Source organism: Equus quagga, chromosome 20 (assembly GCF_021613505.1).
Source record: "Equus quagga isolate Etosha38 chromosome 20, UCLA_HA_Equagga_1.0, whole genome shotgun sequence".
Classification (NCBI taxonomy): domain Eukaryota; kingdom Metazoa; phylum Chordata; class Mammalia; order Perissodactyla; family Equidae; genus Equus; species Equus quagga.
Window position 1 is genome coordinate 37,650,140 of NC_060286.1, and position 144,179 is coordinate 37,794,318.

Consider the following 144,179-nt stretch of genomic DNA (forward strand, 5'->3'; position numbering starts at 1 on the left):
CAGATACGTACAAACAAACCCAGCTACAAAGCAGAGGAATTATTGGTGATTTAATTCACTCCAGGATCATAAGGGGGGATGTGAAGTCATGTGGCAGGAATGCATTTATAATGATATGTCTTTAATAATAGAAAATATATTAATACATTATACACGCATAGGCGTTGGTGAGTCAGCCATCCCAAACTAATCATTTATTCACTCAGTAAATTCCCATTGGACTGTGTGCCAGGCACTGCGAAAGCCCTCTGCTCTTATGGATCTTCAGTCTAGTGCAGGAGACAAACAGCTGAATGTGCAGCGACATTCGATATTGAATTTGGTGAGGAGTGCTTTGAAGGAAGGATGCGGGGTGCTGAGGGAGACATGGTTGGATGCAGTGGTTGAGGGCATGGGCCCTGGAGCCACACCCCTTGGGTTTGAATCCTAGCCCAGCCGCTCATTAGCTGCATGCCTTGGACAAGCTACTGACATGGCTGGGCTCCGTTTCTTAGTTCCCTAGTCCTTGGACATACCCTTTCCTCTGAAGCCATGGTCTTTCTTTGGATTTCAATGGACAGCCTGAAATGTCGATCAAGCTCCTCTAACTTAGAAGGGCCCAAATTCCAAAAGTGGTCTCCTCTGCCATGGGCTGCTGCTCCTCTGCCTGCTCTTTCAGCGCTCCCAACTGCTGCGTCCTGCTTGGGCTGCCTAAAGTCTTGCTCACGCGGGTGCAATTCATTAATCAGCCAAGGATTTCAGGCGTGTTTATATGGAAGTTTTGGGGTTGCTCCTGTGGCTCCCTTCATTCTGTGTCTCCCCCCGCGCCCCCATGCTGAGGTGCTTCTCCCGGTCTTACCAATCCAAGTCACTTCTCATTTAGGAGGAGTGAGTGGGAGAAGGGCTGAAATTCCTTTCTTACAGTGCTTCTTCCCCTGGGGTGTGGAATGGAATTTTCCTTATGGGAACTTGAGGGTGAGAACAGCATTCGCCTCCCATAATGCAACCATCCCCACCCTGTAATGGTCACTTTGTGTCCACCTGTCCCAGTAGAGTGTGGCCTCTTAGAGACAGCAATCTCGTCTTGTTCATCCCCATCCTAGAACCTAGCACAGCACCTGGGGCATAGTAGGTGCTCAGGAAAGTCTTGTTCCAGAGGAAATGCATAAACTTCAAGTTAGCTAGTGAATGCATCAAAGGGCTCTGCCATATGTCCCGAATCCTCTTAAAGCTGCTTACCAGATTTTTAAAAACACTTGAGGTCTTCTCTCTATGCTAAGCTAAGACCCATGACAGGGGAAAGAATGATCAAGTTCACAAATTATCCTTTGGTTTATGTTTAAATTCCCAAAGATAAACGTTACCTCCGTTAAATCGTGCTTTATGCCTCTATCGCAGGTGTTAGCTTATGAAAATATTGGCTGAGCTCAGCTCCCTGGTGTGAAATGCAAATCCTGGGAAATTCAAACATACTGGTGAATTGCAGCCTGGGTTTCTTTTATTAATGGTCACTAATGGTCTGCAATCAAGCCACACCTGTTAGAGGCAAACCCGCAATTGGCTTGTTTGCTTGAAGTGAGTATAATTTATCAACTTGCTGATAATTCATTCTCTCTCAAGGTATTAGCCAGAGACAGTTAGGCAGATAAAGAGAGAAAAAAATGTCCATTTACCTAGTTTTAGTAGGCAGTGTGGAGTTATCATGGTTCTGGAGTCAGACAGTCCCGGTATAAAACCCCATTCTGTCACTAACTAGGCACAACCACAGTTAAAGACCCTGTTTGTCACCTGTAAGGTAATGATACTCAGACCTCCCTTTCAGCGCTGATAATGAGGATTAAATAAATCCCCTCCCAAGGCCTCCCGTCATAGAAGTGAAACACATGTTCATTCCTATTTCCTTTTGCTATTTTCTAGGAATTCTGTCCATCTAGTTTACATTTTAAAGTCCCAGCATCTCTCCTTTGGTTCACACTTTTGGCCTCATAGAAGTTTCCCTCTAAACAGAGTGACAGAAGAAAAAAGTGCTCCGGGCTGGTGCACAGCAGGTTGATGCAAAATGTTGGTGCGTGATAGGGATGGAGCGCTGAGCCGGAGCGGGATCCAGGCCTCGGGAGGGCCGGAGGAGCAGACTCTGGGGGCGTGGGGATGGCCTTACATGCAGAGCCACCCAGCTCTGCAGCCCTCAGTTTGGGTCACCGTGCATGTTAGTTTGCTTAGCCTGCTGTAACAGAATGCCACAGACCGGGTGGCTTCAACAGCAGACATTCGTTTTCTCTGAAAGTCCAAGATAGCGTTAGCAAGGTGGGTTCCTTCTGAGACTCTTTCTTTGGCTTGTAGATGCCCGTCTTCTCCCTGTGTTTTCAGGTGGTGTCTGTCTGTGTCTAATCTCCTCTTCTCAAGAGGACACCAACAGATTGGACCAAGGCCTACCCCAACAGCCCCATTTAACTCGATCTCCTCTTAAAAGACCCTCTCTGTAATGCAATCACATTCTGAGCTACTGGGGGTTAGGACTTTAACACACAGACCTTGGGGGGACACAATTCAGCCCCTAATACCGTGGAAGCAGAGGGGCAGCCCAGAGTCTGGGAGACACGGTGAGACCCCGTCCTCTGAGACAGATCAGATGTGTCCCAGCCGGGGTTCTCTCAACACCACTATCTGGGGTGGAGAAGGGGCGAGATACACACAGGGCCCTTCTCAGGGATCCCGTGGCACCCTCACCTTTTAACTTCCCCCTTCCTTCTCCCCTTCCCCACTCTCGGTGTTGGACTCCACAGGGCTCTGCTGAAACTTCTGCTGTGCTCTGGCCTTTCCTCCAAGGCCCCCGAGGCCTTGACCTGTGACCTGAAGCCGAGATTTTTGAAACTCACAAATCCTCTCTGAATTATACTGCTTCTGCCATGAGTTTCAAAAGCATATTTTAAAATTCAAAAGGTGAGAATTGCCATCTTTGTTCTCTGGTTCGCTTCCTGGTGGCGTTCCTACTTGGAGGCACAGAACTGGAATATCCTTGTTGTCTGATCTGGGGAGAAACTACAGGGTACAGAGAAATTGATGGAGGGAAGAGGAGGCGGATAAAGTGATTCATTAACAAAATATAGCCCCCTGCACTCTGTCTTCTTAAAGAACCCTGGCCCACTAAGATCTCTTCCGCACCTGAGCTTGACACTAATATCAATGATCAGATCCCAGATTCCTGAAGATCAGAGGCCACGTGCCATTCTTCACTGTATGACCCAATATTCCCTTTGACAGAGAGCAACAGTATAATCACTGACATCATCTAGCTGAATTCAAATCCTGCCTACACCACTTCTCATCTGTATGACTTTGGGCAGGTTGCCTGTGTCAATACGTCAATTATTAGTATTTAAAAATATTATTTAAAAATCGTTTAAAAATATTTGCCTATAGATTAATTGATGTGCTATGGGTTTTGTTCAAGCAAGGTGATGATGTGTGGAGAAAAGGAAAAATGCATTTTCCATGCAGTGACTATATTTGGCAACAAGTCTCTCCAATTTTCTTGTGATGAAAGGATTTTGTTTTGCTGAAAGTCCCTTTGAGTCTCACAATAATGCTTATATATAGTGCCTTTTGTTCCAGAATCTTGGAGCATCCCTGAAATCAAAACATAACAAGAGTTGGACGGTTGCAAAAATAAAAGCAACAATTTGCTTTTGTTTTTGGAAAAGCTCTCCTTCCTTTCCCAGTTTGCAACTTGGCAGCTGGGTATGAACATGTATGTATATTTGACCTGAGTCTATGACGAGCCACTGCCAATAAATCATGACAGCTGTTTGAAGCTGGGTCCTGGAGACAGAGTGATGTGTGAGATGGACTTCATGACATTTTGAAGGAGGAAAATAAGAGAGGGATGAGCAGAAGGAGGAGGGAACAACCTTTGCTGAGTGCCTCTTAGGGGCCAAGAACTTTACATACACTATCTCGTTTAATCCCAACAACTACTAGCATTTACAGGCGAGGAGGGAGGCTCAGAGAGATTAATCATTTCTACAAGGTCACACAGCAATTAGGCGGCAGGAGAAGGTTCCAACTCAGGTCTGTCTCATTCACAAAGCCCATGTTCCCATCACAAGACCACACTGCTTCTCTCCGTCTCTGAGGACATTTGTCTTCACTTGCAAAAAGTATCGAGTGGGAGAAAGGAGGAAATGTCCATGCTCTTGGGAGTTTGGGAGTGGCAGATCCAGTGTGCAATGTGGGAAGTGGAATGAAGGGGAGAGATGATCTGGAGAGAAGTTCTAACAAAGCAAGCACAGGACGTCCTAGAATTTAATCAATCTAAGACTCCATCAATTGTGAGATGCCCTATTATTTTAGGAACTACTTCCAATTACAGTTGGCATTGATTGTAAGACACATCCTGATTTCAGGGACATTAAAATGTGAAAAGTTCACATGTTAGAATTGATATGAGATGTCAGTTATCAGGGCCAGCTCCTCTCTTGTATTAAAGTTTAATGCAGGAGACAATAACCATTCTAGGTATTTTAAGCACAAATGGATGTAATACAGGGAGTTAGGAACTTATAAAATGGCTGAAGGGCTGGACTAGTAGGCTTTTGCTAGAGCACTGCAGAACTGCCTTGCTGAGGAAGCCACTAGTCTGGCCACAATCAAAAAGGAAAGAATGAGGAGTCCACCACTGGGACTACAGAGTTTAGGAACACTTTGAGAGTTCCAGCCAACTGCACAGTTAGAAGGAACACAGTCCACCACCTTCACTTTTGACAACAAGTGCAAGTTTGGGAGTGGTTTCCCAAACCACCCTCAGTTTTGATAATTTGCTAGAAGGATTCACAGAGCTCACTGAAAGCTGTTGTACTCATAAGTACAGTTTATTGCAGGGAAAGGATACAGACTAAAATTGCCAAGGGCAGAAGCAGAGGCCAGGAGGGTTCCAAATATGGAGCTTCTGTTGTCCTTTCCCTGTGGAGTCAGAACAGCTTTCCTTTCCCAGTATCAGTGTGTGACAATATGCATGGAGTATTGTCAACCAGTCACCTAAGCCTCAGTGTCCAGAGTTTTTATTGGGGCTCCATCATAAAGGTATGATTGATTGCCCATGTGGTTGATCTCAGTCTCCAGTCCCCCGGAGGTTGACTGATACTGCGTGACCCAAAACACTCATCATAATTGAATTGTTGGTCCTTCTAGCGTGGTCGGCCACCACCTTGACTATCTGGTATGGCCAGCCTGCACCCTAAATCACATTGTTAGACCATCTGCTGGTCCAAGGCTCCTAGGCAGACAAAGGCACTCCTATTAGGCATGACATTTCAAGGTCTTAGAAATCACCTCCCAGAAGCTCATGGCAAAGGCCAGAGCTCTTTTGGGGCAAGGTTAAATTCTTTACTATACAAACTCATGGGTGTACCTGCCACCCAGAGATCAAGAAGCTGCTACTGCCATCAACACAACTGTCTTCTGACACTCATGAAATTAGACACCTGGCACTGGAAACAATACTGCGGAAAAATCCCAAGACTTCAAGACTTTGTTGACACCTCACTTCTGCCTTCCAAATCTTCCCTGAGGAATCTAACTGGTGGAACCTAATTTGCATGCAGAGCCCTAAGCAGTAGGGAGCCTGGAAAATGCACCGTTTAGCTTTGCAGTCACTGCAGTAGGAAGGGACAGTAGAAGGTGGTAGAAATGTGTGCTGAATGTCTGCAGACCATATCTGCCACTCCTCACAGCAAGTGGGCAGAAAGCAACCCATCCATATGCAGCTTATATCACCCTCAGCTCAGAGTTTCACCAGCACACTGTGAAACAATTCAGTCATTCTTGCAGGCACACGTATTAAATTTTCCTGTACCGCTAATCTCTCAAAACATGGGGAAGACAAAAAACTACGGCATCTTGAAAACCTGCTAAGGAGATATTAACACATGAAAAGATGAATGGTTGGTGCACTGCATGGAGATTGGTTAGACATTTGGTCTGCCAAGTTAGTAGAAACCTTGGCTTAAAGCCCAACCGCATCACTTACTAGCTGTGTGACCTTGAGCCAGTTACTTACCTTCTCTGAGCTTCAGTTTCCTTATCTCTGCATTGGGGGAGGGGATAATAGCAACCACCAAGGGTTATTGTGAAGATTTCCTGAAATGTTGTTTGTAAAGTACTAGCACAATTCCTGGAAAATGCTGAAAACTTAATAAATGGAAGCTGTCATCATCATCATTATCATCATCATCATCATCATTATTATTGATGTCACTATTACCAGGATGAAGAAAAGAAGAAGGAGGAAACATTTTCCTAGGCCTTTAAAACCCTATCCATCGACTTCTGACCTCAGGATAACTATAATCATCAATTTTGGGGTCATTAAATCTAAAAGGCCATGTCTCCACTACTGTGGGAGTCGCTAGGTAAGTTCAGCAGAGTGTCTGGGTCAGTGTTACCTCGTCTATGAAGCCAGGCAAAACAACTTACTCTTCTTCCTGCATTCTCACTTCCCAGAGTCTATGTGTCACCAGTTAGCTCTTATCTCATGACATTTTCCGATATCAGCAGCTGTGATAGATACCAGGAGGGATATGGAGTCAGACAGCTCTATTGGTCACCAGCAGTAAAGCTGAGCAAATCCGTTCATTTCTCTGGGGCCTTGTCTCCTCATCTGTACCCTGGGGACCACGTTACCCACTTCTCAGGGTTACATGGGATGGTTTTCCCAGCACAGAATAATTGCTCATAAAGACCATAGTTACTAGAATTTGTGGACATGTCTGGATCTCCTACCGGATGAGAAATCTTTCAGGACACTGTGCCTGGCACATGGTAGATGGTCAAAAGTCCTTGCTAAAATGGAAATAAGGGCTCTGGGCCCCTGGGATGAGATGACAGTACAAAACCAGGGGCAGGGGACTCAGAAGACCCCTGAACACATTCTGGTCCTCACTCCTTTCCCCTTTCCCGCCCCCCAGAAGGGAATATTTCCTTGGGTTGTTGTTAGGCCACCTACACCGAGTAACGCCAGCCCAGCAGTGTTGTTCCAGGTAGATCAAAGCCCTTCTCAGACATTGCGTCATCTCCCTCCCATGAGCCGGGGGAGGCAGAGAACTGGTTGGCCCAGGATGATTGTTCCCATTCTACAGGTGAAAACAACAAGGACCAGGACTCATGAATTGACTCATGGGTAGAACCAGCATCTGCTGGGCAACCGGCCAGGGCAGTTGCTTCCAATGACTATCGTGTTTGTTTGAACTTCACAGACTGAGTTTCTGCCATGGTCTAGCCAATACCAACTCCTCTCCCTTTCCCAAAGTACCCTGTACTCTTATTACCTTTCTGTGTCTTGATGCTAGGGTTACCAGAGTTGGAAGGGCTCCTGGAAATAAAAAGGGCACTCCGGGATCTGACTATGTGGCAAATCAATAGAGATGCCGTGCACAGATTTCTAGCTTGTCTGTCCTTGCTAGGCGGCTAGAAAACTTTTATTTGTTGGGTCACTCAAGGGTCACGCTGCTTTATCCATGATGACCCGTGAGCCAGGAATCCCATTACCTGACTATGACAGCATTTTGTAAAAATCTCTATCCCTGCATTGAAATGATTTTTTTTTATTAGAAGTTTCCTCAGGTACTGAGGCCGTACATTAAGGGGTAGTAAAAACAACACTCAGGAGTAGATTCAGGGGGCCTGGAATAATTTAAACTCTTTCAGATATTTTTTTCCCTTTAAGAGTTGAGATAACGTAAGTGAAAAAGCACAGAGCCTGCCACACAGTAGGACCTCCTTAAACATTATTTAAACAAGAATCCCGAGAGTCCCAGAGATTAGTCCAATCCCCGACTCACAGTGAGTGCTCAGTGAACATTTGTTTGGACTGTCTAGATATTTTGGAATATATGGCAGGGCTATATTCATGAACCGTTCCTCCCTGGTTCAATTCTTAAGTTCTAAAGCCCAGCCACAGCAAGTCTTCACTGGTCAACCTTCTGTAGTCTTGATCTTGATACTGAGTTATCAACTCATCAAAATTCATCAAGGGTCTCGTATGTCTCAGAATTGTATCCCCACCTACAGCATTTCAGGCACGCTGTCTCTGTGACGGAGCTTGGACTGATCTCCCGCATACTCTGCACTCGTAGGACATCTCAGCATGTGTGGGTGGTGTTGGAGGTGTTGGCAACTGCCTTGGAACTGCATTTAAGTCGCATTTAACAGTAAGCCATCTGACTGAGGGTGATGTAAGCATGAGCTCCAGAATGAACACATTCTGGTCTCACCTTGGAATACTCAATGCACTACTGCTGATTTAATTGCGCTTTAAGGCCAGCTTGTTGTTAACCCAGTGTGGAAGCAGGGACATTTCCTCTGCATGTGTACGGTGAGGTTAGGGGAACACGGTTCAATGTGACAGATAAGTCCTGTTCCAAGTCTTCTTAGTGTGTGTGCACGCATGTGTGTGTGTGTGTGGAATGTCTCTTTTAATGGATTCTGCCCACAGAGTCTTGCTGCAGAATTCCACACCCAGGAGATGTGTGACTCTTGAGACCTCCTTGCCAACAAAGACTCATCAAGTGCTCACCTTGTGCATGTGTTTCCGTCAGGGTCTCAACAGGAAGCAGATGACGCATTTGACGCAGGATAATCTGAGGTGGGTTTACTGGCAATGAGACTATCAACAGGTGTAGGGGTGGGAACCACAGGAGTGGAGCAGTAACTTGTGGCTCAGCAGCAGTCATGGTATTATCACCTGCAGATCTGAGGCACAAAGGGAGGGAGCTGTCACTGCAAGCTGGAGGGGAGGGCCAGGGAGCAGGGACCTTCAGCCGAGAGACCCAGCCACCTGGAGGTGACCTTGCGAACAAGGATCCAGAGGAATACCTACCCTTCGCAACCTTTCTCCTTCCTTCCAATCCTCTGTGGGATTTCCTACCGGCCAAAGCCATCGGAAGCCAGGGGCACAGGAACCTTGAAGTGGTTTGTACAGCACAGCCTCCTGGGATCAAGGGCAGGCTGGAGAAATATCAGGAGCAGGGGAGGGTATCTGGAGGGGCAGATGTAAGCCGTCGGGCACAATGCTGCACTGTCCAATGGACAGAGTGAATCTAGGTTTTGTGAGGACTGAAGCTCGCACAATTTTGGGGGTTCACCTTAAGAAAAATCATACAAAAATATCTAACTTTGGCAAATAACTGGTTTGCCCGTCCCCCCACCCCCCAAATCCCTATGTGAACGCATTGTTAAGGCCCTCCCCAGGACTTTGGAAGTGACCCATGCAAGTGAGGCCGTGAGCTTAATGCTTTATTAGCTTCATTGTAAATCTCCCTCTGCCTATGGCTTTGGTGATTTTGATCTAAAACAGTGTCCCAGTCTGCAATAAGCTTATAGTCTCAGGAGTGATGGAGGCTTAGACAACTGTTTATAAATGCAAAGCAATGAAATACTACAGAAGGTTACATAGACATTGAAATAGGCTTTGAAAGACAGGATTTAGACACATGGCAATGGATGGGCAGAGTAACGTTAACACGATCTACTATTTATTGAGCACCTACTATGTGCAGAACACTGTCTATAAATTAGATCATTTAATCCTGACAGGAATAGGAAACTGAGACTCATAGGGGTTAACCAACTTACGTCACAAAGCTACAAAGTGGAAGAGCTGGGATTTGAACTGGGGGCTGTTTGCTTCCGGAGCCAGGCCATGGTATACTGAACCAAGCTGCATTCCAGGGTAGCGGACCACAAGGTGGGAAAACACAAGTGCAAGTAGGCAGGAGAGACAGCCAACGAGAACATAGGACTTTTACATCCAACCTTTTGTCAACACACTTATTTAATAAATCAAGCCACTGTGAACATTGGCAACATTTATTTCGCTTCCTAGAGCACTGATGGGTACAGCATCTGATCGCAAGGACCGACTCAGAGGCTGTGGACCACATTCCTCAGAAGCCCACGGGGGCAGAGACCGGGTTCTTACTTTCCTTGTAAAAGACTCCATTTCCCAGCATGCAGCGGCAGCGCCTGCCCACTGCTCCCGGCATTCCTGCGGAGGCGGCAGGCGCCAGCGCGGGCTCCGCCCCCATACGCGACGGTCCGGCTCGCCCCGCCTCCCCTGCTCGCCCTGAGCCAATAGGAAGGCCCCATACTGCGGGGTGTGACGGGGCCGGCGCCGCTGCGGAATTGCGAGTCGGCGAAAGCGGCGGGAAGTTCGTAGTGGGCAGAAGGCGACGGGTCTGCGGCTCGGGGTAGGGCGACCGCGGGGGCCGAGCGGGGGCCGCGGAGGGGGCGGCGGGGGCCTGGGCTGGCGCGGGGAAGCCGAGCGCCGGTGACCCCGGGCGGCGCTGAGGGCTCCGGCGGCGCGGCGCGGGCTTCCCTTCCTGCCTGGTGTCCCTCAGGCCGCGCTGCGGTCCCGGGCTGCCTGCACGGTCCAGGCCGACCCCGGGCCTGGCTCCACGTTCTGCACGGCGTTTCGGCGCGGGCAGACTTGCACCCGGGCACCCGGGTCTGGGAGATGGGGTCCGTGCCAGCCTGGACCGACGAGGTCCTTCCGCTGTCATGGAGTTCACGCTCCGGACGGCAACAGAGTAGAAGCGAAGAAGATAATTGGCAGATCGTGAAAAGCGCCCTTAACTCGAGGGGGGACGATTGTCGCCGGCGTGATGGGGGTGAGGGAGGGCATCTCAGAGCAGGTGATGTGTGACTTGAGACCTGAGAGGGGAGAAGGAGCCTGCCGCCCTGGGGATAGCCTTCCAGTTCCGGGCAGCAGGAGACCGCCTCTTGCTTGCCTGTCCACCCGCAGTGAGGCCCGGGGAGAGCCTGCCCTTGGGAGCAAGGTGCCAGGCGGTGGAGCTCCGTGGGGGAGTTTTGGGAGGGATTTTCGTGTCTCTCTGATAGTCCCTCCTCCGTTCTCTCTCCCCAGCTGACAGGGCGGCACCCTTTACTGATGCAGCTGTATTCAAGGGCAACAGATAGTCTTTCCTACTGTCGAGATAGCTTTTGGCTCTGGTCTCAGAACTCTTAGGTGATTTAGTGAAATTCGACAAACACCACCAGAGTCTCTGGGTTGAGAGACAGGGAGAGGGAGGGGAGGCAGAAGCTAGGCTCCTATTGAGGCCGCCCAATTTTCTAACTTCTTTCCTATGAAGTCACCGATTTTTGTCTCGCTTTGTATCGACTCTTCCTTTCCCTCCCCCATCTCCCTTTCTTGCAACAACTTGGAGATACGAGTTTTGCCTTTGGGAGGGTGTTGGTTTTAGGGAACTGTTGAAGAGCCTCATTAATTATTCCTGTTTTTTTTTTTCCTTCACTGGCATTGCCCATCTGTTGAGTCTGAAATTTGCAAAAGGAAAAAAAATGTAGGGCAGCGTTTATTTTTGAGAGTTCAGAATAAAGGCGCCTTACTTTTTATGACATGCTGAGCGTGATACTTTTGGAGAGAGTTTAATGGTAGATTTAAAAAAATGGTAATTTTTAAATTTTAATTCTCCATTTAAAAAATGGTAATTTTAAGGCAATTTCAGAGGAAAGCAAAGTTTCTTTGTATAGTTGTTTTATTCAGATTGTGTTTATAGTGTTCAAAATGGCATGTGGTAATTGGAATTAAATTTCTGAGTAGATGAGAGTATATTCTTATACATGTAGAAGAGAATGTAACTTAAGTAGTCACTTACTAGCTTTCTGTGCTGAAACTACCACAGATGGTATTCTCTGTGCATCTCAGCATTGCTGATCAGATTCTGTGTTAATACAGTAACACAACTTAGATTTAATAACAATAAACTTGTGTTAAGCATTACTGTCAAGTTAGCGCTAGTGTCTAGTACAAATATCAGGTGCATAGTATATTGGCTTCTTATGTTCAGTGCTGCAAAAATTGTGAGAGGATATTTGTTAAACAAATGAGATAATGGAGTAATGTGTCAAGCATAGAACCTGGCATGTAGTAAGTTAGTAAGTGCCCAGGAAATGGTTACATGGAAAGCTTATGCGAAGTTTTATTCCAGGATGCAAGTGTATATTTTAAAAATAACAGTAATGGCATTCAAAATGTTGACAGACCCTAAAATTAAATTTGTTAATTAGGCCAGCTTTTTTTTTTTTTGGATTTGAGAACTCATGTGAAATAATAATAAATATATAAATGAATGTCCCAGATGTCTAAAAAGAAAAAACAAGATTTTAATTTTGACAACTATATATTTTTTCCTTAAAGCCATCTTTCATAAGATATAATGTACTCTGAATAAAATTTTGATTTGAAAAATAAAACTTTGAAAATATTTTTGATTTGAAAAGTAAAACTTCCTGGAAATGAAGCAGAACATTAAAATTTCCCTTATATCAAATGAAAGATGACTCCTGAATTTATGTAAATATGCACCTGCTGCTATCTCCACATACCAGGCATGACCCTAATGGGAGTTACATGCTGCCTCTTTGTGTGTGTGGGTGAGGTGTTCATGAATATTGGTCTTGATGGGTTTGAGAATGGATTGGTAACTGAATGGGACTGGAGAATATTTTTCAGACTGGTAGGATATTATATGTGCTTGCGGAAGTTATTTAAGCATGAGTAGAAATGGACTCCTTTATTCACCAGATACCTCGTGCTTGCTCTGTGTTAGGAACTGCTAGGTGCAGTCTGTTCTTGCTGTTATAGCATTTTGTTGAAGCAAGTTTTCAATTAGTAGAGGTCATTTTTTTTTTGATGTTTTTTATCTAGCCTCCAGTGCACAAGAAGTCATTATTGACTTCTCATGTGCCCTGCACATTTGAAGAAAGTATGGAATTTTTAATGAGGATGTAAGATTAATTTAGAAAGGTGATAGAATCCTGACAATGCATCTGGCTAGGTGGTGGACCAAGATGGGTTTGTACCCTAGGATATGTTTGGTCCTTTTGACCAATATTCCTGTGAATATGTTCCCACTTGCCATTATAAAGATGCAGAGGGCTGTACCCTTAGATTCCCCCCTCCCCCGGGCTCCTGAGTGATGAGTGCCTGACATTCCAAGGTTGCTGTTTTGAAGTACTCATGCACTTTCCCAGTAACTCCTGCTCTTCTCTCGCAATCTTGTCTTAAGTCTCTGCACTCAAACTCAAGCACCTTCTACTTATTATTCTTGTTCTGGATGCCCTATGGACAATACTTTAAAAGAGAAAAGTTCTCTACGGAGCCTAGACAGGTATGAGGTGTGCCCTTCCCCCCAATAGGAGGTAGATTTTAGTACTCACCAATAAATACTGTTGACAAGAACTCCTCTTTTAGTAACATTCTTCGGTAAATTTATTTAGAATTTTATTAGACAGCGTCTTTGTCAATTTGGAAAAATACATCGTGAATCGTATTATTTATTTAGTCGTCATGTAGGTGCATGGAGTTTGATGTTTCTTTGCTATAACTCCTGTCTCTCTATGGGTCTCTGGCCCGTAGGATGGGAACCAGTACTCTAGGATTTGAGAATGAAGACAGACGCTGTTCACGCTGGCAGATATTTAGGATGAATATTAAATATATACACACACTAAAATGTTTATCAGTAAAGCCATATACATGAAGGGGGAAGATATACTAGGTTGAATCATATAATTAAGTTGCAAGGTTACTAGTTTGAGATTTGGGAATGTTCTGTCATATTCTTTTTAAATAACTGGGAGACTTTATTGGAAGGACTCATTTGTCTTATGGAGCTCAATATCCAGAACACTATAGTTGGTTCTGCAAGGAACTGATAAGAACTGGAAAGTCATTAGGATCAAGGGCAGCACCATCCCACTCTTGGGGGCTTTATAGTTTCATTCTGTGCGTTTATTTCACTTTCTCTTGGCAGGCTGGCTGTCTTGCTGCTGTTTGCATGTGGGGCAGATAAGTCTGCTCCAGACCCAGCTCCTTGTTTCAAGAACCTGAAAGAGACCCTGTCTATCTAATTGTCAGTTATATCTACAATCAAAAAAAAAAAATCGTCAAGTTAGAAATTTTATAGCTAAGATAACTTCAGCTTTATTTCAGGTTAATTGCTTTTCTCAAATTGTTTTACCAAGTAACAGCTGAACAAATGCCGTTGTTTGGTGATTCTATGTATAAATGAATTGCGATCACATTTCACAATACTAAGCGTTAGAAAGTGCTGTTAAACCTTTAGTCTTCATAGACTATGTCTGCAAGACATAGAAACAGAAACTTTTACTGTTTCTAGGGGCAGTGTTGCTTTTTTGCACTTCTTACTGCAGTGTACTATATAATATGACAGCAGAGCTATCAACATACAGATTATGTCTAATTATAAATTCTTTGTTAGAAGTAATAAGAAAAAAGTATTATTTGGGAATCAGGAAAAAGTTTTAAAATTCATTTTCTAAAAACTAAGGTCAGATTATAACGTTTAAGAGGCTTAATCTTATTTTGGGGGGCTTCAAAATATTTTATAAATAGTGACTTTCAAACTTATATTACTTCTCATGTTTCTGGTAGGAATGTCAAATGGTACAGCCACTCTAGAAATAGATTTGGCAGTCTCTTAAAAAGTTAAACAAAACGCTTAAACATACGACCCAGCAATTGCACTCCTGGGCGTTTATCCTAGAGAAATAAAAACTTAAGTTCACGCAGAGATCTGTACGTGAGTGTTCACAGCAGCTTTGTTTATAGTAGCCAAAAACCGGAAACAACCCCACACGTCCTTCAGTCGGTAAATGGTTAAATAAAATGGTGCAGCCATATAATGGAACACCACTCATGACAAAAAGGAACAGATTATTGACACATACAGCAGTTTGGCTGGAGCTTAAGGTATTGCACTGAGTGAAAAAAGCCAGTGTACAAAGAATGGATGATTGGGTTATTCCGTTTATATGGCCTTCTCGTAACGATGCAATTGTAGAAATGGAGAAGAGGTCAGTTCTGGCCAGGGTGGGCTGTGGGTGGGGTGAGATGTGACTGTAAAGGCGTAGCACGAGGGAGTTTCTTTGGGGCGATAGCACACTTCTCTGTCCTGATTGTTGGGGTGGTTACACGAATTTTTAGACATGATAAAGTGTCTCTGCACACACAAACAAAAAGAATTAAAAACTGAAATTCGAATAAGTAGTTTAGTTACTAGTACCATATCCATGTCAATTTCCTAGTTTTGATCATTGTATTATGCTCGTCCACTGTGTGGCTCTACCACATTTTGTTTAACCATTCACCATTGAAGGACATGTGGGTTGTTTCTAGTTTTGACTATTACAAATAAAGCTGCTGTGAACACTCGTGTACAGGTTTTAGTGTGAATCTGTGTTTTCATTGTTCTAGAGTAAATGCCAGCAGTGCAACTGTTGTTTTCAACAAATGGTTTTGTAACAGTTGGACATCCATAGGCAAAAGGAAAAGAAAAAAAGAACCAAGATCTAAACCTCATATCCTTTGCAAAAGTGAACCCAAAATGATCCCATTGAATCACTTTTCTTTTTCCAGTGAGGAAGATTGGCCCTGAGCTAACACCTTTTGCCAGTCTTCCTCTATTTTGTATGTGGCATACCGCTACAGCATGGCTTGATGAGTGGTGTGTAGGTCTGTGTCCGGGATCCAAACCCATGAACCCCAGGCCACTGAAGCAGAGTGTGCAAACTTAACTACTCTGCCACCGGGCCGGCCCCTGAGTCACTTTTTTTACCTTTATGAAAAATCTCTTGGCCATACACTCGAAACTGCACACCAAAATGAAGATTGGAGGAAATGAGTAAGTGATTAAGTATGAAAATTAATACAGACTTAGGAAGGTATGACATGACTTTAGTCTTGAAAAAAGTGTGTATAGATTTGAGAGGAAGTGGGAAAACATTTTAGAGAATAGTCTGAGCAAAGACAGGTCTTAGAGAAAGGAAGTAAGAACTGGCTGTTGTGATGTGAGTGAAGGGGAGGAGGGAAGTAAAGGAAGGGTAGTTAGTTCAAGAGTGCAGAAGCTGCTGGCTAGGTCGGAGAGTTGGCAATCTGTTTCATTGGCCTCTAGAAAGGTGCTGTAGGTTCTTGAGCAGGAAAATGATATGGCAGAAATGGTGTTCAAGAGAAGTTGTTTTAGGGCCACGTATGGCGTGGTAGTTTGCAGGAACAACAGGGTAGAACCGTGATCCTTGACTTGACTTACCACTTTGTGTTACAGATGTCTACCATAAAGCTAAAAAACTGGTGTCCCCTCAGAATATTAAGTCCTTAGCCGTTCCTAGAAGAATTACACTAGATTTCAGACTTGGCCACTCTCTTTGGTGACGGATACTGATAACTCTGCTGGACTTGCAAACTCTTTTGTGTTAGTGCTACTTTTAATATGTTGTACCTGTGGGAAGAAGAGTAGTTTCTATTGGCTCCTTGTTGATGTGGATGACATTTCTTATCAGGCCTAAAGGGTTTAAGAGGTGAGCAACTGAGATGATAAAAACATAGGAGTTGATTGGTTCAGCGAGGACAAGTTAATGGTTCACTTTTATTTATCATGGCAGAGAGGAGACTCGGGTTATTTAATGAGTATGTCCTGATACTTGTTTATGAAGACCTATGCAGAGAACGATGAGGACCAGCTGTTCTTCAGAATTGCCGAGGACGGAACAGGACAAAAGGCTCAAATTGCAGCATGAGGGTTTTAGTTTGAGGGAAGGATTTCCAGGCAGTGAGGACATTAGATATCTAATGCCAGTGGTCCAGGAGATGTTTAAAGATGGAACAGGAACCTAGTGCAGTTGAGGAACATTTTGCTTATAGTACGGGGGATGTGACAGGTGACAGTCCTTGAGTCCTAATTTATTAATTTGTGACTGAAAATAGTTTCTGTTTCCTTATCACCCATTTTAGTTCTTGATTTCTTTCTCTGAACAAATTATACTTTTTTCTTTTCATCTCTTAGAGTCTCATTTGGTTTCTGCTTTCTTTTGTGCATCTAAAAGATTATCTTGGATATAGATTAGACTTCTGGTTATTTTTAAAGTAACCACCAACAAATATAACTTACTTAATGTCAGACAAACTCCTAAATATCAATGCGTTTCTGCTTTTTTATTTAGAACGTAGAGACACATATCATCCCATTTTTAAAGAAAAATCAGTGATGACTTGTTGAGCAAAGGATTTTGCTGCATGAGAGATTACCACGATGTGTATTAGGGTAAGATTGGCAGTGTGAAAAGCTTTAATGCAACCGCTTATTTGTCTTCAAACGACCTTTTCTGTTTGATCGAACTTCTTTAGTCTGATTCTTTTCTACTAGTCTAGGTCGTTTTCTACCGTAATGTTGAGATTGACCAAGAATGTTTCACTTGTGATTGTAACCCTTCGGTATTATCACAGAATTTTTTTTCTTCTGCAGAAGAGCAAGCTCTTACAGTGCTATGCAAGCTGCCCATTTAAAACTATCATTGCTTGGCACCTATGCCCTAGTGACAGTTTGACCAACATGTGAGCAGGCACACTGCCATCGTGACAGATGGGCCTGAGTATAGGCAGCCAAGAAACCATGTATCTGCATCTAGTGTATTTGTTAAGGGCAGGATTCCCAGTCGGGGATGTTCAAACGTCTGTCCATCCTGAGCTTTCACGCCTATGGATAAAGGGATGTCATCATTAATCTCAGCTTCTGACTGAGATTCCATGGGTATATAAGAGCTTCTTGGCTCTTACAGAAGTAGGCACTTGGGGACAATCAGGATAATTGTTCTCTCCTTCTTCACAGGACTACTTCAAACAGTCCTTTCCTCTTTCTCCTAGCCAACTAAGTTTGCAATGAGTACAAACCTGTTCAGACATTGTCCTGATCCTTCTAGAATATGTGCTGCTTCATTTGTTTTCTAGAGTACAGAAGCTTTGAAAGTCATTTCACGTTTCTGCTTTGGACAGCTATGCATATCGTTGGAGTCGGGTAGATCTGAGTTCCAGTATTGACTGCTGTGTGACATTAGGGCAGCCTAATTTTACCATCAAATTAAGGTGAAATAGTACCTGTTTCCTAGGGTGGTTGTGAGGATTAACTGTGAAATGTGTACCTAAACCACGTGTTATAACGTCTGGCCCACAGTAAGCGTTCAATAAATGTTTGTCATCATCACCACTTTAACGTACCTGAGGGTGTTTTTCTGTGGAGAGTTATCTCAAACAGAAAATCTTTTTCAACTCATTTCCCACCATTCTTGAAAGTCATGTATTGGATCATGCTGTCTGGTCCATAATGGAATGCCTCCAATGACAGGGAACTCATTACCTTTCGAACAAGGTTTTTCAACCATGGGACTAGTGACATTTTAGATGGGTCATTCCTTGTTGTGGAGGGTTGTTCTCTTAATTGTGTGATGTTTGGCAGCATCCCTGGCCAGGGGGACAAAATCGTCCCCAGTTGAGAAACACTGCTCTGGAGACAGCCTCTCTGTTTTTAGTAAAGTTTTGACTGTTAGTAAGTTCTCATATTGAGTAGAAGTCTGCTTTTGTATTTCTACCGAATTCTGTCCTGTGGAGACGTGTAGAACTGGCTGAAGCCCTGTTCCACAGAACATCCTTTCACATACATGCAGGTGCTCATCAGGTCTTCGCAGTCTCTTTTTTTGAGGAAGATCAGCCCTGAGCTAACTGCTGCCAATCCTCCTCTTTTTGCTGGGGAAGACTGGCCCTGAGCTAACATCCGTGCCCATCTTCCTCTACTTTATATGTGGGACACGGGCCACAGCATGGCTTGACAAGCAGTGCATAGGTCCATACCTGGGATCCGAACCTGTGAACCCTGGGCCGTCAAAGCGGAACTGGAACATGTGAACTTAACCTCTGCTCCACAGGGCCAGCCCCGCTTCTCAGTCTTTTTGAGTTGAAACATGTCCAGTTCATTAACTATTCCTTCCAAGACATGACTTCATGTCAGTTCACCGCACTGGTGGCTTTCCTTTGATTTAGTTCCATCTTTAAGCTGTAGTGCTTAGACTGGAATGCAGTACTCCAGGTATGGTTTGATAGTAAGAAGTAGAGTGGCTTCTCTTGTTTGGGATATAGCACTTTTCTTCCATTATATAGGAATTTCTTCTGTATCCTGTATTCTTATTATTAGGTATATTCTTCTGATAATCACATCATACACTGAACCAAGAGTTAAATAAAATCCCTAGATCTGTCTAAGCCGTATCTTCGCCCTGTTTTATGCATTAGTTTCAGGGTCCAACCATGGGAGCTTATGTTTATCCTGTTAGATTTCTTTTTATTAGATTTGGCTAATTGCAATCCTAATTCTTGGTCGACTCTGAAGTTTCTAGGTTAAAAGAATAAGTAGGTGATTATGCCATCAACTGAAGTTGAAAATACAGGAGAAAGGGATGTGTGTGCGTGCGTGAAGAGAGGATTGGGGATGGAAGCCTGGGTAATCCCAGCATTAAGAGGCAGCTGGGAGAAAAGAGGCAACAAAAGACACCAAGAAGGGGTGGGAAGAAAATGAGAGGAGTATCTTGGAAGCTGGAGTGGCTATGTGTGAAGTATTATGGTTGATACTTGGATACAAAATGAATAAGACCGGGCCTCTGCTTTCTGCTCCTGTTTTTATTTGCCCCACGTGCACTTACTTGCACTGCCTAGTCAATCATGCCTGAGAACTTGTCATCATTTCTTTCTCCACACCCTTGCATCATCTGTTGGGTTACCAAGTTCTACTGATTAAAAAAAAATTTTTTTTGAAGTATAACATACATACTAGAAAAACTGCACAAATCTTCAGTATCTAGCTCAATGATTTTTTTTAACAAAGCAAACACTATAATAACCACTTCCCAGATCAAAACATTTACTGTTCTAGCACTCTCTTGTTCCCCTTTCCAGTAATTACTCCCACCCAAGGTAACCACTCTTCTGACTTCTATAACTATAGCTTACTTTTGCCTGGTTTCGAACTCATGTAAATGGAATTATGCCACATGTACTCCTTTCTCCCAAGCGTCTTTTGTTCAGCATTGTGTCTGAGAATCATCCGTGTTGTTGCATGTAGTTTTTTTTTTGTTTTACAGCTCTATCATTCTGGTTGCCTCTTCTTGCATGCCACGTTTGTTTTGGTTATTGATTACTGCATTACACACCACTCCAAACTTAGTGGAGTAAAATAACAATGATTTTATTGTGCTCATGGCTTCTGTGGGTTAGGAATTGGGTGGGGAGAGCTTTCCCTTCTCTGTGTTGGTTGGGATCTAGAATCATTTAGAGTCTCCTTCATTCACATGGATGGTGCCTTGGCTGGGATGTCTTGAAGACCAGGATCATCTGGGACTACAGATGGTGTACTAAAACACGGTTTCAGTGGAGATGGAAACTTCTCCCTGAAACTTCTGTGCTTTTTTGCACCTTCTTTGCAACAGTCCCTGGTGGACGGTTTAGGTAGTGTTCAGTTATTGCTGCTGAAAAGGCTGTAATGGGCTTGGTGATCGTATATGACCAGAGGAAGGTTAATGTCGGTATCCAGTAGCAGAGATTCCTTCGAAGAGGAGAGGAGGTATAGGAGATGCCTGGCGAGCACAGTCGTTCTGGGACTGGATAAAATAAGCCCAGTTTGGGGCAGGGTGTGCTCCTGCATCCTCCTTCTGGGCCCTTGTCCTGAGACACCAAGCTTAAACTGGACATGGCGTGTGTAGGGGCTTATGTTGGTGGCATATTTTCTTCGGTGCAGATGCTTTCTCTTCTGTTTTGGGAATAAGCCTTATCACCTTATCACCAGCATAGTGGTTGCTATGAAAGTGGCTGTGCCCTGGTTGCAGATTCTCCACTGGGAGATTCTCCACGAGGCCTTGGCTCTTCACAGCATGTTGGCTGGCTTCCCAGCGGAAGCTTCCTGAGAGTGACTTACCCTCGTAAGTCACATAATATCATTTCCACTCTATTTTATTGATTGAAGTAGACAAACGCCTGCCTGGAACTTAGATCTCACATCTTTCTGGGAGGTGGGTCAAAAAATTTGTGACTGTTTTTTAAAACCACCACAAATTATATACTACAATTGATGTGTTCTATTGTAGATGGTTACTTGAGTAGTTTCTGCTTCAGAGCGATTATGCATAATGCTGCTGTAATCATCCTTGTTCCTGTCTCTTGGTTCACCTGTATGTTTATTTTAGTTGAGTACATATCTAAGAGTAGAATTGCTGTTCATAGTTAATGTGTGTCTTCAGCTTTAATAGACTGTTTCTGCCAAACGGTTTTCCAAAGTGGTTATACCAATTCCTACTCCTGCTAGCAAAGTGTGAGTGTTCCAGTTGCTCTGCAGCCTCACCTCCGCTTGGTACTGTCAAACATTAAAAATTTTTTTTTGGCCATTCCGTGGTTGTGTAGAAGATCTCAGTGTGGTTTGAATTGGCATTTCCCTGCTAACTAGTGATTTAAGCACCTTTTCATATGCTGGTTAGCCATTTGTATATTCTCTGTTGTGAAGTGCCTGTTCAAGTCTTTTGCTCATTTTTAACAGATTGGGTTATCTTTTTTCTTATTTAAGTGTTGGAGTTTTTATATATTCTGGATATGAATCCTTTGTTGAACATAGGAGTTCTAAAAATCTCTTCCCATCCTATGGTTTCCCATTGCACTCTTGTAATGTGTCTTTTTTCTTTTTCATGAAGAAGACTGACCCTGAGCTAACATGTATTGCCAATCTTCCTCTTTTTGCTTGAAGAAGATTGTTGCTGAGCTAACATCTGTGGCAGTCTTCCTCTATTTTGTATGTGGGACACTGCCACAGCATGGCTGGACAAGTGGTGTGTAGGTCTGTGCTTGAGATTCAAATCCACGAACCCCAGGCTGCCAAAGTGGAGTGCACAAACTTAACTGGGCTGGCCCCTTTGCAATGTGTCTTTTGATGAACTGAAGTTCTAAATTTTAATCACTTCTGGTTTACCAGTTTTTCCTTTATGGCTAGTGTTTTTTTTGTGTCCTGTTTAAGCAGTTTTTGCTACCCTATAGTCGTGAAGACATTTTCTTACTTTATCTTCTAGAAGCTTTATTGTTTTACCTTTCACATTTATGTCTAAGTCTCCTGGAATTGATTTTTGTGTGTTGTGGGGTAAGGGTCAAGGTTCCTTTTTTTGTCTGTGTGCTTATCTATACAAAAACAGCAGGTAGCACATGGACACAAGCCTGGGAGCTAGGGGTCGTGTGTTCTCAGCCTTAATGTAGTGTGCCTTTAGTGTACCTTCTGAACTTGGGCGTGTTATTAAACCCTTCACACTCAGCTTCGTCTGTAAAATGAAAGATTTGAATGCAGTGTGTTCTGTTTTTCATTCTGGCTCTGGTTTGTTAGATCATTCTACCTAGTTTTACAGTTTCACTTAGGCTTGTGATAGTCTTCTTGGATCTGGATTCTGTTATCTAGTGATTCATGATCTCCCAGCTTTATGTTGTCATCAGTCAGGTTGAGTATGCCATCTAGATCTTCATCCAGGCTACTGATGAAAGACAGCTCTCTTGACCACGTTGGAAGTCCCTGCCCAAACATGTTCTTTTGGTCTTCTTGGTGTGCTGTTTCCCTTGCCAGGAGCTCCTCATTCTGCTTCGTAGCCGTGGCTCAGGACACCAGTTCCATTTCTGAAGGTTATTTGCGTATACTATTCATGTTACTTGTCCCTTCCTTCAGTTTCCTACTTGAACTTGTAAGAATCACAGAAACAAGGTAGACTTCCAGGAGTCAGCAGAAGTTATTCATGATCAATGAGCTCTAGTCTTGGCAAATGATTCTGCAGTATGTGCTCTCCTGTAGTGTTTCTTTAATTATCAAAAAGGCATTTTTCCAAAAATTACACTTTCCATACGTATTTTTTGAATCTTGACACTATTAACTTACTGGTTGTGAGGCCATGGACAAATTATTTAACTTCTCTTATCCTCAGTTTCCTTGTACAGTCGGTACAATAATACCTATTTTTTTTTTGTTATTGTAAGAATCAGAAATAACGCATTTAAATCATCCACTGTAGAGCCTGCCACATGGCTGCTTAACAGTGATGGTAGCAGTTGTTGTTACATGTTAGTTCATTTGTATGTAAGAGCTGTAAGTTAAAATTAATGGTTAACTGATTCTTTCTGGTATAGATATATTCATATTTATTTATCGTTTATTCACATTTTTACTTATTTGGGATTAATTGGGCAAAAATAAATGATCACGTTAATGTAAGAACCTCATGTCAGTATTCCCTTTCAATTCATAGTCTTTCACTCTCTGAAGACTAGAGATTCTATTGATCTTTAAAGACTGACCTGGTCTTTACATCAAAACATGAAGGTATGGTCTTGTCTGCAAATGAAGCTATTGAGAATTGTTTTCTACAGAGTTGATTGTGGTGTTTTTAATTTGAGACAGTTGCTGGGGCTAACTTGTGCTGATCCTGATGTTAAGGAAGCACTGGCAAATTCCAGATAAATCACATTGGAAAGAGTTACTTGGTGTTTTATTTAATAAAGCTCTTTCATTATTCATGAAGAATTCTTAAAAAATATTTTAATTGAAAAATTAAAACATACACACAATAATAAATTTAAACAATATAAAAAAGATAAAGAATGAAAAGTAAACCTCCCAGCCCAAATGTATCATCTGCTACTAGTAACATGCTGCATATACACATGTGGGGGGCGGTCCCTTGTCCAGTTCCCTGGCAATGCTATTCATGTGTGTTCAAGCATATGTGGCATATGTATAATAGATCCCTTTATTTTATATAAGTAGGAATGTTTTGTACATGGTTTCTCCCATTCATTTTTCAGTTAACTATGCCTTGGAGACCATTCCATATCAGTATATGTAGATCTGCCTCATTTTTTAAATTGCATAATATTCTATTCTGTGGATATGCCGTCATTCATTTAATAAGTTCTCTTGTTGTAAATTAAGGATGTTTCTAGTCTTTTGTTATTATATACAGTGCTGCAGTGAAGATCTGTGTACATTTGACAGCATGTGAGTACAACTATAGGATAAATTGCTAGAAGGGGAATTGCTGAGACAAAGTGGGTATACATTTAAAATTTTGATAGATAATGCTAAATTGATGTGCCTTTTTCGCATACTTTTACTAACTCAGTACATTTTCTAACTCTTTGAACTTGGCTATTCTGATAGTGGAAAAATGTAATTTTAATCATAAATTGTCTCATAATTTTATTTTGCATTTTAATTTTATTATTGGGTGAAGCTGAGCCTATTTGCTATTGAGTTCCAGGATATAGTGTTGGTGAAAGAAATCATGGTGAAGAACAAGCTGTATAATCTACCTATTATCTGAGAAGCAGGGGATGCAGATAAAGTATTTTATTTCTTACTTAAAAAGACAAAAAAGGAAGGATAAAGTAAAAACTAGTGAAAGCAATTACTTATGGGGAGGGAAGGAACCAAAAGGCGGGGGAGAAATGGAATCTAGACTTCTGAACACACCTTGTATTGTTACTTTGTAAATTCAATTTATTTAAACTGAAAAAACTCACCAAAACAGTTCTCCCATTTTTCTAACTCTCCAACCCCTGCCTCTGGCAACCACCAATCTATTTTCTTCATCTATGAGCTTGTTTTTTAAAAAATTAATTTATTTTTAGATTCCACATATAAGAGAGATCATATGGTATTTGTCCTTTTCTGACTTACTTCACTTAGCATAAGACCCTTGAGGTCCATCCATGTTGTCACAAATGGCAAGATTTCATTCTTTTTTATGGTTGAATAATATTCCACGGTATGTATATACCACAATTTCTTTATCCATTCATCCGTTGATGGACACTTAGGTTGTTTCCATATCTTGGCTATTGTAAATAATGCTGCAATGAACATGGGGTTGCATATATCTTTTTGATTTAGTGTTTTTGTTTTTTTCAGTTAAATACCCAGAGGTGGAATTGCTCGATCATATGGTAGTTCTATTTTTAATTTTTGAGGAACCTCCGTATGGTTTTCCATAGTGGCTGCACCAATTTACAATTCCACCAACAGTGCACAAGGGTTCCCTTTTCACCACATCCTCACCAACACTTGTTATTTCTAGTCTTTTCGATAATATCCATTCTAACAGGTGTGGTGTGATGTCTCATTGTAGTTTTAATTTTCATTTCTCTCGTGGTCAATGATGTAGGGCATCTTTAATGTTGGCTGTCTGTATGTCTTCTTTGGAAACGTCTATTCAGATCTTCTGCCCTTTTTTTTTATGAGGAAGATTGACCCTGGGTTAACGTGTGTGCTGATCTTCCTCTATTTTATATGTGGGATGCTGCCACAGCATGGCTTGATGAGTGATGTGTAGGTCCGCACCCGGGATCTGAACCCGCAAACCCCAGGCCGCCGAAGCAGAGCGTGCAAAACTTAACCACCATGCCACCGGGCCACCCCCTTCTGCGCATTTTTTAATTGTATTGTTTGTTTTTTGCTTCTGAGCTGTATGAGTTCTTTATATATTTTGCATATTAGCCTCTTATCAGATATATGATTTGCAGATATTTTCTCCCATTCAGTAGGTTGCCTTTTCGTTTCGTTAATGGTTTTCTTTGCTGTGCAGAGCTTTTTCATTTGCTGTATCCCACTTATTTTCGCTTTTGTTTCTCTTGTTTTTGGTGTCAGATTAGAAAAATCATTGCCGAGACCTATGTCAAGGAGCTTACCACCTGTATTTTCTTCTAGGAGTTTATGGTTTCAGGTCTTAACATTCAGATAGTGGTCCAGTTTCATATTTTGCATGTGGCTGTCCAATTTTCCCAACACCTTTTTTTGAAGCGGCTGTCGTTTCCCCATTGTATATTCTTGGCTCATTTGTTGTAAATTAATTGACCATATATGTGTGTGTTTATTTCTGGGCTCTCTAGTCTGTTGCATTGATCTATGTGTCTATTTTTATCCCAAGACTATACTGTTTTAATTACTATAACCTTGTATATAGTTTAAAATCAGGGAGCATGATGCCTCCAGCTTTGTTCTTTCTCAAGATTGCTTTGGGATTTGGGGTCTTTTGTGATTCCATGTAAATTTTAGGATTGTTTGTTCTATTTCTGTGAAAAATGCCATTAAAATTTTGATAAGAATTGAATCTGTATAGTGTTTTGGGTAGTGTGGACGTTTTAACAATATTAGTTCTTCCAGTCCATGAACTTGGAATATCTTTCCATTTATTTGTTTCTTCAATTACTTTCATTAATGTCTTGTGGTTTTCAATATACAGGTCTTTCACCTCCTTGGTTAAATTTATTCCTAGGTATTTTATTCTTTTTGATGCAGTTGTAAATGGGATTGTTTTCTTAAGTTCTCTTTCTGATAGTTCATTATTAGTGTATAAAAATGCAACAGATTTTTGTGTCTTGATTTTATCTCCTGCAGCTTTACTGGATTTATTAGTTCTAACAGTTTTTGATGGACTCTTTAGGGTTTTCTAAAAATGACATGTCATCTGCACATAGTGACAGTTCTCCTTCCTTTCCAATTTGGATGCCTTTTATTCATTTTTCTTGCGTAATTGCTCTGACTAGGATTTCCAATACTGTGTTGAATGAAAGTGGCATGAGTGGGCATCCTTGCTTGTTCCTAATTTTAGAGGAAAAGCTTTCAGCTTTTCACCATTGAGTATGATGATAGCTGTGTACTTGTCATATATGGCCTTTATTATGATGAGGTACATTTTCTCTATACCTGCTTTATTGAGAGTTATAAATGGATGTTGAGTTTTGTCAAATGCTTTTCTGCATTTATTGAGATGATCTTATGATTTTTATCCTTCATTGTGTTAATGTGGTCTATCACAGTGACTGATTTGTGGATGTTGAACCATTCTTGCATCCATGGAATAAGTCTCACTTGATCACGATGTATGATCCCTTTAATGTATTGTTGAGTTTGGTTTGCTAATATTTTGTTGAGGATTTTTGCATCTGTGTTCGTCAGAGATGGTAGCCTGTAATTTTCTTCTGGCATCCTCATCTGGTTTTGGTATCAGGGTAATGCTAGCCTTGTAAAATGAGTTTGGAAGAGTTCCCTCCCTCTTCTAATTTTTGGAAGAGTTTGAGAAGGATTGGTATTAATTCTTGTTTGTATGTTTGGTAGAATTCATCAGCGAAGCCATCTAGTCTTGGACTTTTGTTTGTTGGCAGGTTTTTGATTACTAATTCAGTCTCCTTACTAATAACTGGTCTGTTCCAATTTTCTGTCTCTTCATGATTCAGTCTTGGTAAGTTGTATGTTTCTACTAACTTATCCATTTTTTCTAGGTTGTCCAATTTGTTGATGTATAATTGTTCATAGTAATCTTATGATCGTTTGTATTCCTGTGGCATCAGTTCTAACATTTCCTCTTTCATTTCTTTTTTTTTTTTGAGGACGATTAGCCTTGAGCTAACTTCTGCCAGTCCTCCTCTTTTTTGCTTAGGAAGCCTGGCCCTGAGCAAACATCCGTGCCCATCTTCTTCTACTTTATATGTGGGACGCCTACCACAGCATGGCGTGCCATGTGTTGCCATGTCCGCATCCAGGATCCGAACCGGTGAACCCCAGGCCGCCGAGTAGCGGAACGTGCGAACTTAACTGCTGTGCCACTGGGCCGGCCCCTTTTCATTCCTTTCTGATTTTATTTACTTGAGTCCTCTTTTGTCTTGGTGAGTCTTGCTAAAGGTTTGTCAGTTTTGTTTATCTTTTAAAAGAACCCCTTCTTTCATGGATTTTTTCTGTTGTCTGTTTAGTCTTTATTTCATTTATCTCTGCTCTAATCTTTGTTACTTCCTCTCTTCTACTGACTTTGGGCTTTGTTATTTTTTTCCCTAGTCCTTTAGGTGTAAAGTTGGGTTGTTTATGTGAGACTTTTTTTGTTTCTTGTGGTAGGCATTTATAGCTATGAACTTCCCTCTTAGAACTACTTTTGCTGCATCCATAAATTTTATGTTCCATTTCCATTTCTGTCAAGATATCTTTTGATTTCTCTTTTGATTTCTTCTTTGACTCATTGATTGTTTAGTAGCTTGTTGTTTAATCTCCACATACTTGTGAATTTTCTAGTTGTCTTCATGTAATTAACTTCTGGTTTCTTACGATTGTGGTCAGAAAAGATACTTGATATGATTTCAGTCCTCTTAAATTTGTTAAGACTTGTTTTCTGGCCTAACATCTGATCTATCTTGGAAAATGTGCCATGTGCACTTGAAGATACTGTGTTTTCTGTTGCTTTTAGATGGGATGTTCTGTGTCTGCTAAGTCCATCTGGTCTAATGTGTCATTTAAGGCCATTGTTTTCTTGTTGATTTTCTGTCTGCATGATCTATCCAGTGATTTAAGTGGGATCTTTAAAGTCCCCTGCTGTTATTGTATTGCTATTTCTCCTTTTAAGTATGTTAATAGTTGCTTTATGTATTTAGGTGCTCCTGTGTTGGGTGCATAAATATTTACAGACGTTATATCTTCTTGCTGGATTGACTCCTTTATCATTATGTAATGCCTTTCTTTGTCTCTTATTATGTCTTTGTTTTAAAGATAATTTTGTCTGATACAAATGTAGCTACTCCAGCTTTCTTTCTTTTGGTTTCCATTTGCATGGAATATTTTTTCCATCCTTCCCTTTTCAGTCTGGGTGTGTCCTTACCTCTAAAGTGAGTCTCTTGTAGGCAGCATATAGATGGGTTATGTTTTTAATCCATTCAGCCACTCTGTGTCTTTGATTGGAGAATTTAGTCCCTTTACATTTAACCTGATTATTGATAAATATGTGCTTATTGCCATTTTGTTAATTGTTTTCTGACTGTTTTTGTAGTTCCTTCTGTTTCTTGCTTCTTCTCTTGCTCTCTTCCTTTGTGGTTTTATGACTTTCTTTAAAGGTATGCTTATATTCCTTTCTTTTTCTCTCTTGTGTATTTACTATAGGTTTTTGCTTTGTGGTTACCTTGAGGCTTACGTGTAACAACTCATATCTGTAACAGTCTATTTTAAATGCATAACAACTTAAATTTGATTCCATTGTAAAGCTCAACATTCTTCTTCTCCCCACCCCCCCACCCCATGTTTTATGTTTTTGTGTTTTGGCTTTGGAAATGTAAGTGTTTTACAAAATTATGAAAATATAAAGAGAAAAAATATAGATCAGTTAAATATTTAGGTTAATGTTGTTAGGAACCAAGATTTTTAATGAAAGGGAAAAGAGAGTATAAAGTCAAAGAAGTTAAGCAAAAATCCTATAATCCTGAATTTGAACAGGAAATATCAGTATAAACTCATGATATATTTTCTCTTTAGAAAGAATTCTCCTAGCTCTGTCCACTCAAAAGACCTAGAAATGATGACAACCTAGAAATAACAAAATAGTGAATATCCTAGCACCCAGATTTTGGTCTCCAAATGTAATTTTCTACTGAAAGGAGACAGGCTCTTTATAGAAGTGATTGACTTTAGTTTTGGGACAGAAAAATGTACACGAGGAACCTGGAACCTCTAGTACTAGAGAACAAGGAAAATATCCAAGACTATTAGGTCATGTCAGGAAGACACAGTGGCCAACTTGAAGGACTTCCATTGCTTAGTGTGGAAGAAAAGAAAAGAGCAGGCCTGGCTCTCAGAAGCTGGCCTGGCACTCACAGATAGGCCGTGTTCTCCAGTTATATGTAAGCAGTCTCACAGAAATCTCAGATGAGGTTTCTCTGAGATCATGATAAAATGAGACCTAGCACAAACAAAACCAAGGTCACTGTGCCACCCACAAAATACTTGGCGAGAATGAGTGACTGCAGCTTCTTTACCAATTACAGCTTTTTCTTTGTTCTACTCTCCCCTCCATTAGATAAGATTTATTGAGATGCCCAATCATAGAATCACCCCACTTTCTTAGAGTATCCAATTTAGAGAAACTCCTGCTTTCTTAGACCCTCCCCCAAATTACCCACCCAAAGCCCAAATCTTCTAATGGATTCTTTAGAATCTTATTGAGGTTACTAAGTGTCTTACTGAGATGCCTCACCGTTCCCCATGGTGTGTGTTCTCCCAGCTTCTTTAACTGCAGGTATGTAACGTTCCTGGTGTTTTTTTGCTGAAGGGCATTGACACCAGAGATAGGACAGTTTGAGCAAGAACAACAAAAAATACAGGGAAACAGGTTAAGTGACAATAAAATTAGGACATAATCAGCAAAACTCAAAATGTGGGAAATTTTACAGGACAAATGACTAGGGGAAGGAAACAAATAAAAGAGGGAGGTGACCCTTGTCCATTAAAGAGCTTAAAGAGACATCAGCCAGATGCAGTAACTAAAAAGTCAACTATAAGAAGACTCTTTTTTTGAGACAATTATTAGATGATATTAAGGAATTACTAATTTTCTTAGGTGTGTCAATGATATATGGTGGTTGTATTTTAAATATGAAATGATAATGATATTTTGGTTTGCTTTAAAATAATCTTGGGAGGGGCTGGTGGTTTGGGTATACAGAAGAAACAAATTGACAGTGTGTTAATAATTGTTGAAAGTGGGTGATGTGTACATAGGAGTTCACTATATCACTTCTCTACTTTGTATGTATTTGAAAATTCCCCTAATAACAAGTTTTTTTAAACCTATTTGTATTTTTCTGTGAATTTGCCTCTCCATATCACTTTTCCATTTTTCTGTTGCACTTTTGTCTTTTTTTTTTTTTTTTACAATTTAAATGATTCTTTAAATACTAGGAAAATTAGCCTTTTGTTATGTTTTGTAGATTTTTTTCATTTGTCTTTTGAGTTTATGGTATTTTTTAACCTGTGGAGAATTTTTATTTTTATTTTGTCTAATTTATCAATTTTCTTTTTGTTTCATTTTGTGTTTTTCTTGGAAAAATCTTCCTGTCTCTGAGATTCTAAAAAGTTCTTTTATGTTTTCATGAAGAATTTTTAATGACTGTGGTACTACACTTCTGATATACTTTGACTATTCGGTCATCTTAATTTCCGTTTACAGTATATAGAAATGTTCTCTCTTTGAGCCCTGCTGCAAGGATAATTAAGGAAAAATGTTCAGTAGCTGTCCCGTGTAGATTTCAGAGAACACCTAGAGAAAAAGCTTGTAAAAAAGTTTGGTAGTTAATTTTGCCTCCCAAATAGAAGAACTAATGGGAAGTCTATCATTTACAAAATTGTCAAAATACTATACTAAATGTTATATAAAGATATTACAGTATAGTTCAAATTTCTAATTTTAGAAAAGTTTCAGTGTTTGTTTTACAGAAAGAAGCATTCCTTCTACTTCTTTTTGTAGGGCTTATGGGTCAAGGAGCCAGGCATCACCTCCCTTTGACGTCAGCGTTTTCAGGCTAGCTCCTCTCTTAGGTTTGGTGCCTCTGTGTAGGCAGAGCAGGAAGTTTCTGGTTTCTACTCTCTGTAGGATGGATGAGTGAATGTTACTGTAGTGTCTTCTTCATGATTGGTTCCTGGACGAGTTAGGACCCCATGGAAGGATCTTTTGATCACTGCATCAAAAGTCAGAGAGAGGTGCACAGCAGGGACTTCCTGGAATCGGTCCCCTTTGAGGGGAAGTGGTGGCAGTGAAGGATCTTGGGCTGGTGTTTGGAATGGTACCATGCTGCGTGTTCTCAGGTGAAAATTAATTCTGCAGTTAGTGTTCCTCTTTTAGAACTTTTAGAAATCATTTAAAGGAAGTAAAAGTTGAGGAAGGACATTTGACACTGTATTTTAAACATTTTATTCACTCTACCACAAGATTTTATAATCTAACTTTTATCAGTTTTCTAATACAAGTAAAAATATTCTGACTAGGAAGAAATTTTTCTTCTCTGTAGATACTTGCTTTCTTTTTCAGAGTTAGAAGAGTCTTCACCTAGCTCTTTCCAGCTTAAGTGTGAAAACATGACTAGTGTGACAATTGCTTCTGAAGATTGTATCACAGTTTGAGTTTGGCTTAATGTTTTTTGGGAATAAACCTGGGAATTTATAGGATCATTATCTCTGGAGGTTTCTATATTCTCATGGTTTGTTGTGTTATGTTTGGCTCTTGGTTTGTTATGTTACTAAAGGTTCCATATAGCCCTGAATGTTTTTCATGCTTTTATTGATATGCGTGGTTCTCTGCGTGAAACCAGGGGACTGATTGGGTGTCCCTCACATGCATTCAGTTAGCCTGTGTCACAGGTTTTTATGTTAAATGGTATGGGTAATAACTATGTTTTTATTCCATGGATATCCTTACACTTCTGTTGCAACAGTAGGATTTGTGCAGACAAAATGAAGTAAATATATGAAGACCCTCTGTATTGATGGGAGGTGGTTATATAAACTCAAGATTTTGTGTTTTATTTTTCAGATGATTTCTTAGCGGTAATCGGATGCATTAATCAGCTTCTGATTAGCTGGCTCATTTGTAGGAGAATTATCTGTAGATGTATTGCTTTCACGTTGTTCCTGATGTAATTTAGCAAAAGAGGTGATGAAGTTCTTTGTTGACCGATTATCTCGTGTTTGATTTTATTCTTTGACTTACTGTACTTTGGCAGGAAGCCATTTACACCAAAATATGTAATTACTTCTTAATCCCAAATAAGTTTGAAATACAAATGAGTGATTTTGGCCTGGGAAACAATGGAATGAGAAAAGGGCAATTTTTTGGGCTTCTCTTGAGTCATTCATTCACTAATTTATATTTTTTACCCAACTTCTAAAGTGAACTGAAGGGATATTTTATTAAAATCCTCTAATACAGTAAAGTTGTATGTAATAGAGCCATTACATTGAAAATGAATAACTTAATGAAGAAAAGAAGATGCACCGGAATATCCAGATCAGTGGTTCATTCTGTGCATCATAGTGCCTGTGCAGCATTAAAATATACAGATGCTAGAGCTCTTGTGGAGTGGGCCTTTATTGTTTCAAAGTTCCACTGGTAATTATGAAATATAGCCAAAATTGAAAATTACTGCCTCAGATGATGGGTAGTATGTAATTGGGTTTATAATTTTGCTCTGAACTTCTGGCATTCATTGAAAAAGAAGAAACAGGAGTTTCATAGCTCTTAATATCTTAAAAACTTACGTCACTGAAAGGGGCACTGTTTTCCCACCGTGAAAGTAACAATTTGATTTTGTAGATGTCTACAACTGCTCACTTTTTTAATAAATAGTTTCATCAAAGGATTCAGAAACATTTTTTACCTGCAGGGCTTTTTATTGATCCTTGTTTGAAGCTGATGGGATAATATTAAATCATAACTGTGTGATGTTGTTTCTGCGTGAAGCTAAGTGTAGCTTCTTGAGGCCAAAGGTTGTATTTTATTCATATTTTTGTTTCCAGCCCCTAGCGCAGTTTCCGGCACATATTTTGGAGATGGTTTATAAATGCCTTTGGGATAAATGAGTTCAAGTGTTTAATTTCCTGGTGAACTAAATTCCCATAAAGATAGAGCTTATGAAATCTAGAGTAAGAGATGATTAACATGCTTCCTAGACCATCTGTCACTAATACCAATTGTTTCTAGTTGGCACTGAAGATTTGTTTTTTGGGCGAGGGAAGCTTGTGTAAAGTTAAAAAAACAACAAAACCTCTTAGATTATTCTGCACCCCTCTGTTTAGTAGCTAAAAGTCAGTGCATTTTTTTAAAAAACTGACATTCTTCTTAGTCAGTGAGGATTAGTGCAGTCATTGGTTATACCAGTAGCAACACCATTGTAACAACTGGTAGTTGTGTCTGCCTTGCCCCCTTCTAGTCTATTTGATGCATCCACCAGAGTGGTCCTTTGAAAATGTAAGTCACAGCATGCACTCCTCTGCTCAAAAGCTTCCCCATCATTTCCCCTCTCACCCAGAGGTAAAGTCACTGTCCTTGCAGTGGCCCTGTGTGTTGGGGTGATCGTCACATTGTCCCCTTTTACATCTCTGACATCAGCCATTGCTCTCCCCTGGCTAACTGTCTGCCAGCTGCACCACCCTGCTTGCTGCTTCTAGAATAAGCCAGGCATGCTCTTGCCGTAAGGCCCTTGTGCTTGCTGCTCCCTCAGTGTGGGTGCTCTTTCTCTAGGTAACCATGTGGCTAGCTTCTCTCGCTTTTTTCCCAGGTCTTTGCTTAGATGTCACTTTCTTTTGTGAGGTTTTACCAGATCATCTTTTAAATTTCACTCCCCTGCCCCTCTCTTGCTGTCCCCACTTTACTATTTCTTTTCCTCAGCACTTTTTACCGTTGGACATGGCACATGTTTTAATTTTTAAAAAAATTATCTCTCTCTCCTAAATAGACTATAAGCCCAGTGAGGGGAGGGTTTTTGTCTGTTTTGTTCACTGCTTTATTCCCGTCTGCTAGAACATTTCCTGGCATAGAGTATGTGCTCACTAGATATTTGTTGAACAAATGAATTAATGAAGCAGGTGCTGTACATTGTAATGATACTGAAGTCAGTGGGACTCAGTATTATTTTTATTTTAAATTAAAAAGGGGGTGTAGCATGGTAAAACTTTTTATATTTCCTGTCAAAAAGTTGGAGACCATTTACTCTAGTAGCACTATCAAATTATTTAAGGGGAGAATAGGACCTAATCATCTTCTCTCCTTTCTAGGGATGGAATTAGATCCATTATAAAGCCATTCCTACTTTGAGGTGACTTTTGTGACAAAGGCACTTAAAATTTTGGATGTGTATCAAGTTTATGTATCTCAGTCTATAGATGGAATGGATTTTGAGAATGAAATAATACGTGTTAGCAAGAAATATAAAAAGATGTAAAATCTATGGTGAGAAATTGCTCAGTGGGAAAATTCTTGACTCAGGTGTTCAGAGTGATTTTATTTTGATTGAAGTATGCGAGTTAGCGTGCAAGTATAGGACAAGCTCTGAAACCTGGCAGAAGCATGTTTGCGCTTTTGCTCAAGTCCGAGTCCTTACGGTGACCTTCTGGGCTCTATTTGATCCTTGCTCCCGTGCCACCTCTCTGAGTTTCCCTCCTACTTCCCCCTTGCTCACTGCACACCTGCCACACTGGTGTCCCTACTCTTCTTTGTTGCCCGGCATACTCCTACCTTAGGGTCTTCGCACTACTCATGCCTCTGCCTGGACTGTCTACTCCAGGTACTCACGTGGTCAGCTTCCTCACTTCCTTCAGGTCTGCTCAGGTCTACCTTCCCAGTGAGGCTGACTGTGACCACTCTGCTAATACTGCAGGCTGCCCCCTGCCACCTTGCACTCCCAGTCCTCTGTCCCCCTTGACCTGCTTTACTTTAGGATTTTTCTAAACATAGCACATACATTTTCTACAATATTACATCATTTGCTTATTATGTTTTTATCGTCTGGCACTTTCTGCTAGAATGTGTCAAAGGGTAGGAGCTTTGTTTGTTCCTTGAAGTATAGCAAGTGTCCAGAACAGTGCTTGACACATGACAGGTTATCAATAATTTGTTGAGTGAGTGAATGAACAAACCATTACTCTTTTTCATAAATTCACAGTTAACCTTTATTTATTGCTGTGGTAAGAGTAGACTTATCTAATTAGCATCTGTGAGAACAATCTTTGAAATAATACCACTTGTAGTGCTTTTCCAGTTGTGTGTGTGTGTGTGTGTGTGTGGTGATGGTGGAGGGGAGGTGACTCCATAATCACCAAGAATATATTGCTATTATTTTGGTTCAAAATTATAGAAAGTATAATTATTTGATAGAAATTAGGTTAATTTCTGTGTCTGTTTTATCTATTGCATTTATAAACTGTTTTTTGTTGTTGTTTCCTGAGGAACATTTGCCCTGAGCTAATGACATCTGTTGCCAATCTTCCTCTTTTATTGCTTGAGGAAAATTAGCCCTGAGCTAACATCAGTGCTAGTCTTTCTCCACTTTATATGTGGGTTGCCGCCACAGCATGGCTGATGAGTGGTGTAGGTCTGCACCTGTGATCCGAACCTGGGAACTTGGGCCGCCGAAGCGGGGCACACTGAACTTAACTGCTGTGCGACAGGGGCAGCCCCCACTTTGTTTTTTTAATTGTAGGAGAAAGCACACAGCATAAAATTTAGCGTCTTAACTATTTTTTAATGTGCAGTTCAGTAGTGTTAAGTGCATTCACGTTGTTGTGTAAGCAGTCTTCTGATTTGGGACTATACAGATTGCACAACAACTGCCCTCTTCCCCTCCCCCAGCCCCTGACCCCCATTCTGCTGTCTGTCTCTCTGAATTTGCCTCCTGTGGGTACCTCATGTTGGTGAGATCCTACAATGTTTGTCTTTTGTGACTGGCTTATTTTACTTAATGTCCTCAAGGTTCATCCATGTTGTAGCATGTGTCAGAATTTCCTTCCTTTTTAAGGCTGAAATAATATTGCATTATTATATATATACCACATTTTGTTTATCCATTCATCCATGGATGGCCACTTGGGTTGCTTCCACCTTTTTGCTGTGAATAGTGCTGCTATGAACATGGGTGTGCACATATCTTTTTGAGGCCATAAACTCTTTTCTTAAGATCTGTTAACTTAAAGGAATAAACAGATCAATCAGTTATATTTTCAGTATATGCTTATGTTTTGATTTTAAAACTCTTAATTTTATTTCCAAAGACCTGAATTTTATTTAACAGCTTGTTTTTATTTTATATAATTTATTCTTATATAATAAAATTCATATTTTGGTGTAAGCTATGGAAGTAAAGGTGGTCTGCTTTTTTAACGTGATACAGTCATGGAAAACTGTACATCAAAAAGTGGAACAAACTCCTTGAAAGAATGAGCTGTTACTCGTTGTATCTCCCAAATTATCTAGACTGCGAGTGGCCTAAACAGTAGAATGAAAACCAGGACACTATTGTATTGTGAAAGCAAAAGGAAGAGAATGGTTCCAGAAAGAAAGAATGGACAACTGTGCTGAGTGCTGGTGAGCAGGCAAACGAGATGATTCAGTGTCATTTGCATTTAGTGACCATAACAAGAGTAGTTCGAGTGGACTCAAGAAGGTAGAGTACAGGTGGAGTGAGTTGTGGGAGAGTGAGGAGAAAGGAAATGTTAGGAAGTGCAGACAATTATTAAGACATTTGGCATGGACAGGGAGAAGATAGGATGACACTGGAGGGGGTTAAAGAACATTGGTTTCTAAATGGATGAGCTGTGAACAGATTTGTAAGCTGATGGGAAGGATCTAGTTGAGGGAGATGCCGAGTATGTGAGAGAAGGGATAATTAATAGTTTATCCTGAGGAGGTTCGAGGGGATGGATACAAGGCAAAGAAGGACCTGATGTTTGATGGAGGAGAATAGTTTTCCTAAATTGTGAGAAGAGGTAAGGAAGGCAGGATGGATGCAAAATTGGGCTTGAAGTAGGTGCAGGTGGTTTGTAGGTTTGGGTCTCGGAAAGATATGGGAATTTCTACCTAAAGCTTCTGTTTCGTTCTGTAAACTAGGAGATGAGGTCATCTGTTGAGAATTATGAGTTAGGAAGCAGAATTATAGTTTTGATGAGAGTAAACAGGGTTTGCAAAGTCAGTGTAGAGGATGGTAAGAGATTTCAGTTGCTGGTCTTTAAAAGGTGTAGCCGTATCCACTGCAGTTGGGTGATGCATGTTAAGCATAAAGTTAGATGTCTTTATGCTTAACATACTTTAAGCATAAACTTCAAGCATACTTGAAGAACATACTTCATAGAACATAACATACTTCAAGCATACTTGAAGGAAAAAAAAAACTTAACCTTCTTGCTGTTTAATTTTACACGTTTATTGCATTCCTCCCAAGTGCAGTATATTGTGAGTAAGACAGTTCTCGTACCCAGGGAGCTTGTAAATTTACAGGGAACCTTTATCAAATGCAGTAAGAGGGTGGAACAGCACTGGAACTTCAGAGGTCATATCTGACTGAGGAAGAGAGAGATCTTTCGGCATGAAAAAGATTTCAGGAAATGTAGATGGGGGAGAGTGAGAAAAAACTTGACATTGCCAAGAGTGGAGATAAGAATATGTTGGTTCCATGTTACTGGAATGGTGAGCAGTCCAGCTTGTTCAAAATTACCCTTGAATCATTGTGTCTCTACGCAGTTTAAAAACATCAGAGAAGCTTATGACATTAAAGGAAATTTCATAAAAATATATGCCCCTCCTTCCCCCTCGGGGCCAGCCCTGTGGCCAAGTGGTGAAAGTTCTGTGCGCTTGGCTTCAGTGGCCCGGGTTCATGGATTCAGATCCTTGGTGTGGACCTACTCCACTTGTCATCCCACACACAAAGTAGAGGAAGATTGGCACAGACGTTAGCTCAGGGTTAATCTTCCTCAAGCAAAAAAAGAGGAGGATTGGCAATGATGTTAGCTCAGGGCGAATCTTCACACACACACACACACTCTCACACTCACACTCTCACACTCTCTCTCTCCCTCTCCCTCTCTCCCTCTCTCTCTCTCTCTATATGACCCCCTCTAAGGAACTTATGTACGTACCTATTTTAGGGAAAATTTATGATCAGTCATCCAGTGTGTGACAAGCTTTATACAGCATTGTAATTTCCTAGTCTGGGTATGATGAATTTGTAGAGCTCATTAAGTATAAGTGGCATTATTTGATTCATTCAAGCTTTTTTCTCTCTTCAGCAGATTAAAAAAAATTATGTCAAATTTGAATCCAGGACTTGAGAAAGGCCACTTATCTAAATACAGTACCATATTGTGATAAATATAGCTATTGAAATTTAAAAAATCTCTTCACAAAACTTTATTTTAATATTCATAGCATAAGTTTTTTTGGAATGTTATCTGAAAAACAGGACCATTATCAGAGCTGACTATTAATTAGGGTATTGTTTCAGATGTAAAATTTGATCTGCCACTGAAATTCTATTTGAATATGTATAGTTCCAAGCCTGCTTTGTGTATTTAATAACTTTAGTGCCATAATTACTCTGTTTACAATTAAATTTTGGTGAATATGCTAATATGAAATATACCAGTGAGTGATTTCAACAAAGGGCAATGTTGATTTGCATTTTGATGTGCTTTTCACTTGTTTCTGAATTTCATTTAATATCAGTGGGAAAAGAAGTGGTTAGATTATGTAATGGATTATGCAGTGGTAAACTTACTTTCTTTGAAACCTCTCTGTTGGATTGGCTATCATAACAGTGGATTTGCTTTGCTCCAAGTGGGCAGAAATTATGCGGAAAGATTTAATTTGGTTGAGGTTTGTGCCCTCCAGTGTATTCTTTAATAGAAGCCTTAATGTAGGTATTTGTTTTATTATTAGAGGAAACCTATAATGTACTAAAGCAATTGTTTAATTCAAGTTAGTGTTTTAAGTTGTTTAGAAAATTCACTAGCTTACTGAGGCAAATGATTGTGGTTATGTTATTTATATAGATTTTGAGCAGGGACTTTTGGTTTTAAATTATTCTCCTTTCTTTTCAGAAATCACCTGAAAAGGAACAAGGAGATTGAGAAACACAGATTTCATATTCTCTGAAACTAGGAGAGTTCTGTAACCTTGACCCAGAAAATAAGAGGGGCTGCCAAGTGCAGCGAAGGTCAAATAGAGGTGCAGGAGCATGCTGAAAGGGGACACTGAGATTTGGGCCGCAGATCTCAGACAAAGCAGGCAGAGTAGTGTTCTCCAGAGTAAGTGGCACACCCTGAGGGGCACAACCAAAAAGTCTTTGCTTAGAAGAACAGGAATGGATGTTGGCAGAACAGGGCTCTAGGAGGCTTTATGGTGTGATGAAAGTGATCTGTATCTTGATCCAGTTGGTTGTTGCTCAAGTGTATACGTATATGTAAAAATTTGTCAATCTGTGTGTACACTTGTGCATGTTACCAATTTTTTGCCTCTCAACTTCAAATGCACCTTTCTTTGCTCTGTTTGTGATACTTGAGCTAGGTTCTGTAAACGTTTTCTCCATTCCAGCACAGTCCTAGGTTTTGTCAGTAGAGTTGAGGGAGGGACACTGCAAGGCACAGTGGGCTGTGCAGTCTGTTTGTTTTTCTCTCTCTCTCTTAACGGTGGGTGCCAGCCCTGCTTACTTGCTGACTTTCTTTAGCACCCCTGTAGGCAGCTTCTTGGTCCCACCGGAAACCCAGAGGGCAGATTGCTGTGGACCGGCTCCAGCCCACTGGCACCCCAGAGAACTCTGCTAGCCGCTGGGCTGGAGCCACAGCCCGTCCGGTGAAGCGTTCCTTTCTTGTGTGCTCTCCCTTAGCCTTGTGGATTGTAACTCCTCCCTGTATTTGCTCTGCCTGCACTCCTGAGACTTCTCTTCTGCCCCTTTTAGTAGTCAGTCACCTTTTACAAATTAATAATTTTTTATGTTAAATTTTCCTTTTTAAGTTACTTGTGTATTTTTATCTCCTGACTGGACTCTGACTTATAACACCTATGATTTATGTAATTTACTGTTAATTTTACATAAATAGAAAAAAGTGAAATAAATCGTTAGTATACAACTTGATTAATTTTTGTGAAGGGCACATACAGTTTAAGTATCACCCATGTTGGGATATACGACGTTACCAAATCTCCAGAAACCTTCCTCTTCTGACTCTGAGTCGTTTCCTCACCCAGATGGTATCCGCTATTTGACTTCTATGATCGTGGATTAGTTTTGTTTATTATTACACTTCATATAAATGGAGTCGTACAGTATGTTTTTCTAGTGTCTAGCTTCTTTTTCTCAACATAGTGTTTGGTAGATTCATCTGTTTTATTTTATCCATTTTCCTGTTGATGGACCTGTGGGTTTCTAGTGTTTGGCTATTTTGAATAAAGCTGCTGTGATCATTCTTGCGCATGTCTTGGTGGACAGGTTTTCATTTCTCTTAGTATACACATAGAAGAGGTATTGTTGGGTCAGTTAGCAGTTACTGCAGAACGGATTTTCAGAGTGGCTGACACAGTGTACAGTGTCAGAAGTCGTTTGCTCCACGTCCTTATCAACACTTGGTTTTGTCAGGCTTCACAGCTGAGGACTTCAAAATCTTTAAGGAATAGATCACTCAAATACTGTTTAAACTCTTTGTAGTTGGTAAAAGAAGAAAAGCTTCTAAAGTCTTTTTATGAAGTAAGTATAATATTGATATCAAAACAGGTAAATATAGTAGAATAAAAGAAAATTGTGGACCAATCTTACTTAGGAATTTCAATTTTATTCCTAAATAAAATATTAGCAAATAGAATCCAGCAGCGCACTGTAAGCATCATAAGCATTATCAGGTTTTATTTTTTTCAGGGATGGTTGTTATGTTAAATTGCGCTGTGCAAGTGTGTGGTACCGGCTGCACTTGTTTAAGGCTCTTGTGTCTGTCAGCATTTTAAAAGATGGGTTATTGATCCAATGTTTGTTTATTAATCCACTGCCTGGCCTCCCTGGCACCCAGCAGCAGCCAGCCCTTGATCGCTGACATGGTCGTTGGTTGCCTGAGGCCCGCCTGAGATCTTAGGGGCTGACAGAAGGGAGGCCTCCGCATCTATCTCTGTGAGAAGCCGCAGGAGGAAGGCAGTTTCATCTGGCGACATTTTAAAGAAATATTTGTGTTGTAGTGGCCTCTTTCTATCAGAGCAGCAAGTAGATTTCAGTGACTTCTTCACATTCACGTGGAGTAGATGTAAGTGTGAGGAAAATTTTAACGCAAGCGCAAAGTTAGTTTCAAATGCTAATTAATGTATTTTTCTTTTTTGTTGTTGTTTGTTCGCAAAGAAGCTGGTGATCTAGGACCTACATTGAGCGACATTATTGAACATTGAGCTTTTTTTGTACTTAGCGACTTGCGTTGGTATGATATGTTAAGTTCCTTAAATACTGTGGCTCTCCCTAATGTGTGTGAATGACTGCAGAAAAGGAAAAAAAAACTGGGGAACCATTTGGGAAAAGCTGGATTCCCACCTCATATCATATACCAATGTAAGTGTAGACAGATCAAAATTTTACCAGCAAAATATGAAATCATAAAATAACTAAAAGAAAATGGGAGATATTTGAAAAAAGTAATTTGACTGAGAAAGGTCTTTCTAAGGATGACAAAATGTAAAAGCTGAAAATAAATGATATCAAAAGACATGTAAATTGGGAAGATTATTTACAATACAAAGAGCTAATTTCTTTAATATAGAATATATAAAAGTGTATAAATAAAAAAACAAAAGGCTACCAATTCACAGCAAATAAAGTACAGATGTCGCTTAGCAGTCTCTTTTTTTCTTTTTCTGTGGGTGTATGATTGGACAAGCTCATGGAGTATGAAAAGATTTCCAGTTTTGATCCCTTGGTGATTGTTAATTATAGGAACAGTAATTTTTTAATGTTTAAAACCATAAAATATTTTACAATACAGAAAACCTTATCAAGCAAATGTCGCCTTGACGAGTTATAAGGGTGCTTTTGGAACCACCACTTAGGTTGAGAGTAGAACTTGCCCAACAGGTGCCCCATCCTAACCACAACTTGCTTACGCGGCCTTATAGTGAGTTCTATCTTTTGTGGTAATCCTTTCCTTTGCTTGATGGTTTTATCACTCAGATGTGCATCCCTAAACATGTAGTTTTTATTTGCCTGATTTTGTTTGGTTTCAGATATGTTATTTTAAATCTTTTTAAATCTAGTTTTTGTCTCTCACTTCTCTTCTTTTTTTCCCTTTATTTGTTGAAGAAATGGGATGAGATGTCCTGTAGGTTTCCCCCAGCTAGGATTTTGCTGATTGCATTCCTGTGCTATAGTTTACCTTGTTCTTCTGTCTTCTTCATAGCCTGTGAATTGGTAGGCTTGATCAGATTCAGAGTCTGTTTATTTTTTCTTTATTTTTTCGGCAAGATTGCTTCATGGGCAGTGGTGTGTTCTTTTATTGGGAGGCACATAACGTCTGGATATCTTTTACATTTTGATGTTAGTAGCTGTCAGTGCTCAATGTCTGGATCCATCAGTTCATTAGGAGGTGGAAATGGTGTTAACCGAAAACCATGCTTATTCATTTGTTAGCTGAGATTTTTCTAGAAGGAGAAATTTCTCTTCATCTTCTATTTGGTTATCCAATGATACAATTCATGTAAGAAAGAAAGGATAAATGCTTGATTCTTTTTCTTCATTTGCTAGTTTTCAAAATTGAGTGGTTTTCTGTTATCCTTTAGAGGTGACCACTAGTTTTCTTACTGTTATAAACTCTTGGATTTGTCTATTTTATGTGTTTTAATCCATTGTGGTTATCATCTTTATTGGCTCAAATTGGCCCGTCTTTGGTCAGTGGGAACATCTTCCAAGCTGGCTCCTTAGACGTATTTGACGTAACTCTAGCAGTTTTCGATAGTTTCCTTGATGTCTAGAAATGACAAGATGTTCCAAGTTTATGTTGTAAATTTGCAGCTCTAGTCCTGGAATCAGTTATTTCTTTAAGGAACCTGGTTTCATTTAACAGGAAATGGTATTTCAAGAATACAATTGAGAAGGGAAGCATAGAATGCTGGGTGTCACCAGCTTTGCCTTTCCTGTGAACCCAGACGACTAAGCAACCACAGTTTCTCCTTGTCACTCTTTGAAAGTCTGCTCCTCCTTCGTGGGGCCGTCTGGAATTGTGGGGCGCGTTGGGGAGGCTTTGGAGCTGGGTAGTCCTCAGTGCAGGTTTCTCTCGTTCTCCCACTCACTGGGCATAAAACCCTGGACAGGTTGCTTAACTTTGCTGAGCCTTAATTCCCTCATCTATAAAATGGGGATGACAACGTAATCTTCACAGAGTCATGAGGATGGATGGGAGCCTCTGTGTAAAGGATCAACTGTCATCCCATAAATACTCCTTCCCCTTCCCCTCCTGTGAATTGTCCTGTGTTTTCAACCTCTGTATTATGTTCCTGTCACATCAGTATGGACCTTTATAAACTCCTCATTGCGTTACTATAAAGTGTGCATTCTAATTGGATGCACCTTTTCCCCTCAACTTCGTACAGCAATTTTTGTTGTTGTTAAAGAACACTTTTAGTCATGAGTGATATTATACCACTGAAACTTAAAACTTAAAGAGTTATTTCTTGAAATAATTGATTAGATCATTTTATTTATTGTCCTCTACAAAGTTAAGAGATGAATAAGATTTGAGCAATTATACGTCAGAATTAACAGCTGTCCTTTATTTAGGTTTTTTTAAGTTTTATTTTAAGTTTTGGTGTAAGTGGGAATTTGAACAGCATCTTTGTTGCACAGAAGCTTTCCTTAGTGACAAATGTTTTCCACATTTCCAAGATTATAATTCTGAGTGTTACTTTGTTTTACATTATAGTGAAAATGCCTCGTGTAAAAGCAGCTCAAGCTGTAAGACAGGGCCCTGCAAAGAGACGTCTTGCAGAACACTTTGCAGCTGGGGAGATAATCACTGACCTCACAAAAAAGGAATGGAAACTAGGATTACCCGTTGGCCAAGGTGGCTTTGGTTGTATATATCTGGGTAAGTGTATGACTACTTCTAATTGTCAATCCAAAGATTATATGCTTTCTTATCAAAATAGTTTCTCAATTGTGAGCTTTTACAGGATGTTCCTAATAATCTACAGTCAACTAATCATTGTAGGTTAGGCAGAAATGCATCTCTGACATAGGAGTGGAAAAGAAGATGGATGATTTAATCACAATATAAAAGGATGATAATTATCTGTAATATTGTCACTAGTGAGCACTATGGCTTTAGATTTTTAAGATATTCTATATAATCTTAATCTTTTTTGAGACCCAAAGAGAGCCATGTACATCTTTCTTTCCTTGCCTCCACCCAATTAGGATTTATTTCTTCTATTTTGGTTTAATATGGAGATTTTCAGATCTTTAACAACTGTGGGTTTTTTTCCTTTCTCTACAACCCTAATAGTTATAGTGGAATTAGGGGAACAACCTAGAAATTGCATATGAGGCCTGATTAAATGTACTATTAATTAGCACACTTATCCTGAAATTTTGGGGGACCCATTGTAGAACCTGAGATTCTGTGGGTTAACTAACTTGTTGATTTAAAAAATGTGTTACCTGATTGCTTCTAAAGCTGTCTGTTTCTCTAAGACTGTGAGTAGCGACACAGTGTATTTCATGTTCGGTTTTGATATTTCTAACTCTTCCATTATATGTGCTTACCACCTTTAATCTTGATTTAATTTAGTTAATTATTTAATTTCTGCCGTGAGGTTTATAAAGTTTTATTTTTAGTAGTGGGACTGTTATTTTCTTTCAAGCACCATCTTACTCAGAATTCTAATATTAGATACTAGATTAGCACCACATGAAACTTGTTAGAATTGCAGATTCTCGGGTCCCACCCCAGACCTATGAAGCTGAAACTGTAGGGAGGGCCCAGCAATGTGATCGAGTGAGTCCTCCAGTGATTCAGATGCGTGCTGTGGTTAGAGAACCACTGACATGGAGAGGTGAGCAGCTGCTGTTACTCAGACGGTCCGGCTAAACCTCCTCCAGGACCAGTGGGGTCTGATTGGTCAGCTCCAGCCTCTGGAGATATTTCATGAAATACAGCTGAAAAAGCAGTGCTTTGCTATATAATAAATATGATTCCTCTGAGTCAGTGGCACTCACCTTTGGAAAATACGTGTTGATTCTTTAGTTTTGTTCAGAGCCAACCCATTCCAGTGAACTGGCTATCTCTGACTTAAGGTGAAAATCCTCATAAACCATAAAAGGTCAGTAGCTGTGTTAGCTAGGTACGTATATTTTGACCTTGTGATTTAGAGATGGTAGATTATATAAACTGTCTCTACTGCAGAACGTGTGGACTTTTGACATCCCATATTAGGAATGGGAACTTGTCTTTAGGCAAGTATGTTCTTCATTTTGCATTAGTTAATTTGCTTTTGTAATCTTTGGCAAATTTGCAATTTGCTTTGCGTGTGTGCAGTATGTGTTTTATTTCTATTTGTATTTATTATCAGAAAGTGCCATCTAATAGTATTTTTAATATCCAATGGTTTGACAGATATCTGTAATAAAACTTTGCTTCTGTAAAACTGAATTGATCAATCTAGAGTAGGAATTTGCTTTAATATTGCTGCCTCCAGTTTATGTCTCTGTGCCTACTGATAGAACAAAACAGCCATATTCAAGATTATCAGCAATTTCTGCTAATGAATTAAAAAGATTGCTTTTGAATTTTCTTTGGATATTTTCTGCAGCATTTGATGCTGTTTGTCTTTCCTTCTCATAAAAATTGCTTCCATGTCTTTCACGATAACATACTTCACCTCTGGTTTTCCTCCTACCTCTCTGGATGTGCTTGGTCATCTTGATAGGTACTAACATGTTCTCAAGCCTTCCTTCCTGGCTCACTTTTCATTCTCTCTGATTGATCTCATGGAGTCTCATGGCTTCTGTTACTGTCTTTGCTGTTGATTTCCGTGACTTTGATCTGTAGCCCAGGACTTGATCTCCTGAGTCCAGGCCCATAGCCAATGGCCTACAAGGGATCTCTACTTGGATGCCACACAGGCATCTCTAAAGCTTGTGTCATCCTCTTCTATCTCTTGATTTTCTCGTGATCAGGAGAGAATTAGTTGAATGAATGACACCCCTCAGGGCAGACACTGGGAAGGCATTCTCCAGTATTCCTTCTCTAATATCCCTAGTACTTCATCTAGTCCTGTTGGTTTAGCTGTGTGATTTCTCAGTTCCATTCATTTCTCTCCATGTTTGCTGACACTGTCTTAGTGCCTCTCATTTTCATGTCTTGCCTAGATTCTCACTCTAGCGGTCAATCTTCTCTGCTCGGTCTTGCCCCTTGCATCCCACTGTTCACATTGTCACTTGAGGGACCTAGCCTAATTAAACTTCTTGAATGGTTCCCCAGTGCCATTAGGATAAAGTGCCAAACTTTCGAGAATGCCATACAAGACCTTCATAGTCTGGTCCCGTGTAACTTTTGTGTGCATCCCTTTATTTCCTCAAAATCTGTGCCTTGGCCATCATGCTGCCCTTTGCCTCATTTTTACAAAGCTGAGTTTAGGGCAGGTACTGTCTGTTTATAGTCCTTGCGTTAACCCTTTCATGATATGTTCCATGCTGCAGTGAAATTACTTTTCATTTTTCCGTAATAAACATGTGCTTCTTGCTCATGGGACAGCTCTTCTTACTGTATTCCTAGTGCCTGGCATATTTCGCAGTACTTGTTGTTTGAGTGAATTATTGTTTCCTTTTCCTCCCTTTTCTTATTTGAATTGTGCAGTATTATTAGGATACTGTCCTCATTGTAATATTTTGTACACTAAATGCTTATTTTAAAAAATCTGACCTTGCTTTATTACTAATTCAGTATCTAAGTGCCGTTCCTTGGGGCTCGTCCTTAAGGAGCTCAGACCTCTTCATTTCCCCCTTTTGGCCAGTTTTGTTACCTGATGTTCCTTTAGTCTGAAGTATTTTAGCTGCAGCCTTTTCACAGTGCTGCTGCTTCCCAGCTGCTTGGTGGTTTCTTGGTTTCTCTTCTGCTTCTAATGTGAGAAAGCCTTAGGGCTCAGTCCTAGGGTGTCTTCTTTTCTCTCTCTGCACTCATTCCCCAGCAGGTCTCTTCCAGTTTCGTGGCTTTAAGTAAGTAGTGTTTCTATGTTGATGACTCTCAAATTTATTTCTCCAACTTGACCACTCTTCTGAACTCAAGACTTGTATATGAACTGCCTCTGTATTATCTGAACTTGGATGTTTAATAAACATCTCAAACTTAAGACACCCCAAAGCACCGGCTCCTTCTGCGGTTCTCTCCACCTTAGTAAGTAGCAGCTTCCTCTTCCTAGTTGCTCAGGCCAAAACCCTGGAGCCGTCCTTACCTCATTTCCCCTCTTACCCTCTGTGTCTGATTCATCAGCAAGTCCTGTTGGCTCTTCTTAGAAAATATGTCCACAGTCTGACCACCTACCACCACCTTGTCTGCTCCGCTCCGGTTCAGGCCCCCACCTCTCACCTGGAGTACTGTCATATCCTGATCTCCTGGCTTCTGCCCTTGCCCTCTATGCTGCATTTCTTCACAAAGCACCCTGAAGAATCTTTTGAAAATCAATGTCTGGTCCTGCCACTCTTCTCAGAACGTCCAGTGGCTCTCCATCTCATTCATAGCACCAGCTTTGTGTCACCCATCGAGCTTGTCGTGTTTGTTCCCTGCTGCTCTTGTGATCTGCCCCCTGTTACTCTCACCTCACTTCTTCCTTTCCAGCTGCTTTGACTTCCTTCCCTCAAACATGTCAGAGGTTCCCACATCAGGAGCTTTGTGCTGGTCGGCCTGGAATGTTCTTACCCCAGACACTTGCAAGGTACATTCCCTCACCGCCTGCAGACCGCTGCTCCAATGACACCCTGTCAGTGAGGTTTCTCTTAACTGCCTCGCAGCACTGTCTCGCTTCCTTAATTTTTCCTCTATACCACTTATGTTCCTGAGTCAGTATTCCAGGGCAGCTGTGCTTCTGTATTTGCATGAAATAAAATGACAGCCACATTAAAATTATTCTAGTTGTCAGTTCAAAGTTCTAGTGCCAACATCCTGAACATCCTGATCTAGATGAGTTTTTTTCTCCTAAACTAGTGCTTTTTGGAACTTTAGCTCTCTCTTTTCTTAGCTTCCTGATGCTTCTTCTTAAAAAGATTCCCTAGTTTGTTAAATTTAAGAAATTGCATCAGTTATTATCCTCTTGGGAGTGCACCACATACATTAGCATACCAAAGGTCATGCGTACTTTTGAATTAAATCTTTAACTCAGAGTTTTCCATACTTAACTGAGGATCATATTGAAGATACCAGCAATTGTAAGATACATTCCAGTTTCAGACATATTTTAAAACATGAAAAAAAGTCTTAAAATTATTAAATATACTGTAATAATATCCTGAAATACATATTGGGAACTGAAATTTATTCTATCAAGGGGTTATAGATATGCAGACCCAAATATTAATAAAGGGTTAGTAACAGGCTATTTATAATAATGGTACTTCTTGTTCTGATAGTACATATATCACTTTTTCAAACAGCTGATATGAATTCTTCAAAGTCGGTGGGCAACGATGCACCCTGCGTTGTAAAAGTGGTAAGAAAATATTTTAGCTGATTTTTTCTTATCTGTTGATTTAGTGTAGTATTTATTTTATAAAACATCCTTTTTGATAACTAGAACTAATTAAACATAAGGTATTACATTTTTAATAATGTTTCATGCATATTTAATAAGACACAAAAGTAGCTTTATAGTTTGAAGTCATTTGAGTTCAAAAAGTCTCCTCTCTCGAACTATAGGGGCACTGGTGTTGGAAAGTGAAGGAAAGCGTGGGGTGTGCAGACGTGGTGCAGACATGCAGTTCAGCCATACTTACAGTGCATGGGATGCTTTTTATATTTATAGCTCACAAGACGAGGCTACTTTAATGAAATGTTACTGTATTTTATCTTGCATTTGCTTCTGAACTTCCACTTGGTCAATTTTTTCTTTTTCTTTTTTTAGGTTTGTTCCCTTCCCCTTCCGCTTTAGTAAATTACATTATTTATTTAATTATGATTGCTTTGAACCTCTTTTTGCTATACTCTTGTGGAAATTAGTTTGTAATGAGTGAAGGTTGACAAGGTTCCACCTGACATAAGCATACTTTGAATAGCCAGTTTATATATTGGTGTATAAAAAGACATTTTAGCTACTATTTTTTTTTGTTATCAATATATTATGTATCGTTTTGCTCACCAGCATTTATGTCTTCCCTCTCTCAAAGTTCCTTAACACATGTGAAGAACATGTTTCTGTTCAATAGAAGAGGTAACAGGGTCTGTTATTTTGGCAAATTACCACGTAAGTCCCCCACTCCTAAAGGCTACCAAACTCTAGAATTAGAATTACTCCAAGGTTTTCTGTTTTGGTTTATTTTACTCTCTTTTCAAAAAGGAACATATTTGATCCCTTATGAGTTAACTTTTTTGGACCTGAATTGTTTTAGTGATTGTTTTTAACATTTTTTATTCAGGCATAGTTTTTACAGGGAAATACAAAGATATTAAATAATTTAAAGACTTTGACAGGAGCATTATACTCTGTAACTCCCACCCCTATTAAAATGTAGAATGTTTCCGTCACCCCAGAAAGATTCCTTGTGTCCTTTTCTGGTCACACCCCTACTTCCTGCAGCCCTGGAGACAAGCACTTGTCTGGTTTTTGCTGTGGATTAGTTACTCCTGTTCTAGAACGTCACATAAATCGTGTTATACAGGATGTACTGTTCTGTCTCTGACTTTTTATGCTCAGCATAATGTTTTAAAGGTTCGTCCACATTGTTGGCGTATCTTCCTGTTTTAGTCTTCTTGCTCAGTAGTAGTGTGTCGTGTAGACATACTGTAATTTGTTTTCCACTTCCTGTTGATAGACATTTGGATTGTTTCCAGTTTTGTCTGTTATGAATAAAGCTTCTAGAAACATTCTTGTACAAGTGTTTTTATGGATGTAGGTTTTTATTTCTCTTGGATAAATAGCTAGAAGTAGAGTTACGGCTTTATAGGGAAGGTGTATGTTTAAATTTATAGGAAAGTACCAGACGGATTTCCAAAGTGGCTGTACCGTGTTGCACACCCACCAGTAATGTGTGAGAGTTCTTATTGCGCCACATCCTCTGCAACGTTTGGTGTTGTCACATGGTTTGTTTTTAGCCATGATATTGAGAGTGTAGTAGTGTCTCATAGTTTTAGTTTATATTTACTTGATGACTGATTTTGAGCACTTTTTCTCTGTGCGTCTTGGCCATTCTATATCTTCCTTTGTGGAGTGCCTCCTCAATCTTTTGCATGCTCTGCCCTCCCCCCTTTTTTAATAACTAGTTTAAAAAAATTTTTTTTGAGGAAGATTAGCCCTGAACTAACATCTGCTGCCAATGCTCCTCTTTTTGCTGAGGAAGACTGGCCCTGAGCTAACATCCGTGCCCATTTTCCTCTATTTTATATGTGGGACGCCTGCCACAGCATGGCTTGCCCAGCGGTGCGTAGGTCACCCCCCAGGATCGGAACTGGTGAACTCCAGGCCACCGAAGCGGAGCGCGCGAACTTAACCACTGTGCCACTGTGCTGGCCCCAATAACTAGGTTGTTTTGCTTTTTATAATTGAGTAGTAAGAGAGTTGCTCTGGATGCGAGCCTTTTTGCAGATATCTTTGTTGTAAATATTTTCACCCAGTTTGTAGTTTGCCTATTGATTTTCCGAGTGCTTTTTCTGCATCTAGTGAGATAGATCATACGGTTTTTCTCCTTTATTCTGTTAATGTGGCAGTTATATTGATTGATATTTGAGTGTTGGAGTAACTTTGTATTCTTAACATTTACTCCACTGAGTTACGGTATATTATGCTTTTTTCATAATGCTGGAATTGATTTGCTAATATTTTCTTAAGGATTTTTACATCTTTGTTCATGAGGGATATTGGTGTTTAATTTTTTCTAGTATTTCTAAATTTAAAAAATTTCTCATCTCGTTTGGTTTTGGTGTCAGATTTGCTGGCGTGCTGTGTTTGGTTGCCCCCGCCCTGCCCTGCAGTATCCTGAGTCTCCTTTCTCCTCCCGGTGCCTCTGGAGAAAGCTGGGGCTGTCCCGGGGCTCACTTTCTTTCCTATCTTGTAGAGGTCGCGGTCCTGTACTGCCTGTTCTGTCTGATGTCTGAAGATGGCAGTTTCCTGTATTTTGTGGAATGTTTGTATTTGGTCACAGTGAGAGGGCTGATTGGTCCCAGTTGCTCCGTCGCGCCTATAAGGGGATGTGGAGTTGGTAACTTTAAAGCGTGTGCCATTGGGTTGTTTCCTCTGCTGTTTCAGTTTTCTTCACGCCCTTTCATTTTGGGTTTTTCTTTTTTTTCACTTGTGAAGTAACACTCCTTTTGAAATAGTTTGCTGCTGTATCAGAGGAATGAAAGATCTTACCATTAAATTGGGTTATTTGCATGGAAGTGCAGAATATTATCTGCATTTGTCTTTGATATGACAAATTAAAATACTAAAATCTGTGGGTGAGATTAGTTTCTTCTTAGGAACTTTCAGAAGTTTCCATTGTGAGAAGAAATCAAGTCCCCTTGGGACTTCTCATAATCTTAAGGTTCAAAAATATGGTTACCTCGGGCTGCTTTGCGGTTGGTTAATCTGCACAGTCATTTCCGTGTCTTGGAAGGAAAGTGTGCCGGTACTATGTCTTAGAGGTGGGCCTGGTGTGTAACCACATCTTTATGCTTCTGTATAGCCTGAGCTGCTTTAAATTGTGTTTTATTTTAGAATTATGAGACTCTTCTTTAGAATTATGATATTTAGAATTATGTTATTCAGTGTAACTTTACTTTGACTACCTTTTTTACTTATAGAGTTATTAAAAAAATGGGTAGGAACAAGTATTTCCTAAGTGCTTAAGGCAGCAAATTATATTTCTAAGTTTAAAGCCATTTGTTATCAAACCTGATTTGGTACTCTGCATCTTCTGTCTCCTAATTCAGTTCTGTTTCCATTATCCTATATTACTCCCTCTCTTTGTAATTAAGACAGTGATAAATATTCAGTTGATTTCTCTTTTGCATTTAATATTTCAGTAACATTTTCAGTGTCATAGTTTGTCTGTGATCCTGGAAGAATGCCATAAACAAAACTGTGTTATTGACTTTCCTCTCTGAGGGAGCTTTTAGTAACTATTCTTTGCTTCTTTCTTCCCTGATACCTGTCTTTTCGGAACTCCTTTAAACTCCTGTAGCACTCATTCTATTGCTTTTTATTTTACAATTTCACATGCTAATATCCTTCTCATGCTACCAGTTATTTTTAGTTTTTTATGTGTTTATCTCCCTAAGTAGGTTTTAAGTTATTTGATGATAAGAACCTTGTTTTAAAGTTTATTTTCTGTACACCGCCCTTAAATGCCTATTCTTTTGGAACCTTTTTAGCCATAATTCCCCACCACGTGTTAACTTCTCGATACCACACACTTGCATCTCTTGTCTGTGCATTTCACAGTAGGCCCATTCATAATTTGCCTTCACTTGTGGTATGCTCTGCCATAGCTCTGTCCATTACTATTCTGCATCTTTTATTCTCAGAGCTTTATAATGTTAAAACTTGAAATGGTTCATCGGATCCTGGGTGCGGACATGGCACCGCTCATCAAACCATGCTGAGTGGGCGTCCCAAATAGCACACCCAGAGGCACTTATAACTAGAATATACAACTATGTATTAGGGGGTTTTGGAGAGAAGAAGAAGAAGAAGAAGGAAAAAAAAGAAGATTGGCAACAGGGCTGGCCCCGTGGCCGAGTGGTTAAGTTCACGTGCTCCGCTTCTGGGGCCCAGGGTTTTGCTGGTTTGGATCCTGGGCGCCAACATGGCACTGCTCACTAGGTCATGGTGAGGCAGTGTTCCACATGCCGCAACTAGAAGGACCCACAACTAAAATATACAGCTATGTACTGGGAGGATTTGGGGAGAAAATGCAGGGAAAAAAAAAAAGGAGCTCCTTTTGGGGCTGGTCCCATGGCAAGTGGTTAAGTGCGCACGCTCCACTTTGGCGGCCCAGGGTTTCACCAGTTCGGATCCTGGTCATGGACATGGCACCACTCGTCAGGCCATGCTGAGGCGGCATCCCAGATGCCACAACTAGAAGGACCCTCAGCTAAAAATATGCAACTCTGTACGGGGGCACTTTGGGAGAAAAAGGAAAAATAAAATCTTAAAAAAAAAGATTGGCGACATATGTTAGCTCAGGTGCCAATCTTTAAAAAACAATTAAATTCATGTTTTCAAAGAACTACTACTACTCTTTGGGGAAATTTCATAATTCATTATTGGAAAAAAAAGCGAGAAGGGCTGGCTGGTGGCGTGGTGGTTAAGTTCACGTGCTCTGCTTTGGTAGCCCAGGGTTTGCAGGTTTGGATCCCCGGCACAGACCTACACACTGCTTATCAAGCCATGCTGTGATGGCATCCTTCATACAAAATAGAGGAGGATTGGCAACAGATGTTAGCTCAGTGACAATCTTCCTCAAACAAAAAGAGGAAGATTGGCAACAGGTGTTAGCTCGGGGCCAATCTTCCTCACCAAAAAAAAAAAAAAAAAAAAAAAGGCAAGATACAAAACTATGTATAATATGGAGATAATTTTATGAAATAGCTATTTGTGTGAAGAAAATATATCAAAATATTTCCAAATTTTCTAAAATGAGCACATATTCTATTTTTAGAGAAAAAGCTCAGCAAATGTTATTTAAGAAATAATCAAAGGCAAATTGATTTTTAGTGTGAAGTTATACTTAATAGTGTAATAATTAATGTAATAGCATACCAACTCAAACAGTGGTTCTCAGCCCCAGTTGTCAGAATCTCTGGGTGCAGGGCCTAGGCATTGCTATGGTAAGTAAAGCTCCCCAGGGGATTCTTTCGTGCATCGGGGTTGAGAACCACTGACAGAGTCTGGCACCCAGAGCACCTTGAGTATTTTCAGTGGAATCATGTGTGCGTGCCCATGTCCATCTTTATCTGGGGATCTTTTTATTCAATAAAGCCGTGCAGGTACGTGCTGCTGTAATGTAGAAGATTTGGCAGAAGGTTTGGTGGCTGCTAATATGCATATCTGCTCAATGAAAGAGCTCCAAATAGTTAACCCACAAATTTCTTACATTTGGCCTTGAAATGGAGTTAAGACACACATATTCAAGACAGATGTTTAGGTACACACTAAATACATTCTCTCTTCTACCAAATGACGGTGTCTGGTTTTGTTTAGGACCTTGATCCTTATTGACTTAAGGAAACAGTCTTGGAGTTGTGGTGCTGGGTCACCAGAGATGGTAAACTTGTATAGTCTGCCTCTAGATAGCTGGGAGACACTATCTATATTTTATGTCAGGAAAGTAAATGTACAGAGAGAAATGGTAATTGAGAATAGTAGGTTGGATAATACAAGGAGAAAAAATTCTCTTTTGCATTTTCTTGTTAACAGACTTTGTAGTGAATTCGTGTTTCCAATGACACTCACCCTTTGCAGTCATGTCAGTGAGCTATTAGCAGAACTGGAGGTGGAAGTCAGGCTTTTCAGTCTTATATCCTAACAGTTCTTTACATGGTGGTCACTTCCCAGTATGAAGTGATATAAATCTGTATTTTGAAGTTCCCTGGAAAGAAGTTTGCAGACTGATGTTTACTTTCCCTTACTGATGTTATGAGAAGTGACCTGAATTTTCAATTCATATATCATAATTTTTTGGTAGGAAGGAGAAACTTTATACAGCTTCATTTTTAAATGGCAGCCAGTTGCTTTTAGATGGTGCCATTGAAATATATCACATTTTAATTTTTTTTCTGTTGTCATCTTCATTTTGACACTTAGAAGTCTTAAAGAAACGTTTAGTGATATTCTAGTTAAAATGTCAGTCCCAATTTCTTTTCTAAATCTTGGCTATTATAGAGTTGGCAAAGTATTTTAGATTTGAAATATGTTAATAAAATTTTAGTTATGAGTTAAGGTATTTTCTTCAGCAGAAATAGCTAGCTTTGGCTAGAGTGCAATGCCAAGGAAGTAGCTCCTTTATTTTGTTATAATGGAATCTTTCTGGATTAGAAAAAATATGAAATGAGCTCAAAGAGCCTTCATTGCAGTAGGGCTTTCATTATAATAGCCTGACTTATATAGGTTGAGTCTCATTATTATGAGTTTAATAAATTATTGCCTGAAGGAAAGCTTGAAAATTAAAGTTGATATGACATAGGTTGAAACTGAATAAATCAGAATTTTATACTGATGGTAATAAGCCAGAATTTGTCTTAGGAAAACCTCTTTCAAACCTGAATTATATTAATGAGCTCTTCTACAGGTTAGCCTTTGGAGAGTAACTTTACCAAAATTCCTTCTCTTCAATTTCTGTTTCTTTCTTCATTTCTTACACTGAGTCTTTTACTCCTGCTGAAGGCCTGTTCTCAGCCACAAGCTCTGAACATTCACAGGTGTCTGTCTAGCTACCATTGCTGGGCAGGAGTCACAGGTTATGGTGAAACTTGAGATACTGAGTCCACAAATTACGGATGTGGCACTTAGACCTTAGTATATTGTTTAGTTTCTGCTTCTTAAGAGGCGACCACATGCCAAACCGTTGTGTACCATTCTCTTCCAAGGTTGGGCTGAAAAGTAGACTTAACTGTCACCAATAAGGCAAGCTTACGTTCAGGTTCTGCTCCAAGTGTTGTCTGTGTTGCCCGTTTGATGTTGAGTGCTCGTTCTTAACCAGGTCCTGCCTGACGCTTTGCAGGTGGGCTAATCAGTCTTCCTGTAAGTACTTTAACAGGGGATCCCTGTTTTTCTGAATTACAAGAAATGTGAGGTGTTAAAACTGTATGTATGGAGTGGCTTTATTTAAACCTCAAGGAGCAAAATTAGCTTTTATGACAGGGAGGATGTCTTGAATGAACAAAAGTGAACATATTTTAAGTATTTGTAAAAGTCATCTCCAGTAGTTGAAAACTTCATCTTTTCACAAGTTTTCTCTCAGTTAACGTAGTGGGCCTCATTTATCACTTCTCCTAATGCTCTACCGACCCTTGAACTCCAGCGACACAGATATTCTGTCCAAAATAACTTTCTTCCCATACTTCCTAAAAGAAAAGCCATCCTAAAATTTGTTTGGAAATGTTCGCTTCTTCATTTGAAGTTTTCACTGCTTTTCACAATTTTTCTCAGACTCTCAATAAACAAGATAATACCAACACAAACATTAAATCAATACAAACCAGTTTTAATGAGGAAAAGTTTACTATATAAAAAGTCCACAAAATTATAATATCTTTCCCACCCTTCCGTGTTTGTTTGACAGGGCAAACCCCCGACAGGCTAATGTCCCTTGTTTGTCAGATACCTTTTTGTGAGTATATGCCTCTTTACAAATAATTTTAACTATTAATATCTCTTAAAATGTGAAACAAACATAGTCCGGTAAAGTTGGTGGAAAACAACTGTCATAGAACTCCATTTTCCTCCTGTCTTTAAATTATCCTGTGGGAAGTAAATTGTATGGCTCCTTAGTTTGAAAAACATGGGAATCAGTGTCAGAAAGGAAAGGATGCAGTTAAATGGACAGTGCTTCCCCACTCTGGAGTTCCAGAATATTCTTGTTTGTGGTAAGGTTAGTTTCTGCCAGTCCTGATAAACTAGATCTAACTGTAATGAAAACCAGGGAAAGAGTGGGATTTTCCATTAATTGGTTAAAGCAGATATTGAAATTTTATTAAATCTCAGAAATATCTGTAGCCCCTTGGTGAAACAGTTAACATGGTTGCTGATTTTTGCTTAAGAGAGAGCTTAATAAAAATGAAAATAAGTTTAAAGATTTTTCTTAAACTTCTGCAAAGCCTGAGCTGTATGTCTGATTTTCTAGTTTATCACTTACAGAAGTGGAGCTTGAAAGAAATATAACAGACTGTTCTGAGAATGTCTAAAACATTTCTAAAGCAATTGACTTAAACGTCAGTCTTGGTTCAATCTAAATCTTACATCAGTTAGAAACTTAAGTAACAAAATTACATTGTTTGGAAAAATTGATTTGAATTTTTTTTGTTTGAAAAAATTGGAAAGAAAAATTGATATGTTAGTCTTTTTTGAGGATTCACTGAAAATAACTCTAGTTTTAACTACTGCTAGTGTTAATTAATGCTTATCTTTTAAGGAACCCAGTGACAATGGACCTCTTTTTACTGAATTAAAGTTCTACCAGCGAGCTGCCAAACCAGAGCAAAGTAAGAAATATAATACATGTGTTTATACTTTTAAAATGACCACTGTTTGTTTTGTTTTGTTTAACCCAAGACTGGAGCATTGGATCTTATATTATAATGCTTTGTTATTTCTTACTTTATAAATAAATTCCATTTAAATGAGATTTGTATGACAGAATTCTGATCTCTTAATGAATTTGTTATAAGATTTCACCTATATTGATATATAGAATAAAGTCAATAAATGATATATGATTCAGGAAATATTGTTAGAAATTGAGACTTAACCCTAATCCATGGGTGTGGCTCAAGGATCTCCAAATCTTTTTGAGGATTTTTCTAAATTCTGGAGAACATGATGTGGGGGGATGCCATAAGTAATGATACAGAAGAGACTATCAAGGGAGAGAGCAGGACCTCTTCTAGCTACCATGGTCCTTTCTGCCGTCCCCTCCTCTCCTCTGCACTCCCAGGATCCCAGGAGTCCCCCAGTGGGATGGTATCAGGCGTGGCAATTTCTCAAGGAAGTCTTCCGTCTCTCCTAGAGTTTGATTTCCTAGCTGACGACTTTTAGAATGAGTAAAAACCTTGTAGATTGGAGTAAAAGATAAGTCTTTCTGTGAAATAGAGATATTAATTGCAGCTGCAGTACTGTGATTTGATTTTTTTAAAAATATTTTTTGTAGATTTTTCATTTAAAAGACAACGTTTAGGGCAGGATAACAAAATTTTGTGGGTTAATAAAAATATTTTGATTGTAAAGTACTTTTCATTTGTTGTTTATAATGTACTATTCACTTCCTTTTTTATGAATAAAAGTGAAATCTTAATGCATGTATAAGTACATTTTGTTCTTAATGATTTTTAAAAAAAACTTTCTTATGTATAACAAAATTCGAATTACAAACATGTGTTTTAACTTACAGTTCAGAAATGGATCCGTACCCGTAAACTGAAGTACCTGGGTGTTCCTAAGTATTGGGGGTCTGGTCTACATGAGAAAAATGGAAAAAGGTAAAAATATGCATGTTTTGTTTTTCTTCTCCCCTTCTGAGCCTTCACTGTTGAGTTTTTTAGTCAAGGATTATTTACTGAGCGCAACACTGCTAGGCCTGGATCTGGGCTGTGTGGGGTGTGTTTGACAGAGGTGAATAGATGCTGTCTCCGGTCTGGAGGACTTGTACAGAGCAGCAGCAACTGACTGGAACCCAGCTGACAAGTGGGAGCAAAGCTAAACGTGCCCCGAAGGGTGTTTTTGCCGTTAAAAATAAACAAGCAAACAAACAAACAACTCTATGTCGTTTATGTAAAAAGGAGCCCTTCAGGTTTCAGTTCGTTTTTTTCATGTTAGATATATAATCTGCTCACTGTAGAGTCCTGCTCTTTATGAAAAAACAAACATGCATCAAACAATTAGAGAACAGTTAGGTGCTAAACTGTGTGATTCTGACTCATATGTCCTAGGAGTTGAGAGAATGGAGAGAATATTGTTGACATAGTTGAGTTGGAGAAAACCTCCAATACTTTGATGCGTAATTGACACTTTTAAAATATTTGCATGAATAAATGAATGAATGAATGGAGTAAGGCTGGTAGCTGAGGTTTGGAGAGTAGATTTAGTTTGGAACTAGGGGGGATTGGTAAGGATGCTTTCAGCTGCAAGTAAAGGAAAGCTTTGACTCAGCTCTCTTGAGTAATCATCAAGGGCCCAGACTCCTTTTTCTTGCCCATTTGCCCTCATCTTGGCTTTGTTCTCTATTAATTCTCCATTGTATGGTCTCAAGGTGGCTGCCCCATTTCTAGGTGCCCAACAGAGGAAAATGGTATTGCTTCTTGTGAGTTTCACTTTCCTGGCAAGGAAACCTTTCCCAGGAGTCTCATGGCAGACTTCCTCTCATGTTTTCTTGGTCAGAGTTTTACTAGTGCTCATTCTTACACCAGTCATGGCAGAGGCAAAGTGATCACAGTGATGAGCATGGTGAAGCACATGGCCATCTGGAAGAGGATGGAACGCCTATGCCGAATCGTTGCTCTGTTAGAAAAGATGGAGCGGAGAGGTAGTTGTTGGACGGGGAACCAAACAACATGGACGTTCTTATCCTGGAATCCATGCATCTCTTAGGGAATGTTGGAACTTCCTGAAATGATATATGACATTTTGTTATCTTTGGTTTTGCTGGGACAAGTTTCTGTAGTTTTTATGCAATTTTCTGGAGAAATGGTATAGAGCAAGGATTAATTAAGTTAAGTGCAAGAATTCTATAGCCAGACTGCTTGCTTTCAAATCTATGCTTTGTCCCTTAAAATGTGTGTGAGCGGGTAAGTTACCCCTTTTTGCTTCAGTTTCCTTGTCTGTGAAATAGAGGAACAGACCCACTTAACAAGAGGGATTAAACAGAAAGCTGTTAGAATATATGTAAAATATATGTAAGTGTTAGCTTTTACTCTCGAAGGGGACTTTAATCCCTTAAATGTTAAGAACTACTGGTTTAGAAAATCATTGATAAGGAGGAATAGCCTCTCAAATGGGAGAGTCACATGAACATGGGGCAGGATAGGCTCTGGCCTGCTGTGTGGGCTTTTGGCCATTTTTCTTTAATAAAGGAAGAGGGCATGCATGTGAGAGAGAAGAGGAAATAAACTTGGAGAAAGAGACTGAGGCAGGTAATGAAGACTGGGGAGGAAAGAGCATTTTGAAACCGAAGTGTAGTGGGTAGTCAGAAGCTAGTCCACGCTCTGAACAAGGGCCATTGACATGCTGGTGAAAGTGGCATTTGAGAATTGGTTTATGTGGTGACTTGGGGCCCATCTGGAAGGGACTTGGGAAGGGAAAACCTTTACAGATGACTTGCTGGAAAGCAGAGGCAGTTCGAGTGTACTCCGGTGCACAGTAGTTGTGTTCCTAAGAAACCGTACACTGTCAAACCACGTTTTGTAGAAATAAGTGGAGGAGAAATGTGGCTGAGGCTAGAGCACTTTAGACTTGGAATAACTGGGTTTTGTCCCTTGTTCCAGAATTTCAGTATAAACTTGAAGTTCTTTTTTTTTTTTTAAACAACTAAAGTATATCACAGTAAAACCTAAACCTCACTGAGCTGGTTTACACTCGACTCTGTCAGATGTGGTCCTGGGCTAGTCACTTTCAGTGTCTCGTCTTTCCTCACCTGTAAGGTGAGGGTAATAACATTTACTTTATGGAGCTATTGTGAAGATGAAATGGAAACATGTAAATCATAAGGGGGATTTTCTGGCACATAGTACATGCTCAGTAAATGTTAGTTGCAGTCAGCATTATTATCATCATTATTGGTTTTATTTATTCATTTTTTTGTTTGGGATTTGTGACTTTTCTTAAAGTTGTCAACACTGTCATAGCACATTTTTCCTTTTACATTCTTATCACCTATTTTGTGATAAAATCACAGAGCCAGTTGAACAGGGCTTGTGTGTGTTGCTCCTGTGAAGTGCTCAGGGCCTGGAGAGATGGTGGGGATCGGGTTGACTCTCTGAGCTGTCTGATGGGAGTGGGCAGGAGAGAGCTCCGCTTCGTGGACCAGAGGATGCTATAAGTGCAGGGACTCCGGAACCAGACACACTTGGGTTATATCTGAGCTCACCACTTCCTACTGGTGACTTACCTCTCAGCCTGTTTCTTCTGTAACATGGAGTTGTAGGAGTGTCTCCTTCTAAAAGGGAGTGTTAATCACCTGTGCGGTATTGATTTACTTCGTAGGTTAAAGCTCTTAAAAATAATCATTTTAGTTCTTACAAAAGTAGAGAAATAGGAAGTAAGATTTTCCTTCTAGTCTTTCTCCCGTGCCAGAAATCCTTACTTTTCCCTGTGACTCATTTGAAATAATATATATAGTACTTAGAACAGTAAGGATTGTAAAAATGTTAGTCCCCAGGAAAGTAGACGTTGATGGTTTTGCTTTAGAAGAGTTACTTAGAAATAACTTTCCTTTTACTACTCAGTGGTAGAAATATCCTTGTGGAAGAATGTGGTATGAATTTCTATGCAATGTACAAAATCGTGCTTCAGTTGATGTGTATAGTTTAGAAATGGTGAGGCAATTAAGGGATTGTTTAGAGAAGTGGTGGAGGGATCTATGAATGAAAACAAAGATCCACATAGTGTGATGTGTTAATAGATTGCACGTTGAATTAAGCCCTCTTTCAGACTGTCAACAGAGGTGGTATTTTTGTTACCCATGTATTAGTTTGTAATAATTACACACATCACTTATTTGTGAAAACAAACATGTACACGTGTCCTTGGTCTCATCCCTTAACCTTTCAAAACCTGTTGTACAAAGGAAATCAGGAAGTAAAAATTATCGTTCTCTCTTTATTATCTTAGAGGTCAGGGTGTTGGAAAATCTTACATAAATAAATACGTTTTGCCACTGACTAATTGTGTTAACTTTGGACAAATCACTTTACCTCTGTAGACATTAATTATTTTATTTATTAAAAGATGTTTAGGCGAGATGATCTCTAATTCTCTTCCAGTTGGAAATGAATAGAAACCTGAACTTTTCATCTGGCATGTTGTCTTGTAATGTTAGCTCTTCCTTTCCTATTGAACTTGTCATATTGTTTTTTATCTTAGAAGCCTACAACATAGAAGGGGATTTTTGTGTCCTACAGATGTTTGTTATTTCAGTACTTTTAGTGGAGTGGTTGAAAGCACGGCCACCGTTTGCTAGAGGACAAATTACAAATCATCAGTTTTCTTCTGCTGTAAAATGGGGCTCATAGGAGCACCCACCTCGTAAGGGTGACGTGCGCCAAGTGCACTGATTCATCCACAGCGCTTAGAGTAGTCCCGTGCTCGTGCCTAAGCTTCCTAGACTGCTGGCTCTTGTTACGATGATTATTAATCTTACCCACATTGGAAGATATCTTGGTATATTTTGAGTATAGTGTTGTTTTGAGTGATTAAACTAGACAAGTGAGAATCTGGAAAACTTTACAAAGATAAAAGCGGTCTTCCGAGCAAAAGATGAACCGTGTCACTGCAGCCAGGTGATGCTTTTCAGTGCACCCCGAAATAGGACGAGTGGTTATTGAATCTTAGAACTTCAGTGCTGGGAAAGACCTTAGAAAGCATGCAGCCCCACTTTCTCGTTTGATGCCTATGGAAACTGGGGCCCAAAGAAGGAAGGGACTTGGCCAAGGTGATATACTTGTTTTGTGGCAAAACCAAAAGTCTTCACATTTTTCTAGGATATTTGTTCTTCCCTCAAATCTTGTCTGTTGAGTATTTAGTGTACAATCCTTTTACACAATTTAAGCAGTTTTATTGAAATTAGCTATTGTTACAGCATTTCTTGACAGTCTTGATTTTAACAGAATGTTAACACTGCTAACATGTGCCTTAAAAATTGAGAAAAACAGTCACAGGCAGGAAGCTAATATCCAGAAACAAATTAGCTCTATGAAAAATCAGTGATGTCAATCTTACTCAGAGAGTTTTGTCTTTACTGTGAATGAATCTGTTGGGTTCTCTCTGTGGACCTTGCCTACTAAGACGAGGAGGAGGCCCTCAAGGTAAAATGCACAACAGGAAAGGACTCTCGACTCTTGAGATTTCTGGTCTGAAGAAATTGTTTCAAATGTTTTCCTTTTCTTTTCTTTCGTTCAACTTTCTTATAAACACTGCCTTGAAAAAATTACTTTTTAGGGGCCAGCCCCGTGGCCTAGTGGTTAAGTTTGGTGCACTCCGCTTTGGTGGCCCAGGTTTGGTTCCTGGGTGTGGACCTACACCACTTGTTGGCAGTTGTGCTGTGGCAGTAACCCACATACAAAATAGAGGAAGATTGGCTCAGATGTTAGCTCAGGGCGAATCTTCCTCAGCAAAAAAAATTACAAATCTTACTTTTAGCACTCATTGTGAAGTAGGTTTTCCTGAATTATATTTTGTTCATTGATTTCTCTTGTTTGTCTTTAGTTACAGGTTTATGATAATGGATCGCTTTGGGAGTGACCTTCAGAAAATATATGAAGCAAATGCGAAAAGGTTTTCTCGGAAAACTGTCTTGCAGCTAAGCTTAAGAATTGTATGTGAGCTACATTCTTGTTTTTAATCCAGTAAAGGCTAGTAGTTGTGTTGAAGCTCGGTCCTCTGCTGGTTGGTGTTAGGTACTGCATTGATTTATTCTATATGATACTTTTGTAGCTGGATATTCTGGAATATATTCATGAGCACGAGTATGTACATGGAGATATCAAGGCCTCAAATCTTCTTCTGAGCCACAAGAATCCTGACCAGGTAGCTTTATAACTTAATTCCTACCATTTGAAACCTGTTGTTTGAAAACAGATATGGTTGCTTTGAACTTTTGAACCCATGCAGAAGTTTTACTTTTTGTAGTAGATATGGTAATAATAATATTTCTTCTTGACACTTTTATCTAGTTAACATTCTCCATTTTTGATGCGATTTGTTGGCACTTTATCAAGTTGGCTATTTTTCCCTAAATAATATTCAGGAGAAGTGCTCGTGATACAAAATGAATTTCAAATAGCTATTTGGGGGTGGAAGCTTAAAATTATATAGTGCACCAATGAATTATGTTTGCTTGTCTGCTTTGTCATTTTTTTTATTTCTTTTGTTCAAGAAATCCATCAAATGTAAGTGTTCTGTTACTTGGAAAATTTGGTCTTTAACATGTTGATTATTCAAATCAGTTGGTTTACAGAAATATCTTAGCTGTCTAAATTTGTATGCCCTTAGTGTTTGGAATCCAAATGTGCATTTGTTTAGTTTATTACATTTACATGCCCTCAGTAATTTTTACTTTTTAAGGAACGGGGAAAAACTAATACTATTATACCTTTATTTGGGTCAGTTTAGTTGGAGTGAAGGGATTTATACAATTTTCTTCAAGCTGTTTCCATGATTTTGATAAAAGTAAGGTTTAGTTGGCACTCATAGTTAGGCCACTGTACTTAATCTGTTCCATGTGTATTCTCTTTTCTTACTTGATCTTGTATAAGAAAGGAGTATTTAAACATTTTAAGTGTTTTTATGTCGATCCTCCATACTTGGTTCTTCTTTTTCTCAAGCCTATCATTAACTTCCTCTTGTGTAGTTTTTCCTTTTCTTTGGCTCCCTTTTCTTTTTCTCTCATGTTGGATGTTTGCTTCCCCTTCCCCGTTCCGTTATGGTGGCTGTAAGAGATCTGTATACGTGCGACGGAAGAAAGATGCTATACTATAGCATGCTAATGGAAAAATTGTAAAGGTGGTCACAGAATTTCCAGACATGTTGGTTTTAGATGTTTTTAGGTTAAAAACAAGAAGACAAACAAAGCATAGCTAAGAACCTGAAGGATAAGGATTCCATTAATTCAAGTAGACTGGACTTGTACAATATAATAAATAAAAATGCAGTTTATTTCAGTTTGCAGTTGACTAAAACATGCTGCCTTTTATTTATACGGAAATTTTTTTGCAGCTATGTTATCCTTTGGGCGTATGCTTTGGATGGGATTATTTTTCTATTACTAGATGTGTGTGCTAGATCCGTCCCTATATTTCTACTTCAGTTCCCTCTTGTGACCAAATGCATACATTTCTGAGTCAGTTACCCAGAATTAGAGATGTAATATATGGCTATGGAATAGAAGAAAACCAAATTTATTAGCTTTGTATGCTAATCAGACCCACATGTATGTGCCCACAGGTATGTCTGTATACAGTATTAAAATTTAGTTTTAATTATAAAGATTTGACTTTGATATATAATATGTAAATGTAGGTAAGAGCCTTATCTAAACGTTTTTCAGATCATTATTATAATTTATGAAATGTTTTTGTGGAGTGAATTGATATTTGATGATTTCATAAGTGAAGACACAGAGGAATAGAAGATAACTAATGTATTATGTGTTTGCAGTCTTATACTTGGTATGTGGCAATTGTTTTGCAACAAGTATTGATGGTTTATTCTGTGGTTAATTTTGGTTTAGACTGTAAGAAAAAGTATGAGGTTTACAATCTTTGCTCAAGTTGAAGACAAGATTACTTGCAAGCATGACACATACTTGTCTGCAAAGTATATAAAGTCAGATGATATTATCTGGACTATAGCTACATGGTCATTTAACCCTGTTAAATAAATGAATCAAGTCTTTGAGAATTAAGTATTTGCTGTTCTTTGCATATTGGATCTAACTCGTTTGGGTGCTGTGGTATGTCACCCTCAAATGACAGTATTTTGTTTCAGGGCTTTAAAGGGGAGTATGTGCAGTCATTTGGGCTTTACTGTGTCTTGGTGCTTGGACATTTATAGGTGTACTTGGTAGATTATGGCCTTGCTTATCGGTATTGCCCAGAAGGAATTCACAAAGAATACAAAGAAGACCCCAAAAGATGTCATGATGGCACTATTGAATTCACCAGCATCGATGCGCACAATGGTGTGGGTATGTCAGCAGCACTTGAACAAGAAATAAGAAATACACTGCTAATGTTTTCAGCTGAATTCCTACACGATTCTTAATTCTGCATAAATAAATAAGTAGATAAATGAATAAGAATCGAAGAAACTGGAGAAAGAAGGGACAAGTTAGACTCCTGCAGTTCTGTAACAGGGCCACTGTGTTCTCTTGCCGTCTTCCTCCCACCCTTCAAAGATTACCAAGGTCTTAGGTGAGAAGGTAGTTCAGTCAGCTGCAGCAAAGGTCTTTTTTGGTTTTATTTAGCTTAATCAGAATGTTAGGGTTTTTTCCCCCTAAAATTGTGGAAGTTTCTTATGTAGCTACAACTTTGTAACAGGTAAACTTTTATTTTGTCACCTATTAGGTTAGGCTGTTTCCTCAGCATTCGTTTCTTTTTTCTGTGCCCAACACGCGGAGGAGCTAAAACTCCTAGTTCTGTGGGCCTCTTAATAGCTTTTAGCGTTTTTAATATCTTTAAGTTTTCCAAGGGCAATGTTAAATGTGTCATTGTTTTATAATTTATTTCCTAGACTAGTAGTCTCAGTTTGAAACTCTAGAGTTTGCCAGCTTGGATTTTAAAGTAAATTATTAGTTGGAGGTAAATTATTTCTTTTATATTGCTCGATATTCAATGCTTTTATTAAATGCAGTCAGAATTTTATGATGACAAACAAGACTATAAAGTTGACTGTTTTACCTTATTGCTTTATATATACTTAAAAATGATGTCAGTATTCCTAAGCTGCCTCTTTTGTGTGCATAGCCCCGTCGCGACGTGGTGACTTGGAAATACTTGGATACTGCATGATCCAGTGGCTCAGTGGGCATCTTCCTTGGGAGGATAATTTGAAAGATCCTAACTACGTTAGAGATTCCAAAATTAGGTAAAAGAAAACATAATAATTTATTTTGGGCAAAATCGCGATAAGGCAAGTGTTTTTTAGTCAGAATTTCTTGACGAGAACTATAGTTTTATTGGATAGTAATGTAGAAATAAGAAAGTACTCTTAAACAGTAAGATTCTTTGGTTTTTGTTTCAGTTTACTTTAGAAGAATGTCTGTAAGCATGTTTAGGATGTAGCACAATGCTGCTCAATGTGCTATTTACTGTTATTAAACATTAATGACTTTCTGTGGCATCAAGCTTCAAACAATGACTTATTCTTTAATTTTTAACAGATATAGAGAAAATATTGCAGGTTTGATGGACAAATGTTTTCCTGAGAAAAACAAGCCAGGTAGGAAAAGACTTCTTAAATGTTCATAGTGATTTTGTTTTCTTGGAGAGAAAAGAGTTATGATGTCCATGGACTATCCCTTAATGTAAGAGCTGGGTATTTTAGGTGTAATCATTGTAGCGGGTCCTGCTTTCATCAAAAGCACTTTCCTTTCCCAAGGTGGGCTGCGTGAATACTGGAGCTTCATTCAATTATTATTCAGTCCTTTCAGGAAAGGAACCAAATTTCATTCTTCAATTCCACTGTATTTTCATTGAGGCTTTATTATGTGCCAGGGACCATTCTAGGCACTAGGGATACACCAGTAAACAAAACAAATAAAAATTCCTGTCCTCATGTAGCTAATGCTCTAGTTGGGAGGGAGAGACAGTAAACAAATGAGTGAATTTTACAGTATATTATGTGGCCATTACTATGGAAAAATAGAAGAAAGCAGGGGAATAGAATTAGGGGGTGGGGATGGGGTGGAGAAGAGGATTGGAATTTTAATTAGGGTGGCCAGGGCTGGCCTGATCGAGGAGGTGACATTTGAGCAGTTGTAGGAAGGAGATAGGGAGTGACTTATGTGGAAGTCTGGCGAAGAGTGTTCTAGGCAGAAGGAAGGAAGTGCCAGTGTATTTGAGGAATGCATCCTTTCAGGCCATCAAAAGGGCTTTGGCTTTTACTTTGAGCAAGAGTGTAAGGCTTGGAGTAGAAGAGTGACATGAACCGTCTATCTTGAATGGAAGTCTCCCCAGCTTCTGTTTTAAGGATAGACTGCCAAGGGAGCAAGACAGGGTATAAGTGGAGTGGGTTAGGAGGCCGCTGCGATAATCCAAGCAAGAGAGTTAGCAGTGCAGGCGGTGAGAAGGGACCCATCTGGATGTACTTAGAAGTCTTCTCAAGCCTTTGCTCAGCGGTCTTCTTTTCAGGGAGGTCCACCCTGACCTTACTCTGTTTAAAATTGCAGCCTGCCAACCATGTCAAGAAATAACCTTATAGGCTTCTCAGAATCCCCCTTGTGCCTCCTGCCGGTCACAAGCCCTCTGGCCTGATGAATCACTAGCCTCACTTCCAGCACCAGGGATTTGTTTTTGAACTCTATGGAAGTGGAATCAGAGTCAGCGCAACAGATAAAAATCCCCGCCCTCATGAGACGGACATTCTAGTTCTGTTCCAGTCCTTTTTCTGTCACTCAGCATTGTATTGGTGAAATTCATTCCCATTGTTGCATGGGTTTTTTTTAATGTTTTCATTCATTTTTTAACTTTATTGAGGAATAATTGACAAATATAATCGTATATATTCAAGTGTACAACATCTTGATTTGATATACATATGCATTGTAGAATGATTACGAGATCGAGATAATTAACATGTCCATTACCTCACATGGTTAACATAATAAACATTTTTTTTATGATGAGAATGCTTAAGATCTACTCTCAGCAGCTTTTAAGTATGCAGTACCGTGTTCTGGACTATAGTCACCATGCTGTACTTCAGAACCTCAGAACCCCACTGCTGCATATTTAACAGTAGTTTATTCTCGTTTCTGTATAGTATTCCATTATGTTTATATACTATTGTTCATCTATGTTGGATTGTTTCCAATCTTTAGTAATTACAGATTGCCAATTACATGTATAGATGTATAGTCTACCTGCAATTGATTATTATGTATTATATGAGGGGGTCATATTTCTTCCCCACCCCATAGTTATATCCAGTTGACCCAGCAGCTTTTCTTGAAAAGACCATTCTTTCCCTATGCTGCCACCTTTGTCTTAAGTCAGGTGTGGATCTGTGGATCTGTGTCTGCACTCGTTTCTTTCATTGTTTTTTTGGTCTATTCTTGGGTCTTAATTTCTGTAGCTTTATCTTAAGTCTTGATATCCGATAGTTCCATTCCTCCTGCACTGTCATTCTTTAAACTTGACCCTGCTATTTTGCTCTTCTTGGCATTTTGCATATCTAGGTAAATTTTAGCATCACCTTGTCAGTTGCACACTCCTCCCTCCTTCTCCAGTTTGCTGGAACTTGGAATGGGGTTGCGTCGACCCTGTAGACTGAGTGGGGACGTCCACATCTTTGTACCGTTGAGTCTTCCAATCCAGTAAGGTGGCGTAGCCTTCATTTAATTTGGTCTCACTTAATTTCTCTCAAGTATGTTTTATAGTTTTCTCTGCAAAAAAATCTTACCCATCTTTCATTGTACTAGATGCTTTTTGATGCTATTGTGATACATATTTTTTTAAATTTCATTTTCCAATTGCTTGTTGCTAATATATAGAAATAGATTTTTATATATTTACCTTGCATCCTGTGACCTTGTTAAATATATCTATTCTAGTTGTTTTTTATAGATTCCTTAGGATTTTCTACATATACTATCATGTTTGTGAATAAACTGTCTTATGTCTTCCATCCCACTCTTTATGCCTTCTATTTCTTTTCTTGCCTTACTGTGGGTGGAAAGTGTACATGAGTGTTGTACTGAACAGAAGTGATGAAAGTGGACATCCCTGCCGTTTTCCTCCCTCAGAGGAAGGGTTTTCAGTATTTTACCAGACTTGATGTTCGCTTCAGGCTTTCTGTAGAGCCCCTTTATCAGATTAAGAAAGTGGAAGGGACAGATCTTCGGTCTCTTTTGTCCTCCTGTATCCCAAGTATCTGGAATTGTGCCTGGCACATAGTAGGAGCTTATGAAATATTGGAATGAATGCGTGTGTATCTATATGTGTGTATGTAGCACTGATGGGATTTCTTGACTTACTGGATGTGGGCTGTGGGAAGAGAAGATTGCAGGTTTGTGGAGCTGGAAGGGTGGAATTCCCAGTAACCGAGACAGGGAAAAGCACAGGGGGAGCAGGTTTGAGTCGTCGGTCAGGAGTTTAGATTTGGATTTGTTGGGATTTGAGATGACGCTTTATATCCAAGGACCAGTATATGAGGCAGTGGATATACAAGTCTTGAGGTCAGGAGAAGGGGCTAGGCTGGGGATGTACCTGTGTGAGTCATTAGCCTAAAGATGGGTTTTTGATGTCGGGAAGTGTTGATCTTGATGGAAGATTTCTTTTTATGGATGTGGTTCTGCCGCAGTGTACAGTAAACCTTTTATCATGCAGAAGCTGGTTTTTCTCTTTTATGGGAAAATAAGGCCTTTTTTCTTCAGCGTGTTTTTGGTATGTTTTATTTTTCATTTATACAAAGAATGCATCTATCTTCTATGGAACTAGTGGCTTCCATGGAAAAAAAATATTGACCATAATATACATTATTCTTAAGCACATTTTACTTCATAATCTTTATTCTAGGTCCTTTCATACTTTTTTATAGCTTTAAAACTACAGCAGTTATTTTTGCAAATGTTTAAATTTTAAGTATTTCTTTTATTGTCTCTCACAATTACAAAAATGTTTTTACATCGTATCTCAAAATACATTTTTTATTTGACTTGCCCGACAATTCCTGAGTGAAAAAGCATACTTTACATTGAAGAAGTGATTGGGGAAAAACCATATTTTAACAAGATATACACTTGCATTCTAATTTTACTATAACCACAGATTATTTTCTTAGAAGAGATAAATATGTTGTATTTATGATTAAAAACTTACAAAATAATTGTGTTATTCTTTTAGATGAAATTGCTAAATACATGGAAACAGTGAAATTACTGGACTATGCCGAAAAACCTCTTTATCAGAATTTACGAGATATTCTTTTGCAAGGACTCAAAGCGATAGGAAGTAAGGATGATGGCAAACTGGACTTCAGTGTTGTGGAGAATGGAGGTTTGAAAACCAAAACTATAACAAAGGTGAATTTTGTTATCGAATTATCCTTTGGACTTCCTGTGATTATAATTGCAACAAATACTAATTTTAGAGAAGTAAGTCAGTAGCTCAGTAAAGAAAATAATAACAGATTTCTTGGCAATTAAATATTTATTTTCATTCTATAAAGGCAAACTCTTTATGATACAGAAAATCATATAGAGGGTTGTAGAAAAATGAATATTTATATATTTCTTTTGTACAGTAGCAGTTATTAAATTCCTAAAAAGATTCTAACTTGGGATGCTAAGATCTGGCAGAGGGACTTGACAGGGTGCTAAGTGCATACTTTGTGTCCTTTTCTTCCAAGTCGCCCCCTAGATTGATCTGAATCTCAGGTTTTCCTTCTTTGTGGGTGTGGTCATTTGAACCATTGATATTTGAAAAATTACCATTTGAAAGTTTCTTTGTTTGTTGGTGTGGTGTGTTTACCATTTGAACATTATTTTGCTTTTTACAGAAATGTCATTATGTAAAGCTATGTATCTGTATATAAGGGGATTAGCTTTTTGGAGAGAAATGTTAAGAAATAGTGAACTTCATGGTAGAAGTATTATGCAGGCATGTAAATAACTCCTAGTATCACTTTATATTTAGATTTTATAGGTATACATTAACTTACTGGTTTATTATTGGTTATTTTTAATAATTATTGATCAACCTATTGATTTCCTTTACAATCTGAAATTATTTAATAAAATGTGTTAGCTGCTTTTATACAAAAAAGGAAAACTACTTTTAGAAGAAAGATCTTTTTACATTATTGACCTGCTTTACTGTCATTAACTCTAAGTTCCAGTAGATTTCTTTGGAAATCTCATATTCCAAACTATGAGAAAAAGAGTTAAAAACAAATTTTCTCTCTTTAACATAAACAGTGTATTAAAAGATTTTCGTAATTCTTTCTAACAAAGAAGCTAGGAGTTTTGAAATTGGATCATGAATTTGACTTTTTGGCAAATAGTAGGTCACTTTGTAATTTCATCACAGAATCTGAAATTAGACACATGCATCTACATATACATTTTTTTCTTTCGCAAGTTTTGTCTTAATTGCATCTGCTCCATTTTTGTGGTCAACAAGCGTGCTGAAAGCCACATCCAGCTTTGAAATGGAGAGGATGAATGGAAGCCTGAGTGGAATTTTTCAGGGGGGTAGTAAACTTCAGTCTGCATGCATATATAAACGTTCAGCCTGCATCTTCTTGCTCAGGACAGATTTCTTTACATCAATATTTATAGCGAGCTTCTGTAGTGTTTTTCTCTAGAATTTTGTGACTGAGAAGTCAAGATCTCTGTTACAGTGAGAACCTGTCCACTGCCACTCCCCTTCCTTTGCAATTCACTGTTTGGACCTTTGTGCTGGAGGAAACTTGGTTTCTGCAGGTTGGCTGACTTTACAGCTGAATAGGTCAGTCTGCTGCAGAGCTGGCATCTGTGACTTTGTAATTCTCCTGTGTCCTTGGGTAGTTCAGAAGTGGAAATTTCCTGTTGGATCATTCCCTATGTGTAAAGCTTCGTTTAGAGGGGGAAATGAATACCAAGTTGAACTCCTTCATTAGTTTACTGCTTTTTTTGGTCCTTGTGGCTGACACAGCACTATGTTTTGTATTAAAAGGAAATTAAAAGTTAAGATTAGGTAAGATCATGAAGCTGCTTGGTAGCCATGTAACTGTAGATGAGTTATTAATTTTGTTGGCCTTTTGTCTTTTTGTTTATAAAGTGAAAGAGTTGAACCAGACCAGTTTCTTTCTTTTTTTTTTTAAGATTCTCTTTTTTTCTTTTTTAAGCCCCAGAACATTTTCTTCAAATAAATTGTAGATACCCCATATCTAAAACAGATAAAAGCAGAGCTCCACTGACTGGAAAGTTGGGGGCTCCCTATAAGGAAAAGCATTCTCTTCTGAGAAGTTAGTATTCCATTTCTTTTTTAGCAAGGGGTATATAATCAAGATGTCTTTTTTTGCTCTGGTTACCAGGAAGCTCAGAGCTAAATATGATGCTTAATCATAGAAACTATATTAATCCTTATAATTAGCATATTTGCTCCCTCCTTTTTCCCTTTGTCATAATTTGTTTTTTTCAGATTTATTATTCAGATAATCCATATTTAACTGTAGTTTTTGTTTTGGAACCCATTCCTGTCTTACAAATCCATTTTTAGAATTGCAAAGGACCTTAGAGATCATTACATGAATTATACAAATTCGAGCATTTGAACTGAAGTTTTTTAACTCTCTTTTCATTATACACCACTTCCTCCAACTCAATAGATGATTTATTTATAAAAATCTTTGCTAATGCCTTATTTTTTTTTTATTTTTTCCAGTTTTATTGAAACATAATTGACATACAGCACTGTATATATTTAAGTTGTACAGCATAATGATTTGACTTACTTATATCGTGAAATGATTGCCACAATGAGTTTAGGAAAAAAATAAGTTAAAAAAATAGATGTTGTTTGTATTTGTCAGTCTCAAATCTCTTTTGGAAAGGGGTAGTTTAAACAATTCAATATATATTTCTCTTTCTGTTCCTAAGAGATATCCATTATGGTAAAACCTATAAGAATTGATCAACAATGGAATGAAGCAAGGTTTTTCTGTCCACTTTTTTTACAGCCATGCTTGATTATGTTACAGTGTATTTGGAAACTAGAGTGAAATATGAATTTATCCACTTGGAAGTGTTTTCATCCTCAGGACCCTAAGAGTTTTATTTAAAGTACAGAATCTTGGGCTGACATAAAGCTGAAGAAGAAAGAGTCGAGGGGCCGGCCCTGTGGCTGAGTGGTTAAGTTCGCACGCTCCGCTGCGGTGGCCCAGGGTTCGGATCCTGGGCGCGGACATGGCATCACTCGTCAGGCCGTGTTGAGGTGGCATCCCATATGCCACAACTAGAAGGACCTGCAGCTAAGATGTACAACTATGTACCGGGGGGATTTGGGGAGATAAAGCAGGAAAAGAAAAAAACACACAAAGAGTCGAATTATCAATCTCCCCTCGAGAAGTACACAGCCAAAGATGTTCACTGTTGATGAGTGTCTTTGGAATCTGGCACTGTGGTTCCAACAGTTATTGGATTCAGGGTGTACTCTTAAATCAACATTCAACAATTATGTATAAGGTCTAATTTATGTACCTGGTCTAGGCTTGGTCCCTGGGGCCACAAAGATCAATAACATGTAGTTCCATCCTTAAAGAATTCCTCCCTGTCCCATCTGGGTTAAGAACAGCTTAATTTACTGGAAGGAAGGAAGTTAAAAGGACATTAATGCCTCCATTAGCTGTTTTCTTGTAGGGTTTTCATTAAGTTGCTTGCCCAAGCCAGCAAAAAGGGCTGTTTATTAGACTCTCTTGGGGCTCATCCCTGGAGAGTCTTTGAGTAGGTGTAGACTGTGGCCCTGCGGTTTGCATTTATTTTCTTTTTCAGATCATATGTATAACAATGTATGTTGTTCCCCATGAATGATGTGCGCGTTACCGTTCTTTCCACCTCCCAAGTTTTTTGGTTTTCCAAGTTATATTGTGCTAGTTGGCTTTTCTAGAGTTTCTCTGAAAAATTATTAACCATTGTTAAATAAATCCCTGCTAGCACTTAGCCTGGAATGTGGTTCCAAGAGTTGAACAAGAGCAAAGACTTCCCACTGCAAGTCAGTGGCCTACGGCTGCCCTGGTGGCTGGATTCCTGTCTCTTTGAGGCGATTGCACTTCATGCAGTATTTAATTCATAACATGCAGTCTGTAGGTTAAGTCACATTACCCCAAATATACCCTCTGAATTTGGGGGAAATCTATCTAGCTTTTTTAGCGTGATAGAGTAGTCGAGAGAAACCATATTTTAAGTATGTACATTTAGATTGTTGAGGTTGGTACCTTTTGTTCTGTTTTGTAATGATAGTGTAGCCATAGTTGTATATTGAAGAGGATTCAGTGTTTACTAACGAATCTTTTCCTTTAGTCCCCCATTGTTGAGTTCATTGTTTTGAATCTCATCTTATTTGGCTGGATTTTTTCAAGTAGCTTTTTCTCTCTAAATTTTTGTTTGTTTGTTTGTTTGTTTTATTAAGGTTATAAAAGTTAACATCCTTGTGAAATTACAGTTGTACATTATTATTAGTCATGTTGTAGGTACACCACTTCACCCCTCGTGCCCTCCCCCCACCCCCCTTTCCCCTGGCAACCACCGATCAGTTCTCTTTGTCCATATGTTAACTGCCACCTATGAGTGGAGTCATACAGAGTTCATCTTTCTCTGTCTGGCTTATTTCACTCAACATAATACTCTCAAGGTCTATCCATGTTGTTGTGAATGGGACGACTTTGTCCTTTTTTATGGCTGAGTAGTATTCCATTGTATATATATACCACAACTTCTTTATCCAGTCGTCAGTTGCTGGGCACTTAGGTTGGTTCCATGACTTAGCTATTGTGAATAATGCTGCAATGAAGATAGGGGTGCGTGGAACTTCTGGAATTGCTGATTTCATGTTCTTAGGATATATACCCAGTAGTGGGATGGCTGGGTCATAAGGTATTTCTATTCTTAACTTTTTGAGGAATCTCCATACTGTTTTCCATAGTGGCTGCACCAGTTTGCATTCCCACCAACAGTGTATGAGGGTTCCCTTTTCTCCACAGCCTCTCCAATGTTTGTCACTCTTGGTTTTGGATATTTTTGCCATTGTAACAGGTGTAAGGTGATATCTTAGTGTAGTTTTGATTTGCATTTCCCTGATGATTAGTGATGATGAGCATCTTTTCATGTGTCTGTTGGCCATCTGTATATCTTCTTTGGAGAAATGTCTGTTCATGTCCTCTGCCCATTTTGTAATTGGGTTATTTGATTTTTTATTGTTGAGTCGTGTGAGTTCTTTGTATATTATGGAGATTAACCCTTTGTCGGATAAATAACTTGTGAATGTTTTTTCCCAATTAGTGGGGTGTTTTTTTGTTTCAATCCTGTTTTCCCTTGCCTTGAAGAAACTCTTTAGCCTGATGAAGTCCCATTTGTTTATTCTTTCTATTGTTTCCCTCATGTGAGGGGTTATGGTGTCCGAAAAGATTCTTTTGAAGCTGATGTCAAAGAGTGTGCTGCCGATATTCTCTTCTAGAAGACTTATTGTTTCAGGCCTGATCTTTAGGTCTTTGATCCATTTTGAGTTTATTTTAGTAAATGGTGAAAAAGAATGGTTGATTTTCATTCTTTTACATGTGGCTGTCCATTTTTCCCAGCACCATTTGTTGAAGAGACTTTCTTTCCTCCATTGTAGGCCCTCAGCTCCTTTGTCAAAGATTAGCTGTCCATAGATGTGTGCTTTTATTTCTGGGCTTTCAATTCTGTTCCATTGATCTGTGCATCTGTTTTTGTACCAGTACCATGCTGTTTTGATTACTGTGGCTTTGTAGTATGTTTTGAAGTCAGGGATTGTGATGCCTCCAGCTTTGTTCTTCTTTCTCAGGATTGCTTTAGCAATTCGGGGTCTTTTGTTGCCCGATATGAATTTTTGGATTCTTTGTTCAATTTCTGTAAAGAATGACATTGGAATTCTGATTGGGATAGCATTTAATCTTTAGATTGCTTTAGGTAGTATGGACATTTTAACTATGTTTATTCTTCCAATCCATGTGCATGGAATGTCTTTCCATCTCTTTATGTCGTTGTTGTTTTATTTCAAGAAGGTCTTGTAGTTTTCGTTGTATAGATCTTTCACTTCCTTGGTTAAATTTATCCCAAGGTATTTTATTCTTTTTGTTGCTATCGTGAATGGGATTGAGTTCTTGAGATCTTTTTCTGTTAGTTCATTGTTAGCATATAGAAATGCTACTGCTTTGTGTATGTTGATTTTATACCCTGCAACTTTGCTGTAGTTGTTGATTGTTTCTAATAGTTTTTCTATGGATTCTTTGGGGTTTTCTATATATAAGATCATGTCGTCTGCAAAGAGCGAGAGTTTTACTTCTTCGTTGCCTATTTGGATTCCTTTTATTTCTTTTTCCTGCCGAATAGCTCTGGCCAACACCTCCAGTACTGTGTTGAATAAGAGTGGTGAAAGTGGACACCCTTGTCTTGTTCCTGTTCTGAGAGGGATGGGTTTCAGTTTTTGTCCGTTGAGTATGATGTTGACTGTGGGTTTGTCATATATGGCCTTTATTATGTTGAGGTACTTTCCTTCTATACCTGTTTTATTGAGGGTTTTTATCATAAATGGATGTTGGATCTTGTCGAATGCTTTCTCTGCATCTATTGAGAAGATCATGTGGTTTTTGTTCTCATATTGTTAATGTAGTGAATCACGTTGATTGACTTGCGGATGTTGAACCATCCCTGTGTCCCTGGTATAAATCCCACTTGATCATGGTGTATAATCTTTTTGATATATTGCTGTATTCGGTTTGCCAAAATTTTGTTGAGGATTTTTGCATCTATGTTCATCAGTGATATTGGCCTGTAGTTTTCCTTCTTTGTGTTGCCCTTCTCAGGTTTGGGGATCAGGGTGATGTTGGCTTCATAGAATGTATTAGGGAGTGCTCCATCTTCCTCTATTTTCTGGAACAGTTTGAGAAGGATACGTATTAAATCTTCTTTGAATGTTTCGTAGAATTCTCCAGAGAAGCTGTCTGGTCCTGGACTCTTATTTTTGGGGAGGTTTTTGATTATTGTTTCTATTTCTTTACTTCTGATTGGTCTATTCAGATTCTCTATTTCTTTCTGATTCAGTTTGGGTAGGTTGTATGAGGCTAGGAATTTATCCATTTCTTCTAGGTTGTTCAATTTGTTGGCATATAGTTTTTCATAGTATTCTCTTACGATCCTTTGTATTTCTTCGGTATCTGTTATGATTTCTCCTCTCTCCTTTCTAATTTTATTTATTTGAGACTTCTCTCTTTCTTTTTTTTTAGTGAGTCTGGCTAAGGGTTTGTCGATTTTGTTAATTTTTTCCAAGAACCAACTCTTTGTTTCATTGATCCTTTCTACTGTCTTTTTTGTTTCAATATCATTTATTTCTGCTCTAATTCTTATTATTTCCCTCCTTCTGCTGACTTTGGGCTTTGTTTGTTCTTTTTCTAATTCCGTTAGGTGTCGTTTGAGGTTGTTTATGTAAGATTTTTCTTGCTTATTGAGATGAGCCTGTATTGCAATGAATTTCCCTCTTAGGACTGCCTTTGCTGCATCCCAAATAATTTGGTACGGTGTGTTTTCATTTTCATTTGTCTCCTGATAATATTTGATTTCTTCTTTAATTTCTTCAATAATCCATTGTTTGTTCAGTAGCATGTTGTTTAGTCTCCACACTTTTGGCCCTTTCCCAGCTTTATTCTTGTAGTTGACTTCTAGTTTCATAGCATTGTGATCAGAAAAGATGCTTGATATTATTTCAACCCTCTTGAACTTACTGATGCTTGCTTTGTTTCCCAAGATATGGTCTGTCCTTGAGAATGTTCTGTGCACGCTTGAGAAGAATGTGTAACCTGCTGTTTTTGGATGAAGTCTCCTATATATATCTGTTAGGTCCATCTGATCTAATTTTTCATTTAATTCTGTAATTTCCTTATTGATTTTCTGTCTGGATGATCTGTCCATTGGTGTTGATGGGGTGTTGAGGTCCCCTACTATTATTGTATTGCTGTTGATGTCTCCTTTTAGTTTTGTTAATAGTTTCTTTACGAATTTTGGTGCTCCTGTGTTGGGTGCGTATATATTTATAACTGTTATGTCATCTTGGTGGAGCATCCCTTTTATCATTATATACTGCCCCTCTTTGTCTTTCTTTATCTGTTTTGCTTTGAAGTCTACTTTGTCTGATATAAGTATGGCAACACCTGCTTTCTTTTGTTCATTATTGGCTTGGAGTACTGTCTTCCATCCCTTCACCCTGAGTCTGTGTTTGTCTTTGGGGCTGAGGTGTGTTTCCTGGAGGCAGCATATTGTTGGATCTTCTTCTTTGATCCATCCTGCCACTCTGTGCCTTTTGATTGGAGAGTTCAATCCATTCACATTTAGTGTGATTATTGAAATGTGGGGGCCTACTGTTGCAATTTTATCACTTGTTTTCTGGTTCTTTTGCATTTTGTCCTGATGGAGAGCTGTTACTTTGTGTTATTGTCCTTCTGCTTATCTCCTTTGTTCTGGATTTTGTAACCCCTTTCCTTTTTTTGATTTTTCAGGAATGAGTTTCTTCCTGAGCAATTCTTGAAGAGGAGGTTTTGTGGTGATGAACTCCCTTAACTTTTGTTTATCTGAGAAAGTTTTTATTTCTCCATTGTATTTGAAGGATATTTTCACTGGGTGGAGTATTCTTGGCTGCAGATTTTTGTCCTTCAGAGTTTTGAATATTTCATTCCAATCTCTTCTAGCCTGTAACGTCTCTCCTGAGAAATCTGCTGATAGCCTTATGGGGTTTCCTTTGTAAGTTATTTTCTTCTGCCTGGCTGCCCTTAGTATTTTCTCTTTGTCGTTGACTTTTGCTAGTTTCACTACTATATGTCTTGGGGTTGGTCTTCTTGCGTTAATAAAGTTTGGAGATCTATTGGCTTCTGTGACGTGAAGTTCTATCTCTCTTCCCAAGTTTGGAAAGTTCTCAGCTATTATTTCTTTGAACGGGCCTTCTGCCCCCTTCTCCTTCTCTTCTCCCTCTGGTATACCTATAATCCTCATGTTGCATCTCCTAATTGAGTTGGATAATTCTTGGAGAGTTTCTTCATTTCTTTTTAGTCTTAATTCTCTCTCCTCCTCTGCCTGCAGCATTTCTATATTCCTATCCTCCAAATTGCTAATTCTGTCCTCCATATTATCGACCCTACTGTTCAGAGAGTCCAGATTTTTCTTAATCTCCTCCATTGTGTTCTTTATCTCCACTATTTCTAATTGGTTCTTCTTTATAGTGTCAAGCTCTTTTGTGACATAGCTCCTGAACTCATTGAGTTGTCTATCTTAATTCTCTTTTAGATCGTTGAGTTTTTTCATAATGGCAGTTTTGAAATCATCATCATTTAGGTTATAGATTTCATTGTCTTTGGGATTGTTTTCTGGGTGCTTATCATTTTCCTTCTGTTCTGGAGATTTAATATATTTTTCATACTGCTTGATAGTGTGGATTTGTGCCTCCTCATAGAGATAGAGTTTAGTCGCTGCTTCCATTTGTTGCGTCTGGTGTATGTGGGGTGGCAGCTGTTTAGACTGCCCCAACCAGGAACCCTGTCAGCTGTTACTGACTGGGCCTGGACCCCTCCTCGTAGTCACAGTGGTCCTGTGGGGTCCCTCGTTGGTTGTGGGGGCTGTCGGAAGGGGGCCTCAGGCTGCTGGTGCCTACTGCTGTAGCCCACCTAGGCGCGCTCCCTCCTTGTGGTCTGCAGCAGTGTTGTGGGCTTTCCCATCAGCCAGGAGCAGGATCACCTATAATCTCCGATTTGTCCCTAACAGAGCCCACCAGATCACGCTTGTCCACTATAGGTCCCAGCAGAGCTATGGGTATCTTCTGCAGTCTCTCGTTAGCTCACCTGTGCTGCTTTTGCCCCAGGGCCTTCCCGCCTTGCAATTGCCAGTCGGGACCTCTCCACTAGTGCTGTGCAGGGGCTTTTGCTGAGGCTGCTGTAAGAACCTGGAGATCCTCCCTGGGCTACATAGCCGTTTCACCGGAGCTCTACTCTGCCCCACTTCACTCTCATGGGATCTCTGGGAGCCCCTTGCCTCCTCTGGGACACGGCCAGAGTCTGTGGGCCTGGTGGTGGCTTGTAAGCTGCTGCCCTGTGGGGAATTCTGCTCTAGGGAGCTTCCTGGTGTTCTGAATGCTGGGCGGGGCCTCCCTGCCAATGGCGAGCAGAGGCCCTCCCTGCTGGGGGGGGTGCGGGACCCTGGAGCAACCCCCCGGGCCACAGAGCCGGGTGTTGGAGCTCCACCCAGTCCCCAAGCGTGTCCACGGGAAGTCCGGGCACCCCCTGCACCGACCCGTGTGCAGGAGCCTGTGAGGCCAGCCGCAGCTTGTGGCCTGGAGCTGCCCCAGGGGATCCTCCCACCGGGAGCTTCCCTTTGTCCTGGATTCTGGGCATGGCCTCCCTGCTAATGGCGAGCAGAGGCTTTCCCTGCTGGGGAGATGCGGGACCCCGGAGCCTTCCCCCGCGCCGCAGAGCCAGTCTTCTTCTATTTTGTATATGGGATGCTGCCACAGCATGGCCACTGATGGGTGGTGGAGATCTGTGCTTGGGAACTGAACCTGGGCTGCTGAAGTGGAGTGCACTGTACTTAACCACTAGGCCATGGGCTCCACCCCTTTTTTGTTTTTTTTTAAACCTTGTTGATCCTTCTCTGTACTTTATATGGAACCTTTTCATCTAAAGACTTAATGCCCATCTTTGACTCTCAAAAAATTTATCCTCTTAATGTATTTGAGTATTTCCTTTCCATCCATCTCTGTTCTCTCCCTTGGAAACTCCTACTATGTGAATCTGGGACCTTCAGAATCCAGCTTCTTTTCTTCACATCTTTTAGCTCTTCTACCAAATTTTTTTCCTGTGTTAACACTATACTGGGTGGATCTATGGGCTTCTTCTAGCTTACTAGTTTCATCTGTTCTGTTTTTCAGTCATATTTTAAGGGAAATGGTTATTTTCTTTACATGTCAGCTTATTCTTATTTTATTGATGTGATAACCTCTTAAGTCTCTTTGAGAATAGTAATTATGATAATTTTTTTATTAACTTTTTTGGTACAGTGTACTGCATTCTAGCAGAGTGCTTTTAGATTATTCTTCAAATTCATCTGCCCCTCTTTTTAAGTTACTTATTCATTTCCTAACCCACTTCCCATCTTTTCATTTCTTCTCCTTCCAATTATGTCTGACCTTTTCCTCAAAACATATCTGTAGTTACTTTGTGTCCATTTAAATATTGCACAGTTTTTGAGAGGCTTGGGTAAAATATGAAGTTATCTCTTTATTATTACAATAATAGTCACATAGTTGCTCAACAGGTGCAGATCCATAGATATTTATGTGTAAAATACCATGCTAAGCTCAGTGAGGGTTTGACAAATGAGGGAAACTGTACTCCTCGCCCTCGGGGAGCAGAAAGAAGGAGAGAAGTAGGAGAGAAGTTGAGAAGAGCGTGGAATAAGCTGCACTGAGTGCACGTGTATGTGCACTGCCACTCCGTAGGAAGGGGAGGCTCAAACGAAAGCACAACAGCTGGGACCTGGCGCCCCTCCCAACAGGTCACACAGGAGGACACAGAGCTCTCAGTTCTAGTCTTTCACTGTCACCTGCTGAGAAACGCTGAGCACATGCCCCTAGCTTTCTTCTGTCCTCAGCCTCAGTGTTTCCTGTCTATATAGTGAATAACTAAATCCCTGCTTTTGTAAATATTGTGCTGTAACGTGTTTGCTTTACCTTCGTAGAAGATATGGTCTATCTTTGTTTTTTAGTTACTGTTGAGTAACAAATGTTCTATTTTTGATTACCATTAAGGAAGTTAATAACAGTTTGTAAATTGTATAGAGCTGCATGGTGATTTCAGGTGGCCCTAATCAGATAAATAAAATACGACTAACTGATTAGTACAGTCACGTGTTTGTGTTTAGACTTCTTGGTTCTTTGACTCATATGCAGTACCAAACATTAAAAAACTGTAAGCTATGTATTCTAAGTTTTCATAATAAACGTTTATGACTTTAGTAAAAAAGAGGAAAAACCAACAACAGTCCCTGGGTACTCATCTCCTTTGATGTAACCGTGAATCTGAGTGGCTCTTCTGAGAGGCTCTTGAAAGCTTCTAGAGGTGATCTTTTGATGTTTGGCCTGGGAAGCAAAAAATTGGTCTTTGGTTTTTGCCTCTGCAGATTTTCATTCTCTCTTCCTTTAAAGCAGTTGTAAGTCTGTAACTGGTCTCCAATCAGTGTTTATACTGTTAGGAAGTTAGCAGTCCAAGCGCATCTGGCGGATTTGTCTTTCTGTTTCTAAATTGGAAGTGAGAAGCTGCTAACTAAATTTTAGCCTAGCATATCTGAACACTTCAAAAATACGAAATGTAATATATACACTAATGCCCTTTGACATAAACCTAATTTTTTGAAGCTATTTTAGCTGTGTTGAATTAAAAGAAAACTCTATCCTAAATTTATTTTATAAGTTACTGTTGTGTGTCATACAATGTTTTGGTTTCATTTATAAATGCAAATAAAGGCACCTGTGAGACCTGGTACGGAATATGACAGACTCAGAGATTAGCATAGTCACTTTGCAAAGCCGTTTTCAGTTCAGAGAGAACCAAAATATGCACTATCTGAAGCCTAAGATATTGACAGATAAAAAAATGAAGCATTTAGAGATAATCAGGAGAAAGAAGCTGGCAGCAAATTGTTTGGAATGTTACTCATTGTTTTATAAAATGAGTAACATACTTAGATACTGTTAAACTTGCAGGCTTAATTGGTCTTAGTTTGTAGATCATTGGCCCTTTCTACCCAGACTACATACATTGTCAGAAAAGTTGGGCGGGAGATACCCAGCTGAAGTGTGGATTAATGAAATTCAGTGCTTTACCTAATGCGTACGGCTTAAAACACAGGTGTTTCTTTTGTTGGTTGAATACTGTCTGATTTTCATTCCTATGTAATTTACCTGCATGGAGATTAAGAAAGCTCCTTTTTATTAAATAAGCTTGAAAACAAGATGAATGCACTAGGTTCTTGGGTAGAATGTATTGGAAGGCTCCCTTTATGATGAGCATTTAAAAACCTGCCCTCCTGAAACTGGAAAATGCTCTCTCCTGTATGGAAAGCAATATAGTGCTGAAATATTCCTCCTTAATTTTGGTCCGAATGAACAAAAGTGTCTGTGTTTATTCCTGCCTAATGCATCACAAATCTGCTGACATGCTAACCTTGGAGTCTTGGCTGGCGTTAATCAGGCCTGTGCACCGGCAGGAAAGATGTACCTAATGCACTCCATCAGTGCAGTTTGCATATGGAAGTTCTCACAGGGGAGCTGCCCTGTGCCAGCTGAGGGTTACCTGCCCACTGCAGTTATTGTATGTAATTATCGAACCAATCTGTTCAGCCCAGCAGGGTTTAGATGGTAATCATGAAGCAACACTTTGGAAAAGAAAGATGTAAGGCACTCTCCCCTTCTCTCATCAGTTATATGAAGTTACAGATACTCTTACAGCTATTTTTGAGAAGCAATACCTCCATATACAAATCTGCTAAATGATTGCCTTTTAAAGTTCTTAAGGTTTAGTCAAGTTGTTATTTTTGTATATGTGCAGCATTTTCTTTAGGAACATGGTGGGTATCTCTGAGTTCTAGTCTTTCCACAGTCACCTTAAGAATATTTTGAAACAGTGGGATTAATTGTAATACATAGAAAATAACAGTTCTGACCATTTGGAGGCTTTAAGTTACTGTAGTTTGAATAGAGCTGAGCTTTTCCATGTAGTTCTCTCTGGAACAGAACCCATGGTTGTCATTAGCACAAAGAACAGTGTGCTCTCAGCAGGTATTATGTGCTTTTATAGCTGTACACAGAATGGCCTGAAGCAGGGAAAATTCTAGATGAAGTTTAACTTAATGCTAATGGTTAGAAAATATAAACAAGGACGTTCTGTTGCATTGTGAATCAGAAATTTGAGAAGTATCAGATGATTTTCTAAATGATACTGACTTATTTTAGGTAACCTAGAGAAGCTTTGAGTTATAATTTGGTTGTTAACACATTTAAATTTGAGACTACGTGGGATAAAGTTATATGAAAAATACAAATTTTTAAATTTATTACTAATGTCCTTCTGTAGTTATGCCTGCATACAGAGATGTTAAGTAATTTAAAGAGTTCACACAGGACCTAACCAGTTAGAAAATGCTGTAGTGATAGAAAGTAATAAAAAGAAATCAAATGACCACTTGGGAAGAATGGATGGTGACAGAATGTCAACATTAACTCCTAAGTGACACTCACTAGGAAAGTAAATAGAAAATAGGAAAGACCTGAGAGGATGGTGGAAAACCCAGCCTGTGTCTGAGATTTTAGTAGCGCTACGTCCTTCTCAGACTCTTCGTTTACAGTAAGATTTATGGCCCTCTTAAACTTTTAATAAAAAATATACCAAAAGAAAACATTTGTTAGAAGTTTGCCATTATTGATTCATGAATAGAATGTTACTACCAATTTATAGAGTATAACCACTGACACAATGTGTGGGACAAGGCATATATTTTCCCATTTATCAAATAGATTTACACCCTCCCACACACACATTGTAAGATGGAAGAGTAAGTATCATTGGCCTGAGTGGTGATATCAAATTTGTAAAACATATGTTTTTAAAAGAGAGTTTCTATATAATCAGTCCTGATGGTTACAACATGGCTTTCGTTGATGAAGTAACTATATGAAGCATAAAAAGTTAGAGGTGGATGTAGCCAACATACCCACCGTCCAGACCAACTATATAGTTGAAGGTTCTCTTAATCCCATTTTCTTCCATCCCTCACCCCTTCCCTTAAATTACCACTACCCTGAAGTTCTGTATAGTCTTTCTGTATGTTTTGACAAACTCACACATGTATAGATTCATATATATACTAATAGATGGTACGATTGTATATTTACTCATTTGACCGTCAGAGCACATCTCTCTCTCTCTCTCTTTTTTTTAATCTTTTAAATGTAAGAAGAGAAAGAAGGAAATTGAGGGCAGCACAGAATCTACTGTTGAAGATATGGAATGCTCAAATACACAGACAGAGGAGGCCACACAAACTCGTAAGTTCAACAGTCTTGCTTATTAACTTCTTCCATATATAAATGCAAATTTCATCTCCTTCCACTAGATAAGGAGTTAAAACTTGGGTCATAACATTTTTATGTTATAATAGAATATCATATAAGACGATCTTATATTTGTGTAGTTTGTATCATAGTCTTTTGTACACACATTGTGTTATTTACTGTTCACAATAATCAGGAAGTTGGGAGCTACTCTCATTTTGCAGATATGGAGCCCAAGACACTCAGTGTTTAAATGACAGAGCCGTTGTGAAGGGTTAGATGTAGAGACCAGCGCTCTTAACTCCCAGGCCAGTGTCTTTCCATTTCTGCACGCTGATCCACATATGCGTGTCTATACTCTGGGCATGGTAGTGAACGTCAGCAGTCAGGCGGTGAGTACGCGGCTTACTGTAGCTGCCTGATCATTCCCCACAAAGTCTGCCAACTCTTCTTATCTCTCAACGAGGTGGGACCAAGGAATTAAAGCCTCGAATCAGCACTTTTCAAAGCCCTTAAAGCAAAAAGCAAGGAATACAGTCACTTCTTAGATGGCTCGTACACGGTGCTGCAGGCACTTCCAGTACGGAGTAGGTCCCGAACTGACATTAGCAAAGGCAGCTCTGCAAAGGGCGGAACGAGGTTGAACTGGGGTGTGGTTAGTAAACGCCAGTCCGTGGTATGTAGGCTCACCTGGGGGTGGCTCGAAAGGACGAAGAATGTGTTCCAGATTTCATGAGAGATGCTTTACTTGACTCTATGAAGAAAGATGCACTGCTGGCTATAATACCATTTTTTCCTTTTTTTTTTTTAGATAATCTCTCTCTGTCTGCCTTTGGTTATTTATTATTTTGTCAGTCCTGAAATATTTCTTGATTTCTGATAGGAAAGGCTTATTTTTGGTAAAAATTTCACTGAAGCGTAAGTGCCCTATTGAGTCAGGCCAATGACATATGTTACCTGCCTTTTGACAAGTGGCACTGGTGCGTGTTTGTGGAAATCGAAAATTTCCCTTTCAAGGAGAATCATCTTTGTCCTGATTTTTTTACCATGTTCTTCATTATATGTTATGGATAGGACATCCCTAGGTTTATGTGAATTTACCCAAGAGAATACTTGGGTCATTTGCAGAGGGAGTGTGTCCCTTCGTTCTGGAGGCTGCCGGTTTTGAAGTAGTTCCTCTCTTTGCGGCTGCCGTCTTCCATTCCCTCCTCTTTTCTCTTTTTGTCCTCCTCTCCTGTCTTGTTCATTTTGTTATTAGGAAGTGAGGAGTCCCGAGGAGCAGTACATGGAGGCATGTCTGAGCCAGAGGCTAGCAGCAGCAGCTATGACAGTGAGTGGGAGCAAAATTAAGGAGCATTTATAGAGTAATGTGCTTACTTAAAAGAAAAATCCCTTAAATTTTAAAACCAGCGGTGTTAGTTTAGGAAAGGTCCCGCACTGTTTGAGTAAGCTCAATCCCCATTCAGACCACAGCAAATTCACAGCTGGGCGTGGCGACCACTCACGCCTCTCTTGCCTGCTCGGAGGCCATTTGTTACATGAACTTTCCTTAATGAGCAGCAGAGGTATTTGTGTTGATACATAAATGATTTTAAATTCCACTATAATTATGAGAAATGTTTTTTTACCTAAAATTTTAATTTGAGGTCCTTATACTGATGGTTTTTACTGTGAAAAAATATATTAGTCTATGTTTTTGTAATGGCAAGAGAACAGGCTTCATTGCTAATTTAAGGAGAACAATCCCGATTGTTTTTACATAAAAAAAGTGAAAGAACAATCACAGTCTGCCTTAGTCATGCAAACGCCGAATCGTTTTACTTCACACTGTTGATTTTCTGCTGTAATTCACTTCTTCCCTAAAGCAGGAGTCCAGTTAAGCTATTTTACTATCTAAATATTCAAAAATGGGAGAAATAGTACATGATTACCTGAGATGGTAAAATGTTATTGCTTCTAGCAAAAAAAGAAAAAACAAAAACAAAGGTTCATGAAAATGTATGTATTTGTGTTCATCAGTTGAAAATAACTTGAAGGAGAAGGTACATTATTATATTGATTTTTTTTTAAAGAAATATATAGTATAATTCAGTGAATTCTGTGTTTTAGAGCTTTAAGATTTTGTGTCATGAACGTGTTTCAATAATGGTTACCTCTAACAGCAGCTTTAGAAATGTCAGTTTCTTCATTAACAATTTTATTTTCAAACACAATTTATGGTTTACAATATGGTGAGAGATTTTTCTCACTGTGTGATCTTTCAGAATGCTGTGCCTAGCAAAATGGGAGCAACTTTCCTTTAATATCTATTTAGACCATTTTAAAAACGTGTATAATTTTCTTGATACACCTAAACTCATTTTGACTAGTTGGGGGTCTATTGTGTAAGAACACATTCTGAAAGCTTTCAAAATGTGTATTGTGTAGGTTTTCTCAAAGAAAGAGAGGGGATGACGGGGTGGTTTTCAAGAAGAACAGAGGCCTCTAATCCTTTTATTTTTATGCAAGGCGTACTTTTTACCAATTGAGAAAATTTGGTTGTTTGCTGCAAGTAATTTTTTCCCCCACAAAATGATAAGCCTTAAAAAAACCATGCATATTCTGGCACTTCAAAACCATGCCAATATTTCAGAATTGTACTAAAAATTAGTTAACGTAGCCATGATATTTATGGCTAGTGTACTTTGTCCCTTCTGTTCATAAAATGGGCGGTACTCAACAGCCTACTCCTGTTGGTGTTACTTTTGAAGTACCTTGGATTTTGTACCATTCTTAAGGATTCTTTGAAGAAAACATGATTTATCTTTAGCTCTTGAATATCTATGGTCTAGTCAAGAAAGAGGTTTTTGTTTTTGTTTTGTTTTGTTTTTGAGGAAGATTAGTCCTGAGCTAACATCCACCCCCAATCCTCTGCTTTTTGCTGAGGAAGATTGGCCTTGAGCTAACATCCATGCTCACCTTCCTGTATTTTATATGTGGGATGCCTGCCACAACATGGCTTGGTAAGCAGTGTGTTGGTTTGCAGCCGGGATCCGAACTGATGAAGCCAGTGCCACCAAAGTGGAATGTGTGCACTTAACCGCTGTGCCACTGGGCCAGCCCCAAGAAAGAGATTTTTTTAAGGGCAACCTACCGAGAAATTTCCCACTTGTCTTTTTTCCTTCTGCAGTATAAAATCACAGAAGAATATCCCAAACGTGTATATTTTATTTTTCAAGTATTAAATTTTAAATATTAGTCTTATGATTGAACCTTTTACCAATAATAGTATATTATGAAAATGAGTATACTTTTTGAAGAGATGAGAAGAGAAATAGATTTTTTTCTACAACAATCAGAATTGATTATTAGGGAAAATATTGAGTTGATACATCCAGCAAAGTCTCAGAGTTGCCTAATACCGATTATATAATAAATTCCGGGGGTGATAACATTTTTAGTTGCAGTGAGAAGCTTTAACTCTAGATTGGATGGGATAAGCAGCAATGGTATTTAAGAGTAAAATGTCAAATTAGGATGTTAATGAGAATAATGCTACTTGAATATAGCTAAATTGTTAACTTTAGTGTCCTTCGTAATGTGACTGTAGATTCAAAATTTATCGAAAGGGAAAGGTGCTCTAATTTTGATTATTGACCTTGGTTATGTGATATTCCATTATGCCAGTCTCAGACGATCACAATATTCTCAGTTTTCTCTGCAAAATTAATTTTGAAATTCTTAAAATAAAAACCTGAAAATCTATCATGGGATATTTTTACAAGAAGGCTATATCACACAAATTGAAGAAAAAACTCAGAAGTTTAAACCAACCATAGTATGCATAATGCATGCCAACCATAGTATACATAGGCCATGGATCATGAATGGCAGAAGAAAAAAGATATTCATATAAGTTTGAAGTTTGCTTTAATTGAAGTGTATGGCAATTGAATTGAACTTGGAAAAATAAAAAACTAATTTTTAAACTGATCTTCCAATTAAGGAACTAAATAAACCTGTAATCAGAAAACCTTTAGAAACTGTTTATTATTAGGTATGTGGTAGATATTTTGTCCTAGATTCTAAGAATGTTTTGTACATTTCAGACAAGAAGTATTGATCTCTGTTGTTTCGTGCCTTCATTGATTAGTTAGGGGCTCCGTGCTGCCCCTCACACTGGTACCGTTGCTCATTCCTGGCAGACGGAAGCGTGAGGCACTGGGAAGGCACACTTCCTTTGCCAGCGCTAGGCAGTCGTGATCAGTCTTCAGTGTGTCCACCTGACTCTGCTGTGCTCGAGGTGGAGGTGGAGGTGGAGTTGGGGGTGGTGGTTGGGAACGGAATCTCCTTGGTGAAGCAGAACTCCCATGCCCCCAAGAAAGAATCACTGATTTATTCCGACTCAGGAGTAGTTGGATAGGAACTGTCATAAGATAGACCAGTATCAGATGTGATGCTTTTCTGGAAGGCTGCTCAGTTGGGATCTGTTTAACTCCTAGTGGAAAACACTGCGTTTTGGAATAGCCCAGTGCTCTCCAGCCTACAGACTATAGGTAACAGGCTTTAAAAAGTGACACATTTAGATTAAAATTTCTTGCTTTTCATAATATGCATAACCTCGTCACTTCCCCAAGGGATGAATACTTATCTTGCTGCTGTAGTTTACATTAGGAGTTAATGCTTTAAATTGTACACTAAAAATTAGAGGGAGAGAGATTTCAGTACCAGTGTAAATCAGGTCTGTTTGACCAGTGCGAGAGTGCTGATGTAACGTAAGACTGGGAGTCTTTGTTAGCATATTTTTTGACATCGTAAAAAATTGACACAATTTCCTAAGATTTTCAGGGTACTAACAGTTATATCTTTGTGTATGAATTTCATCTCCACAAATCATCATAGTCAATTAGATTTTTAATATTAATAATAATACATGGAAATACTTATATTTCTGTTCTTCTTTTGCTTTTGTAAATTAATAATTAGTGATTTAAATTTCTTTGTTTTCTCTTCAAGGTTCAAAAACCAGAAAGAGAGTCCAGAAGTAGATCAAAAGCTGTGAACCAGTTTTCCTTTTCTTCCTTTCATTTGATTTTTTCTTTTTTTCTGTTTTATGTGTTTTTTTTTTCATGTGAGTCTTGTGGGGTGGGAGTAACAATAAAGTACCTATGTCTTTGAAAAACATACTTTTTTATTGAAATAAATACTTTGTACAGTTTTTTCGAGGCTAATTTATCAAATTTCAAAATCTTTAGGTTATATTCTTTAAGGTGTCCCATGCTGTGTGTGTTTGAGGTTCTGGAGTATATATAAGAAAAATTAGTATGACATGTAGCTTTATTTTCTAATAATTGTATATTTCCCAAAATATATAAAATGTTTGACAAAGTGCTTTTAAGAAAATACAGAACTTAAAATAAAGATCTCTTTATGCTTGATACAAATACACAAATTATTGTGGCCCTAAGATTTGGTTTCTATTAATTTTGTTCAGTTCTACAAGCATTTATTAAGCAGTTGCTTTATGAAACAAGTACAAGGAAGGGAAAGGATTATGAAAGAAAAAGCGGAGTAATAAGTATATCTGTGAGAGATAAAATGTATGTCTTTGGAAGTTAGATTACATAAGAATTATGTAAGTATGCAAACTATATGATAAGAAAACAGATGATAAATTATCAAGTGGTGGCATGATCAAAGATTTTATGGACTGACTTCCTTTAAGGAAGTCCTATGGGGGGCAAATATGTATCTTATTGTCATTTACAGGTTATTTTTCTTACAAGTTTAATTTTTTGTAGTATATATATATAATATTTGTACAATAAACCAAGCACTTTAGAGTTTTAGTGATTAAAAATTTTTAAATGTGGACTTTTTATACTTGCCTTGGGAACAAAAGCTTGGAATTTAAACATTTATGGACAATTTCAAGATTTACTTTGTTAGCGAAATTGAGATTGGATTGTATTTTCTAAAGGGTGGTACACCTTACCGCTTGTAGCATGTACCATGTTTTAGATGGTGTAGAGACACACTTTTATTCAAGTATTTAAGCATTTATTTTAATGTGTATTCAAAATAGAAGTAGACCTTAAACTGCTGATTTCTCTACTGTTTAGGACAAGCCCAAAGTAGGTATTTCAGTTTTTAAAGAAGCAAGTTGATTTGAAGAAAATATTACATAAATAATAGTACAGGTGGGATGCAGACGTATCAAAAATTGTCAAGCTTCTCCCGAGTGTGAGCAGCTCAGAAGCAACACCAGGCTGTGCCTTTGGGCCCTGACCTGGGTGTGGAGTCGTCACGGGAAGCACTCTCCCCACAGCGGTCAGATGCTGAAGCATGCAGAGCAGACCTGCGGACCTTTGAAGGTCCATCTTGTAAACGCTCCTGACGTTCTGGGGCTGTGTGTGTGTACAGAATCGAGAACTAGGTTTGGGGCAGACACTCCTCCTATTTTCCGTAGAACGTTGGATTTAGTGCTCATCAGTGTAACGGTCCCAAGTTTATTTGCAACACCTAAATCAACTCTCAAGTTCTGTTTCAAACACATTTGACGCTTAAAATAGGATGAAATGTGTGTGGTGTGTTTTTGTGTATATGCCTTAGCCTTTTTTATTTTTCAAAGCAAAAAAACATAGCCAAACCTGTTGGTTAAATATTAAGAAAACAAATATTTCCTCACATATTGTTTGTAACAAGTGCTGGCGTTTTCTCGAATGTTACTTTATTGGCAGGACTGCAGGATGGGAAACTAGTAGCCATAGTAGCCAGTTGGATGCGTCATCTGCCCCCTTGTTCTGCTCTTCTCTGTTAAATAACCTCCTTGTTATTCGGAGTCAGGATTCTTTTCCTTTCCTTTTTCAGTTCTATATTTACTGTTTTAATTTTGTGTCATTTTTATTTTCTTTCCAATCCCTGCATTCAGTGGGTTCTGGCGGTCTGTGTTCTCCCTTCACAGTCCAACTTCCCTCTCCACATATTCCCAGCACCATTTTGTCCAGCCTCCTCTGTCACTGTCTGAGGTCCTCGGCGAGCCGAGGTGTTCTGGTGTACTGAGGATCGACTCCTGTGCCAAGTCCTTGTCCTTCACGCAACAGGAGCTGTGTGTGGTCTGCATTTCCAGAAAGGACTGATAAATCTTTGGTAACCAACTAAGCCCGAAAGTGAAATAGCTTCTAGGTGTTCTTCAATAGTGATCTCTTAAGACAAATAAAACGTTAATAGGCCAGAGCTACAAAACCCCAGTTATTTCTTTGAATTACTAAATTGAATGTGCGTATAAAGACGTTAGTTGCTCAGCAATAAATTAGTCATGGAAATATAAATAAATTATATGTATTTATATGTCTGCGTATATATAATTGAGCATGATATGCTTATTTATTCTTTAAAATTCTATTTTTAGTGTTCTGTATTCTAGTTATCAAGGTGTATTAGTAATACGTGGTCATTGTAGAAAATTTAGAATAAAGTGTCAAAAGACAAACTAGCCGTACTACCCCCACCGGCAACCAGTGTTAATGTTTTGACTCATTTTCTTCCAGTCTTTTCTGTGCATTTTTATCTTTGAATAATTATCATACTTTTTGTATAAAGCTTTATATTTTACTTTTAAAGCTAACATTAAATACTTTCCATGTTATTACAGATACTTCATAAATATAATTTTTGTTTCCATTATATTTTTTCTTATGGGTTTATGGTACTTTTGTGACCATTTCCTTAATATTGGACATTTGTTTTAAGTATCAGGATATTATAAACAATATTCTTGAATAAAACTGGGCAGAAATCTTGGTCTACGTGTACAAATATTTCCATAGATTTTTGAAAAGGAACCACTGGGTCAAAGACTATAAAAATGGAAGATTATTGTGCATATCATCAACTTGCCTTGAAAAATCTGTCGGTTAACACTTTTCCTAGTGAATCAAAGTGCTCAACTTACATTTTTGTCATCCTTGAGTATTACTAATTTTTATAATTTGATAAGGTAATTTTTTTTAATCACTAGTGAACCTGAGAAATTTTTATTTGTAAACTAATTGTTCTGTGTTCTCCTTGATGTATTTGTTTGTACTGTTTCTAACAATGTTAACACTTTGTCATGTTTGTTGCTGACTTTTTCAGTTTATTTTTGTTGATATATTTTTTATTTTTATAAAGTTTAATTTTTATCGTGTTACTCTGTTGATCGTTTTCATTGTAATTTCCATCACTGCTTTAAAATATTCCCCATCCTGGAATCAGAAATATTTACCTTGGCTTTTTCTAGGTTTTTTGTTTTAATGCTTCTAGATTTTAATCCACGTGAGATTTATTTTGGTGTATGTATGCCCTGTAAGGATCACAATGGATTTTCTTCCAAATAGCTAACTGGTGGCTCCAGTACCGTTTGTTAGATAAATTCTCTTCCCCACACCCTTCCACCTGGGTTTGTTTGTGGTGCCTGCTTTATTACTTATCACTTCTTACACCAGGGTCTGTTTCTGGACTGTGCCTTCCATTTCATTGATGTGTCTGTGTGTTCTTTTGCCTGCACCACACTGATTTAATTAACGCCATTTAACTTACTTATTGCCCAAACCACATGAACAGAAATCAAAATGAAAGAAAAAATTCACTTACAATCTCACCACCAGTACAAAATTCAAACTCCTGTCCTTTGGCTGTGTTATCTTTTAGTCCTGTTTCATGCCTGCATAATTTTTCGTGGTTATAACGGTTGCGTAAAGTTTTGTGGTTTTCATTTTTTTAAAGTTCTGCAGGTTATTCTGTACCCCCTCATTCATTAAGTTCTACTAGTATAAAGTGTGCAGGACCCACTGAAGAAATAATATTAGAAAAGGGTCTTTAGGTAAATACAGGCTCACACCTTGTGTTACTGATTCTGTGCAGTAGACCGCTGACCAGATGGTTCGGCAACTCTGTCAATAAGGTGTTATTTCACAAATAAACTGCGTACCATTTCCACTGTGCTAAAGATGCGTTATTCATATAATGATGAGTTTTCTTTTATTATGGCAGTAGCATTTTGAAACTTAGTAGTAGTTCTGAATTTTTCGGATTTTGGCTCATCATGAAGTTACCTGAAAAATTTCTGCATTTAGCAAATTACAGTTTTATTTATGAACCACTGTGAATGATCGAGAAACTCTCCTGTTTTTGACCTCAAGTCCAACATTTGTTAGAAGTCTGAATTACCAAGAGTATGAGTGGAGATGACCTGCAGGATAATCTTTGTGCCAGGAGCTTTAAAGTTGTGAATCCAGAGTTTGGAGGGAAGAGAAGGGGGCGTAGTAGTCTGAAACCTGTTCCTATTTTTCTGTAGGTTGTCTTTCTGCTTCTGATATCTTTTTAGAAGCAAGTGAAAAATGATCACAATTAGGTAAATGAACACTTTGTAACGCCTGGGCTACAGTTTGTTTAAAAACTGAAAAGTTGCCATCTTCAATGTTTTCTTACCTTGACACACAAATCTTAGTACAGAAGTTCACTATGGTCCTTCTTGGTGTAATTCTTGTGAGAGAGATGCCCCTACGCACTTTCTCAAACTTTCCTTATGAGGGTCCAATGTATGTTAGTATTAAAAATGAGAATAAAGCAACTAAAGGGTCCACTGGTCTTGAACGCTGGAAAGTTCTGGGGCACATCTCACTGGGAAAGTTAACAGCTGGGAAGTACGTACTGAACCTGTTGGGGTGCCTGGTGAAGAGGGAAGAGAGTAGAAGTTTACTCTTGAACTTTTCTAGATACAGAAATGTGCCTTCAAGATCCTTGAGAAGACCTTTGTGTTCTGGGCATTTTAGTGCCCCCCCCCCCAAAAAAAGCTTTATTCTTTTGTCTTCATTTACTTCATTAACTTGTCTAGAAGGTTTGGTGCTTGCGTCAGTTCAGCTGGAGAAGTCTGGCACGCATCCTGATCTGTTTGAGGCTGTGGTTGCAAAGGTATGTGGTCTAGTCCCTGTGCAACGCTCCGCCCGCCAGCCCCCTCAAGTTTCTAGTTCAAACAGACGATTGGGAGATAATTAAAAGCTTATGACAAAAATATGTAATTTACCCTACCGTTTATAATTTAAAGAAGGATCATTTGAAGTTTTCTTAAGATACACATACAGTCACAGTGGGCTTTTAAGTTCCTAACTAGGCTTTTGAAAGAAGTCTGTATTCCAGGTGCCACAGCCCCCAAATAAGTCGTTGATATGTCATGCAAAGTGTTCAGAAAGCAAAGGTGGCTGAAATTACATCAGAATGGTTTCCAAGGCCCCATCTGTTCTGTAGAGGTCAGAGAAACCACAGCCTGCAAAGACACGATTCGAGGTCAAAAATCCTGAACACCTGCTGTTCCCAATGAACTGTGTGATGCACACAGAAAATGTTTGGAGGGGAGGCTCGAGCTAAGTGAACAGTCAGGATAATACCTGGTTGGTCTTTTAGCAGCAAAATTGGGAGAAATAAACTTTTTTAAATGGTGGATTTTTTCCTTTTTGGTGTTATTGTTGATATCCCTATTTGAATGTAAAGTCCCTAACAAAAGAAGCAAGCTGCCTTTAGACTGCATTTACTGCTCTTGATGACTCCAGTTGTGTGTAAATATTAGAAAACAGCGGGGTCCTGCATTCCAAGAATCACTTGAGCGGTGCCACGAAGACAAGTGTCCTTACTGGTATTGTAGTCATACTCCCGAGCTCTCCCGCTGTTTCTAATCTGTGCGCACAGCCGTGAAAAAACTGGACTGACATTTACAGGCACAGCAGGGAGACACTTGACTAGGGAATGTTAAAGACTCCAGTACCTCCGATTCAAAGTGGCCACCACACATGATAAATCTTCACAGGAGAGCAAGTCTGCACTTCAGCTGATGCCGTAATGAGGGTATCTGTAATGAAGCAAAGAAGGAGAGCCTTTTTTTCCCTCTAAGCTCAACTTTTTAGCAGTCAGATATTTATGGTTGTCTTTTTCAGACCTAAGTATCTAAAGGGAGAATCTACTTCTGTATAGGTGAAGGATCTTTACCCTAGATCTGTGCTTTTTGGAGGGTCTGTCCCTTCCATCCTCATTCCTCAGTCCCCACTAGGGTTTTGAGAAATGTCCCTCCATGAAATAGCACTTACCCCAACTGTGAATAAAGATAAAATTTCCTGGAATCTGCTCTGACTGGTACGTAAAGGATGGTCAGTTGCTTTCTGACTCGAGTTTGACAGACTCTACTCTGTGTTTTGTCCCAGTGAGCTGCCAGATTTGTATGCCATCATACCAGTAATGCAATTCGGTTTGCTGCACATTGTCTGGTTGACTTCTCAGTTAAGAGTTTCTTTCCCTATGGGAATAAGACTAGACAGACTGTCATTTGCTATTACTAATTCTGCTTAGCGTTATCACTGGAGCTTTTTTTGTAATTAGCTATCTTAGTTGGCTCTTAAATTTTAATAGCCAATTGAAGCTACGTTTTAGCCAAGTTCCATATCTAAATTGCATTCAGTCCATTAACAAAGTTGGTTAAAAGGCTATTAAAACGAAAGCCAATATATGGTGGTTTGCACTTACATCTTTGCAGCAGTCACAACGCCAGCCTCCCCCGAGTTCTTTAAAGGAACTTGCTTTCCTTGAACAAAGTTACACAAAAGCTGGACTCTGCTTCCCAGTGGCAAGAAATTAATGTTGACAGGATTTTTAGGACCTTAACATATTCACAAATGTCACTGCCCCCTTTCCTTTTGTGAGGGTTCTTTTGGGGTTTGGTTTTAGTTGGTTGGTGTTGATGGAGGGAGGATGAAAGGGGCATTTAATATTCCAACATGAAATTGACGATTTTTGAAAAGTGAATAATTGAAATGATGTTTTTCTCCATTTCAGCTGATCGAAATTATTAGCAAAACCATCTGAGGCACCTTCTGGTAGAATTGTAGTCTTGCTGGGTTTAGTTTGTAAAACATTCTGCCAGACATTAAAAAAAAAAAAAAAAATTGTAGCTGAGCCAGCACATAGTCTCTGAGCACTCGCTGCCTGATTCCTGATTGATGGTCTCCATTGTTGTTATTTTTTACATGCGGAAGACCGCTTCTAACAGTAACCCCCACCACCCTTTGCAAATTAGTTTATGCTGATTTTACTTTCTGCATTTCGTCTTCCTCCCTCCAGATTGGGACAGTGGGTCTGTTTCACATTTTCAAAGATACTGAATTTCAAAAATTTTTACAATTTGTGAAGCAGGCTGTCAAAAGAAATTAGACGAGTACAGGGTGTGTTCAGTTGACATTTCATCTCTGAATCATTAGAACCCTGGGAATGAAGACGTGGAGAGAAACCAGTAGGCAAGTGGGTCTTGTCACCTTGACTCAGCCGAGTGCATCTGAAGCAGTTACTCGCCCCCACCCTGGCAATTTTGCCAGTGTCTTGTTTTGAAGTGAATAGTTTTTCTGCTTCAAAAATACACAGATTTTTAAAAACTCCAAATGGTGGCTTTTTCACTTTCTCCCTTCAGGAGATATTAGGAATTGTAGTTTAATCTTCAATCTTTAAAGCAGTAAGTGGGTTTGAACGCTTTCCATTCCCCAGTGTCTGCCCACCTAGTTACTTTCTCTTACACCCTCAGACGTGCTGTCAGGCTTCAGCTTTGATGGTGCTGTCTTCCCTACCGAAGGCCGCCTGGCTGACAAATTCTAGTGAAACCCAGGCGTTTATTCTATGTCCTTTTTAAATATGGTTAGAAGCCCACATTCACATGGGATCCTTCATCCGGATTTGCTTCTCCAGGCTTTGGCTAGATGGCAAAGGCGCCATCAATGCAAGTGATGCAAGTGTGGCCTCCTTGACAAAGGCGCAGAGCTTCCCCTGCCTTAGCAAAGGAGCAGAAATGCTGGAGGGCCTGTCTGGTGATTTCTCTTCTCTGCCCGAAGCTGATGAAAGAGGGCAAGAGGGGCCATTTTATCCAGTGTTAGGTTATATGCAGTAAAATTCATATACTTAAAAATGTATATGTAACTAATTGGCCTTTGATAAAAATAGAACTGGCTTTGAAAGTCACATCACAGGTTCTCTAAGGTCGGGAATTGACGGCTTCTCCCCTGGAAGACCGAAGGCAGGAACAGGGAGCCCACCAGCTGCTGATGGACGACCTTTGTGGGCTTTAAGTGAATGTCTGCATTGTATATTGGCCCTCCCCTACCTGGACAGCATTTTAAACTAATTTTTAGGAAATACTCATTTTTCAAATAGGTAATACATTTAAATGGTACCTGATACAAAAGTCAATAGGAATATAGGTAAATAGTGAAAAGTCTTAGATTGCAGATCATGGACCTCCAAGGAATCTAGATAGACAATAATCCTGTTTTTATTTGTTGCATTAAAAATCAAAAGAATCTATGGTAAACAAATGGAGAACGTTTCCTTTTCCCTTTTCCCAGTCATACTTCCCCTCTCCAGAAATAACAACTGTTACAGGTTTGGATAGCCTTCCAAAGCCACAATATGGGTATCCGTTTGTGTGTGTGTGTGTGTGTGTGTGTGTGTGTGTGTGAGCGAAAGAGAATGAAAGCTATTTTTCTTTGTATTGCTACGGGGTCAAATACCAAATTTTAATGTAACTACTCATGATGTTAGGGAATATGTTGTCTCATCATTCAGTCTCAGTTTTACGTCATCGTCTTTGGGATCTCTTGATTCCGTCAATAGGAGAGACTTAGGCTTCGCCTATCCCCGCTGGAGACAAGTGACTGGCTCTGGAGCCCAGCGCCGTCGTCGGGCGCAGATTTTCCAAGCCTCGCCCGTCTGCACAGCAGTCTTCCAGGGTCACTCCTTCTCCACTACTCGGGTTCCCTCAGCATCTCTCCTGTGGGGATCACCTGTTTCCTCGTCCAGTGTCCCTCTTTCTTGATTTACTCCTCTTATCTGGTGGAGCACATCCTTCGTTAGTTGCCTGAGAAAAAGCTACGTGGGAGGTAAATGTTTTGAAATCTTTTGTATCTGAAAGTGTCCTTGTTCCACCTTTCCTCTTGACTGATGGTTTGACTCAGAGAGAATTATAGGTCAGTAATAATTTCCCTTCGGTGTTTTGAAGGCATTACTCTGATACCTTCTAGGTTCCAGCGTTGCTGTTGGGCACACTTGAGTCTTTCTGTTCTCTCTGAAACATATCATTCAGATGTTGGGAATCATAGGCTGATCTTCTAAGCCTTTTTTCCTTCTCCTCATCACCTACTTTTGTCTGTCTTTTTCCCTCTACTTCCTGGGAAATTTCCTCAATATGTTCTTCTGTCTTCTGACTTTTTAGAATTTCCACAGTCATGTTTTTAATTTCCAAGAGCTCTTTGTTCTTCAAGTGTTCTTTTTTTTTTTTTTTAATTTTTTTTTTAAATTTTTTGGTCTTAGTTCATGGGTGCAGGATCTTCTTATATCTCTGAGGATTTAAATTATAATATTTGGAAGCTTTTCCTGCGTAGTCTGTTTCTCCAAGTTACGTTCCCATTTCCTCATCCTGTTTGTTTGGTCTTTGTCCTTCATTTTTGATGGTTTTCTCAAATGTCTGGCACTCCTTGGCTGTCTGTTCATATACAAGCATGAGCCACCAAAAAGGTGACTGGGAGTTCTGAGTCCGTGTGTGAGGGGGAGGGGTTTGGACCTACCATTTTTTGGCTCCCCTGTGGAGTGACTTGGGTGGGTTGTTTTTAGAAGAACCCCATCTCTTTACCTGGGGTCTTCAGAAAATGGAGCCTGAGCAAAGGCTTGTGTGCAAGAAGTTAATCTGTGAAGGTGATCCCAGAGAGGAGATGTGAGAGACAAGGGGATGGAAACGGCAGAAGGGAGCACAGTGACAGGGTGTGTCATCAAGTTGGCTACAACTGAGAGCAGCCAGCACTCACATGTTGCAGGACCTTCCACGGAGCCCAGTGAAATGCATCTCCCAGTCTCCATCCCATCTCCCTTTCTTTGGCTGCCAGCTTTCCCACACTCCTGAGTCGCACCTGTGGAATGTCCACTGTTCCTGGCAGGCATCCCATGCAAATCCCAGAGAGGAAACAGGAAGGGCCCTCAGGTTACGCTCAGGAGCTGGTGAAGGCCTGTGTGGAGTTAGTCACTGTGGCCTGGGCTGGAGTGAGAGAGGATTTGAAGCAATGCACAAGAGGTACCCCACGCACCGCCATGTAGTTATCCTCAGGTCTTTCCTTTTGGACTGGTTGACTTCCCTAGAAAAGCTTCCTTTGCCCAAAGGTTGAATTATGAATGCTAAAGTTAAGAGAACTCCATTGTGTTATAACAAAGATACCATAGACTGGGTTATAAACAACATAAATTTATTTCTTGAAGTTCTGGAGGCTGGAAGGTATGTATGAATAGGAAAAAACAAGTGTGTCTAGGGTTCAGTACTATCTGTGGTTTCAGGCATCCTCCGGGGGTCTTGGAATAAATCCCCCCATGGATAAGGGGGGACTGCTGTAATCTCATTCCTGAGGGCTCCATCCTCATGACTTCCTCTAATCCTAGTTGCCTGCAAAGGCCCCAGCTCCCGATATCATCATATTTAGTGGTAGGGTGCAACATATGACTGGGGAGGGCCACAGACATCCAGTCCATAGCACTCACCCAGTGTATTGACTTTGCCTTGTCTGGATTGTGATTTGATGTCAAGTCTACGAACTCAGATTCCAAAGATTTTCTGTTTTTCCTAAAAGTTTTATAGTTTGGGGTTTTACATTTGTCTGTCATCCATTGAGTTAATTTTTGTGTAAGTTCTGAATTCTAAGTCAAGGTTCAGTTTTTTGCTCTAGATGTCTAGCTGTTCCAGGACCATGTTTTGGAAAGACTGTCCTTTCTCCGCTGAATTGCCTTGGCAGCCCGTTCAGGCCAGAGGACTTTGTTTGTCAGTTCTGGGAAGCATTCCTGTGTTTGATTATGTCCTCCCCTCCAGCTTCGCTGATGGTTCTGGACCTCTTGGCAGTACTTGTTGGACCTTTCTCCTATTTTTTCATTCCATTTTTTGAGAGGTTTTCTTCATTTTATCCTTCCACATCTTTGGAGATGTCTTTGAAATTTCTGGAGCTGCTAGGCCATGCTGAGTGGGAAGGGAGGCGAGGGTCCCAACGACCTCCCTCGTGTTCGGCCCTGCCCCTGTCCCCAGCTCCCCTGTCCCCTGGGGTCCTGTGCTGCCCAGGGGGTCCTCCAGGGCCTTCCTCTGCCTCCACCCTCTCCTCTCTTCAAAAAATTCACTTATTTAACAAATGCTTATTGGGCACCCACTATCTGCCAGGCACTGTGTTAATGTTGCCAGATGAAAGGACCAGCAGAGCTATTTACCTGTTAATTTGTTTCAGTTTTCCTAATAAAGGAAAATACTTCCAAGGGCTGCTCAAAGCTCAAGAGAAGTGCGGAGTCAGCAGGAAGAGTCACAGACTTCAAATGAGTCCAAGTGTCCAAGCACTGGCCTGCGGCACGCTAGGGGACAGCTAGCGTGTGCTGGCAGAAACACTGCTGGTGTTTCTTGAGTACTCGTGGAAAAAGTAAAAGATGTCAGACCCGCAATGGGCAAATCTTCAAACATCAGCGCCACACCGTATTCTGGATTTAGTTATTTAAACAGATGATGCTAACCTAAATCTTTTTCTTTTCTTTTCTTCATTTTTAAAGTTTTCTTTTCTTTTTGTCCCTCTCTCCCTCCTTGCTTGCTTTCTTCTTGTATACTTACTTTGCCAAAAGTTAGGAGGAATAAAAAGAGTGAAACTTTATTTTAGCAAGGCAAAGGGTCCTGGGAAAAGTAGGAAAAGTGCAGACTTTTGGCGTGGTACGGTCAGGTGGAGTCGTGGCGGAGCTGGCTGACAGCTCGCCCAGAGGAGTCTGCCTGCCCGGCTCTGATGCTCAGTCCGTCCTTCCACATTTTAATCATCTTTTACATGAAGACTTAGAAATCTGCTTATCATGTTTACAGATGAAACGATTTACTAAGAGTAGCAATATATACTTGGGATGATATCAACAGTCGGAAGAGTCCGGACAGTCTTTCCAATTACCGGTTTCCCCAGCAGTCTGTGAACTCCTTGTGATCTTGGTCTTTGCAGCCTCAGTACTAAGCAGTGGCCCATGGTTGATGTGGGATAAATATTTGCTGAACGAATGAAAGAATGGTTGGAAGACAAGGAAATTAATTTGCCAAGCATTTATAGGAAGTAAAAAATATCAGTTACCCAAGAACAGGATGAAGGAGACATGACCCCGCATCAGGTCATGGGGAGTGGCTGGAAGCTTTAGTTAATGCCCATCTCCTGGGCCGGGTCAACAGGAGGGTAATGCCTGTTGGAGGCTGTGTGGCCGACTCACTGTACTTGGCACCCAATAGACCACATCTTGGCGCCCCCATTTGCATGGACCTAGACAAATTTAGGTGCTTCCAAATGAGGATGGGAAGGATGGAGAATGGTTAAGAAACCATGCCACACAGGGAAAATTGGAATTGTGGGACTATTTAGTCTGGAGAATAAGACAGAACTGGTCATGGGAGTGAGGCGGTGAAGGTCAGTGTCCACAAATATTTGAAAATCTGTCCTGGGAAAGAGTAAGGCTTCTTTGAGTCACTGGAGAAGACAGAACAGGCCTAATGAGGTGGAAGCTAAAGGGAGGTGGCCGATACCGAGAAGTGACTGATAGTTATCTAAGTCCAGGTGGAAGCAGCAGCCCTGTGAGGCAGTGAACTCCTCATCTCTGGAAACCTCAAGCAGAGACTGCTAAATATATTGTTGAGGGGCTTCTTATATTAGAACCGCCATCTTGTAATAATAACTAATACATTAATTATATTAATTAATTATAGTTCATTAGTTAGTTAATAAGATTAACTAACTTTCATTAAGTGAGAGTTCCAGGCACTAGAAGTTACTGTGTTTCAGGCACTGTGCTCTTTTGTATGCATTATCTCATTTAATCTTCACAGTGACCCTGTGACAATGGTGCTACGAGTTTCCAGGAATCTAATACTTAGAGAGGGCAAGTGGCTTTCCCAAAGTCACATAGTTAGTGAGTTGTAAATGAGATCTGAGCCCAAACTTGTCTAGCTCCAGAGCCACCCTTTTTGCTACTGTCTCCCATGGCCACAACCTCTGTGAGTAACTTGATACCATGCTCAGCCATTGCAACCTGGCCCTTGCACCACCCCAAATATCTTCAGCCCTGACTGTATTAGTCAGTGTAGGCTAGGTCATGCTGCAGTAACGAAGAATTCTCAAATCGCAGTGGCTTAAAAACCACAGCCACAGAGATTTGCTTCTTTTCCATGTTCCATGACCCAGGCTGCACCGAGAAGGAGAACTGGAAATATTTGGTGACCAACATGAATGGCTTTCACACCCATGCAATAGGAAGTTAAAAATAACAATAAATTATTGGTGTCAGATCATGACATAAATGACATGAATGTTAAGTAACGAGACTTGAATTCCCTTATAGCTTAGAGAAGGAGACCTTGTTCTGTAATTGCCAAGGACTGTGAGGACTTTCTCATTCACAACAGCCTGGCGTGCAGGCCTCGATGGTGAAAGTGAGCCATGGCAGCACTGCTGCTATAGTTAACAGGAGTGTAGAAACTTTCAGATGCACCCATCCCTTTCTTTTTCTTTGTCTTCTTTTTTTTTTGGTGAGGAAGATTAGACCTGAGCTAACATTGGTGCACATCTTCCTCTATTTTGTATGTGGGATGCTGCCATAGCATGGCTTGATGAGCGGTGCATAGATCCACACCCAGGATCTGAATCCTCGAACCCCGGGGCACCAAAGTGGAGCTTGCAAATTTAACCACTATACCACCTGGCAGCCCCACCCCACCCCTTTCTTTGGGCATTGGTCCAGGAACGCAGGTGGGAATCCATCAAGCATCTTCCGTCTACAGCCAGGCAAGTCCTGTGCTGCACACAGTTCCAGATCTCTCCCCCTGGTCCAAGTATAACATAGTTCCCTGTCCTTTTTTGAAAAGTCAGACACCAAATCCAGAAATAAAGTAACTTATAAAAAGGCAGAGGTTCTTATCTTGACTCATAGATTCCCTCCGTTTTCAGAAGAATATGGAGATGATGGGCAAAGTGGCAGGACCTACTCATGGGACAGTATTTGAGATCAATTACAAGATGTTCCAGACGACGGAAGCTCTGTCTGATGTGTGTAGAGTTTGGGGAAACGTTTTCCCCTGATTTTTCCTCACTACTCCAGCAATACCTCTAAAACTCACGCTGTTTCAAAGCTGGGAAGTTCTAATCTCAAGTCATGAGAACATTGCCATACCCCATCTCCCCTCATGGATGGCCCTCCACTAGCCACTACATAGCATCTCCCGTGACACAGATCAGAAAGCTGGCTGCGGCTGCTTCAAGTTGAACTTCATAGATTTCTCTCACTCTTTTTTGATTTCTGAAAGTTCCCTAAAATTAGGGTTGCCAGATGAAATACAGAATTCCCAGTTACATTTGAGTTTCAGATAAATAATGAGTAATGTTTTTAGGATAAGCATGTCTCAGGCAATATTTGGGACATGTTCCTACTAAGAAATGATTTATTTATCTGAAATTCAAATGTGACTGGGCGTCCTGTATTTCTACTCGCTAAACCTCACCTGAAATGCAACTGCTGCTCATGCTCAAATACACGAGAGAGAGCCCAGGGAAGCACATTGCCAAACAGCTACATGGAAGCCACGTCTCAGATTGTGTTCCCGAACATGTAATTTGGGAATCGGTAAGGTGGATGCCAGAATGTTAAAGACAAGTGGCTTTCATCTGCTTCCAAGAAAGGCATGGTTCTGCGTCTTGGGTTACTAGAAATCCTCTCGATTGCCCTCCACAAGGAGAGAACGGCAGCAGCAGACGCTCTGTGGTGACAATTAGTCCTCAGCCGTAGCTGGACAAAAGCAGAAAGGGTAAAATGAATCTCTTCTAGGAAGCAAGTGTGTGATGCCAAAACCCAAGGCAGACCCTTTCCAGCGCCCTAGACAGTAACCTAATAGCGGGAAGCGAAACGGAGTGTTCTAAAGAGGTGGTTTAATTTATCTATTTGGCCATTAAAAGCCTCCCCTAGAATTCTCTAATTGTGTTCTGTTTATGGTGGCAACAGAGAGGAAAAAATGTGAGTGGAAATCTTACATTTGGATTGGCTGCTTATCATTTCTTTCCATGCTGTGTGTTCCTATGTAACGGATAGCAATTCATTTCATCTAATCATCTGACACATTTTTGAGCCACTAGTTCTGGGTGAGAAATGAATCCTGCTCTCAGGGGACCACAGTCCAGGAGCACTGCCCAGGAGAGTCTAGGAGCCTTTCATTGACTGGCCGAGAGGTGGTCCCAGGCAGAGCACTGCCCTGGGAGTTTTTCACTGGTCTCAGCTATTCCTCATAATAACCTGAGAGACTTGTCCCATTTTATACACAAGGATTCTAGGCCTCCCTGGGACTTGACATCCTTTCCATGACCTTACAGACAACCTGGGCATCTAGCGCTCCACGCAACACAGCCAAAAACTCACAGATGTTGGCCAAGCCTCTCATTTGAGGTGGGGAAACTAAGGCTCAGTGAGATTAGGTGAAATGCCCAAGGTCCTGGGGGTTGCGTTGGCTTGCAGAGGTGCCCCACCTATGGTCACCTAGAGTCTTAAATCAAGTCTCCAGGAAACTGACCCTGAGATGGAGAGGTGTTGCGCTCAGGGAGTTTACTGAGGCCTGCCTTGGGATTGACAGCGTGGGCAGCAGTGTGCTGGTAAATGTTTAATAACCATATTCTGAGCAGGAGGAGTCCTGATTCATAGTTTGCCAATTTCCATGGTGTAAATTCTCCCACCATGGCCGATTTCTAGCTACCAACCTGATGTGACTGAATGCAGAGTTGGGAAGGATGCTCAGAATCGGCTCCACAAGTGGTGGCAGCCGGCTCCAGCCCACCACTGCCTGAGGGGAGAGAGGGAAACAGGACCAGGCTGAGGGAGACGTGAAGCTGTGCTGCAGTCACAGTCGAGTCCTCTGCAATCCCAGGGAGGCTGGGATGGCCCTTCGGGGTGGTCCCAGATTGAGTTGAGGGGCTGAACCTTTGTACACTCTCCTCCCATATGGACCTGTCATTAGATATAGGCTGCCTGGTGGTGCTCCATGGGTGGGTAGGTGGGGTGCTCTTCTTCCTCTGAATTCCCAAAGCACCATAGGTGCAGCCCTGGTAAGCTGCAATCTCACATGACAGTCACGTCTTATCCTCACTTCCTGCTCTTCATCAGCAAGAAACATGTTGCTTCTGCTTCACCCCTGTATTCCCCATGGTTCTTGGCACGTGGAAGGTGCTTGGCAAACATCTGATAATGGATAGATGGATGAACCAGTGATTGAATGAATGTTCAATAAAGATCTGGTGACTGATGCTCTAGTTCAGCACACGTTTCCGGCTCTTGCCTGCATGCTGTTGTGATCTGTTATTTCCTATGTGAGATCTCATTCCCCCACCTGGGATTATGAGTTCATTTGCACTGGGCCCACACCCTCTCTTTCTCCTGTGATCCGCAGAGCAGCTAGCCTGGCTGTTGTTCACCAGTAAGAGAGATTGGCGGAGTGGGGAACTAGCGGATTAGCATCATCAGTGCATTTGATAAGGAGTTTCCTTTGGGTAAACCGACTTTTCAGAAGAGTTCTGGGTTGTATTTCCCTTTTCTCTGGGAAAATGGGAATATTGGAAATTAAGAAAATAGTTTGAAGTTACTCCCAGGTTAAGGATTCCAGTGAACGGGAAGCCCTGGATGATATTTGCATTCTGTGTTACATGGATGGGCACCACAAGGAAGCAGCATTTCTGGAAGACCTCAAGAGGTCAGAGTCGTTGCCCTCCAGCATAGTCACAGACTCTTTCTTTCCTGAGTGGACAGGCGGGATCCTGGGGGTGCCTTCCATTCTGTGACTAGCATCCTGGTGATTCCTGGTATGTACACAACTCAGTGTCTCATCTGCCATTATTCCTTTCTGACGAAGTAGCCCTGATTTCTCGGATTTCTTCTCTAGGACATGCGAGCACTCTTGCTGGTCTGTTCAACCCCCGACCTGAATAAATGACCTGAGAACCATCTCAGATGTCCCCTAGTTTTGTGTGTGTGTGCGCGCAGGTATGCAAATGGGGAGATGGGATGGCAGAATCCAGCCCCTTGTAGTGGTTGATTTTGCATCTGCCATTTTTCCTGTGATGGTCAGAGTGACTTCCTGTGTGGCCTCTGGGTGCTCGCATCACCAGGCCTTCGCCAAGAACCTTACTGCCTCCCGGTCCTCTGGTTCCCACCTGTCTCCAGAAATTGCTGTTGCCCTGGCTTAGGTATGCTCTCTGATATTTGCTATGGGGATAGACTTATGTCATTGATTCACGATCACACCCCAAGGGGGAAAAGGAAGGGAGATTCAAGAAGGTGCTCTATTTATTGGGGAGAAAAACCGATTGGAAATAAAGGTCTTGCCACTCACACTTCATGTTGACGCGTCTTAAAGGAATGACTTGCAGTTCTTCAAATGAACTGCTCTATGAAGCTTCTGTGTCCCTGCACATGGCACTCGCTCTGCCCAAAAGCCCACTCTCCTGTTTTACATTCAACTCATTCCTATTAGTTTTTCAAGAGTCTGCCTTCACTTCCTCCAGGAAGCCTTCCGTGATCCCATCAATCTGGCTTAGCTATCCCTCCTGTTTGCTTCCTGTTTTACATTTATAAACACTATTTTTATGGTTAAATATTTATATGTTGTCTTGTTCTGAAAAGCTTACAGAAATACTGGAATAATAATTGTCTGCTGACTTAATCCTTGATGTCCAATGTCTAGAACATAAGACACACTCAAGAAATGGTATTTTTTTGTGGGATAAATGGATTACGAAGTTATTTTTTTTTAAAAAGAATTGTATTGCTTCAAAAGGGCTTTGATCTTTGAATGACAAAAAACCCCTATTCACAGAGTTTGGGGTACAGACAGATTGAAGATATGAGATGGTGGAGGACATGAGGTTCACCCATCTTATTTCAAAATCTGATTGAAATAGACAGAAGTCAACAAAATTTAATTCATTCAAATAATGTACTATGCATGCTTCCAAACCTAATGGATGAAATTTATACCTTTTGAATCTTCATAATGAAAATTCAGAAGCAAAGAATAAAAAGCAATGATTAGTCACATTATTTAAGTATGAAATGAATACAAAAGATTCAAATATATATGACGTTTTCATGCTGTTTGTACAGACATTGCTTTATATGTAATAATGTGGCGGGGGCGGGGGCATAAAGAATTTTGGCATTTTCTCTGCAACTGGAGCAGTGCTGAGGTCTGGTGGCTCTCCGCAGCCCCGAGCTGTGCTCCCCTCGTCTACAGCCCCGAGGGTTAGCTGCTGAGAGTAATATATGCTCTTCCATATCTTCCCAGTAATTAGGCAATTTTTATGTACGAGATGGTTTATAACACGCATACCTACATCATTCTGACCTTTCTCCCGTTTACCTGCAGCGTGTGGTATTTTGGGAAGTGAACTTTTCCTGGTGAGTGACGGTGTCACAGTGCTCGCCAGCTCCCGTGGAAAGCAGGGCAGCCAACCGCCCTGGTCGCCCTCAGGAGCAGGAACCGCGGAGCCCGCCCGAGGAACCTCAATCTAATTCGCAGCCCGGAAATGCCAGTTCTTCTTTCGGATGCCCTGTGCGGTCCCGGGGGCTTATTTTCAATAGTTCTCAGCATGTAATGCCCAGAGCCAAGGTGCGCGTTCTCACCCGCAGTGGCCTTTTTGAGGTGATGGTTCTGGGCCAGGGGCTGACACCCCAGCCTAGGGGGAGGCGCATGAAGACAGGAGGAGCATCTTGAGACTGGCACGCTGGCCTAGAAAGGGGTTCTTTGTATGTATCATGTATCTATGTTCAGAATCGTGTTGCCTTGAAAAAGAATTTGCCACCGTTTTTAATGGGAAGGGCTTTGTTACTCTCCCCGGGACTGTCTGCATACAAGGTGTGGCTTTTACTGAGCCATCAGACTTTCTGAAACAAACGTCCACGTTGTTTGTATCTTAGTGAGTATGTTGTCTGTCAAAGTAGGCAGAGCCTCCCGTAGCCTTCTAATCCCCAGTCCAAATCTTGGGGTCTCAGGCTCCTCTGGCTGACCTTGTGTTACAAGAATCTGAAGTGAAAATGAGCATATTTAGACAAGAGTGAATAAGTTGGGTGAACCCCTAAGGTGGAGGTGGGGACAAGGCTGAATGGAGGACAAGTGCCACCTATGGACACTCAGGGTCCTTGGCCTTCGGGCACCAGGTTCCCTGCTCAGAGTAGTCCAGTTAGTGTCCTGGCGGCTAACTGATCAGATGGAGGTTCCTTTCCCTTGGGCAGAGGTGAAGAAGGTGGCGGACTGAGGTACACCTGCCCACAAGGACATATGTCTTTGAACATGCTCGGTGCGGAGGACATCATCAACTTTTAAGGATAGATTTAATCCTTGGAGATCGTTCCAAATTCTTTGGAGCCAAATCTAGAAATAAAATGGATAGTCGTACTGAGGAATATAGCACTTGGGATCAAAAACAATGTATTACTATAAAAACAAACCCATTATATGGTTTACAAATGGACTCCAGTGGCAATTCTAAGATGAGAATCCAAATGAGGTTACAGCGATGACAGCCCCAGTGAAATGAGGATGTGGCTTCCCCAGGGGATATCATGAAACGTTCCATGCCAGCATGGAAGTGGGGTTATTTGCCAAACAATTGGATAGCACCCAACCACAAAAAGCCATGGATGCTGAGTGGAGGCCGGGGACTTAACCTCTCCACGTGCTTGATCTCAGGACTCAATTTGACTCACTTCCTCAGTCCTCACAGTTACTCTCCTCTCTGCCTCACTTTGCATTTGTATAAATCTCTGTTATGTAGACATTCCCACTGCATTATTACAATTGGTTTGCTTTTTATCTCCCCCATCCCCGCCCCCTACACTGGGAACATCTTGAAGGCAGGAGTTGCCTTTTTCGTATCTGTGTTTCCAACGCTTGGCATATAGCGGGTGTGCAATAAAATGCATCGTGAATGACCGATCCAACTTTGATGAGCCTCTGTTTCTTCATTATCACCGGTCCTTCTAAACTTGTGAGAGAAAAGATGTGAGAATTCTGTGATCGTGTGTGTTCTTGCTCTAAGTACACGTAGATGATACATGATTTCTGTACTCTGATGACTGTGTGAACGTGTTTCGTGGGCTTGGTTTCTTGAGCATCCGTGTGTGGCGGGCCCTGTTGGGGGTGCCCCAGATCTGTAGAGCTGGTTCCCCTGATGAAATCCACTTCTAGATCCTTCGTGCAGCTCAACCCTGCCAGAAATACTCCCATTTCAGTGTGATATGTAACAAGTAGTATTTGAAAGTCAATTACCAAAAGGATACCACTGCAGAACAAAAAGGAACTAACAGTGGAAAATTAGAAAGCTACTCAGCACAGTCTTTTGCCTCAATTAGCTGCGTTTCCCCGTCTTCCGGCAGCTGAACTCGCAGTGTCACTTGAGCGGGAGCTTGGGGCTGGCAGCCCACCGCACTCTGTTGCTTCTGATGTCCCCAATTATGCAATAATGGTAATCAGCGATGGAGAGCTCAGTGGAGAAATGTCTGTTTCCCATGTCTAGAGCTCGTTAATCACAGGGGAGGAGCGCATCAGAGCAGAATTCGTTGATTTCAAATGATGGTTGAGGAGGTGGTACATGAGATCAGGCTCTTACAGCCTGGACTGTGGAGGCTGAGGGGTGGGAACCCGCCCTCAGAAGGATGCCTCAGGCAGAGAGCTCTAAGCGTGTGCTGCATCTCCATCCCTGAAAGATTAAGGGCCATTTGAGACAGAGCAGAAATCAATGTCTTGTATTAGCTCACTTAGTGCTCAAAATAACTGGTTTTATCATAGTGGACTGAAAGTAGGAATAAGAGATGGGACAGGCTGGTTTCCCATTTCTCACGCCTATGAGGGCTTCCAGGCTTCCATCACGTCTAGCCATTGGCAAAGGCTTTCTGAATTCTCTTTAGATGCCTTTGTCATTTCTGAAAAAATAAGGGCAGCGTTAGATTGTGAAAGTAGCCACAAATTCCTCCCCTCCCATCAAGAGGTGGAGTCTGTTTTTCTACTCCCTGGAGTTAGGTTGGCCATGTGACCTGCTTTGGCTCAGCAGGATATTGGCAAAATGATGCAAGCGGAAGCTTGGAAAGGCTTACCTTCTCTGTCTGCTCTTGGGATCCCTGTGACTGCCGCCACGTGAACAAGCCTGGGGTGGCCTGCTGGGAGATGGGAGAGACACATGGCCCAGACAGCCCTGGAGCCCCAGCTGCATCCAGCTGACTATCCGAGGTCACAGATTGCCAGCACACGCACGAGCGAGCCCCACCAAGACCAGGAGAAGAGCCTCATCATTGGTGTCCACCCAAATTGAAAAGTGACAGAATTGTGAGTTAAATAAGTGATTGCTGTTTGAAGCCACTGATTTTGGTGAGTTTGTTACACAGCAAACACTAACTGATACATGGCTAATGCTTAGATAGCATCTATGTGCCAGGCATTGTATTAAACACATGTATTAATTCGTTTCATCCTCACAAAACTGGATGAAGGAGTATTATTGTCCATCCTCATGGTGCACAGGAGGAAGCTGAGGTTAAGTGACTTGCATCAGATGACAAGGCTGGTGTGTTGCAGGCAAGGAGCCACACCCTGGCCGCCTGGCTCCAGCATCTCCTCTCCTAACCGTTACTCCTTCTGCTGCTCTCCTGCAGATCTGAGCATGTCCCAACCCTGCTCAGACCCCTCCGGTGGCTGCTCCAGTGCCTGGGGAAAGAAGCTACCACACTCCTTAGTGTGTATGTAACACGTTCTGAATTTCATGCATTCGTTCGAGCTTTTACTGAGAGCTGCGCTATGCAAACGCTGTGGTAGACACTGGGGCTGCAGAGAAGAAAGCAGACAAAAATCCCTGCCCTCCTTGAGGCTGCAGTCTACTGGGGGGAAGCAGAGTGCGCAAGGAAATAAGTAAAATAAATAGGACGTTGGAAGGACAGAAATTCTGAGGGGAAGTGAGCTGCCTGACTGCTGGGTCGTTTCACCGCGTGAGTCGGGGTTTATCCACCTCGCAGGCTGGAATGGAAAGGGGGGTGCTAGGATGGGAGATGGGGCTGCATTTTATGTAGGGGGTCAGGGTGGACTCGTCAGAGCTTTGAACAGAGCCCCTGCCCTCCCACCAGTCTCAGTCCCACCTTCTCCACTCGGCCCCTCTGCTCCAGTTCCATGGAGCTATTCCACGTTCCCCCAGCCGGCCTTGCTTTTCGACAGCCATCTTGGCCCCAGAGGTTGTCTGTCCTTGACTCTCTGCGGGGCATCGTGGCTTAGCAGAAGGGGTGCAGGTTTTGAGGTTAGCCAGACCCGAGCGGGTTTTTATACGTCTCTGAGACTCAGACCTCTCATCAGGGAAACTCCCCATGGCAAAGGATGGTCGTGGGCGTCAAAGCACGGGTACAGCATCTGGGGTTCACGCTCCGTGAGGGGTCCTCCCCACCTTGGCGAGGTGCTGCTGGCCTTCTTTCCACCAGTGCAGTGATCGCGTCTCCTGAGAAGCCTCCTTGGCTCCCAACTGGCATGTAATTTAACAGCAACCCTGATGTATCAGAACCATCTTTGGGGCATCAGTCTTCTTCCCCCAGCCTGCGCACATACATGTTTCTAGGTGTTTCTAGGAAGGACAGACAGGGGCTCAGGCACAGATGCTCTGAGCCTTGCCTGGAGGTCAGGGCAGCGGGTGGATGTGGCAGAGACGCCTGCAGTGGTCTGTCCACCAAGCCAGCCCCTATGGCAGCGGCTGTCCTTGGCCACTCCTGTTTGTCCGCATGTTTACCTCTCGGTGAGTGAAGCCGCCTGATGGCTGCATTGTCTCACGGTGTGAGATGGGCTGTGTCTCCTCCACTGGCTGGCACTCCCCTCGCCATCCTCTCCCAACGTGTAGAGCCTTTCTACTCCCTGCAGGTATGGCCTGGGCTTCCAATTCCTTACCATGTCTTCCGCCTCCCTCTCCTGGCCTGAGCCTTTTGTGGGCACATGAGGAAATAGGCAAATTGTGGGGAGACTGACTTTTGGAGTCTCATGCCCAGGCTCAAATCTCAGCCTGGTCCTTCTAAGCTGTGTGTCCCCAGGCAAGAGAGCTTCCTTCTCTGAGCCTCAGTTTCCCCATATCTAAAGTGAGGGCAATCATGCCTGCCTTGGCGGATTGTTATGAGGTTAAATGAGCACCTGGCACACAGTGGGTGCTCAATAAGTGGTAGTTCTCTCCCCTGGACCCAGTTCTCTGTCCCTCCCTCTCAGAGCCTCAGTTTCACCATCTGTGAACTGGGGATGGTCAGAGTAATGAAGATTAAATGAGCTGAGCATGTGACCCCTCCTGGTATTTTCAAGACCCCTCTCTTGTTTTCATCACGACTGCTCCTATTGTTAATGACTTGAGTTAATTATTCCCCTTTCTTCCCATCCCCTCTCCTTTATCCTTCCCTCCACGTAGACAACCATTCCAACAGTTTCAGGAGAATTCTTGTTGTGATTGACGCAAACAATCGTATGTGTGCATCCCGTCCAGGCTTCCAGCTGCTGCATATTTCTCCCCGGCGTCTGCTCCTCATGCTCCCGTGGTTCCCAGCCGGCCTCCAAATCCACAGGCACTGTATCTCAGGGATCCTGAGATGCATGTTTTTGGTTGTTTTAATGTCTCTGAAATGGGGTAGCCTCTTATGCTTGCTATCGGCTGTAGTGATGTCATTGCCCCTCCCGCCCACGTTATCAGTCCCTGTGTTGGACTCGTGCAAGGACAACTGCAGCCTGAGAGAACATCGGGAGATGCTGAGTCTTCCAGGGAGCACCTCATGATTCCCGCTGTGAAGGTGGCGCAATTTGGGACAAGATGGACTCTGCCGGCTCTGGGTCAGAAGCTGGTTCAGAAGAGCTGGGCCCTGGATGTGAAGAAGTGCTGGGAAGACGTCATTCCATTCGTCTCACATGTATTTTCTCTTTTATATGTGCCTAAGAGTAAAAAATGATTTCTAAAAGAGAGCTATGTCTAAGCAAGTCTAAAAGAGCCCTTTCAATGAGGATAAAAATTCTAAGCGATAAGGAAGCACTTTGTCATTGTTTCCTTGGCGGCATATTTTTTCCTTTCTTGGACATCCATAAAATATTGGTGCTTCTCACAATGGAGTGAGGCTTTGCTTCGGTGAACCGCTGTGATGCTGCTGGGAACGCCCTCACGTTCCCCCTGTGGGTCAGGGGGAATTGCTTTGGGCCGTAAACCCAGAGGGGAGATTGTTCCAGTCACGGGGCACCTAATTTGACTAAGTGATTCTTTGGCTCATATCCTTACCAACACTTGGCAAAACTCGGCTTTCTAATTTTCGCCAGGCTAATAGGTCTAACGTGCCATCTTTGTTTCAAATATTTCTCTATCACTAATGCGCTGGAGCATCTCTTCACATACTTGTTGGTCCTCTCATTTTTTTCCTCTGTAAGTTGTGGCTCTTTTTTTTTTTTTTTTTTGTCCCTTTTTCTATTAGGTCTGCTCTTTTGCTTACTGATTTGCAGGAGTTTCTTGCACGTTCTAGATGCTAACCCATTGCTAGCTTAGATGTTTCACATATATTTTTCCTTTCTGTTCCCCTGAACTCTTTGCAAACCGTGATGTGCCTTCTGGATGCTGGTTCATTACAGGCTCTCCATGAGATGTGGAAATGATCACACTCACTTGGCCCTGCTCTGGCCCTTCCCCTTGCCTCACCTGCCTCTGAATCAGGTCTTCAAGGAGCTGCGTTTTGAGGGAGCTCTCACGCTGCCCACAGACCCACCTGCAGCTGCAGGGGCTGGTGCGTCTGAACTTCACGGTTACCAGTGTCTGCGCCCCTGGGTGCCTCACAGCTAGTGGTTTCTGAGCACTGAGTAGAAATCAGGCTCTGGGCTTTCAGAGATGAGCAAGGGAAGCTCAGACGTGGCAGAGGCATGCAGACCCACAAAGCCTAATGTGAGACAGTCCACTTGCCACGTGCTCACAGGGCGCAGAGCCGGGGTGGCCGGCTCGGGAAGGCTTCCTGGAGGAAGCGGCACTGGAAGGGGACTTTGAGGATAAGAAGCATTTCTTGCCTTTCTTCCTGTCCAGACTGTAAGGTCCTGGGGGCAGTGATTATGTCGGGGCTTCTGCTTCCAACCATGACTCTCATGCAGAGAGCCCCGCCCTTCAGAGGTGGCCACGCATGGTGACAAGGAGAGGCTGCCACCCTCACACAGCACTAGGGGATGACCCCACTTTGCAGAGATGGCCACTGAAGCTCACCAGGTGGGGCTTAGTGGGCCTGTGACTTCCCCAAGGTCGCCCACTCAGAAAATGGTGCTCCGCACCCAGCCCCTGACTGTCCTTCCCGCCGATGTTGCTCTTGTATGTAACTGCTTCCTTGGCCTCAGGGGGCCTTCTCCCCCATGGGACTGAGTGTCCAGAGTCCCCAGTCTCCTCTCTATCCTCGGGCTTGTCCAGCCCACTGAGCTGCAAAGCCTGGGATAACCAGGAAGACTGAGCCTGCCCTGTGGGCCCCACAGAGCCCTGGCCCCAGTAGGCGGGTGAGCATAGGGGAAGTCGGATGTGCCCAGGAGGAAGAGATTTAATTCAGTCCTGTTGTGCTTTTCCTTTCCAAGAAGTCAAAGACACGCTGGAGTTTAGTTTGCCCGCTGTCTTCTCGTGTAATATTGCAGTAGAGAAAAATTCATTCACGTGAAAAAAAATTACAAAAGATGCACCCTGATAGAAAACATATTGCCAGAAAAAAAAAGTAATGAATAACATTGCACACAATAGCGACTAACAGCAAAATAGTCTTCGGCTGTGGTTATGAGTTGAGTTCAAACTGAAGGTGCTTTGTGATACTGATAAGGTCGCTGTCCTTTCCAGGAAAAAAAAGATTGTACCATATTTTATCAAGTGGCCAAAAAAGGGGGACATTAACTAGGAGGAAACCGCGTTGGGAGGACTTAGGTATGTGGTGGGTGGGTGGACGGTGATGTTGGGTGTTTCTGCCTTCGTCAGGGCGCTGCCCACTTCAGAGAGGAGCCATTGCAGAAATGCAGGGGGTCATCAAAAGGGGCGATTATTATTGTCAGCCATATGTTTTATCACTATCCTTGCACTTCTGCTTATGGGAGGAGAGCACCTCTGACTCTACTCAGGGGCTGTTTCCAGGACCTTCCTGCTCGCTTCCCATGGACTGGGGCTACTGGAGGGGGCTGACGACGGCCTGGGCCACAGAAGACTTGGGTGCGGGGTCCGTCTCTGCTCTGGGAGCTAGAGATCTGTGCGGCTCGAGCCCTTCTGGCCTCACCCGGCACTTCTCCCAGGTTGGCCTGGGCATCTCCACCAGGCAGCCTCTGGAGTGCCCACTTCTGAGCTGGTCTTGAGTCAGCTGCATGGCAAACCCAACTGGCTGTCTTCCCAGCGCCTATTCCAAACTTCCCTCACCCCTGCCCACCTTCACACTGGAGCCTCAAAAATCCTCATATTCCCTTTGCCACACTCCCTTGCAGCTAGGGGTGGTCATGTGTTCCAATTTTGGATTATGAGATGCATAGCAAAGCTTCTGGGAAAGATTTTCCTCTCTGACAAGAAGAGAGAGGTATATATGGGCAGTTTCTTTTGCTAGAAGTTCCCCTTTTTGTTTCGTGCTGTGGATGCTACAGAGTGAAGATGTAATGCTTGGGGCTATGGCAGCCATCTTGCAACCCTGAGGGATAAACCTGAAAACAAGAGCTAACTCAGTGAGGATGGTGTGTCCTACTCTGGGAGTGACATGCCCCCTAAATTGGCCTGGTCAATTCAAGAACCAGAAAAGGAGGGCCTATATTTCATGGCTGGAGGAACATTTTCTTTTAATCCCTTCTTGTCCTTTGAGTCGGGAGGTATAGAATCCTGATTGCCCTGGGAGCCCTTTTATTCATTGGTCCAACCAAGACTCAATGAGGGTCCGCCGTGTTCTGAGCATTGTTCGTGGCGTTGGTGATACGTTAGGGAATACGATTGACTCCACTTTCTCCCCCCATGAGACTTGCGTTCTTGTCAGGGAGACAGGAAGTAGACGGACCCCTGGCCCCTAGCCTATCATCTTTGCTTTTTCCTTTGTGTGGAGTGTGGAGACGCGGGAAGCACATCTTGAAGAGAGAGAAGCCATGGGGTGGAAGGAGCCTGGGTCCCTGAATCACAGCATGGGGAAGAGACACCTGCCAGTCAGAACCCTGCTTCCGGCTTTACACAAACGAGAAATAAACCTCACTGTGCTCGGAGCCATTAACTTGTGCTTGCTGCTGGGGTTCTTTCTCTGACGCGCTGTGCCTGCGGTTTACCCTACTTCAGGTCTGCACTTGCAGGAGGCAAACCCTTCCTTTGAGATCAAGGCAGCTCAAGGCAGAGCTTCTGGTTCTCACCGCCTTTAGCATCCCAGCCGATTAAACTGTTGGGATTCACTGTTAAGACCTCTGACGAGTGGCCTCAGCAAGCAGCCCTGGGCAACTGGAGGTCTTCCTCACCGTCCTTCCACCCCAACCCTAACCCTTGGAGTCCAGTTGGCTTTTGAAATGTGAAATGCAATTCCCTCTGGCCCCAGTGAAGGGCACGGGGGGTAAGAGGGCAGGACAGCGGGCTTGGGCCAGGCAGCCTACAGCAGCTGGCAGAGCGCCTGTAGAAGCAGAGGGACCCTCCCCTCAGACCTCAGTGGCCTTGAGAAGATGAGAGTTCCCTACAACTCAGACAGAGACCTGGTGTTGCCTTGTAAACGTCCCCATTCAGGTCTCAAGGGCCGTGGGGTGTTGGTTTGCTTCATGCTGGTTCAGGACATCCTTGCCTAGCTTCTCAGGCCTCCTGAACCAACCCCCATTCCTGCCCCGGGTCCGGCCACCATCTGACACCCTCAGGAGCTCTCCAGGCTGGGGGTGGTCAACCCAGAGAGCTCGGGTTGGCTCAGAGGGGTCCGGAGGCCTGTGACTTATAGTCACTCCTCTAATCAACTTGGAGTTTGCAGCAGACTGTATTCTCAAGGTGGTCCCTGCAGTATTTCATGTGCTCTTCTAGAACTTTCCTTCCAGCAGTGGAGTCTAATTCCCTTCCCTTTGAATCTGGGTGGATCGTGTCTTAGTTTCTCGTGGCTGCTGTAGCAAATTACCACAAACTAGCTGACTAAAAACAACGGGAATTTATTCTCTCACAGTTCTGGGGGCCAGAAGCCGAAACGAAGGCATCCACAGGGCTGGGCTCCTTCTGAAGGCTCTAGGGGAGGGTCTTTCTGGCATCTTCTTCGTTGCTGGTGACTGCCAGCAGTCCTTGGCTTGTGGCTGCGTCGCTCCAGTCTCTGCCTCTGTGATCGCATGGCCTCCCTGAGGCTCCTCTGGGTCTCTGTGTCTGAATCTCTTTTTACTTACAAGGACACCGGTCCCACCCTACTCTGGTATGACCTCATTTTGACTAGTTACATCTGCCAAGGCCCAATTTCCGAATAAGGTGACATCGTGAGGTTCTGGGTGTACATGGATTTTGGGGGGACGCTCTTCAACCCAGTACAGCTCGGGACTTGTAACAGCAGAAGGAGGAGGAGTGAGGCGCCTGCCTGACTGCATGTCTGCCGGCTTGCTGGCCGGATCACTTGTGTTGGAGCCTGTACACAGCCCTGTGGCCCGAGTAAGCCCAAGCTGGTCCCCGTGGAGGGACTGCCTGGAGAAACCCGGAGACTATGCGGAGAGAAGGAAACGCCCGGCCAGCACCCCGATGCTCAGGCCCCCTGCCATTCCATCTCCAGTCACCATCTGACCACAACAGCCTCAGGGACCCTTAGCCAGAACGTGCAGCCGAGCCCTCCCAAATTCCTAACCTGCAAGAACAGTGAGAGAATGTCACGGGCTGAATTGTGTCCCACTCTAGCAAATTCATATGTTGAAGCTCTAACCCGTAGTACCTTAGAATGCGACTGTATTTGGAGATAGGGCCTTTAAAGAGGCAGTTAGGATGTGCCAGTCAAGTGGCTTGGTGGTTGGGTTCGTGTGTTCCGCTTTGGTGGCCTGAGGTTTGTGGGTTCAGATCCTGGGTGTGGACCTACACTGCTCCTCAAGCCCTGCGGTGGTGGCGACCCACTTACAAAATAGAGGAAGATGGGCACAGATGTCAGCTCAGTAACAATCTTCCTCAAACAAACACAGGAAGATTGGCAATCGTCGTTAGCTCGGGCCGGTCTTCTTCACCAAAGAAAAAGAGAGGTGGTTAGGGTTCAATGAGGTCCTGAGTGTGGGGCCCTCATTCAACATGACTGGTGTTCTTATAAGAAGAGGAAGAGACATCAGGGATGTGGGTGCACAGAGGAAGGCCATGTGAGGACACAGAGAGAAGGTGGCCATTTGCAAGCCAAGGAGAGGGGCCCAGCAGGAGAAACCAAACCTGCCAACACCTTGACCTTGGACTTCCATCCTCCAGAACTGGGAGAAAATGCGTGTCTGTTGCTTAAGCCCCAGTCTGTGGTATTTTGTAATGGCGGCCCCAGCAAACGACCACAGCGAAGAACACGATGACTGCTGTTTTAAACCACTCAGCTGTGGTGACATGTGTTATGCAGCAAAGGTAACTGGTGCAGAATGTATGGAGCCCGGGAAGTCAGAGCGAAAGCTCGGGCACCTGGACTTCTACTCCTGGCTCTGCCATTGTCTCACTGGGTGGCCTTGGCCAACTCTTTTCCCCTCTCTGGGCCTTGGTGTCCCCATCTGTAAACAGGTGGATCCCATGACCTCCAAGGTCTCTCATGGCCTGTGATGAACTGAACTTCTGGACGAATTCTGGGAAGAGGTTCGTTCCACAGAGAATAAGATTTGTAGCCATATTGCTGGAGCCTTCTTTGGTCAGAGACACGTGCTGAGGGTCCACGTCATCTGTTACTAACAACCCTGCTGTTTGAGAAGCTGCTGCTGTGTCAGATCCGAGGTGATTTACACACCTTATCCCATGGAATGAAGTCTTCACAGGAACTCCATGGGAAAGAGGCTCTATTTATAGCCGAGACAGCTGCACAGAGAAGTAAAGTGACTTGCCCAACGTCACACACCTCATATGTGAGGGAGCCAGGATCCAAGCCACTGTCTGACCCCCAAGTCCGTATTCTCACCATGTGGCTCCTCGAGTCGACACTTAGGGCAGAGATGTGTGAGTTTCATCTGTCATGCCCTGATCAAAATGCTCTCTGTCTATGCGGGCTTTTGTCAGCCTTGCCCTCACTTTAAGGTGACCGTCCCCACCCCTGACTCTCTCAGATGGAGGGGCAGACAGGGGAGCAGGCGACTGTGCAGCCATCTGTGAGGAGCTGGGGAATAAATGCTGTTATTGTTTCGTAACTGGGAGTAGATAGGATTTGTATGTCAAGGCCAAGCGAGGGAGATCAGATCTGCCCTTTGAGGTCCCCCACGGGCCAGACCCAGGACAGATGGCAAACTGCTGTCACCCGATACGGACTTGGGCCAAGTCGAAGTTCAGGGTGAGAGGCTGCAGTTCAAGTTTCCATTCAGCTGTCGGGAACATGAGCTCCCCTGATGGATGGCACCCCCCGGCCACTCGGATCCCCTTTTCCTCTCTGATAACAGCTCTCGTATCTGATGGCTCCTTCTTGATCCCCGTAGGATTGTTCCCTTGGGTGATTTATGATGCTCAGGCCGCCCATACGGAATGCTCCTTCTCTCAAGCATGGGGGTTCCATGCAGAAGCCGGGCCGGGGTGCAGCGGACTGAATGAGAACCTCGTCTCCACAGCTCAGCCCTGTGTGGTCTGGGCTCACCACTTCATGTCTCTGAGCCTCAGTCTCACCACCGGTGCATGGGGGGTGACATACCAAACCCCAAGAGTGTTCATGAGGGTTCAACCCTGTGGTGTGACGGTCCCATAGAGTAAGTGTCGTTTAACACTAATTCCTTTCCCTCTTGCTCCTTGCCTCCAGGGGGTGACTTATTCATTGATTTACTTGCTTATTCAGCAAGTATTTATTGAATGCCTACTGTGTGCCTGGTCCTCATCTGGGTGCTGTGGCTGCAGGGCACGCTGGTTCACAAGCCCAAAGTTGTCCCCTTCTAGCGGGGAGGTGGGCCAGGACCAAGCTAAGAAATGAAGAGATTTTCCGGGAGCACGTGCTGTCCAGGAATAGAAAGGGTGCTGTATCAGAGGCCCAGGGGTGTGTGGACCTCGCACTGCAGTCCTTGAGTCCTCGGAACACCTGTGTCTGATGCTCTCATATTCGGGATTCTTCCACGACAGAGCCCTTCTCGATCCTTCCTAGAATAGCTTTCCTATTTTAACAAGAGAGCTTATTGCATTTTCCTTCACCCCAGTCAGGGGGGCGCTTGTTCCCTTCCAACACCTGTGCCAAATTTCAATTGCACAACTATCTTCAACGCACAATTCAGCCAGATTCTCTAGGAGGAGGGGAAAAATGGTGCCGTAAGTATTCATAATGTGTTTGCATTACGGAATAATTACACATAATTGCTCTGCCTTGTAAATAAGTATAAAACATTTACCAGTCTCTACAGTGGGAGAGACCGTGAAACCGTTTTCTCCCACGGAGGAGCCCGCCCGAGGGAAACACACAATGTCGTCAGCAACCTTCTCGACTCTCCGAGCGCCTCTGCTCTTCCCCTCAGCAAGGAAGACTAGTGGTCATCTCTAAGCCTGTAAAAATTACGCCAGCTTGTTGGTTTCTATTTATGTATTCTCCGATTCACTCATTTACTCCCCACCAATGAATTAAACCCCCACGGTAGGCCAGAAACTGGGACAGAAGACAGTAATAACAATTATTGTTTCTTGAGGGCTGACCGTGTGCTGGCGCCGTACTGGGCGTTTAGATGTGTCTTCATCTCCAATTCTCACAGTCACCCTATGGGACAGGGACTGCGGTTTTATACTCATTTTATAGAAGAAGAAGCTGTGGCTTACAGGGTTGAAGAAAATTGCCTAAGAACACAGAGTTAGTAAAGAACAAAGCTGGGGATTCAAACCCAGGCAGTGTGGTCACGCACTTGACCTCTCACCACGAGGGTTCAACAAACGCCACTCTCTCCACCTCCCCAGCAATAGATGGTTGACTGACTTCTGGAAGGATCCATGCCCTCTAGTTGGCTAGAAGTGAGGAGGAGCTGGGTCAACACATCTTGTTGCTGTTCCAGGGTTACAGGATGAATTTTGCCCCCCCAACAAAAGATCTGTCAAAGTTCTCTAGTACCGCCGAATGTCGCCTTATTCGGAGAGTCGGTCTTTACAGAGGTAACTGAGTTGAAACGAGGTCGTCAGGGTGGACCCTAATGCAAGTGACTGGTGTCCTTACAAAAGGGGGAAATTGGGACCCAGAGATACCCACAGAGGGAAAACATGTGAAGACACAGGGAGAAGACAGCCACCGACAAGCCAAGGAGGCTCGAGGATTCCAGAAGCTGGGGGAGAGGCACGAACAGGTTCTCCTTCACGGCACCCATGAGCCAACCCTGCAGACGACTTGAGCTCAGACTTCTGGGCTCCAGAACTGTGAGACAAAACATTTCCATTGCTCAAGCCCCCTAGGGTGTGGGCCTTCGTTATGGCAGCCCCAGATAGCTAATACATCCAGGAAGCGCCCCCACTGGACTCAGAGCCGTCTACGGCTAATGACACAAACTAGGGCCTTGGCAGATGGTTTTAAAGATCCGATTGATAACTCATTTCTCACACGGCCACTGGCACATGCTCAACAGGCACCCATAAGGGGAAATGACAGACCCATGACCACACAGCACAGAATGGTGGAACTGGAATGAGAACCAACACGGGGCTTCCCCACTGCTGCCTTGTCTCCTTGTGCCTAACAAGGCTGCGTGTATGCCCATTACTTCCCCCAGATAAACTGTTGGCCTTGGGGAAAATAAGTGAGCCATCATGCCAAGACCCAGAGTGGCATACGGTGTGCAAGCCACGGCTGGATCCATCTGGTCGGTTTGCTTGCAGTTGTGATGTGACAGCCCCACCTGGAATTCTGAGCAAAGCCGGCTCCCCACTTCTGGGTGGCGGCTGGATCTGGGTGTCGCTGGCCCTCTGCAGTGGCTAAACAGGGTGTACTAATTTCCTGGGGCTGCCACCACAAATTACCACAATCTGGGTGTCTTAAAACAATGGGAATTTGTCCTCTCGCAGCTCTGGAGGCCAGACTCCAAAGTCGAGGCGCCCGCAGGGCTGTGTGGCCTCCGAAGGCTCTGGGGAGGGTCTCCCTTGTCTCTTCCAGCATCTGGTGGCTCCGGAGCGCCCCTCGGCTTGTGGCAGCGTCACCCCAGTCTCTGTCTTTGTCTGCACGTCATGCGTCTCCCTGTGCCTCTCTGGGGCTCAAATCTCCCTCTGCCTTTCTCCTATGAGGACACCAGTCATGAGTTTAGGGCCCACCCAACATCCAGGATGATCTCATATCGAGATTCTCAAATTAAATATATCTTTGAAGACCCTTAATTCTAAGTAAGTTCCCTTTCACAGAGTCCTGCGGTCAGGACTTGGACGTATCTTTTTTGGGGGACACAATTCAACCCACTATACAGGGCTTGGACCATTCATTGCCTCTGAGCTGTGTCAGGCCTCCTGTGCCCATCCCCTCCTGAGACAGGGGCGAGAAGCGGTTTGACAGGAACTATTTAGAGGCCCTGTATGGCCACCGAGGAAGAAGACTGTTCGTTCTTCCCTCACCGCCCCTGCTTTGTCCACTCCTGCCTTCTCCCACCCTCGGGATCCTGGGGGGCAGCCTCTTAGACTTGTCCCAGGACAGCCCCATCATCTCTAACCCAGACACCCACAAATGTCCTCAGTTCATGGCACCTGTAGTGTCTCAGGAATTTTTCCAAACAGTCCTCAATGAAAAGAAACACCTAACAGTTCCGCTTGTTAAGTATTAGGACCAAACAACCTCATACATATTCACGTCCTAATGACTTAGCAGCCACACGAAAGAAATACATACAAATTGAAAAAACATATTCTTATTTTATTTTTAAATAACCACAAATGCTTCCTTATGGGATGTGTGACCCCGCTGGGCCCTGCACATCTTCTGGTACCCACGGGCATCAAATTTGCATCTCTCAGTGATGGCGAGGCAGAGCCTCTTTTTATGTGCCTGTGGCCTCTTGGCGGTTCTTCTGTGAAAATTCTGTTCACAGTCTTTCCTCTCGGATTGTTTCTGCCTTTTTCCCACTGATTCGTGGACGTTCTTTACACATGTTCTGGTTCATCTCCCCAGCGGTTATACCAGGTTATACGTCCTCTCCCAATGTGTGGTTTGCCTGTTCACTGTTTGGTAATTGGAAATTTTAGATGTGAATAAAGCGTGAGTTCCTCCTCCCACACTTGCCCCAGTGATCCGGTTGTCCCTGTGCTAACACCCCCAATGGCTTCCACTGGCATCAGAGTAAATTCCCACCCCGGCCCCTTCACCTCTCCAGCCTCTTGGGTCCCTCCCTCCTCCTGGCGCCCTCTGCCCCAGGTGCTCTGAGTTTCTCCTGTGTCTCAACACTCCAGCTCATTTTCATCTGCAGCTATGGCCTGTGTAGAGGTCCCCTGCCCGCTCCCTCTGCCCTCGGGCCACCTCCTCAGGGAGTTCACCCCTGCCCCTGCCTCAGTGACCAGCTTCTGCAGCTCCCCCAGGGACTCCAGGGTTCTGTGTGTTCAAGCTGGTCATCGTTCTCTTGTTTTGCATGGTGTGTCTCTTCCGCCAGCTCAGAGCCTGGGACCATTTAGTCTGGTCTCTGCTCTTTCCCCCGTGCCCAGAACGGTGCCCATCACATAGTCAGTATTTGCCCTGTGCCCCTGCAACAGCTTCCCCCAACCGGGACCCCCGCAATTGCACCCGGAGGGTCTCAGCTTCCAGGTCAATGAGTCCCATCCACACCCAGTCACACAAAGGAAACATGCAGACTCACTTGTTGCTGAGGAGGAGGCCTGGGAGCCTGGGGCCTCCGCACTTTCCATGTCTGGGGCCTGGCAGGGGGACTTCCTCCAGGGGAGGGCAGGCGGCAGGCAGGGAGGTTGAGCGGGGTCGGTGGGGGGGGGGGCACCCCTGACAGGAGGCGATGGGCTGGCTGGGGCTGCATTTGCATGAGAAATAGACTTAAGGGAGAATGAGCAGCGGGAGCAGTTGTCCAATTGGAGGTCTGGGATTTGTCTTCAGCAAATTTTCTCTGATTTCCCCAAACACTTGAAATTAATTAGGTGGACCGGAGCCTTCACGAGCCTCTCTCGGTTGGAATCTCACCCCTGCCAGGGTTGAGTTTGGCAAGCCTACTCAGAGAGTCCCAGGATTTCTAGCTCTGCCCTGGTCTGTCCCGTGTGTCTGCCTGCTCCTCGCCATGCTGCCGCTGAGCTGGAAGGAGCCTCCTGTGGAAGTCGTCGTGTATTCGCACCCAGGCCAAATGTCCAACTGTTGGGTGGTTCTGAGGCTCCTGTCCTGCTGGGGCTGGAGGGCAAGGCCATGTCCCCGTGGAAGTGGCTCTTCCCACTGTCTGTCATCCTGCAGAGAGGCCCACCTTGGAGAGAAAATGAAGGCCGGGCAGGTGGGCTTCCCGCTGAGGTCTTTGCTCTCTGGGCTTCCTGGGAGATTGGGCCTGGATTTGGAGGTGTGGGGTGCACTCCCACGGGGTGGGCTGAGATGGGAGCAGCGTTCAGCAGGGTCTGTGGCCCCCCGAGACCCCCCATCTTGTTGCAGATGTCCAGCTGTCTCTGTTATGCCCGAGGCTTCCTGAGGCCTCAAAAGGGCCGAAAGCCTGGGATCAGCTGTGCCAGATAGAGTCAAGGCAGCGGCTCCTCTGGGAACCAGAGGGCATGTGAGCAGCGGCCAGCACAGGGGAAAGGTCGGCCTGGAGGACAGTGACCTTGTTAGGGCTACTGGCAACCACCTGTGCCGTGGTGGCTTTACATGAGGCCCAAGAGGCATGAGATGGCAGCCTGGAACTTCTCAGTAACGCTGGGGCCTGTTCATGGTTTGTGTGTAGGAGTTCCTGCATATATATGTGGGGGTCCAAAGTCAATTTTTTTTTGAGGAGGATTAGCTCTGAGCTAACATCCTCTGTCACTCCTCCTCTTTTTGCTGAGGAAGATTGGCCCTGAGCTAACATCTGTGCCCATCTTCCTTTACTTTATATGTAGGATACCTGCCATAGCGTGGCTTGATAAGCGGTGCATAGGTCTGCACCCAGGATCTGAACCGGTGAAACCCTGGGCCGCTGAAATGGAGCTCGAGAACTTAATTGCTGTGCCACTGGGCCAGCACCCCAAAGTCAATTTTAATGAAGGTTTTTACAAAATAGTTTAGGGATTTTCTTGAATAGCTTATACATTTACACAGTTCAACATTCAAAATGTAGGAAAAGGTGGCAGTGAACATTGTCCCACCCTCCCCGTTTCTCAGCCAAGCGTTCCCTTCCTAAAGACACCAATGGTACCAGCTTCTTCCTGGGCTGGAGAGATTTTACGAATATCCAATCGACTGTGTATGTCCCTTTCTACTTGCTGGCACAGTTCTGTGCCTTTGGCGCTTTAATTTCTCTGCTTCAGAATGTATTTCGAGATTATTTCATATTGATGCATAAGTGCTTTCTCTTTTTTCTGATTAAAATATATTCTGTTGATGGACGTAATAATTAATTTAATCAGTTCCCTATTGAAGGACCTTTAGGCCGCTTCTGATCTTTTGCAGTGACACATAGGCCATTTAAGGGAAGAGTGACCGTATTTTGCCGTCTCAGGGTAAGATCTGGCAGAGGTGGTGAAGCCCACCTAATCGTCCACGTGTCTTCCCACCGGCCCCGGCCCCCTCGCAGGCTGGCGTGGTTGCGTGACTAGTTCAAGCTCCCGGACTGTGAGTAGACGCGGTGTGATGTGTGTGGCTTGCCGGCGGGGGCAGTGGAATCCCACGTGATTCTCTAATCTCTCTCCTTCTACCGTGGTGACTGAAGAGACAGAATGTTCCAGATGGTGAAACTACAGGACGGTGGAGCCTCAGTCAGCCTGGGTCCCTGAGGGACTCTGTGAGCAGAGTCTCCTGCAGACCCACAATGGACACTGTGACATTTTGCGTGAGCAAAAGGTAAACCTTGTTGTGTTCAGCCACTAGGCGTTTAGGTTGTTTACTTCGACTGGCCTGTCTAATTCACAGTGAGAATCAGCATGTAGATATTTGTCAAATTGAATTTAATAAGGGACTTTTAAAGGAGTAATGTATCAAGAAATTTCCTGGAGAGGCTCCGTGGAACTTGCAGAGCTGTGGCCGCAGACAGGACTTCTGGGAACAGTTCCCCTGGGTATCTCCATCTTTCCTCTCACCCCACATGGTGTGTGATCCCTAAAACACCCCTCGCCGCCAGACCTCTTGTCCCCGGGCACACTCACCAAGAGCATCTAGGCCTCTGCATCTCACCAGTCCTCTTCCTTCCCCCTGTGATGACAATGGAGCCCTGGGGAGCCCTTGCACAGAAGATCAGTTAACTATATTAGAGTCAAAAATCACAGAAGGGCATATACAATTGTAAAAACCCAGAAATAATCAAATGCCCGAGAATAGGGGATATATTCAGTAATTTATGACATATTCATGGTTGAAACAGCCATTAAAAAGGAGATAAAAGAAAAAGGATATAGGAAAATGTCCACGTTATTTTGTTCAGAGGAAAATAAGGCAAATTACAAATTAGTGTTTAAAGTCTGATCCCGCTTGAAAATATAGATCTGTAGTAGAAAATGCGTGCTGCACGTATGTACAAACGTTGCCCCTTGGGTCCTCTCCAATTTGCTGAAATATAGCTTTAGATTACTCTCATTTCTTCCACTCGTGCAGCTTCGATTCTCACCAGTGTGCCGAGGGCTCCCAAACCCAGATTTCTTGCTAAGATTTCAACGTTTACCAAATGGTCAGTTTATCACTTCCTTCTGAAACTTGCTCTTTCTCTGTGCTGCTGTCCCAATCAGTGGTTCCACCATTCTACCAGAACTCTGGGAATCATCCAGGATTTCTCGCTCTACTTTATAAATCTAACTCGTTAGCCAATTCCTGTTGATTGTTTCTCTCTAACATCCCTTATATCTGTCCCATCTCTTGATCCCTTTTAGGACTTTGTCTTGGGCCTTACTATTTCATGCCTGGAAGATTCCAGCAGCCCCCTCCCAGGTCACCCTGCCTCCACTCTCATCCATCCCCATTGATTGCAGGCACTGAAGCCAGAGTGATCTTTCCACCATGCAGACCTGGCCATGTCACCCCCAACTTAAAACCCTCCAGCAGTTACTCACCACCTTGAACAGTCCAAGCTCTTACGTGACGTTTGATTCTCCCAGAGAACTGTTCTAACCATACCTGTGGACTCATCAATTTCTGTCTTACCTCTGTGCTCACCATTCACCCATCTACCCACCCATCCATCTACCCACCCATGCATACCCACCCATCCATCCACCCATCCATGCATCCATCCACCCACCCATCCATGTATGCATGCATGCATGCATGCATCCATCCATCCATCCATTCATCCACCCATCCATGCACCCATCCACCTACCCATCCACCCATCCATCCATGCATCCATCTAATAAAATCCAACAGCACTTCTTTATGCATCCCCCTGACTTGGGTATAAAAACATCACTGTTCATTGGGACAAACAACAATCCCAGAGATCCTATTTGGGAAATTAAAGACAACAAGATGAAAAATAAGGGATTCTACCTCCCTTTCTTTGTGCTTCCTATTTTTGTGACCTCTCGAGTTAATTTTTCATAATGATACCTCTTACCTGCTCTCTCTCTCTCTAACAGTTTTCATTTTGCTTGGGGTAAAAATGCAATCATTTGCACTGGAGACTGATATGAAATCTGCTCTCTTGGTGCCTTTGTGAAATGTCTACGTGATGGCCTCCGCTTGGTAAATTGGACTGTCTCACAAAGTGCTCACAGAAATATTTGTACAAACACACAGAGGCAGAATCATTTCATTCCGGAGTGTGGGTTTCCTTAATCTTGGTGGAGTTCAAGGAAGAAATAAAGAAACAAATGATGAATGTGGAAGAAGAGGTCACAAAGAAAGGCCTTATTTTATTTTCAGCCCTCAAAAAAGAATTCGCAAACATGTAGACTTCCTTTTTTTTAAATTTTAAACAGAAAAGGGCTCTGTCCTTGTGTTGTTCATTTAGCAGCTTATTTATTATTTATTTATTTTAATGATGGAAACCCCCATCCAAGGAGGCACGGAGCCCTAATGAGAACTCTCGGCATCAGGAGCGCTTCCAGCATTCCGCCCTCAGCCTCCCGCGTCCCGAGGCTTACTGGCGTGCATATACCTCATTACGGACACATGCCCTGTCATGTGTTATTCCTCACTTAGTGACAATTTGTCACTGTCACCCTTGACATGTCACTCCTCGGCAGACGGATTTGACTCCGATGCCAAGTCTGACACTCGGATGAGAGGCGGTTGTAATCTGAATTGAAATAACGGGTCGAGAGTGGCTAATTTCACTCTGACATAATTCTAATACCATGTAAAAAGAGAGAAGTGCTGTATTTAAAGGGGAGGGTTTTTTTTTTAAAAAGCTTTTTTTCCTCCCTGTTCTCTCTTGCTCTGAGTCTGAGTATTCAATTATTCTTTAGGATAATGCTTTTATTTTTGAAGGATTAAGTCTCGCGTTTTAATAACATGCATTTTCAATTAAGTGCACTAAGACCCATGGCTATAACTATTACTTAAACTATAAGCAATGGTTGCATGTAAAAATTAGGAAACGTTGTGCTTTAGATAAATTACATTCAAATTAGTTCTTATTATAAATGGGATAGAAAATGGATTTTTTAGCTCTGGCTGGCCAAAGAACCAACATTTGTATCTACTTCATTTGTTTAAATATATTTCAAGCCAGATTGAAATCCATACGGCCTGACATTAATTGAGCGCTGCCACATCAACGTACTCAAGTTTCATAAACCACTGAGGAGTGAGTTTTTACTGGCTTGAATTAGAAATATTCCAAGCCTCTTACACTAAAATAGTATTGTTTGTGTAGCTATTCTTTAAGCCGTCATTAAATGGTATAAATCTTAATAAAATGCATTTAAACAGACCATATGCAGGGGAAGGCTGGATTTTTAAGGAACTGTATTTTTTCCCCCCCAAAAGAGACGATTACATTTTTTTTCCTGTGGAAAGAGATTCTTTTGTACAACATTTCTCAGTGAATGCTGCTTTCCTTTTGCAAAGAGATGAGAACAAGACACAAGGGTAGCGCAGATTTTCTCTCCTTCCCACCTTGCCTGCCTTTCTTGGAGATGGGAGCAGACAAAGGGAGAGTCATTTCACTATTCGTCCCAGGACAGAGGCTGATCGCGGGCGAACACAGACAATTCTGTTCAAGGGAGTCACCCAGCATTTGGTTCTGTTTTTATGAAGCCAGAATCAGTTTGCCAGTTTACAGTAAGAATTATAAACAGCCGTGTGGGTCAGAATTCTTGAGTTATGACCGAGGTGTTCTCTCCTCATTTACATACCTCACAAGAGAGGTGGTGTCATCCTCAAAGGGTTGTTTTGTGATCATGGAACCAGGCAAGGGACTTAGAGAAATTCCATGTCCAGTGGCATCAGTCCCCCACAGCCCAAAGTTGTGCACCTGTGCAAAATGCATTCGTCATCCATCAAATACGTACTGAGCACCTGTGCTGTGCAGGGTACTAAGGATGCTGCAGTGGAAGAGCTGAGGACTGAGCGAGGTTGACGGTCGTTAAGAATGGTGCAGATGAAGGAGACTGATGCCAGGGAAATGCAAGGCATGACGAGAGCATGGTCAGAGCGGGAGGGAAGGATGGCGTTTCCAGGAAGCCACATCTAGGTAGGGACTTAAAGTACAGGTAGGAGCACACAGGTGTTTGGAGGAAGTTGGAACAGTATGGGGCAAGACTTGGTGCTCAGGGTACACAGGAGCAGTGGAGGAGCTGGAGGACGCCAGAGGGACCAGGCATTCAGGCAAAGCTCCCCCACATCCCCCGACCTCATGGGCAATGGGCTGGCTTTGCCACTGGAGCTGACCACTGGCAAGGCTCTGGTTGGACCTTGGTCTCTGCTTGACTGTAATGTCAATGGGCTTCAGACACAGTTCTAAAAAAGGCAGGCTCTGATATCACCTGTTGACTGTCCCCATTTTATGTGGTGTATTGTGTTTGTTATAAAGAGGCAATGTCTCTGGAAGAAGTTGGAGACACCTGCCTAGAAAAGGACCAGTCAAGAGCTGAGGAGACTCTCCGTGGCCTGGTGGCTGCCATGTTCCTGGTTAGAATTCAGTCCTATCAGCTCACCTTTCTTAACAGTCTCTGTTAGCCATTCACTCACTCATTCATCGAACATATAGTGGGTTCCAATGCTGTGCCAGGCACTGGGCTAAGCAGTGGACACTCACACACTGACTCAGCCTCCCTGGAGTCCTGGCTTAGTGGGGATGTGTGATGCTGTCATCGTGAGAAATACGGGTTCCGTGTGCACAAATGCCTGGAGGAATCGCCCTGAAGCTGAGGCCTGAGGATAGACAGAGGCCACCAGACAGGATGGGATGGGAGCTGGGAGGTAGAGGGGGATCGTCTGCCAGGTTCTGGAGGGGAAAGAGACCCCAGCAATCTCAGAGCCAGAAGACAGGATTCCAATCTAAGCTCCAATAGGTAACTACTTAGATCCTGGGTGAGTCAGCTGATGGTGGAGCCTCAGTCTCCTTACCTGCACAATGGTGACAATAATAATGGTGACAGTTGAATGGGATGGCAGAATCTGGTTCACGCAGGGCTCAGTGGCGGCTAGAGGAGTGTGAATCGAGGACTACGTTTTCTATGTATTTAAAGTATGACATCCGGTCAAACGGTAGAGCAATATGTGTTGATTGCCAGCATCAGCCATTGCAGTAAAGCTCAGCAGCTGCACACGCTATGCCCCATTGTCCCCATTTCACAGGGGAGGACACTGAAGCTCAGGAGGGGAAGCAGCTTGCTTGGGGACACACTCGGCTGCTGGCTGGTGAGGAGGGCGGCAGGGGTCCTATCCACACGTCTCTGGCCCTGTGCTCCTCTCCCCTTGCTCGGTGCAGCCTCAAGGAGCCAACAGCCTAGCCCAGTGGTGCCCAACCAGAGGCCGTCTGTCCCTGGGGGACATCTGGCAATGGATGGGGACATTTGGTTGTCATAATGCACAGGAAGTCCCCTCACAACAAGTAATTGAGCCACCAGAATGTCAACAGTGCTGAGGTTCAGAAACTCTATTGTAGTTGGAGAGACACCAAAACAATGATGCGAGGTCTCTGCAGGGAATGTGGTGTCCGTGGTCAGTGTAAGCTATTGTGGGAGCAGAGAGAAGGGAGCTGAACTGCCAGGCCGGGCTGGGATAGGGGGCAGAGGGCTCAACGGGAGCGGCTTCCTGAGAGGGCGTGAGCGTGCAGTGAGATCTGGTGGATGGAAAGGAGAGTGCAGAAAGACATTCAGACAGGGTGCAGCTGAGCCAAGGCCCAAGGCATACACTGGTGAGAGGACCATGAGACACTACTTCCTGAGATAAGATCTGAGGAGGCGCATGGGGGAGGTGTGACTGGAGGTGCAGATTTGCCTTACACCCTCAGGAGCTTGGATCTTCTGTGGAGGGCAATAGGGAGCCATTGAGGGGTTGTGAGCAGGGAAGGCTGTGATCAGATTTGCACTTAGTTAGATTGGGAGGTTTCATGCATCTTAGTGGCTGCACTCACAGTGAAGCAAGGAGGTTCTCGACAAGAAATCCTTATCCCAATCCAGCTGGGAGGATGTCATTTATTTGCATCTCCCCCTGGGCATCCCTGGAAACTGACCTTTTTTGCTGGCTCCGTTCTTCTCATGGACCATTTTCCAGGCAGCTAGGGAATTGTCTGAAGACTGTGGTCCTCTGAGCCTTGCCCTCTGGGGTCACTGTCTGGACCCGAATGACTTGGAATGGACAGGTGGCATCTTGGGGATGGAAATTGATTCTTGGCCGCCGAGGGCCCTGGCGTCCACTGCTCAGATGGTGGCCGTGCTGGCCTTTTCCAGGGAGGGAGAGCAATTACATCAGACCAATTTAGCCCTCTTTCCAAGCCTGGACTGAGAGTCACTTGCCTCTGTTTTTTAAACCTGGGGTTAATTGGGGACTGCCGTATCTTTAATAGGGAGCTTCTGAGACAAAGCTGTATGGACCTCTGTCGTTCAATAGTCCATTAGGCAGGGACTTTAGAGTCGAAATGGTCATACAAATCTCTGGAGAGAGAACTCATTAATGGGACGGTAAGTTCCAATTAGTGGCATGGCCCACAAGGACCAAGGTGCAAAAACATGGCTCTCAGTCCTTCTCCCAGAGGGGCTCCGTTATCCGGCTGCCTGCTTCCCGCTGTGCAGATGCCGTCACAAACAACACGAATATTTGCTCCGAAAATCCATCTTTGTCATCCATGTTGTCAACTGGAAGGCAAAAAACCCTTCCAACCATTTAGGAAAAATAAGAAAGGCCACTGGCTTTCACGAGGCAGTTTCTTCTCTCGACAAGGAAAGAGAAAGCCAGCCGGGTGTGGCCCAGCTCCGGATGTCCTTTTGTCTGGTTTGTGGAGCCTGGGGGTCCCAGTTTTGGAATAAGGTGCGTCATCTAAGCATTTGACATGTCAGCGGCTTCTTCTCTTCCTTCCACCTAAGTGCCCATGCGGCAGCGGGCGAGGGCTTGTGCCTCCACCCACCAGCTATGGCAGAGGTGGCGTGGACGATGCCTGCCTTGGCTGAGCAGGGGGATATTGACCCCTAGGGAGGCAGAACACGGGCTTTAACTTTGGAAAGACAGGTGTTTAGCTTTGACTGTAGCACAGGCAGGTCAATTAAGCATTCTGAGTCTCCACGTGCCCATCTTCAGAATAGGGACATCGCTGCTCGAAGTGCTTGGTACATTGCAGGCATTTAATACTCCCCCTCTCCCCCACCCCAAGGGCATGCAGGGACGAAGGCGATGGGTAAGCCGACATTTTTAGTACACTCTCTCATGTTCCATTGTCTCAAGAGCCCGTGATGTCGGCGGGGTGAGTTAGTACTCCCATTTTAGAGGTGAAGGGGGTGAGACCCAGCAAGGGCCGCTGGTTTACTGCAGCCTTGCCTCTCCACCACTGACTCTCACATCACAAGGCCGTAACGGCGGCTTTTGCCAGGTTTTGAAGCCCACGTTGATTCTGACATTCACTGCAGGCCTGTGAGAGAATCCAGCTACGAGGAGTTTGAGGAAGCCTGTGTTCTGGAAAGTCGAGAGTTGGAAGGAAAGCACAACCCAAAGAGATGTGAGCTTATTAGGAAAATTGGCCAAGCGAGATGGGGCTAAGGACAGAGGCTTTGAGGACAGGAAGACTAGGAGTAGGCACTGAACCCAACTGGACTGTCACAGTTCCTCTCTGAGCACAGTGGGGGCAGCAGGAACTACCCCATGGGCGTATGTGAGGTCTGAACAAGCTTGCAGTCAGCAAGGGAACTCAAGAAGCCCCCGGAAAGGGGGGCTGTTCTTTCTTCTCTGTTGACTTGGAAAGCGTGTCTCGGTGGGCTGGAAACTGGGGCCCCTCCTTCAGGGAGGCCCCACATCCACACCATGCTGCCCTCCCCACTGCCCTCTCACTCATCGCCCTGTCTGTTTCCTTCAGAGCACTGATCACGACCTGTACGTTTTCTGTCCATTTGTCCACCAGGAGCTTCATATTCTCCACACTGCGCCCCAGGCTCTGCAGGGTGGTGCTTTTGTGTTTGGTTCTCTGTGGTGTCCCTGAGGCTTACAATGGCGATTGCCCATGGTTGGTGCTCACAAATGAATTGTCCAGTGGCCACATGCATGAAAGAACCAGCACCCTTTCTGCATGTTCTTGGTTGACTAGCATCTCTATTTTTGTTCCAAAGGACAGTGGCCACACTCTCAAGACCTGTGTCTGCTGCTTCTCTGAGCACCCGTCCCCTGTCTCCTCTGCACCGGCAGTGCCCACTGGTCATGGCCGGATCTCAGAGTTGGAAGCCCTGGGTTCCAGTCTTGGCTTGGCTGTGTGGCATCTTCTGGAAGCCTCTTCCTCCCTGTTTTTTGAACAAGAAGGCTAGGCTTTCTGATCTCTATGGTCTCTTCCTAGGCCTGCCCATCTGTTCTGTTAGGGAGCACTTAGGTTTAGGTTAAAAATGGGCGATCTGTTAAAATCCATTTTCTCACGCTCAAAGGGCAGAGGTCTCTCAGCTGCAAATGTGACAAATTCTGCGAGGAGATTTTGGAGGCTGTGTGCCCACCGGGACACATGCCTGTTTCAGTGGGCGCGTGTGCTCCCGTGCATTAGATGCTGTGATATAGCCGTTTCTGTCCATATTTTAACTCTGCTGTCTCTCTGTCGCTTGGCCGTGATAATGGACAGTGACTATTACTATGACATTCTGAAATTATGTTTAGTGATGCAGCAGAAAAAGAAAATTAATTTCATTCATTGACAAGCTTGTCAGTTTACTCATATTGACTTTTTGATGCTTGCACCACGGATGGCAAAGTTCATATACTGTAAAATGCATCATTATTAACATTGTTTCGAGCCGTTGTAAGTCTTCGGGAGCTGAGAGATAGGGGGCTGTTTCTCCCAATCAGATAAGTACTGAAGAATATAAGATCTGTGTGTTTATATTTATATTTTATATTAAAAACACCAAAGGCATCTTGAATAAGTCATCTTTGACTTCCCCTCATTCCCCGCCCCCCCCATCCAATCAGTTGGCAAGTCCTGTCAAGCCTACTCCACATTTCTTAATTCCGTTCTCTTCTCTCCATCGCTGCTGCCTTTGTCCTGGTTCATGCCTGGGCTGTTGCAACAGCTCCCCAGGAGGACTTCTTGCCTCCAGTTTCTCCACTCCCCTAATCCATCTTTCCCCTACATTCACAGCATAGATGGCATCTCTCCTCCACTCTTAAGCCTCTGTGGATCCCTCTTATCTTCAGATTACAGTCCAGTATTCTGGGGCTACCGTGGTCCATCCTTAGCCTATCACCACTCCTTCCATCCCTTTATGAGCTAGTGGGTCCCTCCAGAGCTCTGATTCTGCATCCAAATCTTGTGCAGGAATTGATTAGAGATTCCTGAGCCCCTCCCTTGTAGATCCTGATTCTGGAGGGGCTCGGGAAACTGCCTGCTAGGAAGAGCCAGTGTGATCTGATGCAATGCACCCACACACCTGCTGTTCTGCTCAAACCCAACCAGTCCTTATCCGTCATCCATTCCTTCAGCCCTCTCTATTCCGTGACCCCTTAGTTCATCTCCCCATCTCCAAGCTGAAACGCCCCCTCCACCGTGAGGGGCTCTCTGACCCCCCACCCCAGCTGAAAAGAATCTCTTCCTTTTCCCAATCCCCACAGCTTTTAGTCTTATCGGATGAGCCTTTCATCATTGTCAAGACTCCCTTCACTCCATTAACTGAAACATACATAGGTCCTCCTTTCCTTGCTGTTATTTCTTCTGGTTTTCACACCTCTGGCTGAGTCGCTAAGACATTTAGTGTTGTTTCTGTTCTTAATAATTTATATACTTATAGTATTTTAGAGTATTTTCAAAATATTTTTAATTGTCTTCATTCATTTAGCTAAGATGGAGCACCCACTGTGTGTTAGCTGTGGTTCTATGCCATGGAGGTAGAACATGGAAGAGCCACTGTCTACTGGGTGAGACAGATGGGTCACCAGATAATTATGATAAAATATAGGCATTTGATGGCTGACTGACTGTATGGGATTCCCATGTTCACCATTATAGCCTTGATGTCTAGCAGGGTGCCTGGCACATAGCAGGTGCTATAATGAAATTGCTATCTACTGGAAGCTACGTCATGTGTCCAAATTAATTAAAAGTGGATATGTAAGGAATGTCTTGAGGGAGGATGGGTTGCTTTGCTTAGTGAGCCACGAGGGGGTAGGGAAGTGTGGGCGTAGAGTCAGTAAGTTTTCACAGTTTGCTTAACTACCCTGTGAGACAGTCATGTGTCATGAGCCCAGTGCATAAGTCCTCAGGGTGGCTTATGGAGTGATGCTGGGTTACCAGGAAAGTGGTCCCCATAGGATGAGCATCAGAGTCTCTGACTTCTCGGCCAATGATTCCTCCATGAGATCATAGCCTCTGTGTCTGGGAAGGCTCAGCTGAGCAGCTCTGGGCTCCCTCTCCCTTGAGCCCTGTCCTGGCAGCAGGAAACTTTTGGGGATCCTGCACCATCAGATTGGCTTTTCTGGCTACTTCTTCTGGCTTGGTGATTCTTGAAGGAAGCCCTGTTCACAAGCAGGGACTCAGGGTTCCCAACAAAAGCCTTGACTTCAGTGCAGAGCTCCACCATTTCCTGTTGGTTTATCCAAGAGGAACTTGTGAACCAGGTGTCTGACATGGGCAAGATTGATTCAGTGTGTCAGGGTGTCACCCCATCCCCTCACGTCCTCGGGCTGACCTTGAGTTTTCATCAGTGAACTTGAATTCTTCCATGGAATTACCCTAGGCTTGGCCCTTGCTCAGGACTTTCTCTGCAGCCACTTCAATCTTCCTGTGGGAGAGGTGGCTCCCCAGGGACAGAGAGGAGTCAGAGCCGACCCCTTGGGCTTCTGTCCTATAATGGGGGGATTACAGGCAGCATCAGCCTGGGACTTGAGGCCCAGGGGAGCCCTGAGATCCTTGCCTCCAATTAAGCATCTGCCCTTCCTTTCCCACTGGCCCCAGGATTAGAGTCCTGGTGGGTTCCACCTCCCACTCCTACACTCACAGAGGATGTCAGAATACCCTTTCATCTGTGGAGCTTCAGCCAATTTGGATCAAAATGGCACCTGGAAAAAGTTTCCAAGTGCAGTCCTGTAAATCTTAATGGATTCCAGCAAAATTTGGCACCTGGTTTGCTGATAGTGATACAAGATGTCATAAGAGGAGAAAGTGGCTCTGAATATCCTTTATACATGGACAAGGGAGACAGTTCACAGAAGCCAATGTGGGCATCAAGGGAAGAGCTGCATGTGGATAACCCTGAGGGCAGAGGGATTGCCATGTCTCTGTCCGTGGTACTGACCAGTTAACCACCAGCCTCAGGTTGCGTTACTTCTCTTGGTGCTGGAGACTCCTGACCCAGTTTTCCCAGGAATTTCCAGCCTGGTGGAGAGGCAGTGAAGGAGGATGTGAGGACAGGGAGACAACTGGGCCGAGGTTGTTGGAGTGGCCTAGACAAAAAGAATTGTGAGGCAGAGAAAATTGTCTTTCACATAAATGCAGTTGTCCAAGAAGGTTTTTTTTTTTCTCTCTCTTTTTCTAGGAATTAAGGGGAACTATATGTTGCCCTGGATCACCCACATGCTATACATTGTAGATTGGAGAATTTATCTTTACCCCCAGCCTGATATGGGGCCTTCATGATGCAGTCGTGCTCATTCATCCTTGGAGGCCCAGCCTGAATTTTCCCAGGACGCTCTCGCTGCGTCCAGGCAGAGGTGATCATTCTGTCCCATGCTCCCTGAAAAGTTCACTTAAATTGCCTATCTCTTTATATCATGACATTATGCCTGGCAGAAGCTCGATGTTCTTTGTCTCTGTGCCCCAAGCATGAGCACTGGGCCCTGAAGAGACCAAAGGCTCAGAAGATGTGTGTTGGGTGGATAAACCCAATACTGTCCATGTGCCCAGGCCCTAGGGTCATCATCTCCCTATTTACCCTGCCATCTGCCTTGAAGATAACAGCCTGCAGGGACCCACTAGCAGCCACCACACTGTTTGACCGCCCTGCTCCATTCGTCCTGTTTCTAGATCCCTGCTGCCTAGTCTGGGCTTGCAGACCTTGGTTTTCGTGAGCTGTCAGGTGAGGTGAAGGTACTCTTTGCCTGACCACACAGGGACATGAGGTGCATGGAGGGGACGGGAGTATTCCTAAGGCTCCATGGATCCACCGTGGTGGAACTGTGACTCAAATAGTTTAAGCTTTCTTTTCTTTTTTTATTTTGGTGAGAAGTTCTAAATAGCCACTGATGTCTGGACCTTTGAAGGTGCCAGTTCTACTTTGCTGGTTGGGAAGGACTCACTGCCGGTTTCCAGCCTTGGCCGTGTTCTAGTTTCTTGATCCTTCCACCCTGAGCTTCCCCTCTCCCGTGACCCCCACCAAAATCTTTAGCACATTTACTGTGTGCCAGGAACTCACAACAGCCCTGTGCAGTAGAAATTATTGTCCCCATTTTGCAGATGAATATCTGAACACAGCTAGGTTAAGGGACTTGCTCAAGGTCGGAGCCAATAAATGTTGCACAACGGATGCAGACCCAGAGCGAGCTGCCTCCTGTGACGCTGTGTCCCCCTTGGCCTGAAATCCCTCATTACCGATGTCTGGGGAACATCTGGTCAGGTATCCAGAGCAACAAACCCGCAGGAAGGAGCCCACCCTATGATTTATTTTCTCGGAGGTTCCCAGGATATTTTTTTTCCTCCTTTCAAAATGGGCTGCTGCCATATTCCCACCTGAGGCCATTAGCCTCAGCATAGGTTAAAAACAAAGTGTTTGTGTCCATCGTCTAACTGCACAGAAACCATCAAACCCTCATTACCATCAGTCTAATTATTTTTGAAATCCAGCATATTATCCTGTTGAACAATTAGGCGGATGATAAGCATTTGCCCCACCTGCCCAGGGACAGGAGGTAAACCTGGCATGGGGGAGGGGGCCACGGAGCTGCTCTGAGAGAAAGTAAAATGTCTACACTTGCAGGTCTGAGACAAGGGAGTGAGCAGGCACCCACCCACCTGCTTCTGATTATTTTTGTCCCCAACTTGCAAAGCCACTAACAAGAGATTGACTTTAATGAGCAGGAAGGATGGGATTCGACCAGTTGGAGGGGACGTCGTTACAGAGCTGGATTCTAATTGTCACCACTTGCCCTTCTGGGCATAAATAAAATGCTTACTGGGTGTGGTGAAGCAGACTTACCTGGAAGGTTTTTTAAGAAGAGTTTTAAACCTGAGCACAGTTTTCTGCCCTGCGGCCTCCTTGCCTCTTCCCGCTGGTGGCTTCCTTCTCTAGCGCTGGAAGTGACTCGGGGGATGGTCCTGTGGGCTGGGGGAGACTTGTCCGCATGGCAGTCTGAAATGCACCTCACAACTGGAAAATTTAGAGTGGAAGAGAGCTTGCTGGCTGGTTCATCCAAACTCCTTATTTTATAAATAAGGGGGCTCATTTGCAGAGGTGAAATCATTTGCCTGAGAGCCGTGCACCAGGCATTTAGAGCTGGGGAATCGGAAAGAGGGCTAGACTAACGATGGCAGGCATAGCTGCCATTTACTCAGCACTCAGTGTGCCTGACCTTGTTGAGTGATTTATGTGGATTTAAGCTGCATAATGCTCCTATGAATCACTTCCTCTTATTCTCCTCCATTTTACAGATGAGGAAACTGAGGCACAGAGAGTTTAAGCAACATACCTAAGGTTCTTCAAAGCTACTAAGCAGCAGAGCCAAGATTTGAACCCAGGCAGCTGGCCCATGGCCAATGGCCCCAGTTATTCTGCGGCACCTCCATGCGCTGCCCAGCCCTACTCAGTCACGAGCAACTGGTGACAGAGTTCAGGCCATGCCGGCAAGTCCTCCCCCAGCCCACAGGACTGTTCCTTGGGTCACTTCTAACACAGCAGCAAAAAGAGGGAACTCACCGTGCCCTCTGCTCAGCAGCTCACGGTCCGCTGGGAGAACACCACCAAGACATTTATGGTCCAGAGGGGAAAATGGGCAGAGGACGCACAGGGTCTCTGGGCACCTAGTCCAGCTGTTCCTGGGGACCAGGGGCCTGGAAGCTTTCGGAAGGGTGGTGGTGATGTCTGAGCTAAATTTTGAAGGAGGTTTATTTGTTGGCGGGAGGCAAAGCTCACAGCTAAATAGTGGCCTGTAGGGACGAGAATGGGGCATCCTCGACTCCCTGCCCTGTGCTTGTTCCGTCCACCAGGCGTCTCCTTCCCCATCACAAGGCCACAACTCCAACCTGACCGCCCTTGTGCCTTGACCAGGGGGCCCTGTGAGAGAACGAGATGACATCTTCCCAGGTGACTCAGAGGAGCTGGTGTGAGGGGGTGGGGACACTCTCTGGTCACTGTTGTCACTTGCGTGATTAAGACACACGTGCAACAAGAAGGAGACCCTCTTAAAGCCAGGATGGGAGTGGAACCCAAATTGGACATTACGTTCCTGGGAGAAGTCCCTCCCCGCTGCCCGACCCCGGCCTGTTTCTTGAAGCAGTCCACTCGTTCAGCCTCGCCCAGGGCTGCCACAAGCCTTTGGGATGGAAGGGTTTCCCACCGTAAGCAGGACCGGACCCCAAGGTCCTGCTGCTATTGTTCCTGCGTGCGTGACTGTAGAGCGCAACCCTTCCAGGGCTGCTTCTTAGAAGACTTGGAGAATGTCTGAAAAGACCTGAATCTCTCACATTTGGATTTCTGTCTTCCAGGAATTTGTTAGGAGAAGAGTTAAGGAGAGGAGTGACAAGATGGGCCCTAACTTTCCTGAGCGAGGCCTGTGACGAAGGGCACAAACCACGAGGAAGTCACGGGCTCTCTTGGAGGCTAATTACCTCTAATTACCCAGGCCAGCGCCTTCCCAGGCCTGGGATCCCCTAACCAGGGCTCAGCCGGAGGGAGAATCTGAGCTGTGCCTCCAAGGCCCTTTGTGAAATCCTTGCCCGGGAAACCCCAAACAAAATCACCAGGTTCCCACCAACTCAGGTTGCTGGGGGCCTAGGTCAGCCTGAGCTGGGTTCACATCCCGGTCTGCCTCCTACCAGCCATGGACCTCGGGCAACACCTTGTCTTTGAGCCTCTATTTCTCATCTGTAAAACGGAGACAAATAATATCACCTACTGTGCTAGTTTCCTAGGGCCGCCGTAACAAAGGACCACAACGTGGGCAGCTGAAAAGAGCAGAAATTCATTGTCTCACACTTCTGCGGGCTGGAAGTGTGAGGTCCAGGTGTTGGCAGAGCCTCGCTTCCTCTGAAGGTGCTGGGGAATGATGTGTTCCAGGCCTCTCTCCCAGCTTCTGGGAGCTCCTTGGCTTGTGGCAGCTTAAATTCACTCTTCTCGGGTGTGCATCTGTCTCTGAGTCCAGATTTCTTCGTTTTCATAAGGACATCAGTCCTATCGGATGAGGCCCGTGCTACTCCAGTATGACTCACCCCAACTCACCCAGTTACTCCTGCAAAGACCTTGTTTCCAAATAAGGGCACATTCGGAGGCATTGTGGGTCAGGACTTCAACATACAAATTTGGCGGTGGTGGTGGTGGGAGACACAATTCAACCCATCATATCTACTTTCCAGGGATTCTGTGACTATTAACTGAGGTGTTGGAATTGAAACCACTTCTTTAAAGAGCCCTTCAAATGGGAGTTATTAACCTGAGTTTCCTTCTCAAATAACCTTTGAGAAGTCATCACTCACCCTTTTCAAAATTTAATGAGCACACCCTGGGTGTGGGATTCTGAGGAGGTGACAGGTGTGAGTGGGGGCCTGGGTGGACCCTGCCTTACCTGGTTTCCAGAAGCATAGCAAGGGAGATGGGCCAAGGAGCAATGCCGCAGTAGACCCAAACCCGGGGAAGCTCACAGTTGAGAGGGGGCTGTGAAGTGGGAGGGCTGACTGTCAGAGCGCTGGCAGTGTGATCCACGGACCCACCCAGCAAAGGAGATGTCCAAGGGCACCCAGTCTCCCAGGCCATAACCACTGACTGAGGATGGAGAAGTCATTTTGGTGTCATGTGACTGCAGGAGGCCCAGCTCACCTTGACCTTGAAGGATAACCCAGGTGAGCGGGGTAGGAGAGCGAGCAACACAGGCCAGAAAACCATGCATGGACGCTTCAGCCTGTGTGCGTTCATGTATGTCACCAGCAGTTACTGGGCAAAGGCTGTATATCACACATGTGCAGGACCCCGAATAGGAAGGTGCATTCGTTCCCTGGGCTCCGTAACAAAGTACCACAGGCTAGGCGGTTTAAACAACACGAAAGTATTGTCTCGAAGTTCTGGAGGCCGGGAGTCCACGATCGAGGCGTCGGCTGGGCTGGTTCCTTCTGAGGCTGTGAGGAGAATCTGCCCCAGGCCTCTCCTCTAGCTTCTGGTGATGCTGGCAGGCTGTGCTGCTCCTTGGCTTGCGGAAGCATCACTCTGATCTCTGCCTCCCTCGTCACAGGGCTTTTCTGTGTGCTTCTCCGTGAACACATTT

General features: G+C 42.4%; 1 protein-coding gene across 4 annotated transcripts; it reads left to right on the forward strand.

The window, feature by feature from the left end:
* The first annotated feature begins 10,144 nt into the window (after nucleotides 1-10,144).
* On the forward strand, nucleotides 10,145-91,009 carry VRK1 (VRK serine/threonine kinase 1). 4 transcript variants are annotated; one of them, XM_046647782.1, is made up of 14 exons: nucleotides 10,145-10,220; nucleotides 44,136-44,300; nucleotides 48,860-48,915; nucleotides 57,530-57,599; nucleotides 58,505-58,592; nucleotides 63,532-63,640; nucleotides 63,760-63,852; nucleotides 65,878-66,010; nucleotides 66,789-66,909; nucleotides 67,205-67,263; nucleotides 70,887-71,065; nucleotides 85,748-85,838; nucleotides 87,103-87,174; nucleotides 90,840-91,009. In XM_046647782.1, exons 2-14 carry the CDS (start codon nucleotides 44,141-44,143, stop codon nucleotides 90,869-90,871), a joined length of 1,263 nt encoding a protein of 420 aa, XP_046503738.1. In that variant the 5' UTR covers nucleotides 10,145-10,220; nucleotides 44,136-44,140; the 3' UTR covers nucleotides 90,872-91,009. The 4 variants fall into 4 exon arrangements, with proteins under 4 accessions (XP_046503738.1, XP_046503739.1, XP_046503740.1 ...); XM_046647783.1 differs by having other exon boundaries at nucleotides 85,751-85,838; XM_046647784.1 differs by lacking the exon at nucleotides 87,103-87,174.
* Nucleotides 91,010-144,179: the final 53,170 nt, after the last annotated feature.

What these genes read in the sequence shown, in the direction of transcription:
- VRK1 (XM_046647782.1), top strand. Translation starts at nt 44,141, where the DNA reads ATGCCTCGTGTAAAAGCAGCTCAAGCTGTAAGACAGGGCCCTGCAAAG. An exon ending in CACCCTGCGTTGTAAAAGTG is followed by an intron (nt 48,916 to 57,529) that starts GTAAGAAAATAT and finishes TTATCTTTTAAG; the next exon opens with GAACCCAGTGACAATGGACC. An exon ending in GTTAGAGATTCCAAAATTAG is followed by an intron (nt 66,910 to 67,204) that starts GTAAAAGAAAAC and finishes AATTTTTAACAG; the next exon opens with ATATAGAGAAAATATTGCAG.